Raw genomic sequence first — 121896 nt, forward strand, 5'->3', positions numbered from 1 at the left:
ACAGTCTCCGTCCCCAGCCCACGGGTGGGGGTGGGGGAGGGGGGCTCTGTCCCCAGCCCACGGGTGGGGGTGGGGGGGGCTCTTACAGGCAGGATCTCCTGGCGGTTCAGACGGTGACGGTAGAGGAGGAGGGCGTGGACTGCGTTCCCAGCACGAGCGGCCTGCACTGGTGTGGGAGTGACGTACAGGAAGTCCTGGGGGCCAGCCAAGGGGACGGCAAAACGCCTGGGGTCAGGTTTGGCCCCCTGATCGGGGGCCCGGATCCCAAACCCAGATCCTGACCCCAACAGGCAGTGAGATGGTGAATTAGACTCTGATTGTGGTCACTGACCCTAAACCCCACTTCCTACAGAGACATCCCAACCCTAGCCCCGGGGAGCTATGAACACAGCCCCTCCCCAGCTCTCCCCCCTCACCATCATGTAATAGTTGCTGTTCACCATCAGCGAGTGCCGGGAGCGCAGGTACACAAATTCTTCCCACCAGTCACTGACCTAGGAGTGGGGCAGAGAGATGTGAGGCTGGGGCAGCTGCCGCCAAGGTGGCGGGGGGGCGGGGCAATGGGAGTGGCAAGACCCCCAAGACTTTGCTGTGTCAAACAGGGAGGGTGGAGCTCAGTGAAGGAGGCCATCGTGATCAGTAACTAGCAGTAACCTAGAAGTCCATCAGGTGGGGATCAGTTAGCTAAACCGTGCTACACTCATGTTCTGGAATACTACCAAGCTCTTAAAAAAGAATAAGGCGCAGGGGCGCCTGGGTGGCTCAGTCTTTAAGCGTCTGCCTTCGGCTCAGGTCATGATCCCAGGGTCCTGGGATCGAGCCCCACATCCGGCTCCTGGCTCAGCAGGGAGCCTGCTTCTCCCTCTCCCACTCCCCCTGCTTGTGTTCCCTCTCTCGCTGAGTCTCTCTCTGTCAAATAAATTAAAAAAAAGAAAAAGAAAAAAAGAATAAGGCGCATCTATATTATTGCCACAGAATGAGCAAGCACCGAGACATGCTGCCAACTGAAAAAAGCTAGGCACCCAACAATATATGTGAAATGATCTCATATGAGATTTAAAAAAATACCACTGAGACCCAAGTGTCCATCAACAGATGAATGGACAACCAAAGTGTGGTCTATCCATACAATAGAATGTTTTTTTTTTTTTTAAGATTTTATTTATTCATTTGACAGAGATAGACACAGCGAGAGAGGGAACACAAGCAGGGGGAGTGGGAGAGGGAGAAGCAGGCTTCCCACAGAGCGAGGAGCCCAACGTGGGGCTCCATCCTAGGACCCTGGGATCATGACCTAAGCCGAAGGCAGACGCTTAATGACTGAGCCACCCAGGCGCCCCTGTTTTGTTTTGTTTTTTTAAGATTTTATTTTATTTTATTTTTTTAAAGATTTTATTTATTTGAGAGAGAATGAGTGAGAGCACAGGCAGAGGTAGAAGCGGACTCTCTGCCGAGCAGGGAGCCTGATGCGGGGATCGATCCCAGGACCCCGGGATCATGACCTAAGCCGAAGGCACACGCTTAACTGACTGAGCCACCCAGGCGTCCCAAGATTTTATTTTTAAGTCATCTCTACACCCAACATGGGGCCTGAACTCACAACCCTGAGATCAAGAGTCATATGCTCCACTGACTGAGCCAGCCGGGCGCCCCTGCAACAGAATGTTAATATAAAAAGGAATGAAAATGGGGCGCCTGGGTGGCTCAGTTGGTTAAGCGTCTGCCTTTGGCTCAGGCCATGATCTCAGGGTCCTGGGATCGAGCTCCCTGCTCAATAGTGAGTCTGCTTCTCCCTCTCCCTCTGACCCTCCCACCCACTTGTACTCTATCTCTCAAATAAATAAAAATCTTAAATGAAAATAAATAAAAGGAATGAAAATCTGATGTGCACTATAACATGGCTGCACCCTGAAAGCATCATACCTGGTGAAATGAATCCGGCACAAAAGGACAAATCGTGCATGATTCTACTTATACGAAAAATCTAAAATCGGTCAATTGCTAGAGGTAGTAAGTAGACTAGAGGTTACCTGGTACTTTGGGGAAGTGGGAATGGGGATGTGTTCCCTCATTGGTACAGAGTTTCTGTTTGGGATGAAAAGTTCTAGAAACAGATTGTCGTGACGGTTCCACGACATTGCGGATGTACTTAATACCACCGAACTGCATACTTAAAAATGGTTAAAATGGTAAATTTTATATTATGTCCATTTTGCCACAATAAAAATTATGTATATCTATATGTTACATATATTTTACATGGTATATTAAATATATTTCTATAAGTTATAAAATATCCAATCATACTATATATTATACAATTTAAAATTACATACAATATATAAAATTTATGTAACAAATTAAAAATATAGATTAAAAAGTCTGTGATAAGACAGCACTGTGTCAGACTTTAGTTGGCCTTCGTTTTTTGTTTTTTTTTTCCTTTGTTGTACTTAAGATAATGGGGTATGTTATAATTGGCAGAACCTTACAGGTACAATGAAATAAATACATTTTGTGTGTGTGTGTGTGTGTGTGTGTGTGTGTGTCCGAGCATGCATGAACATATGTTTGGCACAGAATCTGGCCCAACAGCTTGAAGGAAAAAAAAATGTAAAAATTAAGGCCTGGCTTCCCTCCTACCCCTCCAAACACGACTCAGTCCCCTCCACGGAGCTTGTCTGACTGACCTTTCCATGTTGCTGCCCCTTGGGGCTCTCTGTCCCAGATCCTCTTCCCTTCCAAGTCCAATGTTTCAATTTCCTTCTGCAGCTGAAGGTCCCGTTTGCTGTCACCCAGGCCTCTTTCCTGAGCCCTCACTCAGGGATCCGGCTGCCCCAGGGCATCTCCTCTGCACCCCCCAGGAACCCCCATGGAGCTCAGTGCCTTCACCCCAAAGCTGCTCCCCTTCTCCCCATCTGAGAGAGAGCCCTGCAGTCCCTCCCACACCAGGTGAGGCCCGTGGGTGCCATCCTCACCATCTCCCCACCCCCAGCGTGGCAGTCCCAGCCCTACCCTCCTGCCTTGACTCTGTCTCATCCCCCTGTCAGGCCTCCTCCTCTCCCCCACGTCCTCACCCTAATATCCTCTCCAGCCTCCCAGCCTCCGGTGTCTCCCCTCCAGTCTTTCCCCGACGGCAGAGCTGATCCTGACCCTCCCCTGTTCAGAATCCTCCCATGGCTCCTTGGCACCCCCTAGAAAAAGTCCAAGGTCCTCAGCTGGAGTTCAGGCCTCTCCCCACCACTCCACCATCACCTCTCATGAGGATCACCCTTCAATCCTTTGTTCCAGCCAGAGGAAAGCCCTCCTTGTTCCCAACACATGCCCTACAACCTCCTTATTTCCTCACCTCTGCTCAGCCCTCTCCCTCCTACCAACCTGACAGGTTCGAGTTCTGTCCAACCCTCAGGGCTCAGCCCTAAGAACTTCTCCTCCTGGAAACCTAATCCTCTCATCCAGTCAGACCGTCCCACCCCCCCAGACACTCACACCACCCTATGTGTCTTTATTGCTACCTGCCCCTCATCTCATCCCACGCTGCCCGCCAGCTATTTATAACTTCCTACATAATAAAAGGCCTGTAAGCCCTGATTTGGGTGAACTGCCGTCTTGTTCTGTGCCTCAGTTTCCCAAGAAACTCAAGTCAGAGTACTACCAAAGGCCTAGCTCCTCAACTCAGAAGCCCATTTGGGGGAGGTGCCCTCGCGCAGAAGGAGGGGGTAAAACAAGAACAACTCTGGGGGAGGAGGCTCAAAATGTTTTTTGCCTCCTGCCAGGGGAGGGCTGAAATGTTGGATAAATCCTGGAATTGCGGTTCCAATCCTGGCGGGCTGGGGGCGGGGCTGTGGATGTGGGCAGGCCCTGGAGGCGGGGCTTAGAGTATTGAAGTCAGGCTCAGAATGTCGGAGCATGGGGTGGGGAGGCTCAATATGTAGGCACATGACGATGGGGTTCAGAATATTGGAGAGTAGGAGCAGCAAGTCGGAGCATCCGGGGCTGGGTTTAAACTATGGGAGCGTGGGGGCGGGGCTCAGAATATAGAGCATGGGGCGGGGCTCAAAAATGTCCGCGCGCCGCAGGGCCTGGGGGCGTGGGGTGGGGCGGGGCGTGGGGCGGGGCGGGGCGGGGCGTGGGGGCGGGGCGGGGCCTAGACCTACAGGTTAGGAAGGAGCCTCAGAACCTTGCGGATCCGGGTGTGGGACTCACGTAATTGGACGCCCACCAGGACTTGAGCTGCAGGTACCACTGCAGGAGCGACGCCTGCAGCCTCAGGAATTCCTGCGCGAGGACTGACGTCCAGTCGAAGTCCTCGTCGGAGAGGATGGGCCGGACAGATTCCAGGTACTGAGGGGCAAGGAGAAGAGGGTAGGTCACGCCCCCGCCCGCCCCACCCCACCCCTGGTGGAGGTCCCAGGCAGGCCCACCTTGCGCACGGTGTCCTGCACCGAGGGCACGGGCTGGCGTGGCAGGGAGCGCTGGTAACTGAAGAGCATTGTTTTGCGGCCGGAGAAGATGCGGACCAGGGCCTGGAGGGAAGCAGGAATTAGTGGGTCGTTACACCCCTCACTGGGGTCGCGGACCAGGGTCGGGGGTGATGTGGCAACCTACAGAGAGAATGGGGTAGAGACCCAGAGGAAGTGGGGACAGAAACCCAGGAGGAGGAATAGAGACCAGAGAGAGGTGGACAGGGTCCCAGAAAGGTGGGGGCAGAGACCAGAGAGAAGGAGACAGAGAAGTGGGTCCCCGGAGGGCCTGAGCAGGGAGGGCTCTGCCCCTCACATACCAGCCAGGTCTTGGTGGGGGAGGACATGGCTCCGTGGGGTTCAAGGAGCCAGCCATGGTAGGACAGAAGCAGCCTCAGGGCCACGTGAAGCGTGAAGATCAGGGCCCCCCACAGACACGACGCAAACAGCGCTGCCGCCAGGACTCCCCGAAGCCTGTGGTGCTGTCCACCCCTGGGAGTGAACGAGAAAACGGGCCTGGGTCTCCCGGCCGCAGAACGCCCCTCCCCTCCGGCCCCACCCAGCCGCTGCTCTTCCGATCGTTCTCTAACCCTGGTCTTTTGACTGGGGGCATATCTTCTAGAATGGGAGTCAGTCATGGAAATCCCATTTCCTCGTTTGTAAAGTAGGCATGGATCCTCTCTCTATGCCACCCCTCCTCCCCTGGGTTCGTGAGGACACCAAAGCTCCTAAAATCACTTCCCATGGAAATTGATAGGTACTTAATAAGTGGGAGCTGGGTTTTTTTGTTTTTTTTTTTTGAAGGGACACACACTTGGGGCGCCTGGGTGGCTCAGTTGGTTAAGCGTCTGCCTTCAGTTCAGGTCATGATCCCAGGGTCCTGGGATCAAGTCCCATGTCGGGCTCCCTGCTCAGTGGGGAGTCTGCTTCTCCCTCTCCCTCTGCTCCTTCTCCCCTCACATGCTCTCTCTCTCTGAAATAAATAAATAAAATCTTTAAAAAAAAAAAAAAGAAGAAGAAGAAGAAGGGACACACTTCTCTCTCCCAGCAATCAAATTATACTCTAAAGCAGTGGTTCTCAAAGTGTGGCCCTTGGCCCAGCAGCATCCGAAGGGCCTGGAAGCTGGTTGGAAATGCAAATCCCCAGGCCCCACCCAGAGCTACTAAAACAGAATCTCTTGGGGTGGGGCCCCGCCATCAGTGTTTTAACAAGCCTCCCAGGTGGTTCCAATACACACTCAGGTTTAAGAAAACGTTGATCCGCTGATCGAAAACTACCGTAGATCAACATGTTTGCAAAGTGGCAATCAGGTGTGAGAGCAAGGCCCACCTGGAGGACTTGGGGGGAGTTACTTCCCCTCGCTACACTGGATAAATCTAGCCTTCCTGGAAATTCCTACCTCTGATTCTGGGTCTGTCCTTTGGGACTATCTGTACAAAACCTGAACCTTCTTCCCCAGGAGGACTAAGCCGAGAATTAGAACCATTAGAACCTGTCACTTCACCTGCACCTGGCTTCCAAAACTTTCTCCAAAATGACAATTATAATAATACAACCACTCTCATTTAGTAACCTCCTGGCCCTGTACTGAATGGATCACATGCATGCTTTTTTAAAAAGGATTTTATTTATTTATTCATTTATTTATTTACTTAAGTAGGCTCCATGCTCAACGTGGGGCTCGCACTCATGACCCTGAGATCAAGCGTCGCATGCTCCACCTACTGAGCCAGCTGGGTGCCCTTCCATGTGCATGCTTTTGTTTCATTCTCCCAACCACCCTGGGAAGCAATTATTATTACCTACATTTTATAAATGAAGACTGACAAGAGAATGGTGAAGTCTCTTGCCTAAGACTACACAACCGGGGCCCAGCAGAGCTCCTGCTTTTGTCAGTGCATATGTAACCGTATCTGGACATTTTCTAGCTTGTCAGTGTCCCTCTTAGCAAGAAAGGGAGGAAATCACCTCCATTTTACTCGTGCTGTACCTTTATTAATCTGACCCAAAGTGAATCTCAGAGGTTACTTTTCTTTTTTATTTATTTGTTTATTTATTTATTTTGAGGTTACTTTTCTTTAGCAGGCATGCCACACTGATAGAGAAACTCACTGGGTGGAGGAAGAGGCATTAGGGAGGTTACTCAGCTCAGGTAGGGGAGCTCACCAGTCCGGCAGCAACTCTTTGATCTTTTCCATCAGTCCTAGAGAAGGATCCAGCTGGAGGAACCAGGCGAGCTGGATTGCACTGAAGAGGAAGAGCCAGCTGAGGGGGCTGGCGGGGAACACACCAGTGAGAAAGTCATTCTGTGGGGAGGAAAGGGCACCCATTCAATCAATTATCCCTCCTCTGAGCACAATTCTTAGATATTGACAGAGTACCCAGTGTGTGCTGAACCCCAAGCTGGGTGTTCAAGACCCAGTGGGGACCAGACAGATCTGGGTCCTGCCCTCAGGGAGGTGAGTCAGGAATGAAGCGAGTGCTAACGGACATAAAGCAAGGCTCAGGAGCCCTGCAGAGGCGGGTTGCTCAACTTGAAGGAGTCAGGGAGGGTTCTCTGGAGGCGCTTACTTTCAGGCAAAATGATCCCCCATATACAGCAGGGTCTGGAGCTCGGTAGGCCTTCTAGAACTACACGGCCATGGAATGAAGGAAAGCCCTGGGCTACTAACCAGACTCCCAGGGAAGTGCCATGGAGATAACTAACACTTAACCAAGTCTCACGACCAAGCACCTTCTACAAGGATGAGCTCTCAAAATCCCCCCAACAGCCCTGTGAGGTGGGTCCTTAGGTGATCTCATTTTACAAAAGAACACTTAGGTTCAAGGTCACACAGCACGATAAGAGCTACTGTTAGTGGGAGTATTGGCATCAGGGCTCAAGAAACCACGTTCTCTCTTTTTCCCCACATTTAACCAACAGGAAAGCCTCAGAGATCATGGTTTAGAACTTGGGCTCTGGAGCCCTGGGCTTAAAATCCCTGCTTTGTCACTAACAAGCTAAGCGACCGCAAACAAGTGGCTTCCCCTCTCTGTCTCAGTTTCCTCATCTGTAGAATGGGAACAATCCCAGTACAGGGCTCATAGGGCTGTCACGAGGGTGGGATGAGAAAATGTCCTTCCACAAATGCTGATTGCAGTCCTACAGCAGTGATAAGAGGACAGCAAGAGTCCTGCTCTCCTGGGGGACAGAGACAATAGCTACCCAAAAGGATTTAGGGTAGTGTGACAGTTGGCATCAGGGACTATGGAGAAAAATAAAGCCAAGGGGGCTGGGAGGAGGGCGAATTGTATAGCTCAGAGCCAGGCACACAGTAGGCGCTCAATAAACATGATTACAATGACCCTTTCTATTGCTACTCTGCTTCTTGTTGGGGATTTATTCACTTCACGATCTTTGGTTTGGCCAGAAAAGCTTACAGGCAAACGTGGTGCCTTTGTTGTTTATGATTTCTTTTTAAGAGAAGCTCTTGGCTCCTTTATCTGGTGCTCTGGATTGTCGTACAACAGGGGCTTTGTAATAACAGGAAACGTCTCCAGAGCACTTCCCAAGGACCAGGTGCATCAATAAATCATCTCATTGCCCTGTTGCTCAGTAAGGTAGCAGTAAATACCATTATGCCCATTGCACGGGTGAAGAAAACCGAGAAGAGAAGAGGTTGGAAGAACTTGTCCAAAGCCACAGAGGGTCCAATGTCAACCCCTCAAATCATCCAGATGCCTCAGGACCCTAATGCAACAGGATGCACTGCAAGGTGCCACATCTTGTATGCATTTGGAGACCAACTCAGGAATCCCTCTGACCTGCTGATGAATGACCCCCATGGATGCTGTGCCACTTGCTTGGCCCAGATGACCCACTGCACGTAACCCACGACAGCCCCATGGCATAGGTCCCGCCCAGGAGGGCAGGCATGAGCGTGGGCTCCACAGCCAGACTAATTCTAACTCTGCCTCTTAGCAGCTACGTGACCATGGGAAAGTGAAAATGCCCTTCTCTGGGCCTCTGTTCCTTCATCTGTAAAGTGGGACTAATAATAGGTCTACCTTAGAAGGCTATAAGGAGGATCAGGTGAGCAATAGGTTTATTTTTATTTTTAAAAGATTTTAGTTTTGCATAATCTCTACACCCAACGTGGGGCTCCAACTCAGGACCCCGAGATCAAGAGTCGTTCACACGCAATACATTTAAAGGGCTTGGTGAGTGTAGAGCCCAGGATACACTAAATATTACCTAATGCGATTTTAGAAATGAGGGAGCAAAAGCCCAGAGAAGTTAAGAACATGCCGGAGGGCACACAGCACCTGTGTGGAACCACCAGGATCGTAAAACAGCGATGTTGGACGGGTCCCTTCTGTGAGTCAGGCCTTCTGCTAAAACCACTAATGGTTGCAACAATCTCTTGAGGGAGGGACTGTCAGGGATACTGTTTTATAAATGAAGAAATTATGGAATTTCAGCCCTGTGGTTGCTGAGGGCACAGCCCTCACCCTGGGACCATGTTCCAGGAGCTACGAGACTTCGCGGTGGCCCGTGGGGTCCACAACGTAAGAGGAAGACATAAGAGCATCAGGTGTCCAACAGGGAGAGAGGTGGCTATGTGATAGAAAGGCAAGAATGATCATTATTACAATTACCAATTTACACTAATGAGAGGGTCTGGGGGAGGACTCAAAACTAGGGGTCAAAATAGTCAACAATGCAGCACTAGTCAAAATCCACCTACAAGCATAGAAATCAGAACAGTGGCTGCCTTGAGTGGGGGGGGGGGGGGGCGCGCACCGGAAAAGGGCTCAAAGGAACATTCTAGAATGGTCCAGGCCAGGCTGTCTTGATAGGAAGTTGGTTACACGGGTATTGTCAAAATTCAAGGACGAGGGGCGCCTGGGTGGCTCAGTTGGTTAAGCGACTGCCTTCGGCTCAGGTCATGATCCTGGAGTCCCGGGATCGAGTCCCACATGGGGCTCCCGGCTCGGCAGGAAGCCTGCTTCTCCCTCTCCCACTCCCCCTGCTTGTGTTCCCTCTCTCGCTGTCTCTCTCTCTGTCAAATAAATAAATAAAATCTTTAAAAAAAAAAAAAAAATTCAAGGACGGTATATTTTAAAACTCTGTGCATTTTTTCTGAAACTATATCTTAATTTTTAATACACACACTTATGTGTATGTATATGTGTATTTATGTATTTAACCACAGGCTAATGGCCACATGGTAATGTTTTAATTGATGGATTAGCCTGAGGCCCAGGGGGTTCCCCTGCTCTTTGGAGGCGGGGGGCACCTGGCTGGCTCAGTCAGTAGAGTGTGTGACTCTTGATCTCAGAGTTGTGGGTTCGAGTCCCATGTCCGGTGTAGAGATTACTTGAAAATAAAATCTTAAAAAAAAAAAAAAAAAAACAGACAGACAGAAACTCTTTGGGGGTCTGGGGTAGTGGCTATTTATCCACTGGAACAGATATCTCTCTATTTTAATAACTCATAAGGCTATAGAGGTTCAATCCAGCCTGTTCAAACATCTCAGCTTCAGGAGATCCTCTGGGGCCCGGGCCACCCCCTTATTTAGTGACAACACCCCCAGGCTCCCTCTTTCCACCCGGCGGGCCTTACTGTTCTCCTATAGCACATGTCACGTGATCTGACATACTCCACATCTTGCTTATGTGTCCCCTTATTGCCTTCTCCTCCTACTGAATCAAGAGTTCCACAAGGGCAGGATTCTGTCTTGCTCCCTGCCATGTCCCCAGTGTCCCAAGCAGTGGCAGGCCCTTAATAAATGCTCCATAGATATCTGGTTAATGAATCAAGAACAATATTATCAAAAGCTAACACTTACTCTGCACTTGACATGGGCCAGGCGGTTCGCTCAGTGCTTACATGTAAGAAGAATTCACTTAGTCCTCGCGACTGTCCTGTGAGGGAGGTGTTATCATCACCCCCGTGTGACATGTGGGGAAACTGAGGCTCAGAGAGGCGCACTTGCCCAAGGCCACGCAGCTGGTAAGTGGCCGAGCCAGGATTCAAAGTCAGGCTTGGCCAACCCCACAAGTGTTCAAGATTTGTGTTCACAGACAGGGAGACTCTGGATGTACGCAGGGCCATAGTTCTAGAACTGGTGACCCTGGGGGCAGGCGTGGGCTCTGGTTAGATGTTGGGCATGGGCATTCTAGAGCAAGGGCAACGAGCCCAGACTGGGACAGCAGGGTCTATAGTGATGGAGAAGTGTGGATATAGACATTTGGAGGTTCACATATCGGAACCATAGGGAAGGTGCACTGCATACCGGAGAGGGGGATTGCGGATTCAGAAGTGAGGGCAAGGAGGCGGCCCCCAGACCCAGGGGCATGGGCTGGGGGAAGAAGGGCCCTTCAGGATTGGGGTGCGGGCTGACCAAGATCTTGATCGGGTCACAGTGTTCTGAAATGAGCACCCAGTTTAGAACCTAGAGATGAAAGGGGGAGGGGAGCACCATGGGGTATGGGGTCTGAATTCTAGAAACTGGGTGGAAGTTGGGTTTGGGGGGTGTGAGGAAAAAGGGAAGTGGTCTAGGAAGTGGTGTTAAGAGGTGAATAGAGGTTCCCAGTAGGTGAGGTTGAGGGTTCCCAAGTGAGCCTCCGAGAACCCAGAAATGGCTATTTAAGGGGTTCTGAAAGTCGACAGCAAAATTCCCAGAAGGGGGTGATAGGATCCCATGAAGGAATCACCCACACGCCGGAGTGGGCCTCGGGCACCCCTGAAGCACCTAACTGGATTCCTGGAAGGAAACCAAGTCGTGGCTCTCCTCACCCAGAAACGGGAGAGGTGCCTTTTCCAGGAGCGCAGTCCGGAGAGGTAGATCTCCTGCAACACGGGGGCACTGAGCTCCACTTCGGCCCCGTCCGAGGTCATCGAGGGTCGGAAGCCCACGGCCTGGTGCGCTTCAGCCATGTCACCCTAGAGCCCTGGGAGGTGGACAGAGGGTCATTCTCCAGGTCCCAGCCTCAGACCTGGGAGTCCGGGCCCCCAACCCCCTCCTCCTACAGACCCAGGAATATAGGACGGCAGCTCACCCTTCCCTAATCACCTGAGGGGTCTTGAAGGACTTGGCCAGACACCTCCGGTGCTGGAGGGACGTCAATTGGGGACCTCTGTGAACGCATAGAGAGGCAGGAGGGACAACTCGCATTAATTCCTTTTGCGGTTCTGCTGAGAACGAGGTGCAAGGCAGTGCGCCCCTCCCCATGAAGGACTTTCAACATTCAGGGTTGGGGGCGGGAAACAGGTCCAGGGTTGAGTTGCGGGGTCTAGAGAAAAACATTAGTCCGAGACCCATTTGAAATGAACACCTGCCGGACGTTGGCACCGTCCGCCCCATTTCCGCTTCCCATGCCAGGGCGACAGGGGGATGGGGTGGGGGGATGGGGTGGGTGAGGAGTGGCGGGGGAGGAGCAGGGGGGTAATGTCTATAAATTCGTCCGCTCTAGGGTGGCCCAGCGTCCCCTCCCCCGCACCGGGGGCTGGAGGGGATGGGGGAGGGAGCACCCTACTGCGCATGCCTCACAGCCAGGGATGCTGAGGCTGTGAGCCGATGCGAGCTTCGAGGACAAGTGATGGAGAGACCCGCACGCCCAACCCAAGACACAGGCCTCCAGGCCCCGCGGGAGCTCGAGCCCCTCCAATACTTACCACGCTGAGTCAGAGGTCCGCCGATCCAATCCTGGAGACCAAGCCCGAGCACACCCCCCACCCTCGATTTAGAGCGCCAGACCCAAGGCTCCCACTTGCATATGTCCAATCCCAGGGCGACGAGTCCGCGACTTGGTCGTCGGGCCTCCGGAGCTCCTGGTCGCCCCCGATTATCCAACATCCAGGCACCCGGATTTCTGCCTCTCGCGTGCCTTGCCGGGTATTCGAGTCTCTGGTTTTATCCCCGCCCCCTTCCAACCCTCTGCGTTCTATCCCCGCCCCCTCGAATCCCGGCGTCCAATCCTCTCCCTCCGTTCGATCCCCAGCCCGCAGTCTTTTTCTACTCCGCCCGATTTCTCCACCATTGGCTTCCCGGGTTCTAAGCTGCTCCTCTCCTCCGAACCCCAGGTTCTTGGGCTTCCCACTCCGCTTTGTCTCACTCTCCTTCCTCTCTGCAAAACGAGGCTCGGCTTGGAACCCACAGCCCACCTTTGGGTACACGTAAAGTCACGCGCGTGGGTATCGAGCCAGAGCGAATCAAAGTTCTACCATCCCGAGGAGGGAGGGCTGCTTGGGGGTTGGGTCAGCCCACCAAAACCGCCCACGGAAAATGCAAGCCGCACGGACTGAGTGGTGCGAAGGAGAAGCTACAGCGGATTGGATTCAAGTTAGACAGTCAGGGGGACTTCCGTGTGGGAAAAGGTGCATGGATAAAGGGGAAGAATATGTTAGAGACTGGGCTCAGATTGGGAGGCCGGAATGGGCACAGACAAGCAGAGTCTGAAACAGGAAACTCGTTTTATTAGGCTCTGGACGTTAGTATTCTTTGTACATGCTGGGTCCGGTGTGCCCCTGGGTCCAGCCCAGATCACAGCGGGGGGAGACAGTTTTTGAGTGAGCCCAGGAGATGGAGTTAGGGGAAAAGAAACTTGGGGTCGTGGCCCCAATACACAGATGGGTAAGCTGAGGCCAGGGGAGGGCCAGGGACGTGCCCGACGTCACCCAGGAAGCTGGGCACTGCGCTGGCCTCTTTTCTTCAGGCCAGGGTCCTGGAGACGGAGCAGGACCCTGGCCTCGCGCCGCCGGCGGCGCCCGTAGCTGTGGGGGTCCTGGGGCTCGCGGCCCGCCTTCCCCGAGTGCTCCTTGATGGAGGCGGAGCGGAGCCAGTACATCATCTCCGGGAGGCGGTGGGTCTGGCATGTGCCCAGGGAACAGAGGCGCCTGCGGTGCCGGGGCTGCCTGGGGAGGGAGCAGGGGAGAAGGCCGGGTTCAAACAGAATCCTCTCGAGAAAGGGGTCTCGGTGGGGTCGGGACACCCAGAACTCCGCGACCGCAGAGGCGCGCTTACAGATCATCATTCCACCGACGCGGGAAGCAGTGGCCTGAAGGGGGCGCACGCTCCTCGCGGTCTTCTTCCTGCCCTGTCCCCGCCGCCACCCGCCTTGCTCACCTGCCCACGGAGTCCGGGTCCCCCAGGACGGAGGAGGCGAGAAGCAACAGGAGGATGTGGAAAGTCATCGTGGGGTGGGGCCGGGAGTGGTCCTCGAAACCCATGTGCCTTGAAGTGGCCCCTCCGGGGTGCGGCTCCGCCCCCTTCCCGAGTCCGACGGTCCCCTGGAGGCCCGTTTGGGCGCCAGTCCCCACTGCCCAGGCGGGGAAAACTGCGGCCAAGAGTCGAGGAGGCCACACCACGCCAGAAGGGGAGGCTTAGAACCCGGATCCCCACGTCCTGCTCCTTGGCTTCTGAGCCCTCGCGGGTGCGGTCACACGGCGGAGCTATGACCCTGGGAGGCCTCGGGAGAGGGACCCCTTTAAGGCGGAGGGAAGAGGGGCGGGGCAGCTGACACCTGCTAGTGGTGACACAGCTTAGGGCTTCCAGGAAAGGGGTGGGGGCAGGGAGGCGCTGGTCTCCTGTGACCTCAACCTCAACCTCAACCCGTTGGGGACCATGAGGTCTCCCGGGCCAGGCTCCTTCGTGGGTTGGGCAATGCGGGGAGCGAGCGGAGCCGCGTCGGGCTGTAGACAGAGGGAGTCTGGGCCCTAGCACGGCGGGCGGACACCATCCTGGAGGAGGACTAGGTGCAGACGGGTGTGAAGTGCCACCAGGCCTGGGGTTCCCTCTGTACCGAAGCAGGTGGAACCAGGGCCGCGGAAAGGAAAATCACGGTGGCTTAGGCGATGCAGGTCCTGCGGAGAGCACCCTGGGGGAGCAGGGACTCTGTGCACAAGGCCGTGAGGAAGGGTCAGGTGTAGATGCCGCGGCTGCAGCAGAGGGTGAACACACAGCCCCTGGGGAGCTGTCGGGGGGCCTCTGAGTCCATCTCTGTAAAGATGGGAGGCGGGGAGGCCCTGCTGCCCTAAGGTGGGACACCCCCCCACCCTTGTCCCCCACCTCCAAGTCCCAAGCTAGGCTGCGGGAGGAAGCAGACACACAAGGAATTCTATGCCCTTAATATACCCCCCATGACTCAGTTTCCCCACCTGCAGAGGGCAGGGCAGTAGTCACTGCCAGTCAGCCCTGGCCTGGCCTTGGAGGGTCCTGGACAGGAAAAAACAGCCAGACAGTGGAACAATGTGTGCGCTGGGGGGGAGGGGAAGATGACTTTCTGGGAAACTTAAGGACCCAGCTCTGCTGGGAACCCACACCCCAACCCTCCCCCAGCCCAGCAGGGCAACCGGGGACAGGAGCTCTGCCCAATGGGGACAAGAGGGAACAGGGCCTCAGGGGGCATGAGTGAGGGAGATTGGCGGGGGGGGACAGGGGAACAGAGACTAGAGGCCAGAGCCAGGGAGCAAGACCTAGAGACACAGAGGTGGGGACAGAGACCTACAGCTACCAGCAGGTGCCATCCCAGCACCCCCCGCTGCTCAGGCTGTCACCGCAGCCCCTGCAGACCGAACCCCAACCCCACTTTGCCCCCCAGGAAGCCGAGTCGTCCCAGCTGAGGATTTATTGGCGTAAATGCAACCATATAAAAACATAAGTTATGAAAAACACAGTCACGATGTGCCCCGCCCCAGCCCAGACCCCTAGAACCCCCTTCTGAGGGAGGGAAGGAGAGGAAGGGGGAGCCCCCAAACTGCCTAAGAACGCCGCAGCCCCTGGGCCCGTGGAGGGCCGGCCCGGCCGGGGTGGGAGAAGCCGGGCCGCCTCAGCGCATCCGGTAGTCGGTGGAGCAGGACAGCTCGCACAGCTGGCCCTTGAAGTCCAGGTCAATGGTGAAGTCCAGGTCGCGCTGTGGGGAGAGGGCAGGTGAGGGGGGCTGCACATGGGACAGGCAGAGATCTGGAACCGTCTGAGTCAGGGAGCGGCCGCAGGGGGTGCGCCCCCAGCCACCTCCCACACTCCCCGGAGACCCCACGTCCAGGCTGCGGGACCCCACGTTGCTGGTCCCACCCTCAGCCCTGACTCCCAGCCGCGGGCGACACCCTCAAAGGCACCTGGAGCCCAGCCAAGCCCGCCCCTCCAGGGCAGAGCTCAGCAGCTCTGGCTCTCGCTTAAAGGTTGTTCCCACATCAGAACCATTCCTATCAGTAAAGCAGTTACTCCTTCCCTCTTCTAGGATGCAAACCTCTCCCCCAGCACACTTCCTCCCTCACGGCAACACTCATTGTCCCGACCCCACTGTCCCCACGTCCTCGGCTCCCAGGCTTCCTGGAGGCCAGGCCTCGCTCCGTGCTCCCCACCCCCCAGCGCTCCCTGGAAAGGCTTGGGCCCAAATCGCCAATAACCTTGAAGACTTCTGCCCTCAGGCCCCCCACCTCGGCCCAGGCTCCCGGCTTCCTCCCCGCCCCTCTGGGCCTCTCCTTCGGTCTCTTTATGCCCGGGTTTTCCAAGCTCTGTACTCCTGACATTTGGGGGTCACAGTCGAGGCTTCTTCACTGTCCTGTGCTAGATGCTACTAGCATCTTTCTCCAGGTGTGAGAGCCCAAAAGGTCTCCAGACAATGACAAATGTCCTCTGAGAGAGGTGTGGCCTTGGGACACCCACTCCGGCAGTGCTCCCTGAGCATCACCCAGCCCCGCGCCCACAGATCCACACTTCTAGCCCAGGCCCACGCCCCCGAACTCCAGGCTCCAGACCCTTTGTCCTCCCATCCAGCTGGGGTCTCCCCAGGGGTCGCAGACTCAACCGAGCAGAGGGCTGCTGGGGCCCCAGAACAGGCAGCAATGCCCCTCCTGAGCCCAACCCCCCCCGCCGCCCCCGCCGCGCCTCACATTATTCTTGGCATTGGGCCGCATGCCGATGGTGCCAAAAATCTCCTCGCCTGTCTTCACGGTCAGGTAGTCCTCCATGTAGAACACGGTCTGCTTCCAGTGTGTGTAGGGGGACTCGGGGCCTGGGGGTGCAGTCGGGTCAGCCGGGATGCGGCCAGCCGCCAGGCCTCCTGTCCAGCCCCCACCCTGGGCCTCGGCCTGGCCCTTCCCTTTGTCTGGCCCCTCCATGACCTTTGCTGAGCCTCCACCATCCCTGAATCCTTTCACCCTCATCAAGCCTTGGAGAAGAACTGTTGGTTACTGGTTCACGGGTGGGGAAACGGAGGCATGGCCGGCCCCCTGGCTCCCCCTGCTGGCTCCTGCCCGCCCCCCGTGCTCACTGGTGGAGAAGCCCGTCCTCTTGTGGCAGCGGGTGAACTCGATGTTGAAGTAGGCCACGAGGGCGTGCACGTAGTCATTCCGCTTCACTTGCAGACAGAAGGGGGAGGTGAAGGTCAGGTCTTCCACCTTGACAGTGTAGATGTCCACCTCCTGCGGGACAGGCCCCGTGAGCCCCACTCCCCAACACGCAGCCCAGCGGGAGGCGGGAAAGCCTGGGGGAGCCACGCTGCGGTCCTGCCGCCTTCTCTCCCAGGGCCAAAGCCCACCCCGGACGGTTCCACTTCCTAGAGCTACTACTTCTGCTTCAGAGAATTGCCCGTTGCCCCTTCTCCACGGCCTTCACCCTGCCCGGGGGCCTCTCCGCAGAGCTCCCTACCTCTGCCCCCACCCCCCCTCCCCCGCCACAGCTCCTTACCCGACCTATCAGCCAATGTGACGATTTTAAAACACTGTCCATCAGCTCATGTCAAACTCCTGCTCAAAACCCCGACAGCTCCCTGGCGCCCGCCCTCCCAGCTCCTGTCCTCACTCGCTCCAGACTCCCTCCTCCTCCTCCTCCTCCACCAGGTTTGGGCCGCCTCTCGCAGCCCAGCGCAATTCTAGGGCTCACCCCAGTGTCCGGCTCCGTGTGCGGACACCGAGGGGCTCAAGAACCGATCGCTGCCATGGTATTCTTCATCAGTGGCCCAAGTGCATATCAACTTGCTCAGGGCCTTGAGCTTCCTGCATCTGGAGTGCTGGCCAGCTCAGGGGTGCCCCCCTGGAATGCATCCCCCAGAGCAGTGCCCGCCAGTCTGGTCTTGCTCCCAGTGGCACCTGGAACCGCCCACGGGGCTGGGCTCATGAAGCTTTTTAATGGATTGAAGTGGCTTCTCCGGGCCTCTAGCGCCGCCTCCGGCCAACAGGTCAGACTCCCAGGCCTCGGGCAAACACTGGGCCACCTGATGTCGTGGCCCTTCCTTGGTTCCAACCCTGGGACACCTGGCCACACCCCCCCTCACCTTTATGAGACAGGCGTTGGTGACCAGCTGCTTGGGGTCCACCACATCCACCAGGGGCTCCTTGATGGCCACGTCTTTGATGCAAGACATGTCAAAGCCGTATACGTTCTCCCACCCTGGGGAGGCAGGCAGGGAGGAGGGGTGAGCCCATCAGGGGCGCCCAGGCCAAGCCTGCCCCGCCCCCCAAGCTCCTGGGGGGGGGCCCCCGAGCTCACAGTGAATCTTGTAGTCTTTGTACTGACGGTCTTCAATGGCTGTCACATACAGCGTGGCTCGGTCCGGGAAGATGAGGCCATCGGGGGCCTGCCGAGGGGTAAGGGGAGGGTGTGAACGATTGGGGGGGCGCTTGGAACACTGCCCCCAAACCTTGACAACTTGGGTCTCTATCCACACACGCTATCCCCACCCTGGTCTGAGCCACCTGGACTCCTACAATGGCCTCCTCACTGGTTCTTCGCTTCTGCTCTCATGCCCACATCTACTCCCCACACGGCTGCAAGGTGGCATCCAGGAGCACCTAAGTCTCAGGCCTGTCCTTCACAGGTTCTGAAGAATCTGCAGAACTCTCCCTGGCTCCTCAGAGACAAAAATTAAAGTCTCACGGGGATGCTCAGGCCCCTCCACCCCCTTCCCTTGTACTGTTCTTCCAGACCCTCAGTCCACTCCCTGCTGTTCCTCAACACCCAGTAAGAACACTCCTGCCCCAGGACCTTTGCACCAGTTCCTCTGCCCAGATGATCTTTGCCCCAGATCTCCTGCAGCTCCTACCCCTTGTTCAGGTCTCAGTCACCGCCCCCTGGGGAGCCTGCTCCCTGAGCACCTGGAACTGTGGTCCTCTGGCCTCTCCCCATCCTTTCGCCCTGCTATGGTCTTCTTCCCAGCACCCCAGCACCAGACACCTCCTGACACTGTCTCCTTGTCACTGTCTAGCTCCTGGTGCCTGTTACCTCCCATTTTGGCTTTGGGCCCTCCCATATCTGAGCAGTCAGTCCCCTGCATGAAGTCCCCTGCGGGGGAAATATCTAGTATGGCTTTTGGTTTTCTGCCCAGGCCCTGATTGATAGGTGCTCAACAGGTGGCCGAAGGAGCCCAGGCTGTGTGAGCCTGTGTGAGCTGCTCCCACCCTGCAGGGGGCCTCACCAGCCACTTGTCTCGGGCGTAGAGCACGGTGTTGAGCATTGACTCGTAGAAAAGGCAGTAGCCCATCCACTCGCTGATAATGATGTCCACCTTCTCCACCGGAAGCTCTACCTCCTCCACCTTCCCCTTGATGATGGTCACCACTGCGGGGGCAGAGAGAGGCACATGCAACTGGCCCCGAGGAGACCCGTCCGCTTGCCTCCCCTGGGGGACCAGAACCTGGGGACCCCACTGGAGCCGCCCCTGTCTCCTCCAGGAAAGGCTGGGAGCTGCATTCGGGCATCTTCAAAAAACTCTGCCAGCTGAAGCCATATTCTCTGAACTCAGGGTTTTTTGGTTTTGTTTTTTCATAATTTTTTTTTTAAAGTAATCTCTATGCCCAACATGGGGCTCAAATTCACGACCCCGAGATCAAGAGTCACACACTCTATGGACCCAGCCACGCAGGTGCCCCTCTGTTAACTCAGTTTTGTTTTGGTTTTTTTAAAGATTTTATTTATTTATTTGACAGAGAGACAGCGAGAGAGGGAACACAAGCAGGGGGAGTGGGAGAGGGAGAAGCAGGCTTCCCGCGGAGCAAGGAGCCCAATGCGGGGCTCGATCCCAGGACCCTGGGATCATGACCTGAGCCGAAGGCAGACGCTTAACGACTGAGCCACCCAGGCGCCCCTGTTAACTCAGTTTTAAAATTCATTCATCACCCTGGATATTTTTAAGGCAGAAGCAGAAATGTATGGGTTAGGTATTGGATGATAAGACTTTGTCGTTAACAGCATGGTCATGTTTTTTGAAAGGCTTCATTAGAGAGAGACACACACAGTAGGATTTATAGGAGAAATGACATCACGGTTGAAATTTGCTTCAAATGGAGATATTTAAAGCTCAGTGGTAGGTATCTGGGGGCTCATTACACTAATCTCTCTTTATATATATATATATATATATATAATCTTTTTTAAAAAAATCACTACGGGGGCGCCTGGGTGGCTCAGTCGTTAGGCGTCTGCCTTCGGCTCAGGTCATGATCCCACGGTCCTGGGATCGAGTCCCGCATCAGGCTCCCTGCTTGGCAGAGAGCCTGCTTCTCCCTCTCCCACTCCCCCTGCTTGTGTTCCCTCTGTCACTGTCTCTCTCTCTGTCAAATAAATAAATAAAATCTTTAAATAAAAAAAAATCACTTCGGGGGCGCCTGGGAGGCTCAGTCAGTTGAGCATCCAACTCTTGCTTTCGACTCAGGTCATGATCTCAGGGTCGTTGGCTCCAGCCCTGTGTTGGGCTCCACGCTTGGTGTGGAGTCTGCTTGAGATTCTCTCCCTCTCCCCACCTCCCCGTACTCTCTAAATAAATTAATAAATAAAATCTTAAAAAAAAAAAAAAAATCACTTCAGTGTCTAAAATGCTAGGAGCCTCCACATCCAGAAAACCCACCATCTTCCCTCATTCTCTGCCCCAGGAACCCGACAGGTGGGAACTCAAAAGCCACACGGCAACATCCACACAACCGGCATTTTTGACCCGAGCAACCCTCCTTTGATAACCTGACCTCCCAGATACACTAGTTCATACATGAGATGACAGTGCGGGCTAGGGGATGAACGTCTCAGGGGCTGCTGGAATGCCCACCCCCAGGAGCCCGACTGAGAGACCTGGGGTACGTGCAGGCGATGGCCGTCATCGAAAAGAGCAAGATCATCAAAAAGAGCAAGAGCCTCTCACATCTGGAAATGTGTGAAACTACACGATGAGCAGGTGGAAGAAGTAAAGGGCAAAAGGCTCGCGTGAAATGCTATTTATGTCTAAGACATGCATGTGAGCGTGAAAAGATTTACACGTGTACGTGCTTGTGGGTGTAGACTTCTCCGGAAGGGAATGTGGGCTGAGCTTAGAAGGGCGGCTGAGAGACTTCTCACCACGGGCCCTCAGGTGTCAACCCCATGCCTCTGCAAACTAAAGACTGCTTCTTGCCCCCGTGTTTGACGAGCGAGGCACTAAGCTCGTGACTTTGCCACTCGATTCCTCAACCGGCAGCACGCGCCCTGTCACCGCCCGTTGTGAGTTCTGAGAAGGGATTCTCAGGCTGCCGGCAACTCAGAGCCCGTGGCGGGAGGAACAGCTGAATCTGTGTTCAGTGACGACCCCCACCCCACTGCCAAGGGCCCCGGGGAAGCGGGAAATCACCCACTCCATCCCCACAAACCCATTCTCTTCCTGGGCTCACCATGGTCTAACTTGTTGGCTTTGACGATCTTCACCGCATAATCAGAGATACTGGAACACTCGATCTGGGGGCCCAGGAAGAAGGGAGGGTGAGACCCCCCCACTCCCACCCTCCGCCCCCAGTCCCCTCCATCCAATCCCTGAGCCCTGAGGGGCCCCTCTCTGTCCCCAGGCCCTGGCCCGCCCGCCTGCCCAGGACACTCACCCCAATGACCTTGCGGGCTCCAGCCTTGGCAGCAAACATACAGAGGATCCCTGTGCCCGAGCCCACGTCCAGCACCACCTTGTCCTTGAAGAGGTGCCGGTTGTGAAACATGGAGTTTCGGTATGTGAGGGTGCGCACCTCATCTTTCAGCATCTCCTGGAGGGGGAGGTAGGGGCGCAAGGCACAAGCATATCATGAGGGGGCCCACGTCCCCAGCTGGAAAATGGGGTGCCCTGGCCTCTGACACACTGGCGGTTTGGAGAGCTAGAGCTCAGTCCTCCCACTTCCTTAGTCCCCTTGGAACAAGTCATTTCCCTCCCACGTGCCTCAGTTTCCCTATTTGTAAAGTCAGACCGGATGGACTAATCTCCCTCCCGCCTTGGCCTGATTCTCCCATTGCCTCCCGAGCCCCAGTGATCCTTGGCTGCACCCAGCACTTAGTGCCCCTAAACGGTACACTTAAAGGTAAATTTTGTTATGTATATTTTACCACAATTTGGAAGAGGCCTCAGCAAAAGGGGAAAAAAAAAAAAAAAAAAGGGAAAAAAGTGCTCAGAATCGCATCCCCACCGCTTTCGGGGACCTCGGTGCGAAAGGGTCCAGAAGCCCCGGGCACAGCAGGCGGGAGCCGCTGGGGGGCAGTCCCACCGCCAGCCACTAGAGGGCGGCAGAGACCGGCAGGCCCTGACCTCCGGCTGAAGTTTCAGGCAGGCTCGCCCGCGCTCCCACCCCAGCCTCCCGAGAGCGCCAGGCTAAGCTCCGTCTCCACGGCAACGGCTGGGAGAGGCGACCCCGGGGTGTGTGCCTCACACCCAGAGGGGCGGCCAGGCACGCTGCCAGGGGAGCAGGGCGCATGCGTGGGAAATCAAGTTCCAGCCCTCCCAAACATTAACCCCCTCCAGATTCAGCAGCTCTAGGAGCTGTTCACACTCACCTCGTGAATGCCGAAGTGAGCATAGGAATCAAAGTAGTAATCTTTGGACGTCATGTCCTCAGCATTGGGCTTCTCGCTGCTTTCTGCCTGGCCGCAGGAGACCTGGGAGGAGGTGGATGGGAGCATGGGTCAAATCTGGGGGCTCTCTAAGGCCTCTTAAACCTCCAGGTCCCTACTTCTCCCTGGAGAATAGACACCCCCCCAAAATCATACCAGGGCAACCCTACAGCCCCCGTCTGCCATCTTGCCTCCCCCCAAACCCCAAAACCTTACAACCCCACTTTCCTCTTCCAGGACCCCTCCCCAGAGCACCATCCAGGGGAGTACCCCGATACCCCAGCCACGCCTACCATCTCTCCAGTCTCTCTGCCCCCGTCTCTAGCTCAGCCCACAGCTGGGGAGGGGAGGGGAAGGCAGAATTGGGGCTGACACGGGAAGGGCAAAGGGGGGGGGGGCTGGAAATGTAGTTAAGGAAGTAGCCACAGTATTTGGGGAGGCCAGATGGGAGCCACAAACCTGGAGGGGTTTTGTACTAACGTTTTGGGGGCACACGGTAAACTGGTTTGAAGCAAGAGGAATCATGGTTAGACCGCTAGAAAGGGCCTGATATGTGGCAAGATATATTTATGTGGGGAAGGGTCTCACAAAAGGATATTTACTTCTTCAAGAGGCGGCTGGAGGCTCATCCCATTAGCCAAGGTGGCTACAAAATTCTAGGAGAGAGTAACAGGGAGACAGGATTAGCTACTGGGAGTGGCTAGGGGAGGGCCAGGCCAGGGGACCCCAGCTCACAGGGGAGGGGGTGTTTCCTGCAATTTTCCTTTTCCTTGGCAGGGAGTGGTGGCAGAGGGAGCAAGTAAAGAGGCAGGGCTGTTTTTAAAAGGGGTGGGAGAAGTGGGGGGAGAAGAGATGGGGTTCTGTCCCAGCTACGGCTGGAGAGATGGTGGCCTGCCCCCACGCCGTCCCTCTCTGACCAGGCACCTGACCACACACACCTCCCCCATCCAGGCCACAGGAACTGGCACCCGCCAGGTACACACGCACCACCAGCTGTCGCTCCCCCTCATCATCTAATCCCCCCAGATTAGGTGACACTTCCTGACACACACCCCCATCCTGGGGTGCCGTGAGTAGCTGGCGGGGGGGACTGGCAGGATGTACCCACTGGGCATCTGCCGCCTCTGCAAACAAGTCTCTTGTCTGAGGGGACCCCAGGAAGGAGGTGTGGCACCCTGACCCCTAGCTCCTGCCTTGGACTCAGGAAGCCCCAAACAGAACCAGCCCGAGCCGACCTCCTAGCTTAGTCCCCTCTTCCCAGGAAGGGGGAGTCCCAGGGAGGAGGCCCGACTCTGGACCCTCAAACCCCTCCACACGTGGGGCCAAGTCCTCAGGCAAGCTCTAAGAAAGATACTTCCTCCACCCATACAGACCCTGGTCCAGGAGAGAGCCAAGGTGGGGGGGGAGTCATTGGCGTGACACCCGGGAGCTGCCTGCCCCCCAATGCTACAAGGTAACAGGAGGCAGTATGCAGGCCCCATCAGATTACATCCCTTCCAGATGTGACCACCCTCCGGGCCCCAAGAAGCACGAAGTCACAGACATGACCCACGGAGCTCCAAGCCCCGCCCCCACTCTCCCAAGCCACTGAGGACACCTACAAAGAAGGGTGACTGGTAAGGGGATTTCCCACTGGGACCCATTTCTCAATACCACTAATACCACGACCAGGCAAGTCCCAAGAGGTCTTGAAACAGCCCCGGAGCCAACCCCGTATGGCTGCACAAGAACCAAACCTCTCAGGAAACCATTTCAAGCCTCCAGGCTCAGGACCCTCAAACAGGGCTGCAGGAAGGGGGAGGTCGCCCACCTTCGCATATGCGCCCGGGAAAGAAAGGTCTCCAATAGGAGGTAAAGCTCGTAGTTTATATTCCCCACATCCTCTTCCCAGCAGAGACTCTCCCTCCCCTCGCCCGGGAGGGCTCCGAAAGGGGAGGTGGGCTTTGGGACACGCCCCATGAAAAAGATGTCCCTCCCACACACCCAAAAATGGCCACAAGGGGGTGCACGACGCCTTATCGGGAAGGATCTCCTTCAACTAGAGGCCCCCCCACCACCCAGAGGGAGGTCACAGAGGCATGCCCCATCCCCCCAGCTCCCAAAGCCCCGGGCAGGAGAGAATCCAGGCACAGGAAAACGGCGGCCCGGAGGGAACCAATTCTTCCTCTTCCTCCAATCCCAACCCAGGAATGCACGAAACCTGGACCGAAGCCTAAACAGATGCCCCGGTATCGGTAACGGGGTTTTGGAGGGTCGAGATACACTGTCCCTCCAGAAAGACTCTTTACTTCTCGGAGGGACCGATGCACGTACACCCCGAGGGGTACGTCGCGATCCCCGGGGGGAGGACAGGGGGCCTCCGAGGGAGGGTCGGAGCCTCCTCTCCGCCCCCCCCCCGGGGCGCCCCTCCCCCGGCCGGGGGCGGGGCCTTTGTCCCGCACGTGGAGCCCGCCCGGCCACCGGGCACGGCACACCCCCTCCCCACCCACAGTGCCGCGGCCACGTGGGGGGCAGGCCGGAAGCGCCCCCAGCCCTCCTCCACGTGGGAGGGGGCACGACACCTTCAGCTCGACCCGGTGCCGCAGGCCCCCGAAAGCTAGGAAACCCGCACCTCAGACTGTATCCCGGGATCCGGAGCATGCGGCGTCCCCTCCGTACGGCTGAGAGCCTTCATCCCCAATCCGCCCATTCGGAGCCCCTTCCCCACGACGGCGGCATAAAACATCGACCCCCAAACCTCCCCCCACCCCCGACGGCGCTCCAGGCGCTCACCTCCATGATGCAGTTCGCGGCCTCGGCTGCCGCCATCTTCACCCGCACCTACTCCTCCTCCTGCCGCCGAGACCCCCCCCTTTCTCCGCACTCCCCCGGGACCGCCTTATACCGGAGGGTCCACGGCCCGCCCACAACGACCCCGCCAGGAGATCTCATTGGCAATGGAGGCGGCCCGTCTGAGAATATCGTTTATCAATTGGGCAAAGAAGACGCCCATCAAAGTTGAGGGGCCCGCCCAGTCTGGTGTGCGGAGCCCCGCCCCCTTAAGTCGACGGGGATGGGAAAGACTGCCCGTCTGTCGCAAAAACCGCGGCTGATGATTGGGCAAAGTCTACCAGAAGTTCCCGCCCCTGTACCCCCAGCACCGCCTCAAAGCTTCCCGGCGGGCCCCGCGCTAAGCGGACATCTTGAAAGAGAGCTGTCCATCGCCAAAACAACCCGCCTCTTTGTAGCTGCTATTGGTTTATCCTGAATGTGACGTCATGAAGCCTTTAGACAGCCCTCGTCTAGCGGCTGATCTCAAGGAGAACGCGGCGATTGGCCCACGAGGAGGGAGGAAGGCCGGCCTTTAGGCTCCAGCGATTGGCTCCAAGAATAGTCACTCCTCAGCCATTCGGTGGATTCTCCCAGCCGGAGGGGAGTTCAGAAGGAACAAGGGAGCTTGTGCCCATTTACCTGAGGGACAGACTGGAGAAGTGAGAGGCCCGGAGAAGAGGAGGGCCTGTCTGGGGTCCGACACAAGTCAGTAATAGGACTCAGGCCTCAAGACATAGAACCACCTAGCCCTCTACCTAACTGTTCCGAGTTCTTTAAATCCGACAACCCCACTCAAGCCACTTGGCCTTTGCCGGGTCCCTCCGCCAGCTGGGAACACTCACCTCCCTTGGCCTGCCAATTCCTATGCATCAGTCAGGGCACAGCTTGGGTGCTCCCTGCTCCGGGAAGCTTTTCTCCTCTTGGAGAAAAAGCCACTACAGATCTTCCTGAGTTATGATGGGGTTTCCTCCGCCCCCCAATAAACCCGTCCTAAGTTGAAAATATCATAAATTGTAAATTTAATCCACCTAACCAGCCGAAAACCATAGCTTAGCCATGCGTGGAACACTTGGGCCGTATCCTCCAACACAAGTGTTGAGCATCTCGTGTAATTCATTGAACACTGTGGCATGGTTGTACGGGTACAGAATGGGTGTAGGTGTATCAGTTGTTTGCCCTTCCGATTGCTTGGCTGTGAGCTCTGGCCTAACATGAGAGAGGATCATACTGCGTATCAGGAGCCCAGGAAGAGATCCAAATTCATATCGGAAGTATGGTTTCTACGAAGTGTACCACTTCACACCAAAAACTGTAAGTTGAACCATCTTGAGTCGAGGACATCTGTCACTGAATGAAGATGAACGCAACTGGTAGAATATATCCATCACCCCAGAAATTCCCTCATGACTCTTTCCAGTCAGTACTCTACCACCCACCCCAGAAGGAATCGCTTTCTGTTTTCTGTCACTCTGATGGAGCTTTTTGTTTTCTTTAGCACGAAGCCCAGCGTGGGTCTTGAACTCATAATGCTTCCATCAAGACCTGAGCTGAGGTCAAGAATCAGACACTTGACCAGCTGAACCGCCCAGATGCTCCTGCTTTTTCTTTTCTAAAATTTCATAGGGGCAGCACCTGGGTGGCTCAGTCGGTTAAGCGTCTGACTCTTGATTTTGGCTCAGGTTATGATCTCAAGGTGGTGAGACTGAGCCTCCAGCTTTGGGCTCTGCACTGGGTGTGGAGCCTGCTTGAGATTCTCTTTCTCTCTCCCCCTCTTAAATAAATGAATGAATGAATGAATAAATAAATAAAATTTCATATGAAAAGAATTATACAGTATGTTCTCTTTTGTGTCTTTCTTCTTTCACTCAATGCTTTTGAGATTCCTTCCAAGTTGTTGCATATAACGTTGGTGTGATCCTTTTTATTCCTGAGAATTCCATTGTATGGATGTATCACAGTTTATCCATTGCCCTGTTGATGGATACTCTGGACTTTTGGGGGCTATTATAAATAAAGTGGCTATCCCATGTTCATGTATGAGTCTTTCTGTGGATGTACATTTTTGTCTTGGGTAAACCTAGGAGCAGATGGCTGGGTTGGATGCTAGGTGTATGTTTAATTTTATAAGAGACTGCCAAAAAGGGGTGCCTGGGTGGCTCAGTTGTTAAGCGTCTGCCTTCAGCTCAGGTCATGATCCCGAGGTCCTGGGATCGAGCCCTGCATCGGGCTCCCTGCTCCGTGGGAGGCCTGTTTCTCCCTCTCTCTGTCAAATAAATAAATAAAATCTTAAAAAAAAAAAAAAAGAAACTGCCAAAAAGTTTTCCGGTGCACTCTGCCATCTTGCATCCCCATCAGTGATGCATGAAGAGCCCCACATGCTCCACATCCTCACCAGCACTTGTTACAAGCAGTCTTTAATTTTAACCATTCTGGTGGGTATGAAGAGGTGTCTCATTGTGATTGCCATTTGCATTGTCCTGACCACTAATGTTGAGCGTTTTCTCATGTGCTTATTGGCCATCTGTAGATCTTTTTTTTTTTTAAGATTTTATTTTATTTATTCATGAGAGACAGAGATAGAGAGAGGCAGAGGCAAAGGGAGAAGCAGGCTCCCTGCAAGCCTGATGCAGACTCGATCCCAGGGACCCAGGGATCACGACCTGAGCTGAAGGTAGATGCTTAACTGAGCCATTTAGGCGCCATGTAGATCTTCTTTTATTAAATCTGTTCAAGTCTTTTGCCTAGTTTTACAAATGGTGTTGTTTTCTTATTCATGAATTGTAAACATTTTTTTAAATTTATTAATTTATTTGACAGAGAGAGAGAGCAGGAACACAAACAGGGGGAGTGAGAGAGGGAGAAGCAGGCTTCCTGCCAACCAGGGAGCCCGATGCGGGGCTTGATTCCAGGACCCTGGGATCATGACCTGAGCCGAAGGCAGACGCTTAACGACTGAGCCACCCAGGCGCCCCTGTAAACATTTTTTAATAGAGACAGAGATGCAGGTCTCTGTCGGGCATATCTACTTTGAATATTTTCTCCCAATCTGTGACCCGTCTTTTCAGTTTTAGTTTTCTAATGTTGTCTTTTGAAGAGCAGAGGTGTTAAGGTTTTTTTTTTAAGTTTATTATTATTATTATTTTTTTTAATAATCTCTGCCCCAACGTGGGGCTCGAACTCAGGACCCTGAGATCAAGAGTCCTATGCTTTTCCGACTAAGCCAGCTAGGTGCCCCAAGATTTTAAGTTTTGATGAAGTCCAATTGATCAAATATCAGTCCACATCTTCACCTCTACACTATAGGCTGTGTGGGTCCTAAAGCTCTTTTCCAAATATTTCAGCAAGATTTTTTTTTTTAAAGATTTTATTTATTTATTTATTTGAGACAGAGAGAATGAGAGAGAGAGAGAGCACATGAGAGGGGGGAGGGTCAGAGGGAGAAGCAGGCTCCCCGCCGAGCAGGGAGCCCGATGTGGGACTCGATCCAGGGACTCCAGGATCATGACCTGAGCCGAAGGCAGTCGCTTAACCAACTGAGCCACCCAGGCGCCCTTCAGCAAGATTTTTTAACCCTTTTTCCCCTCACTTCCATGTATTGGACCCAATCAATTACTTTTGCTCTGTGCTGCTACTAAGAACAAAAAATTATAACAAACTATCTTTTTTTTTAAAGATTTTATTTATTTATTTGACAGAGCGCACACAAGCAGGGGGAGTGGCAGGCAGAGGAAGAAGCAGGCTCCCCGCTGAGCAGGGACCCTGAGGGAGGGGGAGCCAAAGGCAGATGCTTAACCGACTGAGCCACCTAGGTGCCCAACAAAATATCTTTTTAACACTAGGAAATAACTTAATGTGATTGAAAAGGAGGTGGCACTGGGCAGGGGGATACACACATACAGAGTCCAGGGAAGAGGTCTGAGCTGAAGTCAGAGATGGGAGATTTGTCAGTGTCAAATTATGCATTTTCCAAGATGGCAGCCACTCCCGACGTGGGGTAATGAACACTGGACTGTGGCAAGTCTGAATGAGATGTGCTCCGAGTGGTGAAGACTTCATAGTTAAAAAAGAATCTACAGGGGCACCTGGGTGGCTCAGTAGGTTAAGCACCCGCCTTCAGCTCAGGTCATGATCCCAGGGTCCTGGGATCCGGCTCCCTGCTCAGCGGAGAACCTGCTTCTCCCTCTCTCCCTGCTCCTGCTCTCTCTCACTGTCTCTCTCTCTCTCAAATAAATAAATAAAATCTTTAAAAATAAAAAAATAAAAAAGAATCTGCAGTATCTCATGAATATTTTTATAGTGATTCCATGTTGAATTGATTTTATTTTGGATACATGGGGTGGATAAAAGTTGTTAAAATTAATTTACAGGTTGCTTTTTATTTATTTATTTATTTTAAGATTTATTTATTTATTTGAGAGAGAGAGAGCAGGAGCAGGAGGGGCAGACGGAGAGAATCTCAAGCAGACTCCCCGCTGAGCACAGAGCCCACACGGGCCTCGATCCCTGGACCCCAAGATCATGACCAGAGCCAAAACCAACAGTCAGACACTTAAGCAGCCAGGACACCCAGGCACCCCTACCAGTTACTTTTTACTTTGCTTTAACAGCGCTAGCATGTAACATTCTAACTGATATATATATGGCTTATACCCTGTTATTGGCCAGTGCTGCATTAGGTCACAGACCACGGAGTGGACAAGATCACTGAGGAGTTCGTATGATTACAGAAGGCACACGGACTTCTAGCAGGTTCTTGACTTGGGTCACATTGAAAATTCAGGCGTTGTGGAGACACCTGGTGGCTGTCAGTTAAGCTTCGGCTCAGGTCATGATCCGAGGGTCCTGGGATTGAGTCCCGCATCGGGCTCCCTGCTCAGTGAGGAGTCTGCTTCTCCCTCTGCCTGCTGCTCCCCCTGCTTTGTTCTCTCTCTCTCTGACAAATAAATAAATAAAATCTTAAAAAAAAAATTTCAGGCGTTGTGAACTAGGATGGGAGAGATTGACATCTCTCCCTAAACTGGAACTTTGTCCTTCCTTCAATTAAGAATATGGGCAACACATCAGAGTATCAAAGTAGCATTAGTTCCTGTGGCCTGGTCCCCAACATAAATCACAGATGCTTGCATGTCACACGAATTGTTGCCAATACTCATGTGATGGGCAGAATTCTTTTTTTTTTTAGATTTTATTTACTTATTTGTCAGAGAGAGAGACAGCACAAGCAGGGGGAGCGGCAGGTAGAGGGAGAAGCAGTCTCCCCGCTGTGCAGGAAGCCCAATGCACAACTCAATCCCAGGACCCTGGGATCATGACCTGAGCCAAAGGCAGATGCTTAACGACTGAGCCACCCGGGCATCCCAATGTGCAGAATTCTAAGATAGCCTCCGGGATCTCTGCCCCTAGCGTGATATACAAAGGAGCAGGCTGACCTATATGACAAGAAAGATGGGTATCACTCTGACTAGGCTACCTTATATGGCAAGGGTGAAGAGATTTTGCATATGTAATTAAGGCCCTAAATCCGTTAGCCTTAATTAAAAGGGAGATTATCCTGGGGAGGCCTGACTTAATCAGATGGAAGCCCTTTATTATTTATTTATTTATCTATTTATCTATTTATTATTTATTTATTTATTTATTATGTTTTAATTTTTTAAAGTAAACTCCACACCCAACTTGGAGCTTGAACTCACAACCAACCCCGAGATCAAGAGTCACATGCTCTACCAGGAGCCCCAGATGGAAGCCCTTTAAAAGGGGCCTTAGCCCTTCCCTGAGGCCACACTGATTCTCCTGCTCGTCCCCACCATGAGTCCTACAGTGGCGAGGAAATGAATTCGGCCAACAGCATATGCACTGGGCAAAGGACCCCCAAGCCTCCAATGAGACAGAAGCTGGGACTCTGATCACACCCTGGTGAGACCCTAAGCAGAGCACTCAGCTGAGCTGCACCCACATCCCTGACCCACAGAGACTGTGATTAATAAATGTGTATTGTGGGGCGCCTGGGTGGCTCAGTCGGTTAAGCATCTGCCTTTGGCTCAGGTCACGATCCTGGGGTTCTGGGATGGAGCCCCACGTGGGGGGGGGTTCCCTGCTCAGCGGGGAGTCTGCTTCTCCCTCTCCTCCCCGCTCATGCTCTCTGTCGCTATTTCTGCCTCTCTCTCTCTCTCAAATAAATAAATAAATAAAAATAAAAATAAATGTGTATGCAAGCTGCCAAATTTGTGCGATTTGTTACACAGCAATAACTAATACACCTCAAAATGTCATTCCTGCTCTACTTAGGAAACATGGTTATGAGACCTACCGTAGGTCTTTTTAATTAGTGTGTTAATGAAGAAGCACACGTATTATTATACCAGTAACTTTTATGTTAATATTGAAATCTTTCTTTTTCTTTTTTAAGATTTTATTTATTTATTTAATTGACAGAGAGAGAGAGACAGCGAGAGAGGGAACACAAGCAGGGGGAGTGGGAGAGGGAGAAGCAGGCTTCCTTCCAAGCAGAGAGGCCGATGCAGGGCTCGATCCCGGGACCCTGGGATCATGACCTGAGCCGAAGGCAGTCGCTTAACCAACTGAGCCACCCAGGCGCCCCATGAAATCTTTATTTCAAAATATAGCTGATTCTTATTATCTGTGGTAGTTTTGTTCTATAAAGTCACTGTGGACACCGACTTAGTGAACACAGAGCTTTTGTTCCTGGAGGAAATACAGGGTCGGCTTCCTGCCAGCCTCGTTACAACTTTTGTCAACCCATCAATACGTAACCTTATTTTATGTGGTTTCTGTTTAAATACACCTCATTGAATATATAGTGATTTGTTCACACTGAACTCACAGCCAACAGCACTAGAACTCATGCCTGAACAAAGCTTATCCTAACAAAGGCACATCCCAGCCTTCTTGCACTTAGGAACACTCTTGGGGTCATTTTAAACAATGAAATCAGGGGCACCTGGGTGGCTCAGTCGGTTCAGTGTCTGACTCCTGGTCTTGGCTTGGGTCACGATCTCAGGGCCTTGGGATCAAGCCCTGCATTGGGGTCTGCACTCAGCAGGGAGTCTGCTTGAGGATTCTTTCCCTCGCCCTCTGCCCCTCCCCCAACTCACGTGCTCTCTAAAATAAAAGTACAAATATGCCAAGAAATGTGGCACTAAATAGTTCGAGGAAAGGATGCTTATTTGCAGTATGAGAGCAGAAGCAAGAAGGCAGAGTGTCCTCTTGCTCAATCTTAGCTGAAAAGGTATATGTTGGGTGAGTCAAATCTTGCTGCTCTGAGCATTTGCATGCCTACCAACAACCACAAAAGCCCAGTGAGTGTTAACTTGGGGGCTACAAATAAATTTTAGTGAGTAGGCAAATTCACAAATATGGAATCCATGAATAATGAAGATCAACTGTTAAGTAGCTTCCTTTGTAATCCTGTGCATCTGATTTTATGTGTTTACAGACAACATTTTGTGAAGGGGTCGATAGCCCTAAAAAGTGACTACCCTCTGGTCTAAATATAGATGAGGAGTAACCAGCCAAAAAGGTTCAGAAGGAGCAGTGGGAGGAGAAAAACAAGAAGAGGGTGGTATTCTGGATGCCCCATGCAGGAAGATCATAGCTTTCTTCTGGAACTAGCTAGAAAGACTTCATGATCATCAACATAGGATAAGCTGGAATAAATAAATCATGCAACAGGAAAAAAAAATGGGATTAGCTGGAATCGTATCCACAGATATCCTCAAGTATGCTGTATGTTCAAATGACAGGCACTTGAAGGTGCTCCGAATAAGTATTCCTAGAATCAATGAATTGGCTCTTTCCTCAATTCATAAACCGGAGAGAAAGAGAGAGATCTCTTAGCCAAATCTCCTACTTAGAACTTTAGTTTTTGAGAGAAAGGACAAGCAATTCAATACCTGAAAAAGTTTTTAATATGAAAAAATTTTAAACAATCTCTTTTTGGCAAAAACAGGGAGGGCAGCCACCACCCCACAACCCTGAGTGGAATAGGAAGGCTTGGAAAAGCACACAAAGAGCATAGAGACAGGAGGTCTAATCTTGTAGCAGCTTCTGAAGAAGATCTCAGTCCAGGGGTAAGTTCAAGTCCACGGGTGAAATGGCCAGGATGCCCTCCTGGAGGGGAAAAGTGGAAGAGCTCGTGAGCATTCACAGAAAGAGCCTGTCCTCCATTCACACTGGCATCTCCACCAGCCCAGTGACAGCAGAGACAGGGCTAGGGGTAGGGGGATAGGGATCCAAAGAATCAGAGCCCCATGGGTGGATGGGGACAGAGTTCTGGAAAAAGGGAGGAGAGACAAAGCCCCAGGGTGGAGGGCAGAGCACCAGTGGCGGGGAGATAGAGAGACAGGGACCAGAGACTCAGAGACAGGGACCAGGGTCCTGGAGTTTTAACGATCAAGAGCCCTGGCTTTGCATCAAAGTCCTGAGTCCAATCCTCTGATGAGGGACTTTCCCTCAATCTCCATAAAATCGGGATAACATCCAATCCCATAAGGTTGCTGTGGGGTTTAAATGGATGGAATCATTCCACTAAAAGTCCTTGGCTGTGCACGTGGCCAAAAAAACAAAACAAAACAAAACCCACAAATAAACAAGCTTCTGCACTGAGCTCCAGACACGCATATCCACTGTCCCCTCCTCATCTCCCTTTGAGGTCTGAAGGGCATCTCTCCCCTAACTGGACCACTTCCACTCATCTCTGACTCTTCTTCAAACGTGCTCCTCATCCCCCCCTGCTCCTCCCTGTCTCAGGGAGCACCACATGCATCCCTACGGCTGCTCAGGCCAGCATCCTTGACTTCCGTCTTCCACTCATTAGCACTCATTAATAGCACTCGTAATCCACTCCATAAGCAAAATCTGTCAGCTCTACCTCTAAATTAACTGGGAGACTCCTCCAATACCCCCACCGTGGTCCCATCCACCCTCATCTCCCTGAAAGAGCAGACACCTCCCAACTCCCTACTTCCGCCTCGCCCTCTACAGTATTGCCCCACGAGGCCGCTAGAGGGCGCGAGCTAACACCTAAATCAGTTCACGTCGGCCTCTGCTCAGAGAGCTCTAGGGACTTGGGCTCACTCAGGGTCAGAGTCCAAGTTCTTACCTTCACAAGGCCCCGCCCCTCCTGCTCGTGTCTCTGGCCCTCTCCTCTTCGCTCACCCTGCTTCGGCCCTACTGGCCTCCTCTCTGCTCCTCAAACACCTGGCCAGCTCCTGGCAGGTTGTGAAGCAACGGTTACATCCTGAGAGAGCATGGCATAGATCTTTCCGTCCCTGAATCCCCACAGAGACGAGGCAGGTAAGTGAAAGGTGCCCGTTGGGCGGGGGGAAACTGGTGCTCAGGTAGCTGGGGACGTTGCCAAGGTCACACTGCCTACACGGGAGCCCAATCCAGCTCTGAGCCTGGCACTGGATTTAAAGCAGCGAGCGAGCTGGGTAAGACTCCCTGGTCTTGTGAAGCTGATAGGTCAGGGGCAAGAGAAAACAAAAAATAAAAAGAAATAATAAGTAGAACGAGTCAATCCTACCATCTGGTAGAAGCTGTGTGTTAGCAGGTGCAGTGTTACGGAAGGAAGTAAAGCAATGAAGAGGGAAAGGGAGTGGGCAGGAGGGTATGGAGGTGGCTGCAGTTTTAAATGGGGACCAGGGGAGGCCTCACTGGGGGTGACACCTGAATGGAGCAGAGGAAGCGAGGCAGGGGGATACCTGGGCAAGCGCGTTCTGGCAGGCAGTGTCAGAGAAGCAGAAGGCACCGATAATCACGCCAATGCCCACAGGGTGCCAAGGACTTACAGAGATGATCCCATTTTAATCTTTACAATAACCCTTTGAGATTGGTACTTCTACTCTCCCCACCTGACAGATAAGGAAACCGAGGCCCAGGAAGGGGTCTCCCTTGTTTCCCACTCATAACTGTCAGTGTATATCAGAATGGTTTAAGCCGAGCATAGCGTCTGCACTGATTACCTACTGGTGGACAGTAGGTGCTCAATAAACACAAAACAGATGAATGATTGGGCTGGGAGAATATTTGTCATGCCTGAAAAGAAGCCGAAGAAGCCGAAGAAGCCACCCCCCCCCACCACCACCACACAGACACAAGTTACAATTGGGTAAAGGGAGGCCCAGAGAAGCTTTCTGGCAGCTCACCCAGCCCCCGTGTGCCTGGATCCAGGGCCCGAAGCTGTGCACGTGCTCCACACTGAGTCCGGCCAGGGTGCCCCCCAGCCGGGCCACGCGGCGGCTCAGCTCCATGGCCAGGGCCAGACGGGCCAGGGGCTCCGGGGAAGGCGGCGGGGGCCCAGGGCAGGGCAAGGTGGGGCGTGGGCGGCTGGCAAGAGGGCTGTCCTCCCGGCTGGAGAACAGCTCCACTAGGCGGGCGAAGGAGCCCGCGGAGAGGCGGGCCAGCTTTCTGCGCAGGGCGGGGTCCGAGGCCAGCTGTGAGGTGGGAAGAGAAGAGGCTGGGTCGGCCTCCCCCACGCCTCCGTAGCCAGCCAATAGGAGGCTAGGAGGCGTGGCTTCCTGGTGGAAGCAGTCCTGACACTGAGGCTCAAAGCCACGCCCCACCCATCACACCAGCCAATCATAAACCAGAATCTGTGGTCTCCGCCAAACTACTCCTAGAAAGGTGGCCGACAGCCAATGAGGGCCAAGCCCTAATTAGCGGAGTTCTAGAATACAGATCTTATAGCCACGCCCCCTACAGGTTCCCTGAGCGCCTCCGAGACCAGGCCAGTGCCTACAACAACCTTGCCTTCCCCCGTACAATTGATATTATAGGATCATACACTTTGCCCAAGCTTCTGAGCCAATCCAGTTCCAGGACCGAGTCATAGGCCAGGCCTTCACCGGCAGTTCATTTCCCCCAACATTCTAAGGCATACCCCTATATAGTTAACCAGGGCTTCAGATTTTAGACAGCCCTCTCCAAACCAAACCCCCGCCCACCACCTTACAGTCCCTGATTCCTCAACTGGTCCCAGTCAGTTTCCCAGATCATGTTTTGGGTGGCCACACCCCTTGTCTTTAGGCCACGCCCCTCTTACGGTGACTGCAAGCCAGGGTTTAAGGTACTACTACCCTGACCATAACTCTGTCGTTCAACCTGTAGCGGAGAAGTTTAGCACGTCTGACTCCATACTGCTTCTATTTCCCTTCCTGCTGGGACCTATAGTTTAGAAACTTCCGCTTAGCCCTGTACGTAGGAATGTTACAGCTAAGATTCTCAAAAACAGCTTTTTTACCGGAAATCTACCTCACCAGAGGAGATAAGGAAGTACTTACAGAAATGACTAGGCTCTATGTAAGATTTATAGGAACGACACATGACCTGTACACAAAGATCAAGTGACCAGGGATAGGGCGCCGGGGTGGCTCAGTCGGTTAAGGGTCTGCCTTCCGCTCAGGTCATGATCTCAGGGTCCTGGGATCAAGCCCCGTACCAGGCTCCCCGCTGAGCCTGGAGTCTGCTTCTCCCTCTCCCTTCCCCCCTGCTCGTGCTCTCTGTTTCTCTCCCTCAAATAAATAAAATCTCTAATAAATAAATAAAACTTCTCTATTTTATTTTTTAAAAGGTTTTATTTATTTATTTGACAGAAAGAGAGAGAGCGAGCACAAGCAGGGGGAGCAGCAGACGGAGGGAGAGGGAGAAGCAGACTCCCTGAGCAGAGAGCCCTAAGCAGGGGCTTGGTCCCAGGACCCCGGGATCATGACCTGAGCCGAAGGCAGACGCTTAACGACTGAGCCACCCAGGTGCCCCAAAACCTCTTAAAAACAAACAAACAAACAAAACTGACCAAGGACAAAAGAAGTTACACAACCTTCCTCTGTTGTCTACAGATGTCAGTCACTTTTTTACTCCAATCCCCTCCCCCTTCTCCCATTCCTAACATAAAAGAAGCTCAAATCTCATGCTGGGGGAGATGGTTCTTTGAGACGATCGTCTGCCATCTCTTCGGTGTGCTGGCTTTCCAAATAAAGTTGCTTTCCTTACCCCAACATCTTGCCTCTCGGCTCATTGGCCTGTGATGCTGGGAGCAGAATGAGCTTGGACCCCGTTACAAACCCTTCATAGAAGCCGAGTCCCACCCTCTCCTCACCTGACCATCTAATGAGAATGCAGATCCAGGTTCTGATCCCAGTGCCCAGCAATCCGCAATCCCTATCCTAGCTAAGGGATGGAACAGACTGCCTGTCACCTTCTGATTGATGACTTCTGCCTCTTCCTCCAGCAAGGCCACCAGCTTCCGCAGTAGGGCTTCCTTCTCTGTGGGTGGGGCTCCCTGTAACTCTGGGGGGCAGAAGAGAATTCAGCTGGGGGCAGAACCCTGCCCACCCTTCTGCCCTCATCCTTCTCCGGGGCCCCTCGGTATCTCACCTGGGCTAGGTGGGGATCTCAGTTGCTCTTGGACCAGCTGTTCCAGCCGCTGGGCCACCAGGGCATAGAAATCTGGAGTAGCTGGGCCTTGGGTGAAAAAAGCCAATGATGGGTCTCTGGGACATTGGGAAGTTATGGATTGTCCCCTTGTCACAACCACCTTGCCGGGTAGCAATGATTTCCATTTCATAATGGGGCCCAGTGAGCACACTTGGTAAAAGGCCTTAATACTTTCCATTTTATTGTGTCCCTCAAACTAGAGTTAGAATGTTAGAGCTGAAATAGACCTTGAAGATGATCCTATCCAAGAAAGGCAAACACAGGGCACTCCAACTATTACCACTCTATCCCTTGCTGGTTTCAGGCATCATCAACTGATCACAGAACTCTTCTCCCCAGCTGTGAAATCCTTTTCAAGCTGGCACTCCCGGTAGCCATTACTAGTCTATCAAGGCTCACATATGAGAGGAAACCTTTTGGTTACTCTTGATCAAGTCCAAGGACACCCCCCACACACACACACATGCACACATCCCTACTTTGCTTCTGGAGAAATATAGGAGCAAGAAAGAAAAGGAGTTTCCAGAGTCATGTAACCAAACAGCCAGGGAGCTGTGACTGAAAACCAGATCTCCTGCCTCCCTACTGGGGGTAGTGGTAGCCACAAAGTCCCAGGGGTCGGGAAGCATGCATGGGAGGAGAGAGATAACAAACAGAAAGGGACCAAAAGCCCCCCTGTGAAGCCAGCTCACAGAACTGACAGCAATGTAACTGGGGGTGGGGGGAGCAGAGAATGGTGAGGGTAGTCCACACTCAGCTCCCCTCTTAGCTAAGTGATCTTGGGCTAGCTCCTTATCCTTTCTATGCTTTTAAGAATCAAAGCTTTTTAAAAAAAAAAAAAAAAAAAAAAAAGAATCAAAGCTTTGGCCCTGTAAGTTCATGGGTGATCTAGGGAAATCTCTTACCAGGCTCTGAAACATAGCATGGGCGGAGGGGCAGGGAGCAAGGCCGAGGGGATTCAGGGGGAACTGCTCCTCGCCCCAGGGGGCAGGGAAGACATCTTCGAAGGCGGCTCAGGAAATCTGTTGGCTCCTCCTGGGCAGGACTCCTGGGGAAGGGGACCTCAGAGAGTGACCCCAGAGGCCCCTTTGCAAGCAGCCCCATTTTCCTCCCACTGAGGGCCTCTCGCTGCAACCCCAGGGATGAGGAAAAGAGCCAGATATAAAGAGAGGGGAACGCAGACAGACTGAGACCAGGCACGAGAGTTAGAGAGGGCCCTACCCCAGATGCAGGCCCCTGAGGGAGGAGGGCAACTCCTCTTACCTGGGTGGGGTTGGAATGGGGGACCCGGCAGGCTCACCTCGCCTAAAGAAGGCAGCTAAGACTCTCACCGTGTCCTCCCGGAGGCCCAGCTCTTCCGAGCCTGCCATGGGGCACCTGTGAAAGGAGCCGGGGGATGGACCCCAGGGTTGAATTGAGGTGGAGGATTGGGGCCCAAATGCCTAGTCCCTGAATAAGGAGGGGGCCAGGAACCGTGAGTCCCCAAGGGAAGAAAGGGCTGATAGTCTGAACTCCTAAGTCCTTTTGGGGAGTTAGGGTCTGGGAACCCAGACTCTTGAGTCCTCAGAGGGAGAAGAGGGATGAGGACGAAGACTCCTTGATCCTTGGAGAGGAAGAGGCTGGGGACCCGGATTCCGGGGTCTAAGGGAGAAAGGAACTGGGGGTTGGACTCGAGTTTTCGGAGAAGAGGGTTGGGGGGATCTGAATTCTTGAGTCTGAGAGAGAAGGGGACTTGGGGCTCCGACTTCTGGATTCTGAAGGCATATGCCAAGCTGCTCAAGCTCTTAGAGAATCGGGAACTACGAATCCCAGCAGGCTTCACGGCAAACCTTCCCCTCGGTCCGCACCAGCTAGCCGCGCAGCCGCCTTGGGAGGTGTAGTTCCCTTATCTGACCAAGGCTGGAATCTTGGGGACACGGGGCGCATGGATGTCGGGGAAGCGGGACTGAGGTGCCGGCCCCGAGATCCCGGCCTCTTCCCTTCTCACCCCAGCCCTCCCAAAAGCCCGGCTTACCTGGGGCCGGAGCCGCCACCCCCTCCTCCTTCACTAAACTTGCAAAAACTTTTCTTAGAGCAACTCTCCCGCGCCTGCGCACTGGTCCGAGTTGGTGACGGCCCTATTGTGGGAGGGGCGGAGCGCTGGATGCCCATCTAATTTGCATGTGACTTCCCAGCATGCCGTTGGCCGGAAGGCCTAAAAAGGGCATGGGGGGAGGGCGTCCGGGCTCTCGGTGCCGCCTCTTCAGCTGTGGAGTCTATCAACCCAAGGCAGATAAAGTTGTTTTTTATTTCGTGAAATCGGTAGAAAAGAAAACCGCATTGCTCTGAAGCTCAGCTGACAGGAAGGAGGGTGTGCAGCTGCAAGTTCGAGAGCTATCGGACCCCAAAAGGCAGGGGTGGGTCCTAGCACCCTGCGCGCCCCGACCCTCTACGTAGGTAACAGGGAGGATCTGGGGAATTGGTGGCGTCCGGGCCGAGAAGCGCGAGAAAGAAAGGGTGTGCCCTGAGTCCAGAGGGGCACTGTGTACTCTAGGGAAAGTGAAGCAACGAGGGGAAAAAGTGAAGCAATGGCCGGTACTGGAGGTCGGCTGTAAAAAAAACCCAGGAAAAGTAGCGGGGAGTGGGGGGAGGGCAGGAGTCTGCACTGGGGGATCTAAGGGAGAGAAGAGTGGACCCTGAAAATGGGAGGCAGTCCACTCTATAAAGTGTGTGTGTGTGTGTGTGTGTGTGTGTGTGCGCGCGCGCCCTACACTAGGCAGGCTGCTGGGGGGGAATGGTGGATGGGACGGTCTACGGTGGAAATGGGTGAGGGGCTTTTCTGTGGGGGAATTGTAGAAGGGGTCTACAACACGGATAAGTGCGGGAGGTAGAGATCTACAAGTGAATAACGTCTGCCCTGAAATAACTAGGGGAGGCTCTACCTTGGAAGTGAAGGTAACTGCATTGGGTGATGTGGGGGAGGGGAGAGGAGAAAAGGGTTTACAACGGAAGAGGGAAGGATCTACACTGGCGGAATTGGGAAGGTTACAGGGTCTGCACAGAAGTAGGTGGGGAAAGAAGGGGGGTCTCAAATGCATTGGGGAGGAAGTCCTCGATGAATTGGGGGAACCTGTCTGGAGGATGAAAAGAGGAGGTGTCCTGTTTTATACCCCAGGAAAACATAAGTGAGGGACATTGCACCGCGTCCCCCAGAGAGGAAGGTCTGGGTGCGGAACCCTCGGGCCGGGTGGGCCTATGAAGCCATCCGCGCCCACGAACTGCCCTCTAAGCGCAGGCCGGACCATGGGAACCCCAAAGCCACGGATCTTGCCCTGGCTGGTGTCGCAGCTGGACCTGGGGCAGCTGGAGGGGGTAGCCTGGCTGGACGAGAACCGCACGCGCTTCCGCATCCCCTGGAAGCACGGCTTGCGGCAGGATGCCCAGCAGGAGGACTTCGGCATCTTCCAGGTGCGTGAGCTTCCCGGACGCGGGGAACCCTGAGTTAACAGCCGGGAGGGGTGGACTTGCGGGGGGCGGAGCCGAGAAAGCCCGGTTAGCACGCGTGCTGCTGGCAGGCGGGGACGCCGGCAGGTGGAGGTGAGTGGAGTTAGGACAAGACTGGGCAGGGTTAGTAGGAGCAGCCGACTGGTGTCGGATAGCAGGCAAGGCTGGAGCAGCCGGGTTCCGGAAAAAGAACCGGAAAAGCGGCGTTAGAACTCGAAAGAAATGCAAACTGGGCATTCTGGGCTCGCAGGGGATGGGTCTCTTGGTCCTAGAATTCTGGGGGCGGGTCTCAGAACCTTAGAGGCGAGACGTGGCCCCGAAGCTGAGGTGATTTCTCACGAAATTAGGATACAGCAGTGGTGGTAAGCCGAGTTAGAGTGCGAGGGGGCGGGGTTACTACGGAAGGTGTCCTGGGGCACGTTGGTGGCGGAGTTAGACACCCAGTAGGACCTGGAAGGCTGACTTAGAAAGCAAAGCTTTTCAAAAGGTGAAGATAGGGGGCCTTAGGATGCAGAGAAGCCGAGAGTTTGGGGATGGATCCGTGCCGAGTTAGAACGTGCCAGGGGAGCGAACCCTTGGGGCTCGGTCTTAGTCATCCTCCTCACTATCCTGGTACCCACTGCATCCCCAGGCGTGGGCCGAGGCCAGCGGTGCCTACACTCCTGGAAAGGATAAACCTGATCTGCCCACCTGGAAGAGGAATTTCCGATCCGCCCTGAACCGGAAGGAGGGGTTGCGTTTAGCCGAGGATCGGAGCAAGGACCCCCAGGACCCGCACAAGGTCTATGAGTTTGTGATCTCAGGTGTGCCAGAAGTGGGGCTTCACATGGAGGGATGGGATTTTGAGCGTCCCCAACACCCTACTCCACTCACCACCTTCCTCGACAGGAGCTGGGAACTTACCTGAGTTGGACACCTCTCCGGACGGCAATGGCAGATGCAGTACCTCGGATACCCAGGTAAGAATGCACCCCAACCCTCCTGCCCTCAGTCTGACCCATCTTCTCTCTGTGTCCCCACGGCCTTGTTCAGGCATCCCCCTCTCCCCCTGGACCATCACCCCAGTCTTCTTCCTGAGCCTCCATCCTCTCCCCTGCAGGCTGTCCCCCAACCGATCTAGAGCTGACCCTGACCCTCCCCTGCTCATAGCCCTTCCATGGCTTCCAGCGTCCTCAGGAGAAAGTTCAGAACTTTCACCAGGCGTTTAGTACTCTAAGACACCTTCCCAGAATTTCATAGCCTCCGTTGCTATTTAGAATACCTTTAGCCTCTTGGGAACCCTGAACCACCCTACCCTTGATCTTGCTGATGTCTGTGCCAGGGCAAGTCCCCTCTGAAATTGTGTCCAGCCCTCTCTGCCCAGGTCTTGCTTGCACAAGGCCAGATCCTTGGGCTGGAATTAGCTGCTCCCCTGGGGCCAACAGTAGCACTCAGCATATAGGAGAGCATATATTTTGCTGTCTGTGCCCACGGTTGTCTCCAGACCCCCAATCCCCCCTTACAGGAAGCCCCTTGAGGGCAAAGCTCAGGTCTGACTCCTCCCTGGGTCCCAAGGCCTTGGTCTACATGAAGTCTCTAGAAAAGGCTATGGAAATGTCCAGATCCTATTCTTTTTTCTTCTTTCCAGGAAGATATACTAGAGTTACTGGGTGACATGGTCTTGGCCCCATTCCCAGATGGGGGGCCCTCGAGCCTGGCTTTGGTCCCTGAGCAGACCCCTCCATTCTTGCTGAGCCCCACCATAGACATCCCTGCTCCCTGCCCAAGCTCGGAGCCCCCTGAAAACCCACTGAGGCAGCTCTTGTTGCCTGAGGAAGGTGAGTGCCAGCTGTGGGGTGGGAGGTGCTGGGGCGCTGTGCCCCCTAATGCTCTCTCAATCTTGCTCCCCCTTCATGTCCCTTCTGCCACTGCTCAGAGTGGGAGTTCGAGGTGACTGCCTTCTACCGGGGCCGCCAAGTCTTCCAGCAGACTATCTTCTGCCCGAGGGGCCTACGGCTGGTAGCATCAGAAGCAGGGGACAGGACGCTGCCCGGACAGCCAATAATACTGCCAGACCCTGGGGTGTCGCTGACAGACAGGGGCGTGATGTGCTACGTGAGGCGTGTGCTGAGCTACCTGGGCGGGGGACTAGCTGTGTGCAGGGCAGGACAGCGGCTCTGGGCCCGGAGGCTGGGGCACTGCCACACGTACTGGGCCTTGGGCGAGGAGCTCCTCCCTGACAGCGGTCATGGACCCAGCGGCGAGGTCCCCAAGGATGAGGAAGGAGACGTGTTCGACCTGAGGCCCTTCATGTCAGGTGAGTGAGGCAAGGCCTTATAGCTCTGCTGTGGGAAGAGTAGGTCACGGTCACTGGGGGCGCCTGGGGGGCTCAGGAGGTTAAGTGTTTGACTTTTTTTTTTTATTCATGGGACAGAGAGAGAGATAGAGAGAGAGGGAATATGAGCAGGGGAGAGAGGCAGAGGGAGAGGGAGAAGCAAACTCCTTGCTGAGCCAGGAGCCTGATATGGGGCTCGATCCGAGGACCCTGAGATCATGCCCTGAGCTGAAGGCAGATGCTTAACCATCTGAGCCACGCAGGTGCCCCAAGCGTTTGACTCTTGATTTCGGCTTGGGTCATGATCTCAGGGTCGTGAGATCAAGCCCCAGGTTGGGCTCTGCACTGATCGTGGAGCCTGCTTAAGATTCTCTCTCTTGGGGCACCTGGGTGGCTCAATCGGTTAAGCGTCCGGCTTCAGGTCAGGTCATGATCTCAGGGTCCTGGGATCGAGCCCCATATCGGGCTTTCTGCTCAGCAAGGAGTCTGCTTCTTCCTCTCCCTCTGACCCTCCTCCTCCTCACTTATGCTTCCTCTCTGTATCAAATAAATAAATAAAATCTTAAAAAAAAAAATCCTCTCTCTCTTCCTCTCCCTCTGCCCTCCCTGCCACTCTCTCTCCCGCTCTAAAAAAAAAAAAAAAAAAAAAAAAGATTTCAAACCTCCAGACCTGAGTTCCAATTCAGACCCTGCTGCTTTGCTAGTGTTATAACCTGGGGCAAAAGATGGGACTGCTCTGAGTCTGCCCGAGGAGTGTCTCCTCTGCTGGAGCTGGTAGGAGGCACAGGGCCCAGTGTGCAGAAAGTGCTCGAGGAATGAACTGCCATAGTCCTCGTTATTATCAGTTATTAGTGTGGATAGACAGACGCAGGAGAGAGAAGTCCTTTAGGCTACTATCAGGAGAACGTGGCCTTCGGGGGTTAAAGAGTAGCAACTGCCAACCACCTTGTACTCCAACCACCTTGTACTCCAGAATCAGGGACCATCCTTGTGGGGAGTGTACTCCTTCCTATCCCAAACAGGGGAGCGGTGCAGATCTTCCAGCCCCACCCTGATGGGAGGAAAAGCATTTAAGATTGTGCCGGGACTTTTCCTAGGTCAGCAGCCATCTGGTCATGGTGGTGTAGGTATGTCAGGCTTCGGGTCAGAGGAGAAGGTGAGGCTGATAGGTTTGGGGGACAGGGAGGGGCAGGTGGTGGTGGTGGGGGGTCCTCCTCCCATGACTGACTAGGATCTCGGGCCCCCAGATCTGATTGCCTTCATCGAAGGAAGCCGACACTCACCACGCTACACCCTCTGGTTCTGCGTGGGGGAGCCATGGCCCCAGGACCAGCCGTGGACCAAGAAGCTCGTGATGGTCAAGGTGCTGCAGTCCTGGGCTCCTGGAGCTAAGGGGTGGATCTTAACAAAGGGAGGAGGAACTACAACTCGCAGAAGCCCCTCTGAGGAACTACAACTTCCAAGAGTCTCTGCAACCACCAGTTCCTCATCCCCAGGAGCTTCTGGGTGTCCCTCTCATGGCCTCACCCCCAGAACCTGTTTTGAACTCTCAAAGCCATGTGGAAGTCAGTGGACTACAAGTCCTAGCAGCCTCTGTGAGGAACTACAGCTCCTAGGAGTCCTTCTGACCACAAGCTGCTCAGCCCTAGCTTCTGGGAACCCCTCCAGCATCTCAGCCCTAGGAAACTTCCCAGGCTGCTGGTGGTTGTGGTTATGGGGAAAACTACAACTCCCAGCGGCCCTGGGCCTAATGGTTCATCCTGGGTTATAGTGGGGGCTGTTGGGAGTTGTAGTCCACTCAACCCCACCCCTGCCAGTAAATAGTGTTGAGTGTTTCCCCTGACTCCTGTTTCTCCCCCCACCTCCCGCAGGTTGTTCCCACATGCCTCAGGGCCCTGCTGGACATGGCACGGTCAGGGGGCGCTTCCTCACTGGAGAACACTGTGGACCTGCACATTTCCAACAGCTACCCACTCACTCTCACCTCAGACCAGTACAAGGCCTACCTCCAGGACCTGGTCGAGGACATGGATTTCTAGGTCACTGAGGAGGTCTGACCCCTCACTCCTCACGGGTGCTGCCCCCTCGTGCCTTCACCTTGGCCAATAAACTGTTTCTTGCCACTGTCACCACTTGTGTGTCTGGTGTTGGGTGTTAGCTAGGTCCAGGCTAGCCCTGACCTAGGCTAGGCATTATTCCTTCTTAGGACCTCAGCTTACACATCTGTGCAAGCAACCCACAGCCCAGATGCTCACTGCATGACGACCAGACACTGTGCAGGGGGCAGCTGATACGTGTCACCTCCTTACCTCTTCCCAGGGACCTGGTGAGGAGGGGACAGTCACCCCCATTTTACAGACCAAGAAACTGACACTAGGAGAAGAGCAAAGGTCACAAAGCAGGAAACACAAGATGGGTTAGAATCCAGTCTGACTCCAGGGTTGCTGCTCTCCAAGGGAGGCCGTGGGGCAGAATCTAGAACCCCTGGCTTGTCTATGGACAGTTCAGGCCACTGTCCAGTAGGCAAAGAGCCTTTCACCTGGATCATCCTGTCAGGTGGGGGAGGGGGGCTTAGGTCCCCTCCCAGCTCCTGCTGGGCGACCTCAAGGCAAGTCCTGCTTCCCAGGCCATGGGCCCCCCTCTGCACGGGGCTGGAACAGGCAGTTGTAGAAGAGCTCTGTGCCCCAGCCTTAAAGCCCACCCACCCCAGCGACCCCGGTGTTACCACCTCTCCTCACTAGGTCTGGGTTCGGGGTAATGGGGCCTGATGGAGGCCAGTGTGGCCCTGACTCACTGTGTGGCCCCTGCTGCTCTGTGCCTCAGTTTCCCTCTCTACCCCAGGAGAGTGGATAAGATCACCCCAGCCTCATAGCACTGGTAAAAAGAGAATCCAGGGGCGCCTGGGTGGCTCAGTCGTTAAGCATCTGCCTTCGGCTCAGGTCATGATCCCGGGGTCCTGGGATCGAGCCCCACATTGGGCTCCCCGCTCAGTGGGAAGCCCGCTTCTCCCTCTCCCACTCCCCCTGTTTGTGTTCCCTCTCTTGCTGTGTCTCTATCAAATAAATAAAATCTTAAAAAAAAAAAAAAAAGAATCCAACTCCATGGGGGACAAAGATTGTGTTGCTGGGGCAATTCCAGGGCAGACCGATAGCACCCAGGTACCCTGAGCTTAGAAGACCCTGAGCAGGTGGGACCTGGGACCCCAACACCCCACCCACCACCACTTTCTGTCAAGAGCAGCGGCTGACTATGTACCAGGTATGCTTCTAAGTGCTTCACTTGCCTGGGTCTTCATCCCTCCAACACCCACTTCAAAGATCAGGAAACTGAGGCCCAGAGAGGCAGATGCACTGCCGCGAGTCACCGCCTGCTAAGCACCCTCGGACTCGGGCCAGACCGCCCGTGTAGCTCTTCTCAACCCTTTCCCAAACCGGTCTCTGAAAAGAAAGGGCTAAAATCATGGGGCTGAGGGCTAACATTTCATGAAATCTTTAATGAAATTGGGGGAGGGGCACAAACAGAAGGGAGGGGCAATGGGGACAGGCTTGGGGGCATGGGGCACAGGGCGCGGCAGGGCAGGGGGCTCTCCTCTTCCCTGCAGCAACCCTCCCCCAATCATCCCACTGATGGGGGGAGGGAAGTGGGGAGGTGGAGCCATAAATACGTCCAGAATTCCAAAGAGGCGAAGAAGGGAAGGGGTGGCTGAGGGTCTCAGAGAGGGGGCAAGGGCAGGCCTGGGCCACCCTTGTCAGGGGGCCCGGGCTCCTTGGGCGGTCGTGGGGGCCCTGGGGGGTCGCCTGGCTTGCGGCCGTGCTTGCGAAAGTAGCGGTAGCGTTGGACGTAGGCCCGCACCAAGTTGCTCACCTTCACTGGGTTGATCTCCCCGCTTTTGCTGTGGCAGATCTAGGGAGTGAGGGGCAGCTGCGGTCACCCCCAGGGTCCCCTCCACCTGGACTGCTGAGCACAGCTTGCAACTAGGATAGGAGCTGCTCTCCCCCAATTCCAGGCCTACACCCCTACTTGTACCCCTGATGCCAGCAGGACAGGCCCCGGCGGGCTTGAGCAGATCCTGTCACCCTCCTCGCCTTCCAGACAGACCCACCACTCCCGGCTCCCCGTCTGTGTAACATCGGTCTGCGCGTGTCCGTCTCTCCTCATGCTCTCCCCACCTCTGTGTACCTGTCCCCCCCCGGGCCCCACCTTGTGGACAGCCTTCCTCAGGATGTCCTTGTACTCCTCCTTGGTGATGTCCTTCTTCTGATAGTACGGCTTGATGGCCAGTTTTACCTCCTCCACCGCCCGCTCCTGTGTGTGCAGCTTCTTCAAATACTGGCACAGGTGGCAACAGGGCGGGAAGAAGGGACAGCAAAGGCCAGATGAGTTGCTGCAGAAGCCCTGGCCTCCCCTCCCCTGCCTGCCAGCTCAGCCTCTGCCCTGCACTCCCCTTGCTGCGGTCCCCCCAGACCACAGGCCAGGCTGGGCCTCTGAATGTCACTTGAGCATCCGCTAGGCTGGACCCTGGGCCCTCCCTGGTGGCCCTGGACCAGGAACCACACGTCCACTGCCCGCACAAAATGTACACGAACTAAGAGGTGGGCAATGCCATCTTCCGGGCAACGGGCTGTTGCACCAGGACAGGAAAACATCCAGACGTGACCGAAAGGAAAATTGCCCTGAGGCCCACGGGCAGGAGCCAGATGCAGCTGAAGAAAAACCTGTCCGAATTTGCCCGGCAACCACTCTCCCTCCTGCCCTCCAACAGATGCCTGATCTTCCTTTTGGAAACCACCCTCCCTCTTACCCAGAAAGACGGGAGGGAGGGACAGGGGTAACCACGAAGTACACAGTCGCGCGGACGCGTGTCGGCACATGGGTGTGTTTATGTCGTGTTTCTGTACCTCTCCCCCTCTCTATTTGCACGTAATTTAAAAAAAAAAAAAAAAATCTGCCCAGCACCCATCTCCCGCTCATCCGTTTGAGGGAAAGTTGAGTTCCTTACAATTTAATGACTTTGGTTTGCTCTAAGTTCCCGCCTGTTGGCATCAGTCTCCTGTCCTCCTTGGGCCCCTGCGTCTCAGCATCTGTTCCCGTTCTCTGCAAAGCTGCCACCAGCCACCCACCTCCCCCAAGCCCAGCGCACCTTGTCTGTGTCCCCACGTCCCTCGGAGCTGCTGCTGCCCTCTCGCTTGTCGGATGCTGCAGCCAGCCCAGTGGGGGTGGGAGGGGTTGAGCCACAGCCCCCCAGGGGGAGGCTGCCAGGGAGCAGGTAGCTGGAGGGGCCAGGGGGCAGACCCAGAGACGTGGGCACAGGAGTTGGTGTCACCCCCAGAGTAGAGGGTGGCTTTCGGTGGCTGAGGATCTGTGGGAAGAGGTTGGAGAGAGGATGAACAAAGGGAGGGGGAGGGGAAGGGGGACCACGCACCTCCATTATTCCCGCCCCGGTTTCCCAATAGTCCCAGGCGCCAGAGGCTCCTCTTCTGGCCAATCCCTTCCTTGTCCCAAAGCCTGCTGGGAATTGCAGTTCCTCCCCTAACCAAAGTCAGGTGACAAGAGAAGGGACTGTGGGGACTCTTCCCCCGGGGAGCCCACCTGGTTGGTGGCCTGGATCAGCTCCTGGGCCTTTGCTCGGCTCGCCAGATTGGCTTCTTCCATCTTGAAGAGAAGTGCAGTCACTGCAAGAGGCGGACAGTTGAGGAAAAGGAGATCAGGAGTTGACACGAGAGGGGCTGGTGAGCGTCACCTGGCCACCTGCTGCCATCCCCCACCCTGGGCCCCTAGTGAGGCCATGGGTCTTGGGCTCAGAGCTGGGAAAAGGAGGCCTCAGCCACTGAGAGAACCACTCTGCAACCCCCCACCCCGTTCTTAGGACTTAAGGTTTGTGTGTGGTCAGGGGGCAATATGGCCGGGTCACTCAGGGACAAGGTGGTGGCAGAGATGATTCTGTCTCAAGCCCCCTGTGGCCTACTGCCATCCCCCAAGGGACACTGCTCCCCCCTCACCCTCTTCTTTCTGGTCCCTCTACCACCTCGCTTATCCTAGTCCGCCTCCAGGCGGCCCCCAGGACACAGCCTACCCCTCCAGTCTGTGCTGGGCTAGCCGCCCCTGCACTCATCTGCCTGCCCTCTCCCAGCACACCCAGACACCGACGAGCCTTCTGGACAGGCCCTGATCCAGCCCTCACCCACCCAAGCCCCTCACAGCCTGGGACACTACATACCGACCCCTTCCAAGGCATCTCCACTGCCTCCAAGTCTGTCCCCCTGCGACCTCATCCTCGCAATCCTGTCCCTGCCCCAGCCTGCCCCCCCCTCCGGCCCCAGGGCACACTCACAGGCCAGGACGCCGCTGGTGGTGCAGTCCACACCAGCAGGCAGGTTCCAGGGCATGGGCGGGGGCAGCGTGGGCAGCTGGGAGACACGGGTGGCCGGCCCATCTTCTGCCCCCGAGTCACCAGCTGTGGACCCCGCGCTAGGGGCAGTGCTTGGGGCGGCTGCAGCCGTGCTGGTGGCCGTGGTGGTGGCAGGCTGCTGCTCCTCCTCCTCCTCTTCCTCCTCCTCCTCTTCCTCCTCCTCCTCCTCCTCCTCCGCCCCACCTCGGACCCCAGCCTCCTCGGTGGCCTCTTCGGGAAGGAAGGAGACCTCGGGTGTCTTGCAGCTGCTATCCACGGTCTGCGAGTCCGGCGTGAGCGCGGGGGGCGGAGGGGCTGCCTTAGGGGGCGGGGTGCTGGGGGCCTTGGCTGCCCGCTCCTCCCCGGACCAGGAAGTCTCCTCCACCCCCTTGGCCCCCGCCGCCTGGCTGCAGCTGTCCGCCTTGGACTTCTTCAGCGTCACAGGGCCGCCGCTGCCCCCACCGCTGCCCCCGCCGCGGATCTTTTTCCTGGTCTTGGATGGCTTGGTCTTTCCCTTGGTCCCCTTGGCTTTCTTGGCCCCAGCCTTGGCCTTGACCTTGGTCTTTTTGGGCTTGGTGCTGCCCGGAGCTGCTTTGGCCACTTCTGCAGGGGCCCGCTCATCGGGCTTGAGGAAGGGGGAGCGGCTCTCCCGGTCGCGGCTGAACTTGACCCCGATGGAGCCCAGGCCGGCCGACGCCGCCTCCTTGGCTGGCGTGGTACTGCTGACGCCTTCACGGATCAGCACCGCCACCTTGGACTGCAGCTTCACCTTCCGGGAGGAAGAGGAGCAGGACGAGGAGGACGAGCCCGAGCCACTGCTGACCGGTGGCTTTGGCGGGGGCCCCGAGGAGGGCGCTGACTCCTTGGGAGGCCGAGCCTTCTTGGATGACCTGTCCCTGTCCCTGTCCCGGTCCCGATCCCGATCCCCCCCATCCAGCGCCTTCCGCCGTGATCCCTTTTCCCGGGAGGAAGAGGAGGAGGAAGCAGCCCCCGAGCGGCGCCGGTCCTTCTCGCTGCTCTTGCCACCCCGCTCCTCGGCGCTCAGTCCCTCTGAGTCGTACAGGACCTCGCGCTTGGGCGACGAGGCCGGGGCCGGTGAGGGGCCTCGGGGGTCGGACTTGTCAGGCCGGCCCACGGTGATGGTCCGCTTGATGGCGAAGAGATCGTGGTCCGTGAGGTCCTGGATGGAAGGTGGCACAGCCCCCCGGCGGCGGCTGTCGCGCTCTCCACCCAAGGAGCTGGAGCCGGAGGGCGGCTGGGTGGGCACCGGGGCCTTCTCGCTGTCTCCAGACCGCTTCTCGCCCCGGGACCGCGACCGCTTCTTCTTCTTCTTGCTGCCGCCGCCATCTCGGTGCTTGCCGCGGTGCCGCTCGCGCCTGGAGGACGACGAGGAGGAGGTGGCGGGGGGCGGGGAGGCCGAGCGCCGCCGCCGCCGCCGCTTCTCCCGGGACCGGGACCTGCGGCTGCCCCCGCGGCGGCGGTCGGCGCTGCGCGAGCGGCGGCGTGCCGAGCGGGACCGCGAGCGGCGGCGGGCGGACGCCGAGGCGTGCGAGCCGGGCTTGCGGTCCCGGGAGCGGTGCTTCTTGGAGTCCCAGGGGGAGGCCGGGGCCGGTGGGGCCGGCGGCGCGCCCGACGAGGACGAGGCGGCCTCCTTGGCCTCGCCGCCGCTCCGCTTGCGCTCCCGCCTCGACTTCTTGCGGGTGGGGGGGCCCGCGGGGGCGGCGGCGGCGGCAGCGGCGGCGGCGGCGGCCGGGGAGGGCGAGCGCTGGCGGTAGCGCTCCCGCCGCTGGGTCAGGATCTTGCGGCGCAGGTCCAGGCCGCCCCAGCGCGTGTCGGCGGCCGGCGGGGCCGGGGCCGGCTCGCCTAGGTCCACCTGCAGGGCGCCCTCGCCGTCGGACTCGGCGTGCAGAGACAGGAAGTCGTCCCCCTCGGGGGCCCGGGGAGCGGGCGGCGGGGGCGGGGGCTGGGCGGCGGGGGGCGCCGCGACGGCAGGAGGGGGGCGGGCCGCCCGGGTACCGCCGGCCCGAAAGAGGGACACCGCCACCCGGGGCTCCTCCTCGGGCTGGACGATCTCGCCCTCCTCAATCTCTGAGTCGCCTGGTGGCAGCAGGGCTGGCGGGATGGCGGCTCCACCGGCTGTCACCACCTCCACCGAGACCTTGCCTTCCCGACAGGCCTCCGCCTCGGTCCCCACCACGAAGACACGCCGGCGGGTGGCTCCGTCCACCCGGGTGGAGTCCACCTGGGGCGGCGTTCCAGGGGCTGGCGTTGGCTGTGGGGGCTGGGGGTCCGGGCGGGGGCTCTCGTCACCTGGGAAGTCCTGGCTCAGGCTGTTGTCATCATAGATGCCCGCCAGGGTCTCCGAGATGCGACTGATGCTCTGAGACAAGCCTTCCTCCTCCTCCTCTTCCTCTTCTTCCTCTTCCTCCTCCTCTTCCTCCTCCTCCTCCTCTTCTTCCTCAGGCGAGGGGGTCCCCGCTGATGAGCTGGGGTTGGAGCCAGTGGGCTCGAAGGGGTCGTACTTCTGCTCCGGAGCAGGCGGTGGGGAGTAGGCCTCATCGGTGGGGTGGAAGGGGTCATAGATGTCGAATCGGGGCGCAGGTGGGGCCGGGGGTGCTGGGGGGGGTGGAGGTGGGGGAGGGGAAGGGGAGGAGGATGAAGGAGAAGGGGAGGGCGAGGAGGACGCAGAGGAGGGGGCAGGGGGCGGGGCGGGGCCCCCGTCTCCGGTGCCCAAGGTGAGGAGGTGGCGGGCACAGGAGGGTCGAGAAGAGTGGGGCTGTGGAGAAACTGCAAAGGAACGGTGGAGACGGGAACCGTGGTCAGGTGCAGACCCTCCTCCTGCTGTCCTGCACAGGGGCCTGCAGGCAGGACGCCACCCCAGCCACTGCCCCCCTCTGGTGGCCCTCGCTGCGCCAGCAGGCACGGCTCTCAGCACTTTACTCGGCTCGACTCACAGCACGTTCCCACAGCCCCGTTGCAGGTACTACGTCCTTACCAGAGGACACTGAGGCTCAGGGAGCTGCAGGATCTTCCCAAAGGGCCCACAGCGGGGAGACGTTAGGGTACAAACTCGGGCAACCGAGCCTGTGCTCCCGTACCCTGAGACGTCCACTGGCCTGCAGCCCAAGAACCCCCTGACTGGTGTTCCCGCAGAAGCCACGGGCCAGAGCGGGGCGGCCGGGATTTGAACCCAAGACCGCCTGCAAGGCCGAGCTCTGGCCCGCCGCCCCGGCTGCCTCTGGTGGAAATTTATTGTTTTACGGAGGGCATCGCGTGTAGCTGCAAAGGTGACAACTCCCTCTCGAGAGCCAGGAAGTGGCAGAGCTGGGGAGCCCTGACTGCCAGCGTCCTCACCCAACGTACGTCACTCTGTGACGAGCCCCATCCGAGGGGCTGCACCTGCTCAGGACTCAGAGACACCACTGACAGGCGACAGGAACCACCAGTGTCCGCCACCCTCCTACCGGCCAGGCATCGTGCTTTCCCGCGCTACCTCCTCTGCCCTCCCGAGACCGGGCTTTCTGAGGACATGGTCTCAGCGCCATAAATCCCACGCGCGGAGACAACCGACCAGGGCTGCACCGCCTGACACACACACGGGTGCCGAGGTCCCCCTCCCAACCACATACTATAGGGACCCTGCGACGGCCAGGACGCCAGCACGGTCAGGTGGACGGTGCCAGGACAGCCGGGGCTGAAGAGAGCAGTCCCAGAGTCGCCTCTCAACCCGATCCCAGGCTCTGAGCCCTCACCCGTGACGTGACCAAGGACAAGGACCTCAACTGCTGCCTGCCTTGGTTTCCTCATCTCTACAATGGGGGTTCACACGTTCATTCAGGACATTTTTACTGATCACCTATCTTGTGCCAAGTACGGTTTGGGGTACTAGGAATAGAACAGTGAACACAAGAGACAAAGTCCCTGCCTTCAAGGAGCTCCCATCGAGCAGGGAGAGAAATCTCAATGAGCCACACAGAAAGCCCGCCAGCTGCTGAGGGCTGAGGAAGAAGATAAAGCAGGAGGGGCCGCCTGGGTGGTGCAGTCGGTTAAGCCTCCGACTCTTGATTTTGGCTCAGGTCATGATCTCAGGGTCATGAGATCGAGCCCTGCGTTGGGCTCCATGGTCAGCAGGGAGCCTGCTTGAGATTCTCTCTCTCCCTCTGCCCCTCCCCACCCCTCCAAAATAAATAAATAAATCTAAGAAAAGAAGAAAGAAAAGAAAGCAGAGAAGGATGGTGATGATAGTGTTCACACCTCACGAGGACGAGGGGACTAGATGAGCAGTTCTGTGGAACGAACTAGACTGCGCCCGGCACCACGAGGACTCAGTGAGCATGAGCTCTTGCTACCCTGCTTATGAATTATTACCACCACCAGATGTAGAAAACAGTCCACAGGCTGGAGCAGTCTGGAACTGCAAGACAGCCACTACTTTATATAATTTTTATATGACATAGGATTACGGAAGAGTTTTTATCCCCTAAGTTCTTAATAGTTTCCAAATGGAGGAAGAAAACCATCTGTGATAAGAAAATAAAACATAACCCCAGCATCCCCCCGGCAAAACAGCTCTTAGGTTCCAGATACATCTGTATCACTGAAGGCCTGGGGCCAAATCCCCAAGGCCATCTGTTTTTGTCAATAAAGTTTTATTAGGGCACTACCGTGCCCCTTTGTTCACTTATCCTCTATGGCTTCTAATTTGAAAAGAAATGAAGATATTCTTGTGGGCCCCCAAGAGTGTGGTGGGCCCCAGGTACAATGTTCCCTGAGCCAAATGGCCAAGTCAACCCACGGCTGTGAAAAAAGGTGAAGGGAAACATACACTGGCCAGGCGTGGGAGAGCCACAGTCACCGCAGAACAGCACTCCTGGCTGCCCTCGTGCTACACCTGAGCTCCCTGAGCCTTCCTCTCCTCGCCATCCCTCCCAACTGTGGACATTTGTACAGAAGCGAAGTCTAAACCTGGGGCTCCCACCAGGGTTCCAGGGGCCAGCAGGAGGGGCATCACCGACGAACTGGTTAGACACGCAAATTCCCAGGCCCCACACCTCAGACTCCCTGAATCTGACACTCAGAGCTAAGAGCCCCCCGCTCGCAGGGAGCTGAATTCCCACTGCAGTTCCAGTACCACGTGGAGCCCGGGACGCTGAGTGCCTCGCACGTGCTGGCGATCACGTCAGTGTTTGCTTTACGTGTGTCTGTCCGTAAGCACAGCCTTTATTTTGGTCTAACAGGCAAAGGCTTAAAGGTTTTGTCTAAACGACACGATCGCTACTATTACTACCAACGACAGCTGACTCCCGCACAACTCTGAGGCCGCCTGCTCAGCTCCGCCCTGGCCCCACATACCCGTTTTGCCTGTCCTCCAGGCCCTGAGACGGGGCAGCAGGCTAGGCACGGGCAGAGGAATTGGATCCCTGTCCCCGATTCGGACCTCGGCCACCAGCTCCAGCATGTCCTCGCTTCTGCAGGGCAGAAGGGGGTGAGTGAGCCCGAGGGAAGCTTCCAGCTCCCACACCAAAGGCCTCTCCCACTCCAGCTGCCCAACTACTCACTCGCCAGGCCGCAGGTCCAGGTGGCTGGGAACCCAGGTATCTGGGGGATCCAGAACACTCACCAGCCCCGTGAGGAAGCTGTCTGCGGCCATGTCCAACACCTGGAATAGGCCAGGAGAGGCTCCAACCTGTCCCTGCTCATGTAAGGACCCACAAATCCCATTTCCCCAGCCCCTAAACTCTCAGGAACCCAAACATCTGAAACCCCAAGAAAATGCAGGGATCCCACCAATTCCCTCATCCTGACTTGCCTCAGGGACCCAAGGCTCACCCCCACAGATGATGCCCCCAGCCCTTCCACTACTGCTGCTGATCTGGGTCCCCAAACCCACCCCCAGGATCCAGACTCCACTGACCTAGCTCCCCCAACCCCCAGAGTCTGGGCCCCCAGCCCCCTGTTCTTACTCACAGTAGCCGTGTCAGTCCCCCCTGACTCCTGGGAACGGGGCTCTGACCGTGGGCTCCGGCAGCGCCTCCATCGAAGGCCATGACACCGGGAGCCATCTGGAGAGAGATTTGCACGGGGGGTTGGAAACGGGGGACTAGACAGAGACTCTGTGGGGCAGAGGAAAAAGGAGCCTGCCCTAGCTCTTGACAAGGGAACCAAGCGCCTGCCTGTTCGCCCTGCCTCCATCCACCACCCCCCAACTTGGGTCCCAGAAGGACATCCCCAACACCATTCTGAGGTGCCAACACTCTCACCCCTCTGTCCTCCTAGCTGCCCTCAGGATGATGTCCAGACAAGTCAGTGTGGCATTAGAACCTTGCTGTGACCCAGTCCCCATGGAGCGCTCCTGCCTTGCCTCCTGCTCACAGCCCCATGCCCACCAGCCCCAAAGAACCACGGCTCAGTCCCGCAAGGTGCCCGGTGCTGTGCGCCTGCGGGCTGCCTCTGCCTACCAGGCTTTCCTCTTTACCGGACGACCCTAACACATCCTCAGAGACCAGTTCACCTGTCTCCCCATCTAGGAAGCCTTCCCAGACCCCACGCCCCCACACACTCCCTTAACTGGGCCTCCTGCCCTCTCACGGTGCCTCGGGCTACCTCTGCGCTCTGAAGGGGTCTCCCTTCCACCAGACTGGGAGCCCCTCCAAGGCAGCCGTGGGGTCTGACCCATCTTTGGCTCCCTGTGCCAGCACGAGGGTGGTACGCAGGAGGCCTCAGGAAAGCGGTTATGAATGAAATTAGGATAAAGAACACAGAGATGGGATAGGAGGCTAAGAAGAACCAGAACCCATCATACCTTTATCATTTGGCAGATCCCCCTGCAGGGAACTTCCCACAGCCTGCTGAATGGCCCGCTAGAGAAAAGGTGAAGGGTGAAGGGGGTGGAAAGAAAGGGCAGTCAGGGGACTCCTGCAAATGGTCACAAGCTCTGCTCCTGGGAGACAGCCATTCCAGACACCCCTATAACCAAACTCAAACCCTTCAGAGGAGCCAAGAGTCCAGGCTCCCAGCCCCTCCTCCCCCCCAGGGCCCAGGAATCGGGCCCTGAAATCTGAACTTGCAGCCCATCCTTCCCTTGGCCCCAGGTGTCTAGCAGCCTTACCAGGATAAAGGCAGAAGGAGAAAGCGTGGGGTCTCTGTCCGGTGGACCATCGCCCCGATCCTCGCCCGACTCCTCTGTCTTCCCTCGAGACTCATCTTCTTCCTCCATGGTCACCTGGCGGTTGAGGGGGTGAGTTTGGAGTGGAGGCCGGGGCGGGGGAGGCAAGCAGGAAATGGATGCAAAGACCTCAAGGGCCGCCAACATTGCTTTGATCAGCATCCTCTCTGGCATCCCTCCCTCTACCACCGCACTCCAGGCCTTGAGCCTCAGGCCCAGTGCAGCCATCGGAGGGACCAGAGTGGGCTCTCTTCCCTTGCCTGGACCTCAGCTGCCTCCTTTGTAGGCCTTCCCAGCCTCCCGTTTCAACATGGCACTCCCAAGTGCCCACGGGTTCCCCCACGGCCAAGCTTTAAGACCTTACTGCCCACCCTCCTAAGAGCCAACCCAACGCCAAGATATTTATTTTTGGTTGAGTTGTGATTTCAAATACCGTGCCCCATAGTCTTGCAAACCCTCCTTTCCCAAACTGAGATATGTGCCAGTGGGCTGGGTGTACCTCAAATACCACACAACTGCCTAGAGCATCAATTCTCCTCGATGGCGCGGAACCAAAAAATTGTATTTATATGCAAAAGATGGAACTACAATAGAGCGATGTACAAAACCAGTACTGAACTGAAAACACTGCTTTCAGAAAGGCATGCTGTCCACCCCACCCCACAGAGGGCATCCACCTATGGCCTATCTGTCCATTGGATGAAAGCACGGCTCAAGCTTTCATGACCTCACAGAAATTCTTAGATTATACTAAAGTTGAGAGACTACCTTTCACACTGGTGGGTGCCTGGGTTAGGGCTTCTGGAAGCATGACTATTTCAGCTGCAGGCTTCCCTGTAACCATCAAATCTGCTACTTTGAAAACAATATCCAGTCTCAGAGTTCCCAGAAAGCTTTGAGACCTGTAAGCCCTCAGCCCCACCCCTGACTCGTTGTGCTTATCTGGAAATGGGCACAATAGGAATATCTACCTCCAAGGGCTGTGAGAATTGAAAGCGGACTGACTTCTGCCACAGAATCAGCACAGTCCAAGCACTCAATACAAAGTAACAATAATTAGCATCACTAGCCTTCAGGTTTATCTCGGCCACTCTCCCAGCTGCATACCTGCAAAGCAAACACCCTGGTCCTGGTCTCTCTCCTGCCACAGATTTCCAAGCTACGCCAAAGAACCCAGCCACGAGCCTGTGGCTCCTTCCCTAACTTCCACTAACATGTCCTGCCTATAAACCCCTATGGACAGTTCCCAGGCCTGGACCTGCTCTCCAGCACCTCTGGGGGAAGCACATGCTACGCTCAACAGTGACTGTCACGTAACAGAAGCCTAATCAAGATCTGCTGAGTACAGACACAGAGATCTCCAAGCCCTCTGCGGTGTATGAAGATGCTCCCTTGCCCACTTAGACATGCCCTGGGCTTTGCAGACACACCCATGTCTCCTTAGATCTTTTCAACATGAAAAGACATTCTGCCGACATTGCTAGGTCTCTCTAGATCAGTGTTTCCCAAACCACAGTCTGATAGCAGTATAGTGGTTCACAAATAGCTTGTTATTAAAAAAAATAAACTGAACGCAGTAGAAAATTCTTCACAGTACATCACAAAGAGTAAGTGGAAATATTAATTAATGGGACTTTGGCATTAAATACATATGTCAGTATGCAATGGGTCTCAATAAAAAATGTACTTCTTACTGTAGATCAAGGTCAAAAGAATTTGAAAAGCTTTACACTAAATGAGTCTAGATGATCCTACAGACTTCCCCACACTAATGTGGACTAATTCTAATCTCTTATAGCTCCAGGGCAATGCAGAATTTAAAAACATTTTTTTATCTGAATTACATTATAAAGTGCAAGTACATTTGAGCTGGGCAAATTTTCCAATACTCTCCTTTGTCTTGTTCTCCACGCGATTATCCAGCCCCCAAAGGCATTCGAATTTGCTCTAGGCATAAAGACTGCACTCTTGCAGTCACACTGAAAGCCACCTAGATGGTTCCAGGTCCTTCTAACTGCCCCCTGCCTCCTGTCACCCAGATTAGACACTCTTCAGACGTTAGAGACCCATCCAGGCCTCACAGCACACCTCACTATTTGCCTCCCTCCCTTGGTGGGCATATCCCACCCCTCTAGGTGGCCCTAAAAGACTTCCTAGCCCTCAAACAGTTCTTCCAGGTCCGCTAAATGGCCCCAGACCCATGTAGGTGAGCCGCATCAAGTCAGCCCATGTAGACACTCCCAGCCCTAAGAGACATACCCCGGGTGCTATAGATGGCTCTGCAGATACTCCTCAGCTCTTGCAGACCTCCTTCACCCTGGGACATATCTCAAGATCTCAAGATGGCCCCAGAACCCTATAAACAGACCCTAACCTCGGGTCAGCCCATAAAGACGATCAACAGTGCCTACAGAAATGACCCAGGCCAGCTAAGTGATGGAGAGCAGGCTCCAGTCCCGGTCCAGCCCGGTGGACGTCCCCAGTCCTCAAGGGGACGCCCCGTAGATGCCCCCCGGAACCCACAGACGCGTCCCGGGGCCTTGAGAAGGCCCCCCGCTCGGCACCAGGTTCCGCCGCCGCTGCCGGGCCAGAGGCCGCCCCGCTAAGTCCTCCAAGGCCCCGCGGCGTGTGGGGAGGACCCCGGGACAACTAGCGACCCGACTCCGCCCCGCCCACCCCGATAGGCCCGAGCCCCGCGGCCCAGACTGCCGCCGCCATCTTACCCCGCCGCTCGGGCTGCGGCTCCGGCCCCGGCGCGGGGCGGGGCGGGCTGGGGGGGCTCGCGAGCAGAGGGAGGAGAGGGGCGGAGCTAAAACGCCGCCGAGCTTGCCGGGACTTCAAGTACCGAGCACGGTGCCGTGAAGGCTCGTGGGAAGTCTCCGGACTCAGTTTCCCAGAAGTCAATGGGGGCACACAGGAAGGGGCGCGCGCGACGGATGCCGGGAGGCGTAGTCCGCGCGTCGCCTCCGTCGCGCGGGGACAGCATGGAGGTGAGAGGTGAAGGGGGCGGGGTTGCGGTAGCCCGCGACAAGGCCCCACGGCACCCTGCGCGCGCGCGGAGAGAGCTGCGGAACAGGAAGTGACGTGAGAGCACTGAACAGGGCCGCTGCAAGGGAATTGTAGTTCCGAAAAGTGGGCGGTAGAAAAAAAGCTGGATTGACTGGGGGTTGCGCCGCCCAGCTTCTGGGGATCCCAGAATATCCCGGTCTCCTAAGTCCCCTCTAAATTTAGAACCAACGAGCCCGACCCTACAACCTCCTCCTCATTTAGGATGGAAAAATCCAAATTCGATTTCCTCTCAGAGAGCAGGAGTCCGGACTCCCTTTTTCCTCCTCCCTGGAACTTGGGAGTTCGACCCCTCCTTCCTCACAAGCAGGAGTCGGGCCCTCATGCCCATTCTTCCTCCATCCTTCCATTCCTGGTCTCAAGCTCGTATTTCACACAGACACAAGTCTTCGGGTTCCCAATCCGAATTCCCTCAGATCCAGATTTCTGAATCCCCGGCCCCACCAACCCCTGGACTCAAGAGTCCGGGCCCCCAGCTCCCTCCTTTACGGAACCTAGTAGTAAAGACTCCCTGATTCCCTGGAATCCAGGCCTCCAGTCTCATTCTCTCCGAGAGATCCCGGAGTCTGGGCCCTCAGCTTCCTCCTCCTTCAAGACCCAGAAATCCTGGCCCTAGGCCCTTCAGTGATGACCCAGCCACCCCGGTTTGGGGGAGCTGGCTCAGGGATTAGGAATGCAGTGATCTCACGGCCCCTCCCTGTCCCGTTACCCCGCTGTCCCCCTCCAGGGCCCCATCTCCCCTCCCAGTCTGTCTTCCGCTTGGCTGGGACTCCGGGAACCGGAAGCCTGGGTCCCTTAGCGGGCGGAGACTCCAGCTCCCAGCCTAGACGCCCGGGTCGGAAGTTTGGCTAGGATCCCAGGACGGAGGTGGAGCTTCCCCTCAAGACCGGCTCCTTCCTTCGAGCGCGCCTATATACGGCCGCGCGCGAGTCGATGAGCCCCGCCTACTAAAACGAGGCCTCAGGGATGATGCCCTGAGAAGCGGTGTCTCGGGGATCCTCATTTGCATAGCACCTCCCCGAACGATTTTCCGGACCCGTCTGCCGAAAGAGCGAGAGCTCTTATTAGCCTAGCCCCGCCCACGGACGGCGCGCCAGCCGAGAGCGCGTGGCGCAGCTCGGGGTGAGCATAGTCCTGATATTAGCATATTCCCGCCCCTTTCGGAATTCCCCTTCACAACGAAAGCTTTTCCCCTTCCCTTATTAGCATAGCTCCTCCTTTTCCCTGGCCTTGCCTCCTAAGTGTCCCGAGACTCCAGTCCTTCTCTCCGGAGCTCATGATTATGCAGTAGTCTTATTAGCGGGGCCCGCCCCTAGGCCCCGCCCGGCTCCCCCCAAGGCGGTAGCGGCGGCAGCGGTGGCGACATGAGCAGCGGGGCGGCGTCCGGGACAGGGCGGGGGCGGCCCCGGGGCGGGGGGCCGGGGCCCGGGGACCCCCCACCCAGCGAGACACACAAGCTGGTGGTCGTGGGCGGCGGCGGCGTGGGCAAGAGCGCGCTGACCATCCAGTTCATCCAGGTAGTGGGCCCTCACCCCGGGGGGGTGCCCCCGGGACCTAGAACTGAGCCCTTCGGGAGATCCCTGAGACCCCGATTTCCCCCTCGATCCATCACTGAGACCCTCCTATGAGACCTTCTGATCTTAAAAAATCCTCTCAGATTGTGACCCTGAGCCCCCCCTCCAGTGCCTCCACCCCCTACACAAGGGACCTATACTCGCATCCTGAGACCCACCATCCCTCCTCCCAGTACCCAATACCCCGCTTCCCTGCTGACTTGACCCTGAGCACCTCCTGGGAGCGCCCTAGATCCAGAAGTCACCCCATTTAGACCCTAAGCATTCTCATAGGCCCCCACCCCCAGGTGTCACTTCCCCCTACCCTGAGCCCCATCTCCCCAGATCCCAGATTCCCCTCTGAGCCACCCAAAACCTAACTGGGAGATTACCCTAGTCTAGATACTTACCTCCCCCAGAATCTAGAAATTGTGCCCAGACTTTGCCTGGGGCCCATCCAGTACCATCTGGTCCTGAGAGAGGCACCCTCAGACCCAAGAGATTTCAGAAAGATCCGCCCTTTGGCCATTCCAGAGAATTCTTAAGACCACACGTCCTGTCCTGGGGATCCCCCATCCCACCAGACCCAGACCTCCACCCTCCCCCAGGGAAAATCACCCACTCCTCCATGTTGAGTTTCTTCCACTCTAACTCCTTGAGCACCTCTCAGAAACCTCGGCTAGCCCCCAGATCACCTCCATGAAGAAGCCCCCAGATTCTTGACACCCCCAGAGAGACCCACTCTTTAGGAGTTTCTCTGACCCTATAAATGCATCTCAGGGTGTCTGAGACTCTCTAGACACGTACCTATATTCTATGATAAACCTCCCAAATGTGCACCTTGGGGCTCTCCCCAGCTCTCACCCCAAAATTCTCCAGCTATGTTCTGAAGACACGCCCGTAATCCCCCCATGGCGCGGTCCCTGCACCCTCCCTTCAGGACAAGCCCTCACCTAGCACCTCTCCCCTAACAGATGGGATGCAGCTCTCAGACCCCCAGCTACCAGATCACCCCTTCTCTCCTGAAAATCCACCCCTGCCCAGGAAACCTCCAGCCCATTCCCAAGGGAAACCCTCCCACCTTAGAGAAACCTTAGAAAGGTGTCTGCTTCTGAGATGCTACTGCAGAGGGCCCTCGGTCCCAGACCCCTCAAGAGACCCCAGCCAGTGCCTGCATGGGAGCCCCTGCCTATAAAGAAAAAGGCCCCGGCCCTGGGCCCCTTGCACCCAGGGGCAGACCCAAAGCTGGCCAAAGGCCTGGCTGGAGGCTGGCCTGACCCAGGCAGGAAGGGAGGGGCCCAGCCTGCGGGCGGGGCAGCTTCTCTGCTGCTGGATTGGAACTGGGACCTTCCCCTGGGAGGAGACACTAGAAGCTGCTGGAGAAGGAGGGGGAGAGGGAGGAGGAGGAAGAAGAAGGAGAAAAAAGGAGGGAAGAGGAGGAGGAGGGAGAGAGATAAACAGGCAGCTATTCAGATACAATAATAGCTCCCAATAACTGAGCACCTACTATATCCAAGCTATATGTTAAATGCTTAACAGGGATCTCCCCCGAATCTCACAAACGCTGGATTAAGTGTAGTCCTATTTTTATCCTTATTTTCCAAATGAGGAAATTGAGGTTCAGAGAGGGGAAGTGATTTGTTCAATGCCGCACAGCCAGGACGTAATCACCATGTGGGAGATGTACTTGATACCAGAAAGAGAGAGGACCAGGAGAGACTCGGAGAAAGGAGACTAGGTAGGGTGGGAGGAAGGAACAGAGATCCGCAGAGAGGGGAGCAGGGACCCAGAAAGAAGTGGGGGAGGCAGAGCCCAGGGACAGGGCTACATCACCTCTCCTGGGGCACTGCAGGAACCGTGGTAACAGTGTCTTCTCCCTGTCCCACCAGTCCTACTTTGTGTCTGACTACGACCCCACCATTGAAGACTCCTATACGAAGATCTGCACGGTGGATGGTGTTCCAGCCCGGCTGGACAGTGAGGGCGGCAGGGAGTGGATGGGGGGATGGTGGTGGGGCTGAGGGCTCCCAGGAGCGGCTGGGGGGCAGGGAGCCTCATCCCCACAGCGGCCCCTCTCCCCGTCTGCAGTCCTGGACACAGCAGGCCAGGAGGAGTTCGGTGCCATGCGGGAGCAGTACATGCGCGCTGGCCACGGGTTCCTGCTGGTGTTTGCCATTAACGACCGGCAGAGGTGAGAGGAGCCGAGGGTGGCCGAGCAGGGCGGACCGGGGCCGAGCTGCTGGCTAGACCTCAGGCCTCTGGCTTCATCTGCAGTTTCAACGAGGTGGGCAAGCTTTTCACGCAGATCCTCCGAGTCAAGGACCGAGACGATTTCCCCATCGTGTTGGTTGGGAACAAGGCAGATCTGGAGACACAGCGCCAGGTCTGGGACACTCTCCCCACCCCCCCTCCCCCCATCTCAGCCTGGGAGGCTCCTTTCAGTGGATCTCCTCACATCAGCACCCTCCTCTGGCTTCCCTGGTCCCGCGCCCTCCGTTGTCACACACATCTAAATGTGTTGCCCCCAAATTGTATCTTCTGCACGTAAGACTTCCCAGAAAAGATGGCTGGAGGGGACCGAGGGCACCTGCGCCCATCCCCAGGTCGACAAGCCCCAACTCTGCTCCATCCCCACCTCCAGTCAACCTCCCACTCGGGCCCCCCACTGCCCCTGCCCCTTCCCTGCTCACAGCCCTCCCTTGGCTCCCCGCGGCCCCCCCCCGCCCCGAGAACTCCAGCTCCTGCACTTGACACTTAATTCCCACCATGTCTTGTCCCTTCCTTTCTCTGCTCTCACCACTTCCTATACACAGAGTGTCTGTGATTTCCACACAGAACTCAACTTTCCGATTAAGCCTTTGGGGGTTTCCAGCCCTCTGAGCTTTGCTCAGGCCTTTGCGGGGAACACCCTGATTTCTCTGCGGGAGGAACTCAGTCATCTGATGTTCAGAAGGGCAAACGTCTACAGAGCCTTCCCTGACTCCTTACTTAATGGAGCCAAGCCCTCTTGGCATGTTCCCCATGATCTCCTTAGAACTTTTCCTCTTCACTTGACCCCCACACTAGGTCACCCCCATTAGAGCATAGTGTGTCTTTCTGCCTGCCATGGTTAGGCCCCACCCTGAGTACAGACACCTGACTCCTCCCGCTGTCCCCCTCCCAGGTGCCCCGATCTGAAGCCTCTGCCTTTGGTGCCTCCCACCACGTGGCCTACTTCGAGGCCTCAGCCAAGTTGCGTCTCAACGTGGACGAGGCCTTCGAGCAGCTGGTGCGGGCCGTCCGGTGAGCAGAGCGCCCTTCTCGTTGTCCTTGTCCCCAGCCCGAGACCCAAACTCACCAGCTTCTTCCCACAGGAAGTATCAGGAACAAGAGCTCCCGCCCAGCGCACCCAGTGCCCCCAGGAAGAAAGACGGAGGCTGTCCCTGCGTCCTCCTGTAGCCCCGGGGGGTGCGAGAGGAGCGACCAGCATGAGCTCTGGGGACCAGCAGCGCTCACCGACCCTGTTTTCCCATCTGGGTTTCCCAGGATACACTACACCCCCACCCGGAATTCCTGGCCTCCTCCAGGACATCGCCACTGTGTGCCTTCTGCCAATGCCTCCCTTCCCCACCCAAGCCCCTTATTGGGGTGAGGGGCTCCCGGGCATCCGGGTCACTGCTGTATATAATCCCCTCTCCACCCCCAGGGAAATAAACATCACTGCCAATGTCAGAAAGTGCTTCTTGAAAAGGGAAAAGGGCTCCGGGGCGGTGGGTGAACTCAGGGCACACACAGGTAAAAGCCTCACTCCACCTGCCACCATCGGATCTAGAACCCTTTGCTTGGTGGGGAGGAGGGGGTGGGCTGCGCCAGAGAATGAGCCAAGCCAGGTGTCTGGACCCCTGCTTCGCCTTCAAGGGTGGGGGGCATTCTGCCCTTTTGTGTTTGGGTGGGCATTTTGCTGGGATGGGGTTTGACATCTAAATTTTTTTTCTTTGCTGGTAAGTTCTAGAACTGCACTGTTCAGTAAGGTAGCCAGAAGCTACATGTGGCCATTTAAATTTATTGGATAGTGGTGTTCCAGAAGGGTCCCAGGATCTTGGAAACAGGCCCCTGCTACAACCCCTGCTTGCCCCCTTCCCACCTCCAATATATATTGAGAAAGACCTGTTGGCTACAGGAGGGTGAAGGGACAAGGTGGGCGGAATGGTGTCCAAGAGGCTGGCTGGCAAGTTCTCATTTCCAGAAAGTTCCCAATTGCGCTGACAGCTGAGTGCAAAGTCTTAATCCAACTTGGGGCCAGTGTAGACACATTCCACCTGAGCCTCTCTCCTGGGAAGGGCTGACGTGTGGGTCTTCTTAAGGCCACCCCCAAATAGTTCCTAACTGGCTTGTCTGGGAACGCTTGGATTACCCCCATAGTCCACCCAGGACCAATTCTGCAATGTCCTTGCTAACCTGGAATGCTGGCGCCAGACTGGGAGACCACTCCTCGTCCATCTCCCAAGCCTGACAGGCGACCCTGAACCCCAACACCTAGTCAACACAGCAGGCCAGAAACCTCAGCCTCAGTCCCCGTGCCTTGGAACTTTGATCTCCACCTGTAACCGTCACCAATCAATGATCTACTCCTCCTACCTCCATGTCTGCTACGTTTGGACAGAACCTCTGGGCCCCCGGTCCCAAACGGCTCCCCTCCCACCCACCCCAGAACCCACTCCTGGTTCGAGGGTAGATGATGGCCCCTGGCAGCCGCTCTGCCGCCTTTACTCAAGAGCTGTTGGGCAAGTGCCTCTGTCTTCCCAGCTGTAGAATGGGGGTGATCATAGCGCTACTTCCCAGAGGCCTTTAAGAACCAATCTGCACCCAGAAGACAAACAGCATTTGGAGTATACTAAGTGCTCTCTATCGGTGACGGAGGCCCTACTGTTCTCCTGCCCCAGAACCATGAATGTCCCTCTGTATTCCAGATTAGAACAATGATTAGCTAAATATCCCTTTCCGGGTTTCATTATCACAGAATCCTTGGCCTGTGTTCAACCTTCCGCCCTGGGAATAAGCATGGCTCCAAGTATTGTGTTGCAGGTTCACTCCCTCTAGCCCCAGGACCTCAGCTCACCAGGGACCCAAGCCCTGCCGGACAAGGAGGGAAGGGGGGGGGCGGGTTCTATCACTTTCCAGACCAGGTCTGACCTCTCTACCTAACCCCAGCCGGAGGTGAGGCACTCTTGGGAGTCTGTGGAGACCTATGCCAATTTCTCCCTCCCTGGGTCCCCATCATCACAGCCCTAGCAGGCCTTAGTCTTTTTTGCATTGTCTATCGGCGCCAAGTTCTTGCCTAGGACACCCTGCTTCTTTAAGGACAACGATGTGCTTTGCAGAGGTGACAAAAGCTACCGCTTACCCCCAGAAAAAAGCACACATACAAACCCACACGACAACTGGCAGGCCATTTTTGGATGGTTTGCGAGCACCACCTATCCCCAGCTCATCAGGCAACAGTGAAGAGGCTGGTGTGGCCTCCTTGGCATCTCCCAAGGTATGTGTGCGCCTCTCTGGTTCCCGTCCTCCCCGAGGCTCTGGCGGGCCCTGCCGACGATTCAAAGTCTCTCGGGGTTCTGATGTCCCTCTTAAAACATCTTTGCCACCCTCTCCCCCTTCTGCCATCTCTTGGACCTCCAACAATCCTCTTGGGGCCTCCTGTTATGGGTAACGGGCGCTAAGTGCTTCAAACATTCGGTTTTCCTTCATCTCGACAAAAGCCCATTTTTACGAACGACAAAGCTGAGGATTCGGGCTGGTATCCAACTCACCTGGTTAAGTGCTGGAGCGGAGATCCAAGTTTGGGCAGTTGACTTCCAAAATCCAACCACAAGGTTATCCCGCCCCCAAAGGGAGGATGCTGGCCTGCAGCCCACCTTCTGAACAATCCACCCACTTTCCCTAGCAGAGCTCCTATCTGAGGCAACGCTGATCGTGGCACCTTTGGCTCCAAGTGGACACACCAGCCCAGAGCCTGGAACATGCCACCGCCTCAGAGGCTGCACCCCAATGTGCCACAGGCCATGGTACGAGGACACCAAGGTCCATCCTCACCCCTCCGAACTCCACTGATTCTAGAAAGCCCATGGTCCATCACTGACTCTCCCATTAAGATCCTTAAATGTTACTGTAAAACCAGGATTCTGGAGTCGTTCACATTGGTGATGGTCTAGACAATATCCAAGGTTATAGAACAACAGGGGCTCTTCCTCAATTTCACCAGGAAGGGAATCTATCTAGAATGCAGATGGTCTACCCTTAAATCTCACACCAGGTCAGTACCTACTGACCAACCACCATCAGTGCTGAAGCCAGGGTTCTAGAATACCAATAGTCCATTCTTGACAAGGGTCCGGGCTCTCGAGTGACAACGGCTTACTCACTTCTTACACGCTGGGTTCCAGTTGACCTCCAAATTGTTAAGTCTTATTTTAGAACGCTGCTCCTCAAACTTGAGTGTGTATTAGAATCCTCCCAGGATCTTACTAAAAAGTGGGTTCTGACTCAGCAGATCTGAGACTCAGCCCTGGAGTCTACATTTCTACAAGCTCTTGTGTGTGTGGGGGAAACGGACAGACTCCCAAGGGCAGCAGATCACACTTTAAGCAGCAAGTCTCGAGAACACAGCAATCTATCCACATCTCAACTGCCGTCTGCTCGTGACCTTGTAGTTCCAGGGTTCAAGAACACAAGAGATCCACCCTCGAGTCCACGTTAGGCAGCCAAGAAAAAGCTGGTCAACTCCTGACACCTGGCACAGCCCGTACCGGCTTAAAAACACACCGAAAAATTCCTGTGCTTTTCCCTCCTTGAAGCAGAGCTGAATCCCCCTTTGAGTGGGTACTGGGTGCAAGGACTCCCTTCCCATGAACAGTATGTAGGAGGCAATGGTGTGTTAGGACAGAAAACTGCAAGGCTTCTTCCTTGCTCTCTCCCTGGGATCCCCTGCTCTGGGGGTAGCCGGCTGCCATGTTGTGCAGACACTCAAGGTGCCCCATGGCAAGGTCCACATGGCAAGGAACTGAGGCCTCCAGCCCGCAGCCAATCTGCACACCTTAAAAGTGAGCCACCTTGGGGCGCCTGGGTGGCTCAGTCGGTTAAGCGTCTGCCTTTGGCTCAGGTCATGATCCCGGGGTCCTGGCATCAAGCCCTGTGTGGGGCTCCCTGCTCAGCGCGGAGTCTGCTTCTCCTTCTGCCCCTCACTCCCCTCTCTCTCATGCTCTCTCTCAAATAGAATCTTAAAAAAAAAATAAATAAAAGTGAGCCACCTTGAAAGTAGGTCCTACAACCCGTCAATCCCCGGAGGGCCGCTGCTCTGGCTGACTTGAGTGGACCCTCACAACAGACCCTGGGACAGGACCACCCAGCTGACCTGCTCCCCAGTTCCTCATCCTCAGAAACCAGAGGATAAACGTTTGTTTTAAGTCACTAAATTTTGGGGCCGGGGGGGGGGGGGGGGGGAGGCGGCTAATTTTACACAGTGAGACGTAACGCATACAACGACCCAGCCCGGCCGCTTCCAGGGGCTCCAGAGAAGCCAAGTTCCCGTTCCAGACCCTATCTGCTCTGCCACCCCTGGGGCCCCCCAGCCGCCGCAGGACAGAGGCACTCCAGCCGGCCGATAAAGTGTTTGCTGTTGGGTTTTCGTTTGGCTGGTTGTGTGTACACAGTGTATACAAGTTGAGTTGTACAGAAGCCCAAGAAAGAGCAAGAGACAAAGGGTGGTCGGGAGGTAGGAGCAGAGGAGTTGGGGGGGGGAGGGGAGAGGAGACAGATAAAAAATAGAACCACATCCAGAAGACAAGGGGATGGGGCGGTGGCGGGAGGGGGGGGGGGCAGACACAGACAATCGCAGTAGAAAAGGAACGGGAGGGCCAAAGGGAGGGGACCCTTCTCCCCCCTCCACCTCCCCAGCCCCCCGCCCCAGGTATGTACAATAAATAAGATTAAAAATAATTAACAAGATGCGTTTTCCCCCTCCCACCCGATGCCGAATGCCCTGGGGAGGGAATGGCCTTTAGCAAAGATCTTGGCCTGTGAGGGGGGGTTGGGGGGGAGGGGGTCCCCCAGCTCTCTGAAGCCACCCCGCCCCCCTCAACCATACATAGACTTTTCCTATACATTATGTACAAGGTGGAGGGGGCGGGGCTATGGCCGTGGAGAGAGGATTGGGGCAAGGTGGGGAGGGAAACCGTTACTAAATAGACATTTATACATATATATAAATAATTTCTCTGTACACCGGACAGTGGGAGGGCTGGGGAGGGAGTGGAGGGGGCATGGGAGAGGGGAGGAGTCGAACTTTGAACCCTGCCCTGTGGGGGCAGCATGGACACACCCTGACCAATGACCCCCCCCTTCCCTGGCGACGGGGCCCAGGGGGTTAGCTCCTGAGGACACAGTTCTGTCCCAATTCTCTGTTCATGGAAGAGGTGGCTCCCCCAGGCTGGGCGGGGTCACCCGCAGCGGCTGTGGGCCTGTGCTTGGGCCAGCAGGTCGCTGAAGGAGTCGAAGAGCTGTTCCAGCCACGGCTGGTTCCTCATGCACTGCTGGACCACCTCCTCCTGACCCAGGTCCTCAGCACCGCCCTCGATGGCCAGGGTCTGCAGGGCGTTAAACAGGGAGCTGGGGTGGGTGGCCACCAGGGCCTGGAGGTCTAGGGATCAATATTCCAGGGAAAGGGGGTGCTGGGAGAGCCAGACCCCTGGGTCTGAGGGAGGAGGGGACTGGGGATGAGGACCCCTGGGTCTGAGGGAGGAGGGGCTGGGGATCAGGACTCCTGGGTCTGAGGGAAGACGGGCTGGGGTCCAGAGCAGAGCCTGTGGGGCAGAAGCCCAGGGCGAGACGCGCCGCGGGTGGGCTTACCTGGTCCCGGCAGCGCAGGAAGGTGTGGTATTTATAGTGGTGGAGTGAGTGGTAGAGTGTGTAGTATCCCGACTTGTCCAGCTCAACTTTGAACTCCTGGACAGATGGAGCGGAGAAGCCTCACCCCACTGCCCAGTGCGGGGCAGCTCCTCTCCCCAGGCGTCCACACCGCCCGCCCATCCCCGGCCCCACCTGGGCTCGGACCACGCTCCTCTTGAGTTTGCTGAGCGTCTTGCGGTTGTAGGGTTCCCCAGCCGGCCGCAGCCGCACGGCCCCCTCCTCAGGGGAGCCCTCCCCGCTCTGCTCCACTTGCAGCTGGGGGAACGTGTGCAGGGCGTCCTGCGGGAAGCCGACCGGTCAGTGGGACGTCCCCCTGGACCCACACTCTCCAAACCCACCACTCAGTTCTCAGACCCCTGAGTTGTCAGATGCCTCAGTTTCCCTCACACTGCAGATCAGGAGATATTCTGGAATCTTGGGTCTCTCAAAGGACAGAGGAGCCTAGGCCTGTCTGGTGACCCTTATAATGTGCTTTGTGGCCCACCCAAGATTCTCAGAGACCCCTAATATTCCACTCGGGATTCTCAACCCCAGCCTAACATCCTACTCAAAATTTTGAGATATCCTAAAATCCAGAATCCCCAGTGCCAGGCTGACACTCCAGCCCAGAATGCTAAAACCAGACTAATACTCCATCCCATAATTCCCAGACTTATCCTAATATTCTACTGTGGAAATTTAAACCCTGGCATAGTATCCTACCCAGATCTCTCAGAGCCAGACTAACTCTCAATCCCAGAATTCTCAGTTACCCTAACATCCCACCCAGAGTGCTAGAACCGTATTGTCTGAGAGACTAACATCCCACCAAGAATTTTCTGAACCAGACCAATATCCGCCCAGACATTTTACGGCCAGACTAACATTCCATCCCAGAATTCTGTTGCCCTAACATTCTACCCCCAAATTCTCAGCCCCACACAACGATCCCCATCAGAATTTTCAGAGCTGCCCGAATATTCCATCCCCGAGACCTTGGCTATTCCAGACAGGCAATCATACAGATGACTTAATTGTGAAGGCTGAGATGCTAAGAAGCCCGTGTTTACGACAGAGAAGCCATCAGAATCTGCTTACCACCGTTCCCCAGCAAGGCCTCGTCCACCTGTTGTCCCCAAACCTGCACTCCATAAACTCTGCTGGGCTTTCCCAGCTGCCCAGCCCTGACCTTCGCGACGACCTCTCCACACCCATCAAATCCCTGCCATCTAGGTCTGCAGAAACCCTCTCTTGCGGGAGCCCCGCCCTCAACTCTGCTCCTGGCCAAGCCATACCCTTCCAGTGGTTGCCCCCTCCAGGGCCCGATGCTCTGCGGGCACGGCCGTGGCGGACTTGTACCCATCGCTCCCATGCCCGACCGCTGGGCCCCAGACCCCTCCTGCCCAGGCCCACAAGCACCTGCAGGGCTGGGCTCAGTGACAGCCGCTTCAAGACTTTCTTCTTGTGCTCATTGAGGAGGCCATCGATCTTCCGCATGGGCGGCAGGTACAGCTCATCTGCGAGACCAGGAGGGGGCGTCAGAGGAGCGGAAGCCCCACCTTGCGGGGGGCGGGGCGGGGCTCAGAGGAGGAGTGGGGGAACCTCCTTCCCCAGGCCTCGGCTCACCGTGGGTGTCCTCCAGGGCCTGGATCATGTCTGGGTCGAGTGCTGTGCTCACCAACATCTCCACGTAGCTCCGGTACATCTCCCGCATCGCCCGGGTCTTCAGCAGACGCCCGGGGACTGCCCGCTCTGGGGGAGGGGGGGGCGGAGAATGGGACACGAGCTCATGATTCCAACTTCATCTGAGGCCGCCTGGGTGGCAGACAATGTTCTAAGTACCAGGGCCGGAGAGAAATCCCTGTTTTCTGGGAGCTCGAGTCCGCTGGAGACCAACGCATCCCAGCCCAGTATGCTCTAAGGGTGGGCGTCACGGGCGTTGATGGTAACGAGTTCAGCCTCGCAAGCCAGGAAAGGCTGGTTTAAGGTCACCCAAGAGCTAAATCTTGACTGATGGGGAAAAAAGCATTCCAGGCCAGTGAGCTTCATGTTTGACTAGTTGAGTGTAGCTTCAATAAAGTCTAAAGAAGCAGCATAACTGGGTTTCCAAACCAGTGAAGCCACTCGGAGAGATCAGATCACAGAGAGCAAAACTGTGGGAGGAGGTGGGAGGTGAAGAGGACAGGGGCCTCGTCCACCTGTTGTCCCCAAACCTGTGGTGGGTACTAGGGAGACATGGAAGAGGTGTGAGCAGGGGAGGGGCAAGGGTTAAGTGTAGAAAGACCCCTCTGAGGCCATGTAGGGCACGGATCGGAGGGATGATACCAGAGGCCAGGGTAATGGACCACGTAAGAAAGGATGAGGATGTTGCAGGGCCATAGGGACAAGATTCAGAAATGGAGGAGCAGGAGAATAGGAGGGCCAGAGCTGGGGACTTCCCAGCTTTGGTGGTGAGGGAGCAAAGGCTTGTGTGCCTGGAGATCTGGCCTGCTGACTGAGTAGCCAGTGGGGCTGCCCCTGAGATATGGAAATTAGGACAAGGAACTCAGTGTGATCTGAAGGGAGGGGGTTTGGGGGAGGCCTGGATGGGGGCCAGGGGGAAGAAACTAGCGAGGCTCACTGGGAAGCTGGGCCTGCCAAGTGAGAGGTGAAGCCACAAGGCCAAGGTCAGGACTTGAGGGACACTCACATGAAACCCAAGAAGGAACATCAGGGAGAAAAAAGAAGCAGGACAGCCATGAACGGCCCTAAAATATCCCTCAGGAAGTGGCATGAGAAATATCCATTTGACTTATCCACGTGGAGGGTCCTTGGTGACAGCCATTTCAAGGACCGGAGTGACCACTTGGCAGTGGCAGTCAGACCCCACCAGGCCTTGGCCCAAACCCTCCTATGGCTCTTGTCTCGCTCACGGTAAAATCCTTCCAGTGGGACCACAAAGCTCCAGGCCTCCTGTCCCTCCAAGATCTGGTCCTGTTCCTTCTCTGCCCTCACTTCTCACCCTCTCCTCTTACTCACTCGCTCCAGCCACTGGCCTCCTTCCTGATCCCCAGACACGCCCAGCCTGGAATGTTCTCTCTCCTGGTCACCCAACCCCAACCCTGTTGCACTCGGATGTCTGTTCCAATGTCATTTCCAGAAGCCTTCCCCAACTCCCCCATCCCCTGAAAACACCCCCCTCTATACCACCTGGAGCCTCTGTACCGGAAGTGCTTTTCTTAACTGCCTTTAAGCCTGGCCAGCCTTACACTGACCATTTTTCACATTGTTTTGTGTTCTGTTACATAACGTGTTTATCTGATGGACTCCCCCAGCTAGACCGTAAGCTCCCATGAGGATACATATTTTTGTTTATTCTGTTCATTGCTGGAACCTCGTTTGTGGCACGAAGTAGGTACTCAATAAATAAGTGCAGAACGGGGCTCAGGAAGCCAAATGGAAGTGGACTAGAGGAAGAGAGAAGACAGTCACCACAGTGTCTTTCTAGAACTTCTATTACGAATTTAAGGAAGGAGAGAGCGTCAGCTTCTGGCACACGGAGGGTCACCACTCTCAGACAAGGAAGAGGGTTAGTTCTGAGGGTTCCTGGGCTGAGGGAAGCCTTAAGGTCAGCTAGCATGAGTCACACCCACTCACTCCTGGTCGAATGGGCTGAGGGGAGACAGACCCAGACCCATACTGGCCCATGGCAGGGGAACTGCTCCCAGAAGAGGGTGGAGTTCAGTTCCCCCCCATTTCCAGTGCTCAGGAAATTCAGAGCTCTCCATGCATGCCCACAGTGACATTATTCACAACAGCTGAAGAGTAGAAACAACCCAGAAGTCCATCAACTAGTGCATGGATCCATACAACGTGGTCTATCCGTGCGGTGGGATAGTATTCAGCCGCAAAAAGGAATGAGGTCCTGATACACCTACCAGGCGGCTAAACCCCAAATGTTACGCTAAGTGAAAGATGCCAATCACAAAAGCCTACATGTTGTATGATTCGCTTATGTATAATGTCCAGAAGAGGGGAGTGATAACCAATCGATACAGGGGTTCTTTTGGGGTATTGAAAGTGTTCTAAAATTGACTGCCAAGATGGATGAACTACATGGTGTGTTAATTAAACTTAAGTTTGTAAATCGTTTAAGAAAAAGGAAAAGGGCCAGAGAAGGAAAGACCTGCAAATCTGGGCCTTTTGCTAAATCTCCTCCCTTGTGGCACCTTCATGACCTGCAGCTTCCACCTGGCCTGATTTAACATCACCCTGCCCAGTTAAAAGACTACATTTCCCAGGCTCCCTTGCAGCTAGGTGTGGCCATGTGACCGAGTTCTGCCCAATGGGATAGGAGAGACAGGATATGGGCCACGCCCAGATCCGGCAATTTAAAAGGAAGGTCCAGGGCGCCTGGGTGGCTCAGTTGGTTGAGCGACTGCCTTCGGCTCAGGTCATGATCCTGGAGTCCACGGATCGAGTCCCGCATCGGGCTCCCTGCTCGGCAGGGAGCCCGCTTCTCCCTCTGACCCTTCCCCCTCTCATGTGCTCTCTCTCTCTCTCATTCTGTCTCAAATAAATAAAAAAAATCTTTAAAAAAATAAAAAAAATAAAAAATAAATAAAAGGAAGGTCCAGCCATTCGTTGGCCCCTGAGTCCCTTCCCACTGGCAGGCCTGCGGCTTTGGGGCTGCTGGGCAGCCTCTGACCACGTGCTTGAGGACAGCATGCAGGCGGAAGGCACAGCAACAAGAAGAAAGGAAACAGAGACCCTGGACAACCTTGAGAAGAGCCTCTTATTTTCTTTCTTTTTTTTTTTTTTTTAAAGATTTTATTTATTTATTTGAGAGACAGAATGAGATAGAGAGAGCATGAGAGGGGGGAGGGTCAGAGGGAGAAGCAGGCTCCCTGTTCAGCAGGGAGCCCGATGCGGGACTCGATCCTGGGACGCCAGGATCATGACCTGAGCCGAAGGCAGTCGCTTAACCAACTGAGCCACCCAGGTGCCCGCCTCTTATTTTCTAAGAAACCACCACCTACATTGGGCTTTTTTTTTTTTTTTTTAAGATTTTATTTATTTATTTGACAGAGACACAGCGAGAGAGGGAACACAAGCAGGGGGAGTGGCAGAGGGAGAAGCAGGCTTCCCGCAGAGCAGGGAGCCCGATGCGGGGCTCGATCCCAGGACCCTGGGATCACCACCTGAGCCGAAGGCAGACGCTTAATGAAGGCAGACGCTTAACGACTGAGCCACCCAGGCGCCCCCTACGTTGGGCTTTGATGGGAAGAGAACTCACTCTCTCATCTGAGTGCCTGCACGCTTAGTCTCTGTTAAAACGGCTACCCGTGGGGCACTGGGTGGCTCAGTCGGTTGGTCATCCGACTCTCGATTTCGGCTGGGGTCATGATCTCAGGATGTGAGATCGAGCCCGTGCTCAGTGGGGAGTTGGCTTCTCCCTCTCCCTCTGCCCCTCCCCCCTGCTCGTGCTCTCCCCCCTCAAATAAATAAAATCTTTTAAAACAATTTTAAAAAGAAATTTAAAAATAACGGTATCTACTTAGTAACCTGCTATGAATGTCACACAAGTTAATTTGGGTACAGAATTTAGAGAAGACAGCCATCTCAGGCGCCACGTGACTGACAAATATTGCTATCATTTTAATTTATGAATTCTCGTTGCTGTCTCGCCGACACTACCCGGAACACTGTGGACTGCGCTCGCCCATGCCTCCTCCTGATGCCCAGGATTCACTTCCTCATGCCTCCCCACCCGCCCCGTGGCTGCCGAGAGCCTCACCGTCCTCGCTGGGTGCTCCCGGGGATGACTCTGAGTCCGAGGAGCTGCCTGGTGGACCCCCGCCCGCCGAGGCATTGCCCGCCGCCTCCTTCAGCCACTTCTTCCTCTTCTTGGGGGGCGGCTCGGCCTTCACCTTGGTGGGCCGGGCCTTGGGCAGCCGGGAGGTGGCGGGCTGTCCCGTGGTGAGGCTCCGCTCAGGCCGAGTCTGCCGCCCGCCTGCGCTCCGCTCGCCCCGAAGCGGCCGCTCCCCACGTGTCACCCGCTCTTTCTCCTTCTCCTTCTCAACGGGCCGAGGCGGGGATGGCTTCTCAGGAGCAGGGGGCTCAGGCACAGGGGTCTCAGGCGTCTGCTCTGGGGGCTTCTCACATATCGTCTTATCAGGGGTTTCGGGCTTAGGAGGTGGTGCCGGGGCCTTGGGAGGAGGTGCAGAGCTGCCCCCAGCAGACACGGGGCCCTTGGCCTGCCCAGAGCGCCTGGAAGGGAATGTGGAAGGGACTGTATGCAGTCAGCAGCCCCGAAGAAACCCAAATTCTCCGCAGATCCGCATCTAAGCCCACAGCTCTGAGCACAGAACCAGCTTCCTCTCCTGACCTTTGTTTCTTCTCAGCCTCTGTCTCCCCCCATCCCAGACCTGGGTCTCTTTCTCTCTCTCTGGGTCTCTGTCCCCCACCCTGTGTCCATTCTCCCCACCTCTACCTCTTCTCTTGAACGTTCCAGCCCCGTGCCCGTCAACCCCGCCCGCCGCCTGCCCCCTGGCCCCCAGGGTACCTGACGGGCACTGGGGGCCGGTGCCAGGGTTTCCGAGCACAGACCCTCACATAATCCTTCTTGTTGACGTTTTCCAGGAACTTTACGTAAAGGCGCTGATACCGGTTTTTCGCGTCCCCAAAATACCCCAAATACTATGGAAGGAAAGAGGCACACAAGGAAATCCATCTACTGCAGCCAGGCAGCCCGACACCCGAGACTCCCCCCCTGCCCCGGGGCCCCCCACAGAAGCCTCCTGGAGGTGGAGCCTCCCTTTGGGACACCCCCCGGACGGCAGGTGAATCCCAGTACACGCATGAGGGGGCCCCCCCCCCCCAGGCCTCCCCGACTCCTCATTCCCCTCTGCAGGCTTACATTACTGGTTGCACAAAACTGTCGCTGCCCATCCTTGATCTCGGGAGTGAATTTCTGCAGCAGGGCCTTCTGCACTCGCCAGATGGGTGGGGGCTCCCGCCCCGTCTGCAATGCCAGCTGAGGAGGGGTGCAGTGAGGCCAGCAAAGTCAGCCCTCGCTCCTGCCCTTCCTGCCCCCAATTCCGGGCCCCGTGTCCTCCCTCGATACCCCCTTCGAGAAAAGGCACTGTCATCACCGTGCGCACCCTGGCCGGCACATTTCTCTTGGCCCCAGGACGTTCTCAGCCCTGGGGAGGCAGCTGGAGGCTGGCCACGTTCCCCCACCCCCAGGCTCACCCAAGACTCCCAAACAAGCTGTTCCTTCTTGTGCTACAAAGTTTTAGTTGTTACAATGCTGGTGGAGTTAAAGTAACGCCAACTCCTGAGCGCCCACCCACCACTTTCCAGATGCTGTGCTGGCGGGGGGCACAGTGGTGAACGAGACTGACAGGGCCCTTGGTGGGGTCCTCATTACAGAAGCAGCCAAGCAACAAAGTAGACAAGCAAATAGACAAAACAGGGTGAGGCTGTGGCTTGTGCCAAGAACAGGTGACAGCTGACCTGAGACCACTTAATTCATCCCCCTCTCCACAACAGGGTAAGACACGGTGATAGAGGGCTCCCCCATCTCCACTCCCCCAACACTCAGACAACCTCCCCACCCCGAGACTTGTGTGACCCGCTGGCTGGATAATGCAAACTGAAGGATGTGGGTCAGACCCAGCGTCTAATCTGGGGAGAGCGAGGGGCGCAGCAGGAGAGCCAGACACGACACCAAAGAAATGACAACACAAGTAATGAACACGCTAACGGCAGACCCCCAGACACTGTGGAAGCCTAAAAGAAGGACCTCAAATGCAAACTGAATCCAAGAATGGTTCCTGGAAGAGGTGACACCCAAGTCCTGGAAGGGCAATGTCTTCTGTGAGGGGGCTGAGCAATGACACGGGACAGCGTGGAAGTGTGACAGGGGACGCCTGGGTGGCTCAACCCATTGAGCGTCTGACTCTTGGCTTTGGCTCAGGTCATGATCTCAGGGTCGTGGGATCCAGCCCCGCATGGGGCTCCACACTCAGTGTGGAGACTGCTTGTCCCTCTCTCTGCTCCTTCCCCCGCTCTCTTTCTTGCTCTCTCGCTCTCTAATAAATAAAATCTCGAAAAAAAAAAGATGCAGCAGAAAATGTGCACTGGGTATCGTGATAACCCACAGATGAACGGAAGTTAGCCCTCACATTCAAAGAAATCACACTCAAGTGATAAATAGGATTCAGATGACAATTCCAATTAGATTGGTCATAGCGCAGAACCAGGCTCAGCAGAAGTGCTGAGATCAATTAATGATGTCTGCCACTGGCAGGAGCTGTAACACTTGGGTCTGTGTGCCAGCTATCCACTGCCTACTCTTAGTTTGGGTCAGTGGTTTGCACGTCCATGATTTTGTGTGTCCCTCAGATCAACTAGGGGAGTGCAAAGAAGGGACTACAATAACCTGATGAGAATGAGGTCTAAAAAGGCTCTTGGCTAAAGTCACAAGAGGCAGAATGAGACAGGGATGCAGGTGCCCTGGCCCCAAGTCCTTTTCTCCAGGCTACCATATGGTTCCCAGGCCTCCGTCCTGGTGACCTTGGGGAGCCAGGTCAGAGGCCCAAGAATTGGACCACATCCTGCTCTGCTCCAAAACCTTCCAGGGCCCCTAGTGCAGGCTCCACAATCTGGCACAGCCAGATTTGGCCTCAGTTTCCTTTCTCTTCTCCTGTCCCTGCCGAGCAGGCCATCCAGATCCCTCCAAGTTCAGCAGATGAACCCCCGACTTCCTGATTCTCCAGGTTTTTGCAAATGCAGTACCCACGACACCCCCACAAATGGGTGCTTTTGCCTCTCAATGTTAACATGATCTTCCCCATTCTAGTTCTCAGAAGCCTGTGAGAAAGCCATCAGAGCATCCCTCCCAGCCAGGGAAGACCACCCCCTCTGTCTCTTCCACTACCCAATCGGCCTCCTCGAAAGCGCTGGCTGATTCTCTAGCTGGACGCAGGCCCCTTGGCTCACCACACCCCAACTGAACTTGGTGGCTTTCCCAAAACCACTCTTCCTCTCTGCCGTCATGGGGCTCAACCCCTGGCATCATCCTTGCCTGATCTCCAACCAGGAATCCTATCATGGACCACACCCACTTCTCCCGCCCCTGCCCAATGGAAGCCACAGCTGATTGGAGGAGACCTGACCAGGCAGCGAATCTACACGCAAATCACTAATCCTATCTTGGGCCCAAATGCTGAGCTGGACCAATCAGATTCTCTTCTGGGAATCTGAACTCTTGAGAAGCATAGACCAGGGCAGTAAGCAGCAGGATGAGAATGAGCTAGAAACACCTAGCAGGATGATAATAAGAAAGCTTTGGGGCGCCTGGGTGGCTCGGTCATTAGGCATCTGACTCTTGATCTTAGCTGAGGTCTTGATCTCAGGGTTGTGAGTTCAAGACCCACACTGGGCTCCACGCTGGGTGTGGAGCCTACTTAAAAGAAAAAGAAAAAAAGAACTTCATGGTCCATTAACAGTGGAATCAGTGTCACAGGACTAAGGTGGTAGACAGACTGCCATCAGGCCTAGACACCTCCCCAGCCACCATCCTACTAGCCAGGGGCCCTACCCGCTTCCAGAAAACCCAAAGTGGACTCTCAAGCAGGCACCCATTGAGCTCACCCCAGCATGACCTGGCACCTGCTCACCTTCCCAGGCTCAGCACTCACAATCCAGCCACTCAACCCCTTGAATCCCTACACATCACAAGTGCGCCGTGTTTTTGCTCATGACACAAACTTTGCACTCTGCTCCCCCGCCTGGACCGCCCTCCCCCTACTTTTCTCCACCCAACAAACTCTTACAAGCTCAGCGCTTACATCTTGCTAAATCTTCAACATCTCCAAGAACTGGGAGTTAATGTTATCAGTCCCATTTTATAGATGGGGAAGCCGAAGTAGAGAGGGGGCCAGCCTTGTGCTAATTCGGCTGGCCTGAGTATGTTCCACGAGTATAAAATAACACACAGGATTCCAAAGGCTTGATATGCAAAAAATGTAAAACATCTCGTTAGCTTTTTCTGTGTTGATTACATGCTAAAATGATTTTTTTAAATAAGCTGTGTTAAAGAAAATACACTCCTGTGGCTAATCTCACCCATTTTTAAACTTTATTTTTATTCTTTTTTTCTTTTAAGAAGTCTCCCCGCCCAATGTGGGGCTCGACCTCAAGGCCCTGAGATCAAGAGTCACGTGCTCTACCGACTGAGCCAGCCGGGCGCCCCTCACTTTTTTTTAAGCATGGATACAAGAAAGCTTAAAATGATGTATACAGCTCATGATATTTCTATTGGACTACCACTGTTCTGAAGCAAACTATGGCCTGTTGCCCATTTTCACAGATCTATAAACTAAGAACGGTTCCTAATTTTTATTTATTTTATTTATTTATTTATTTTTAAGATTTTATTTATTTATTTGACAGAGAGAGACACAGCGAGAGAGGGAACACAAGCAGGGGGAGTGGGAGAGGGAGAAGCAGGCTTCCTGCGGAGCAGGGAGCCCGATGCGGGGCTCGATCCCAGGACCCTGGGATCCTGACCTGAGCCGAAGGCAGACACTTAACGACTGAGCCACCCAGGCGCCCCGGTTCCTAATTTTTAAAGGATCATAAAAACAAAACAAGAAGATGTAACAGAGACCCTGTGCCCTGTAAAGGCTAAAAAATTTACTAGCTGGCCCTTCACAGAAAAAAAAACTGCCAAGCTTTGTGGAGATGAGTAACCAAAGCAAAGCGTATGGGATACGTACCGTGTGTGACCCACAGTCCCATGGAGCTTTATGCCTGGATCCTCCCGTTACCTGAGGGAGGTACTAACGGGATCACCCCCATTTTGCAAATGAGGAAATTCATGGTCAGGAAGGGTCGACCCCAGCCCAGCCCAGATGGGGGATCAATTAATGATGGCAGAGATCTGAACCAGTCAGGTTAAGGCCAAAGCTGGGCTCTCAGCCACGATGCCGCCAGCCTGCCCTGACTCCAAGCCCACCAACGGGTCTCCGACGTCTGCAGGAGTGGTTCAGTCCTGGGGCTGTGTGTCCCCCCATTGTAATGCACACTCGTGTTGTATTTTAAGCATGTGAGTCCTTGCCCGGCCCCGTGCCACCTGGGAGGGGGTGTCGGATGGCTGGGGCTCCAATCCCAGCTCAGCACCCACCAGCTGAATGAGTCCCTCTCTCTGAACGTGAACTTCCTCATCTGTAAAAGCCCTGTTCTTTCGGCCCAGTGCTGGGCGCCCCCCCTGCATCTGCCACTGTCATTGTCAACGTTTGATAGAATGTACACAGGGAAAGGCTGAACCGGGTGCTGAGAGCCCAGGCTCCTGGGGCCGACGGAGCTGGTGCGGGTCCCGAGCCATCAAAGTCTAGGAAGGCTGCTTTAGTACCTGGTGCCTCAGTTTCCTTCCCTGTAAAACGGGAAGAGTAATCCCTATCATGAGAGGTGATTATAAAGACAAAACTTGGGGGCGCCTTGGGAGCTCAGCTGGTTAAGCGTCTGCCTTCGGCTCAGGTCGTGATCCTGGGGTTCTGGGATCGAGCCCCACGTCGGGCTCCCTGCTCAGCAGAGTCTGCTTCTCCCTCTCCCTCTGCCCCTCCCTCCGCTCGTGCTCTCTCCCAAATAAATTTAAAAAATCTTAAAAAAATAAAGAGAAAACTTGGGAGACAGCGGTGAACGCTGCACAACAATGTGAATATACTCAATGCCACCGAATGGTACCTTTAAAAATGGTTAGAATGATACACTTCGTGGTATGTAAAAGTTACTACAGTTAAAGTAAAAAAAAGGGGGAGTGCCTGGCTTAGTCAGTAGGGCATGTGACTCTTGACTAAGGGTCGTGAGTTCTAGCCCCATGTTGGGCATAAAGCTCAGTTAAAAAAAAATTTATTGGGGCGCCTGGGTGGCTCAGTTGGTTAAGCGACTGCTTTCGGCTCAGGTCATGATCCTGGAGTCCCTGGATCGAGTCCCGCATCAGGCTTCCTGCTCGGCAGGGAGTCTGCTTCGTCCTCTGACCCTATCCCCTCTCAGGTGTTCTCTCTCTCTCATTCTCTCTCTCTCAAATAAATAAATAAAATCTTAAAAAAAAAAAAAAAATTTATTTATGTTAGAAAAATTAAGAACAAGGGGCATCTGAGTGGCTCGGCTGGTTAAACTTCTGCCTTCGGCTCAGGTCATGATCCCGGGTTCCTGGGATTGAGCCCCGCCTCGCACTCCCTGCTCAGCGGGGAGCCTGCTTCTCCCTCTCCCTCTGCCCTTCCCCTGCTTGTGCTCTCTCTGTCAAATCAATAAATAAAATCTCTTAAAAGAAAATTAAAAACAAAAAAAAGAAAAAAAAAGATCAAGCTAAATTCTGAATTCTGACTGTGATAGGTCCCAAATCCCATCCTGAGGAGTTGGTAGTTGCTCCTATCATTGCTGTTCATTCAATATCTTCCTCGCCTGTCCCAGCTGAGGATCAAATCAGCCTCAGAAGTCACGAAGTTAAAATGAAATAATGTGGGGCGCCTGGGTGGCTCAGCTGGTTGAGCGTCTGACTCTTGGTTTTGGCTCAGGTCATGATCTCAGGGTCGTGAGATCAAGCCCGGTGTTGGGCTCCGTGCACGGCGCAGAGTCTACCTGAGATTCTCTTTCTTCCTCTCCCTCTCCATCTGCCCCTCACCACTGTGCACTCTCTCCCTAAAATACATTTTTTCCAAAAAAATGAAATAATGTACACAAGACATTTGGAAGTGAGAAAGACCATGAGGGATGCCAGAGGAGGGACCAGGGAATTTTACAATTGCTGGTTGGGTTTGGGAACATGAGCAATCACCCTAGCATTTTCCTTTGTAATTCCCTAATATTACCTTTTATCAATGTTCTTTTGGATGAAGCAACCACCATGCTAAAAAAATGACAAGGCATGGATGACAGAACATGATGTCTGGAATTGGTGGGGTAGGGCAGGGGGCAGAATGTGCCGGAGCAGAGAGGACGCAGGACTAGCCAGGAGGGGACAATGGTGGAAGCTGAGTAATGGGTACATACAGTCCCATTATTCTAGTTGCTCTGCTTCTTCCACAATAAGACGGATTAAAAATCATACAGCAAAAGACACACTAATTTCACCTCACAGAACACACGAAGCAGCAAAGCATAACGATAGTTGTTTAAACCTTATAATTAATTCATCCCACAATACCTCTGTCTGAAGAAACATCACCAGAGAATAAATTAAACACGATAATGTACATCAAGGGCCAAACATGTTCTTGGCCCCCATAGTCAATACTCAGTCCATGAAAGTGACTAATATGAAGAAAGGCCCTAGTCTTTGGTGTCACCATCAAGGTGACAATGGCTTGCTGACCTACCAAGCGCTTGCTCAGCCTCATGTTCTGGGACAAACCTTACATGAGCATCTAATGTCACCTACCCTTGTCCCGCACCTATACTATTAATCCTCTGATCCAAATCTATCTATCCAATGAACCCAGTACTGCAAAGCTCAGCAAACTTTTTCCATAATGGAACAGATAAGAAAGATTTTTGAGGGGGGCGCCTGGGTAGCTCAGTCGTTAAGCGTCTGCCTTCGGCTCAGGTCATGATCTCGGGGTCCTGGGATCGAGTCCCGCATCGGGCTCCCTGCTCGGCAGGAAGCCTGCTTCTCCCTCTCCCACTCCCCCTGATTGTGTTCCCTCTCTTGCTGTCGTCAAATAAATTAAAAAAAAAAGAAGAAAGATTTTTTTGGCTTGGTGGGTCAGCTAAGCTCTGCCTGAACTACCTCACTCTGCCATTGTATGGGGAAAGCAGCCCTAGAGAATTTGTAAATTCATGGGCATGGGCTGCGTGCCAATAAAACTTTATTTATAAAAAGAGGCAGGGGACTGGATTTGGCCCACAGAGACCAGTTTGCCAACCCCGGCAGTAGAGTCAGTTAAGTAGGGAATGGGCCGATCTGCAAAAAGTTTAAGATGTGGCCTGACAGTCCCAAATCGCCGGCTATTACATTTACAGATTACACGCGTGTGTGTGTTCATAGGTGCATTTTGTCAACGCCTCACGTTTCCACCATTACGCCATGCGCTGCGAAGTCGCCTGCCTCCCCTGGCTTGTGCGATTCAATCAGAAGCTTCACTGGGACGAGCAGCAGCCTTGTTCCCTGCTGGAAGCCCGGCACCCAGAGTATCCGCAGTGAACCTTAACAACCCCTCTGCCTCATCGACAGGACACACACCGCAGGTCTCAGAGGCCCGCGCGGCCTCCGCACGTTCGCGCCCCACCAGCCTGGGAGTTCAGGACGCCCGGGCCGTCATCCAGCAGACGCTCGTCACCGCTCGGAGCCGAATCCCCCGCCCCAGCTTTCGGACACGACGCGGCGGACTCACCTTGAGAGAAGGGATGTCCTCGGCGCGGATGACGAACTCGTCGCGCTCCCGGAAGATGCCCTCCCCGCCGCTCTCGCCCGCCTCCTCGTCCGTCTCCCCGCACACGGCCGCCGTCTCCTGCTTCTTGGCCAAGTGCAGGGGCCGGGCATCGGGCGGCTCGGGCTCCTCGGGGGACGGGGCGGCGGGCTCCTCGGGCGCGGCGGGGGCGGCGGCCGGCGGGGGCGGCGGCGAGGGCAGGGGCGGCGGGGGCGGCGAGCTGGGCGCCGGGGCCACCAGCGGGGGTGGCGAGGGCAGGGCCGGCGGCGGGGGCGGTGGGGGCGGCGGGGGCGGCGGCGGCGTCGGGGCGGGAGGCGGCGAGGGCGGGGGCTTCTCCTCCAGCAGCGGGGGCTCTGGGGGCGAGAGCGGCATCAGGGCGGACTCTGGCGCGGGGAGGCCCCCTCTGCCCCCCATTACGCGGGTCCCTCGGGTCTGCGGTCAGTGTGGATCAAGGTCTGCTCCCAGCCCTTTCAGGCTCCTCTTCCCCAGGGGCCCGACACAGCCCTCTTCCTGCTCTGCACCCCCACACCCCTTCCGATCAACCGGAGTTCTCCTTCACCTAACACCCCAACACCCATCTCTGCTCCAAGTCCCACTCATCTCCACTTCTTACTCTTCTGCTGTTGCCCTGACCCTGCTCATCTGTCCCCTGTCCCCTCCCGGACATTTTTTTCTGTCTTCTTTTTAAGATTTTGCTTTTAAGTAATCTCTACACCCAACATGGGACTGGAACCCACAACCCGCAGATCAAGAACAGCATGCTCCACGGACTGAGCCAGCCAGGCATGGCCGCCCTCCCCTCCACTTTTCATACTACTTCTGTCCCCAGCCAGCCACAGGAAGCCCATGTTCCCTTAACTTCTTTCTCCAATGTCCTAATAAGCCTTCCCACCCAAACACGGCGCTCTGTCCTTCCCCATCTTTTTCCTGGCTTCCACATACTCTCCCTTTCTGTCCCTTACTGTGGTCTAATACCATTACCCAATGTCCTTCCATCAAAATCAGTTGTCCCTTGTGCCACCACCACCCCTTCCTCATCCCTCAGCTGCCTCTTGCCCCAAGTCCCTACAAAGCTCCTTGCCCTGCCCCGACACAGCTCCTAGTTCCTGAATGCCATTCACCATCCCTAGCACCTCTTCTCTTGTCCCTGAATGTCCCTTCCTATGCCAACAGCTCCTCAACTGCCCCAAAGCCCTTCTGCTCTGTCAAAGTCCCTCCCTGAGACCCCTTTCCAGCTCCAGTGGTAATTCTGAATCCCTGAATGTTCATCCTGTTGCCCCTTTTAGTCCTGTAACACCTCTTAGTTGCCTCAAAGCCCTTGCTGGCTCTCACCTCCCATTTTTTACCTTCCTTCCCAATTCCCCAATCATTCCCTCTGCATCTCTACCTCCTCATTTCCTGCTCAGGGGGGTCTTGTCCTCCTCCATCCAAGATCTTCCCTGCCCTTTCCTCAGACTGCTCTCTACTCTTGGGATCATTCATGCCCTCCTCCGCTTCCCACTAACTCCCCATGGGTTTTTCTAGAGTCCCCCTCTAACGCCTTAAAATTCCTCCTGATTCCTAAAACTGCTTCTTCTCTGTTGCTGTGTCCTCAGCTATGAGCCTTCCTGACCCTTCCAAGGTTCTCGCTCCCATTTCAGCAAATCCTGACACTCTGCTCAGAAGCCCCCAGCATTTCTCAGCTCTGCTTCAGCCTCACACCCTCTCGCTCCCTTGCTCCCTGTTTCCCACCTTCCTACAACCCCCTAGAAGTCCCCTCCATTCCCTAGGATGCCTCTGAGCCCTCAAGCCCCCTCATTAACTGCCACAAATGCCCTCCAAATCAATGCCCCCGTTCCCCCATCAAAGCACCTTAAAATTTTTCCAAAGCCTCTCTCAGGACAGAACACCATCCAGACCCTGCCGCACCCCCAGCCTTTCCCTCTCACCCCCCGCAAGACCCAATTAATCAATGTTCCAGTCTCTCCCTATACCCCCCCCAGACGTCCTTCTGTCTTTTGCCATACATCTCTAAATCCTAGCTCCTTCTTGGGCCCCCGAACCCCTGCCAGTTTTTAAAGCTCTCTCAGTACCCTGTCTCCCACCTGTCCCCATCACTTATAACCTGCTCTGTCTCCCAGCATTCTCCAGTACCCACCTTGGAGCATCTTAGCATACTTAGCATCTGTGGACAGATTAGAAAATGATACCTTTCTCACACCTGTTTGCCCTCAATTTGTAAACACACAAATCTACTTCATCTACAATGTGAATGATGCCCCTTAAAACAGTGCACGACCTGCACAACCGTACCCAGTGACCTGAATAACAGGGAAAGCCTCATCCCACCCCCAAATCATCTTCCCAGAGCTCACCGGGTGTGCCATTGCTGCTGGCACTAGGGAGCCCCGGGAGAGGGGGGGGCCCTGGCACCGCAGCCTCAGTCGTCAAGGAGGGCACATCTGGGGCGGAAGTGTCTTTAGGCCCAGCGAGGGGTGGGTCATCGAGCGCCGAGATGGCTGAGGAGATGCTCTCCTGCAGGTCCCGGTTCTTGGCCACAGAGTCTTCTTCGTCCGAGGAGAAGGAGGGCAGCGTCTCCAGGTTGCGCTTCAGCTCCTCGTCCAGCCGCTTACAGGGCGAAGGGCAGCCCAGCCCTAGCCCCTCACTCTCGGCCGCCTCCAGCGCACCCCCTAGCCCGAAGGCGCTGGCGGGCGGCGGGTGTGGCACAGCGGGGGCGGTAGGAGGCTGGGGCTGCAGGCCACGGGCCGGCCCGGAGGACGGCACGCTCTTGGGGGGGCTGAGTGGGGGCGTCAGGCCGGCCTGGTAGAGCGGCGGATGACGCTTGCCCGACTTGAGGAAGTCCAGGAAGGAGGCCATGAAGCCGGACTTCATCTCTGGCTGCTTCTCCTCTACCTCCTTGATCTTGGCCTCAATCTTCTCCCGGGTCAGGCTGGAGTCCAGGCTGTTGTGGTCAGCACCGGCTACGGCATCGCCAGAGGAGGCTCCCAGACCCTCGCCGGCCTTGGGCACAGACAGCTTGATCTAGATATCGGGGAAGTGGGGAGTCAGGGTCCACGAGTCTGGGGCCCCAAGTCCCCTCCCAGCTCAGAGGCCGAGGTGCAGGCCCCCAACCTTCCCTTAAGACCTAGGTCAAATTCTCCCTTTCAGCCTGTAGAACCCTAGAATTCAAGCCCACAGATCCCTTCTCTTGGGTTCCAGAATGACAGGACTGGAGTTCCTCCCTCAGCACTCACTGATCCCTCTTTGCTTCCAGCCCGGGAATCCAGCCTCCAGACCCTCCTCCCATGAGACCCAGGAATCGAAGAAACCCCCAATTGCGGGTCCTTTAAGACCTAGAACCTAAGAACCCAAGCTCCAATACCCTGTGCCTCCCTCTAGACCCCCAAAGTCTCACTTCTCCGATCTCTCTGATGGTGGAAGCCTAGAATCCCAACACTCAGGTTCATTTCCTCACAGGTTCAAGAATATAAACCACAGCCCCCATCCCGCCCCAGAACTGTAGTCCAAAACCTTTGCTTTCTCTAGACCTTAGCCATCCCGATCCCAGTCCCCCTCACCTTAAGTGGCTTTAGGGGTTCCAGCCGTGTGCCCCCTGCCTCCTCGGCCTTCCTGCCCCGACCACGGCCCCGGCCCCGAGGTTTCTTGGCCCCTTCAGTGGGCGTGGAGGCTGAGGCTGGCCCAGCAGTGGTGGGGACCTCCAATGGGCGGATCCGGGGTCTACCCCGGGGCCGGGGCGGGCCATCGCGCTTAGCCTTTGTGGGCTTGCGGCCACGGCGCCTGGGGCCATCGGGGCCTGGGTTAGGTGGACAGAAGTCGATGTCACCCAGGGGTGAGAGGGTCGGGCGGGAGCGGCAGCTGGACACCAGGTCAGGCAGGCGCCGAGGGTTGAGGCGGATGTCAGCGGGCACATCGGCCTTGTCCTCATCCGCCTCAAACTCGTACTCCTGGGCATACAGCTTCTTGGGCGTCTGGAAGGGTGGGTCACGGCGCCGTAGTAGGTGGAAAGAGGACGTCTTGAGCAGCTTCTTTGGCTTGGTAGAGCAGAAGATGGGCGAGGTCAGGCCTCCCTTGGGCTCTGAGGCAGGCGGTGGCGGTGGAGGGGGTGGTGGGGGTGGTGGGGCCGCCTGGTGTGGCCCACTCTGGATCAGGCCCAGAGGCTCGGCATTGACCGTGGAGGGCAGCTCAGGCGGTTTGTTGGGGTCCAGGCCCAGGCCCGGCGTCTCGGGCCCGGCTCCAGATGCCCGACCCGGGCAGTAGGGCCCATAGGGATCATAGGCAGGGGGGCCTGGAGGCGGCCCAGTCCCCGCCTTGGGATCACCCTCGTCCTCGGGCGGCCCTGCCTTGCCATAGTCATCTGCTGCCCCTCCACCGAACATCTCCTCCATGGTGGGGAAGAAACTGCGCTCCTCATCTTGGAGCAAGGAGTCAGGAAAACAGATGGACGTGAGTGGCACAAAGCGGGGGGCCTTGGTGCCTTGCGGGCTGGGGCTGCGGTAGGCACCGGAGGGATCCTTGCCCTCGGTATTAGGTGGGCCCACGCCAGTGTCACCAGGCCCCGGGGGCAGTGGCTCCAGGGCCCCAAGCAATTCCTGCATGGCGCCTGGCGGCTCCAGACTCTCCTCAGGTCGCAGGCGGGGGCTGGGGGCACCAGGCTCCAGGCCGTGGCTGCGGAGGTGGGCCTCAAGCTGGAGGGGCATGGGGGGCGGAGGCGGGGGCGGCGGCGGGGGCGGCTGGGGTGCTCCATCACGGGTGGCTGGCTCAAGGAGATGAACGCCAACTTTTGGGGCACTGGGAGAGGGGCTGGGGGCATGGCTGAGGACCGAGGGGAGCAGTTGTGGGGGGGGAGGTGGAGGCAGCACCAGTGGGAGGTCAGGGCCCCCAGCCTCCAGGAGGAGGCCGTGGGGTGTGGGCTGGGCAGGCTGAGCTGTGGGAGGTGGGGGTGGTGGGCTCTTTTGGAGGAAGGCCCCCAGCTCCTTGGCACCTGCCCCATAGTGGACAACTGAGGTGGCCAGCCCCTCCGGGGTCTCGCCGCCCCGTTCTGGCCCTTTCTTCTTCTCCTTCAGCCTCCCCAGGCCCAGCTCCAGGGCTGCTGTGGCGCCCTCATCGAGGCTGGCACTGGTACGGATGACGCTCTGTAGATGATACCTCTGGGGGTCTTCCTTGGCCAGCTCGTAGGGTGTGCCCGGTGGACCCCCGGCCCCACCACTACCCCCAAGTCCCTTGGAAGCATCCGCTGCCCCATCTTCACCCACCAAGCCATCTGCCCCTGAGGTCCGCGGGGGGCTAGGTGCCTGCAGGAGATGCTGGATGAGGAATTCCTCATCCTCTGTGCGCTCGGCAGGAGGCCCACCAGGCCCAGCCAGCAGCTCCGAGCCATCCCCCTTGCCTTTGTAGCCACCTGCTCCGGCTGCGTAGCTGCCGGCTCCTGGAGGCGCCAGGAACGGGGCTGAGGCCAGGACCGAACTCAGGTATTTGCCAGGGGCTCCTGGAGAGCCGACTCCAGGCGGGCGGCCGGGGGCAGGCGGTGACTGCAGTGGGCGGATGATGTGAGAAGGGCTGGCCTCCCCGCCACCCCCCAGGGAGCTGGGCCCCCAGCCACCGCCGTGACCCGAGAGCGCTGGGGAATGGCCAGTGCTGTAGCTGAGCGAGGGGCTGGCCGTGGGTAGCCCCTGGGAGTGGGCAGCTGGGCCTGGGTATGGCTCGCCCTGAACCCCATACAGCTGCCCCTGCAGCTGATCCGGGGAGTAGCTCTGACACGTGGCTAGGCCAGGAGGCGGGGGACCACTGGGGGGCTGCGGGGGCCCCCCTGAGTAGCTAGGGCCTTTGCTCAAGTCCTGGGCTTGACCCCCTCCAAACCCTTGCCCATAGGCCTGGGGTCCTAGAAGCCCTTGGGGCTGACCAGGGGAATAGGCCTGGCCACCTGCCCCACCAGCCCCAGAGGCCTTCCCGGTGGCATAGGCCGCTGCTGGCCCACCCAGACTCTGGCATTTGGGCGTGGCCGTTGAACGGGGTGGTGGGGGCCTGTTGGCACCGCCCGCAGCTGCTCCGTAGGCGCCTTTGCCCGTCTTGTAACCGGGCGACTGAATGATGGGGCGGTAACCTCCACCGCCACCCCCTGCCCCACCTCCTCCAGCCGCCTCGGGGCCCGCAGCCCGGCCCGATGCCCCAGCCGTGGCTCCACTGGGCCCGGCCTTGCTAGGCTCGCCAGCCCCGGGGGAGGGCTCCCCACCACCCAGGGGGCTGCAGGCCAGGTTAGCCCTGTGCCCCATGGAGGGATAGCTGCCTCCACAGCTCAGGTAGTGCTGGAGGGCATGGGCTGGTGGCGGGGGTGGCGGGGGCTGGGCACTGGCTGGCCGCTGGTAGTGCTTGATGACGGTGTCCTGGCGGGGCAGGGCCCGCTCGGGTGGCGGGGGGCCCGGGGCGGCACCCGAGAAGTTGTACAGCTGTGGGGAGGATTGCTCGGCGGCGGCGGCGGCAGCGGCGGAAGAGGAAGCCAGCAGGTTGAACTGAGTCGGGAGGTGGCGGGGAGGTGGGGGGGGGTCTGGGGGGCCGGGGCGGTATGGAGGGGTCTGGGCCGGGCCGAGACCAGCGGGCCCCAGGACACCGCCCCCCGCCAGGCGCTCAAAGCCCAGCGAGGATGGCACTGTGGGTGCCTGTGAGGGCTTCAGGTGCAACACGTCATGAGGGGACAGGAGCCCATTAGCTGGGGGGCTGAACGGGGGGTCTTGGAGGCTGAGGGACGAGGGCACTGGGAAGGGGCGGCTGCCGAAGGAAGCCGGGTGCTGGTAGGCCGACAGGGCAGAGGAGGATGGAAAGGTGCTGGAACCCGGCAGGGCGCCTGAAATGAAGAGCTCCGTGGGGCCTGGCGTGTGCATGGCTGGGGACGATGGAGAAGACCATAGGTCAGGGCGGACCACATGCCAGCCCCACCCTGGCCCTCCTGGGCCGGCGCTGGGCTTACCTGTTTGCCAGGAAGGACTGCGGAACTGGGAGAGGAGAGAGGAGGCAGACGGGCCAGGCTGGGGGCCCCGGGACTCCAGGGCTGAGATGAGGTTCATGACGGAGGCGTCGGGCCCTGCTGAGCCCGCGTGGTGGAGGCCAGTGTCGAAGAGTCCAGAGAGGCCTGGCCAAGGACAAGGGAGTAGAGTCAGCTAAGTGGGCTTGTAAGGCAGAGTTGAAAGGGAAAAGGAAGAGGCCAAAAGCAAGTTGGGTCAGGGAAAAGGGCTGGAGGAAGCAAAGAGGAAGATTCAAAGAGGATAAAGTGGACACAGCCAAGCTAAAGAGACAGGGCCGAGGACAACAAAGGGGAAAAAGGGAGCCAAAAAGCAGGATGAAGTGTACGCCAATCATAAGGGCAGGGAGCCCAGGAAAGGAAAGGTAGGCAAAGGAGTAGAAAAACCCAGAATCAAAGGAAGTGGGTGCAACAGGACAGAGTTCTTATGGGGGGGGCAGGGGAAACACAAAAGGATTTGGGCAATTCTAGCAAGGAAGGGGAAGGGATGGGGTACCGGGGCCACTTAGAAGGACCGGAGTACAGGCCGAAAGGGGTTGATTAAAAGTGGGAGGATCCCGGGGGAAAAAAAATGGGAAAGAAAAAAGGTAAGGAGCCAACCAGGAAAGTTAAGGATCAAATAGGACAACATAATCTCCTTGCTGGTTCAACGAGGAAGAAGGGAGCCAATCAGAAGCGCTAGAGGTAGGACTACAGGAAGAAGAATAAGGTGGTGGGCAAACCCAGGAAAAAAAGGGAAGGCCCAAAGACTTAGAGCCAATCAGGAAAAAAAGGAATCAGGAAGAAAGAATTCACATAACCAAGGAGCCAAGAGGACGGGCAAACCCAGAGGGAAAGGACTGGGGTGGGATAGAGAGGAGGAAAAGCCTGGAAGAGAAGGTGGGATTTGGGGGCTGAGGGGACGGGGCCAATTGGAGCGAAAGAGGCGGGGCCAGAGACAAGGGTGGACGAATCCAGCGTGAAATTGAGCAGGGACCAGCAGCCACAGAGGCAACCAATCAGAGGAGAGGTAGCAAGGGGCGGGCCAGGACACAGGGCACGGCCAATTAGGAGGGGTGGAACTTTCAGCAGCCAACCAGCTGCCTCGGAGGGAGGGCCAGCCCAGGCGGGGCAGGACGGGGGCCGTACCTGCCGGGTGGTGGTTGGTGGCATAGCTTTGCAGTGGGTGGGGGGCCGCGTAGGCCTGGCGGTGTAAGATGTCGGTCTCGGGGTGCGAGGTCCTGGAGCTGCCATAGACCAAGCTGGGGGGAAGGGAGAGATGTTAGGGTGTCCTCCGAGGCTGCCCTAGGAGAAGGGAACTCAGCAAATCCCCCGGGGTGTGGGGGGAATCTTCCAGCTGACTGGGGGTTATCCTAGGGAACCTTGGGCCCTAAAGGAAAGAAGACAAGGGAATCGGGGTACCCAACGAAAAGAGTCATGAAACATTCCCCACTCGAGCCCCAATAAATAGAGCCCAGATAGTCTCACGTTTACAAACACAGCCATGCACAGCGACGAGACAAACAGAAGAGGGTGAAGAGTCGGAGAAAGTGCCTCAAGTTAAAAATGTGAAAGGCATGGACCTCCTACAGAGCCCACCACCCCCTGGATGACACAAGGCCCTGGGGCCAACCTGAGAGGTGCATAAGGACGCCCACTCTACTGCACACACGTGGGAACACATGGCCCTGAACCTCATGGAGTGATGCAAACCGAGTCGGGAGCAGGAGGTAGACTGTTCCCCAAACGGCTGGGATGGGGGGTGGGGAAGGGATAGGACTAGGGGAAAGTACCAGGTACAAGTGCGAACATGAATAACGTCCATCCCCCAGGGTTGAGGTTCAAATGCATGAGCCCTTGCAAACCCAGGTATGTGTGCAAACGACTATCGAGCTCACCCGTGGGGAAGGAGACATACAGAGCGCTACGTCCCAAATGAAAAAGCCTAACACATGTGGGGTCATGCCCAGCCACGCTGGGAAACCCAGGGGGCGCAGGGCTGGGGACAGGTGAAGAGTGAGGGCAGGACATAAACAGCAGGAAAGGGGCTGATTCGCAGGTGAGCAGGCTACCAACTAAGCACGAACAGGGCCCACGCTCACACACACAACCACACACCAGGGAAACATCTGAATCTTCCCATGCAACGGCCCCGATTCATGGCTTGGACTCAAGAGGTCAAATACTCCACTCCTCGCCATCAACTAGGATTCTCTGCCTTTGGGGGTGGGGGAGCTAAAGGGGGCGTGTCTCAGATTCCAGGACCCCCCCTACACACACAGAACCCCAGCTTGGAAAGGGGGCGGGGCCCTGTGCCCACTCTGCGCGCGGAATTTCGGGGGGGGGAGGCCGAGTGGCGCGGCCTCGCGCAGTCCCGGAACAATAGGACGGGAGGGGGGGCGCCCCCCAGGTCTGCGTTCTAATTCTCCTTTCCATCCCACCTTTGCAAGAGCAGAGCCTGGGGCGCAGGGGGGAGGGATCAGCAAGCCGGGAATCCAAGGATGGGGGGAAATCCAGGCCTTGCTTCGCCAGTCCCTCCCACCTTCCCAGGGCCTTTCCGTCCGAAATTGTTTTGCACCCCCATTTTCCCGCTGCATCTCTCCCTTTGCATGCCGGAGCTGGCTTTGGCGGAGTTTGCAATTTGCAAACTGGGGCGGCGGCGTTGTTGCAAACCGAGGAAGGCCGCTCCCTTGCAAGCCGGAGGGGAGTTTGCGATGCACGCCTCGCCAGGCGGGCCAGGCCCGGCCCGGCTGGGCCCCCACCCCTTGGCCCCTTCCTCCAGGCCACCCTCGGCTCCTTACCTAGCTTTCGCTGACCTCTCGTAACTCCATCCCGCCCCGGCGCCGAGCGGGTCCCCGAAGCCGGCGCTGGGGTAGTTCCTGTCCATGAATTGGCCGCGGTGGAAATTGGGGGGAGGGGGAGGGAGGGAGGGAGGGAGGGGGCGCGCGCGCGCTCTCCTCCGCCGCCGCTCCCTCCGCTGCTGCTTTTTTTTTCCCCTCTCTCTCTCTCTCTCTCTCTCTCTCTTTTTCTTTGCAGCCGCCGAAGGCCCGGGAAGGCCCCGGGCTGGGGAGGGAGGGGGCAGGGGCGGAGGGGCGGAGGGGCGGGCAAGGGAGGGGGGTGCAGCCGCCGAGCCAAGGAGGGGGGAAGGGGGGTTCCCCCTGGAGGGAAAGGGGGGTAGGAGGGACCCCGCTGTCTCCGCCTTTGCCCCGGCGCTTGCAAGAGAGAAGGGAGGGCGCGCGCTCAGGAGGGGGCGTCCCGGGCGGCCCCGGGGTGGGTGCGGGCGCTGGGTGCTCGCTCTCTCGCCGCCGCCGCCGCCGCCTCCTCCTCCTCTGCGCTCACGGTGCAGCCATCTTTGCACAAGGCGGCTGGGGGAGGGGGGAGGGGAAGGGGGGGCGGGCGGCGGGGTGTCTGGCTGCGCTCCGCTTCCTCCCACAATCCCGTGCAAATGCAAAAAAAAAAAAAAAGAGAGAGAGAGAGAGAGAGATACTGAGCGCTAGCAGGGCCTGGGGGTGTAGGGCGCAGCGTTTGTACAGAAAGCCAACTCCGCCGCGCGCAGACGCGCCCGGGAATGCAATTCAGTTTATTTGATTTTTATTTTTTTGCGTTGTTTCACTTTTTGTCTCTTTTACAAAGCATTTTCATTTACGAGAGGAGCTCAACTCCAGTCTCCCGGTGCAACGCGAGCCCTCCCCTAAAAAGCACGTTTGCAAATATGCCCCCCGCCCTTTCCCCGGGTTCCAGAGCGCCTGCGAGCGTGCACCGGGAGCGCACGAAAACATGCGTGTGCATAAGCAGGGCCCTGCGTGTGCGTGGCCCGTGGCACTGTAGGGCGATGGCCTTGTCACACCTGCTCACTCACGCGAGTGGGTATACCCGGCCTACGCGCCGGGGTCCGAGTTTCCACGCACGCCTACCCCGGGGGCGGGAATGGCGGGTAACCCCCCCCCCAAGTCAGGAAAGCCTGGGAGCCCGCGAGTAACCGGGACGAGGGAACACGTTGGCCGGGGATATGCGCGTATCCGTCCTCGGCGGAAACACGTGTGCCAGGGTAGGCCTCGGGCCGGACGACCCCCACTCCCACCACTCCCCGATCTCAGCTATGTAGTTTAAGAGGCCTGGGGGCTCTGGAATCCGCTGTGAATCTGGGGAACCTCGGCTCCGAAGCAGCTCCTCAGCGAGGCCTCCTGAGGCTGCAAGGGGAGGGGCACAACGGGGAGTCAAAGACCCGGCTGTTTTTCCCTCCCTGAACCTAGACCACTCCGACCCGCCCGCGGGCGTCTCAGCCAATCGCAGACCCTCTGGGCGTAAGACCCACCCTCCGGTAAAGCTCCACACGGACAACACTGGGCCACGCCCCCAGATAATTGCATAGGACCCCGCCCCCACGCTCCAAGCCTCGCCCCGGATAATAAGCTCAAAATTCCAAGTCCCGCCCCTGAGCCCACGCCCCTCCTCCCGCAGCATCCTCCCCTCTGCTCCCCACCCCCGGGTAGAAGCCCAGCCCAGTACCTGGTGTAGGGGGGCGGAGGTAGGTCGTGCACCCCAGAGGCCTCCAGAGCCTGCTCGTAGGTGGGGAGGCCTGGGGGTGGGGGTGGGGGTGGAGGCAGGGGCGTCGGTGGGCCTAGGTCGCCCAGGGGACTTAGGGAATTAATGAGCTCAGCCCTGGGGACAGAAAGTACACGGTTAGCCGGGGAAACCTACAGGATAGAGGGACTGGGGAGAAGGCAGGCGGGAAGACCTAGGGACACAGAGACTCTGAGGGTGGCATGGGGACACAAATGGAAGGGAGAAAGAGCGGGGGAAAGAGGGTCACCTTCAGCCTGACCCGGCACACAGAAAAGCACCTCAGAGTGACAGGCAGACGAACAGAGAGGGGCAGACAGAGATTAACTGCTGAGACATACTCTTATTCACAGACACACATGCGTTCCAGCTACACGAGAGCAATGGAGAAAAAGCCCTGCAGAGAGACAGGCAGACACACACAGAAGCAGACACAACACAGAGATACACCCAGTCACAAATTTCCCGGTGCCACTCCTAACAACAAACCCTTCCGAAAAACCCCCAGACCCACCATACTTTGAAGACTGACACTCAAGCACTTTCTTAGACCCTGCCACTGAGAAAGACACGCCTAGACAACTCAGAAGGCGCACACACACACACGTGTGCCTGTCACCACGGAAACTGACATATCACAGACACCCAGAGACCACACGCTGCAGCCTCACCAGATACAATGCAGACAGAGTGATGATCACACATAAACCGGGTACCATGGAGACAGGCGGCAAATACTGATTGAGCTCCTACTGTGTGCCGGGTACTGAGGACATAGTCAGACAAACGGCAATAACCGTACCCGCACGTTCTCACAGACTGACTCTCCACCTGATAGTCTCCCCAGATCCTTCCTCAGTGCCCACCTGTCCCAATCCTTGACTCATCTCTCCTTAGATCCACCCTTCCAACTTCCTCTGCTCACCCTGCTTTCCAGCCCCCAGGCCCCTTCTCTCTGAATCCTCCTTACTCTTGGGGACAGGGCTGCTGGCCTCTACCCCGTCGGCAATGCAGATACCAAAAGGCTCCCAAGCTGGCCAGGACAATGAGCAGGATGCCAGACGTCAGCCCCACAGCCAGGCCTGCTACGTCCACTCGTCCACGCCCTGCAGTGGGGGGATGTGGGGGGCACTGTGTCAGGGGCTGTCACTCACCCCGACAACCCAATGCCTTCCCCCTGAAGGAAGAGTACAGGCCAAGAAGCAAAGCAGAACGGCAGGGGCCACTTCCTAGCTGCATGACCCCAGGCAACTCAACCCACTCATTTCTCTAAGCCTCCATTTGCTGCTCTGTAAAATGGGAACAATAAGTCCTCCCCCATGGGCTATGGAAATTCATTGAGATCAAACACATAAAGGGTCTATGATAACTTCACCTGGGACTAAAAAAATATGGTGGCGGAATCCCCATGGTGACAGAGGCCCCTTCCTGGACAAAGCGTGGCTCAAGTCCCTCCTAAGCAAAATCCATCTGCTAAGAGGGCAATGGACACACTGAAGTTGGGGGTGGGGAGCTCAGGTAGGCAACTGCAGAGGCCCCCACACTGAGCATTACCAGATTTAGCAAATAATAATATATGACACCAATTAAACATTAATTTTAGATACACAATGTATATTTTATAGTGTAAGTATGTCCCTTGGAGTATTTAGAATATACTTATACTAAAAAATTTATTTGTATTTGAAATTCAAATTTTTTTTTTATAAAGATTTTATTTATTTATTCATGAGAGACAGAGAGAGAGAGAGAGAGAGAGGCAGAGGGAGAAGCAGGCTCCCAAGGAGCAGGGAGCCTGATGCGGGACTCGATCCCAGGACCCTGAGATCATGACCTGAGCCGAAGGCAGACGCTCAACCATCTGAGCCACCCAGGCGCCCGAAATTCAAATTTAACTGATGGGGAGGGTGTCCTATGTTTTGTTTTTTTTTTAAGATTTTATTTATTTATTTGAGAGAGAGAATGAGATAGAGTATGAGAGGGGGGAGGGTCAGAGGGAGAAGCAGACTCCCCGCTGAGCAGCGAGCCCGATGCGGGACTCGATCCCGGGACTCCAGGATCATGACCTGAGCCGAAGGCAGTCGCTTAACCGACTGAGCCACCCAGGCGCCCGAGGGTATCCTATGTTTTATCTGGCACCCCTCCCCGCCTCTGGAACATAGTCCCTTTACCACATCCAGGCCACTGAGGGACCAGACCTCAACTCTGAAGGAAGAACAGAATCGCAGGAAGGTTTCTGAATTGACCAGAAGGCTATGAAAAATTCATTTATCAATGGAGGAATTTCGGGATCACCCCCTGCCAACTAACAGATTTTTGGGTGTCTAGAACTCAGGTGGGCCCTTTGCTAGGACCCTAGGCCTTTAGCAATCCAAGGCCACTTATCTGAAGGGAAGCAGACACAGGGAGAACACCAGCTTGGTGAGGCCCTCCTGGGTCTTGCTGCTGGGGAAACTTCCTTTAGCACTGGGTCGGGAGCTTTGCTCAAACAGTAAACCCCAGGCTTTCAGCCCCCTTAGCAAAGAGCTGCGCTGGGAAGGCGGGCCCTCCGGGTTCTGACATGTTTTAGGTGGATTCAAGGAGCCACCAGGCCTTACTAGGCCTGCAGTGAGGTAGTTACCTCCCCTAGCAACCAGGCTCCAATGTGAGGACTCCAGCCCAGACCTAGGGCTTGTTGCTAAGGGGCATCCACCCCTAGCAACCAGGCCACAAGGGGATGGGGCATGTGGTGCAGGGAGGGGGTTCCTCCCTGGGCAGTGGGCCTTGGGTCCTGAGCCTGGCTAGGTGTGGTTGCTAGGGAGGCCTCCTTGGTAACCAGGCCAAGGCCGGGATGGGGCTGTGGGGGAGGGGAAGCCAGCCAGGTAGTGAGTGCTGCAGGCTTCCTTGGTCCGGCCTGGCCAGGCCTGGTTGCTAAGGAGCAGTCCCCCTTAGCAACAAGACTGCAGCCATGGTGGGGCCTTAGAACTCACAGGAAGGGTTGGGGGCGGGCAGCCTGGGAAGGTGAGGATGCACAGGCTTCCACAGCCTGGCCTGGGGTGGCCAGGCCCCGTTGCTAGGGAGCAGTCCCCCTAGCAACCAAGCTGCAGAAGGGCTGGGGCTCTGGACTCCGAAGAAGGACTCAGGTGGGTCGGTGCCTCTGAGCCTGAGGTCTCATAGGCCCCAGGGCTGTAACCCCTCTCCACCTGCACTTCCTTCTTCCTAAAGACATGAGACCTCCTCCAAATAAGGTGTGGTGGGTTCCTCAGGCAGGGGCTCTAGTCTCAAAGGAGGGGACTCTTTTAATAACCACCTCCAGGATACTCAGGGAGCATTGAATTTGGAGGAGGCAAATTTGGGGTAGGGGATGCTGGTTCAACCTCCAGGGGAAAGGGCTGCCTTAGCTGCACAGAACAAGAGCCCCCGCCCCCCCGCCCCAACTCACCTCCTTTGCCATTGTAGATGTAGCTCTCCCAAAAGCGCTCCTTGAAAGGATGGAAGTCGAGCAGGTGGAAAGACAGCATGCCAACGGGGAGATTCCATACCCCCCAAACCAACCCACCCTGATTTCTGAGACCCAGGGTAGAGGGAATTGTGGGCCAGGACATCCCAGGACCTAGAGTGGCTCTCACCGTCAGAGTATTGTCCTCAAAATACTCCCTCGCCTCCTCCCAGGAACACCGCTCCTCATAACACTCCCGTTCCAGGTTTCCTGGCGTGAGCAGCTCCAGGTCCCAGTGATTGGCTCGTGGAATCCGGCTATGGCTTCCTAGAAAGCTCTGGGCCTCTGGGGAGTCCAGGAAGACTCCTGGGCCCAAAGGACACGAAGGACAGAGAAATGGGGAGTTCCTAAGCCTGGGGAACATGGAGGAACCCGAACCTAAGGGGATGGAGAACTATGGCGTTCTGGGAGAGGAGGGGACTAGAAGCAAGGGTTCCTGAGTCAGGGGAAGGTGGATGGAGGTCTGTGCCTGGACACCAGCTCGTCCCTCAAACACTCACCTTGGTCTTGCTCCCCACTGGGTGAGGTGTCTAAGCAGGTGGTCAATCCCAGGTATAGCAGCGGCAGAGAGGGGTAGCCCCTCATATTTTATGAACACCTGAGACCAGGAGTGGGAGAGATAGCAAGTGCCTCAGCCCCTGGGGAATGAGGCAAGGTCACCCCGACTGGACTCTATGGTCCATGATAATAATCATATAATCATAGCAGACCCTTACGTAGCCTGTATTCTGGGCCAGGTCCCTGTGGCAACTCAGTTTAATTTTCACAGCACTGCTATTATTATCCCCATTTTACAGATGAGGAACATGAGGCACAGAGAGGTAAAAGAATTTCCCAAGGTAATACAATTTGCAAGATTCAGAAGCATGATTTGAGTGAAAACAGCGTGCCTCCAGAGACTGGAGCAGGGAGCTTATCTTTTTCTCTACCATGTCTGCAGCACCCAGCACAAATCTTTTTTTGTTTGTTTGTTTGTTTAAGATTTTATTTATTTGACAGAGAGAGACAGCGAGAGCAGGAACACAAGCAGGGGGAGTGGGAGAGGGAGAAACAGGCTTCCGGCTAAGCAGGGAGCCCGATGCGGGGCTCGATCCCAGCACCCTGGGAGCATGACCTGAGCTGAAGGCAGACGCCTAACGACTGAGCCACCCAGGCGCCCCATCCCAACACGAATCTTGACACATAGTAGGTGCTCATAAACATGTCCATCAGTGATCAGGATTCCTTTCTTCTTGGTAATTTCCACCTATACTTGCCTCTCCCTGTGCCCATTGCCACATCCACCCACATAGATCAAAGATCACAGGAGAGGCAAAGAGCCTATATTCTCGGGTCCAGGGGGAGAAGGGAGTGGAGGTCCTGGACTCCTGGGGCTGGGGGATGGGAACTTCTGAGTCCCAGAGGGGCAGGGAGTCAGGAGGCCAGGGTCCCCAAGCCAGGCTCTGCCTCCAGGGGACATTCACTTACCTGCCCAGACCTGTGAGCACTTTCCCTTCTTCTTCAATCGGGGCTTCCTCTGCCAGCTTCGGCCAGCTGTGAATGGGGGACAGGGGAGAGGCGAGGGGAGAGGAAGGAGGGGTTCCCCTCTCCCGGTAATCAAGACGATCCTGGTTTCTGGCAGAGGGGCGGGGTTTGTGATTACCTGCCCTGGGCGGGACTCAGGTAAGGGACAAAGTATTTAAAGGGACCTTAGGATGAAGGGCCTAAGGTCCAGGGACCCCCTGGGAAGCCAGGGTCTCCGACACCGACACCGTGGGGGCACTTAGGGGATTGGATATGTACCTCTTCCCTTGTTGGCCTCCCTGGGATGGAACCTTCCCTGGGTGAGCTCGGGAAATAAATGTCTAGGTCTCCAGATAGCTAGATAGCTAAAAACTGGCGGGAAATGTATGTATGCCTTGGTCCCTGGGGGTAGGTGGACGATGCTGTAGTCAATTCCTATTTCCTGAGGTGATTTGAAGGACTTTGACTTCTGATTTCTCAATTGCTCTGCTCATAAGCTGGGGCCAGAGGAACTGTCCCTTCTCAATTGTCTCTCAACATGCAGTCAGTGACTGATGGACTTGGGGGAGTGAGCTTCCCAATCTCTGGATGAAGTGGCTAATCCTTAAATTCGGACTTGGAGAAACGCGAAGCCTGGGCCTAAGCAGGAAATCGCCCGCCCGGGGAAATGCCTAGTATATACTAAGCGCGCCCCATATTCACGCCAGTTGCACTAACCGGAACCTTCAAGTTGCTACTCCCGTTTCCGGAGGGAGGGAAAGAAGAAGGGAGGACTTACCAAGTCCGACGAGGTATCTCGGCAACTCGGGGCAGATCTACTTCCCGTCTCTTTTGCCGGGCGGAAGTGGGCGAAGCGGAGAGGGAAAACAGCCCTCCTTTCCGGTGTAGGGGCACAGTTGAAGAAACAACGAAGGAACGAGGAGTCGTTTGTAAGGTGAGTTCCAGGCGGTGGCGGGATAACGTTGCTGCGATCGCCTTCCCGCGGGCTAGACTCCTGGGGTCCTGAGGGAGACAGGGACAGGATTTCGAATTCCCGACTCCCTGTCAATCATTAATAGAGCACTCCAGGCCCCCAAGTTTGAAGCTGAACTACATCTCCCAGCATCCCCTGGAGGTAGCTCAGCCTCCATCCGCCAGTTCGGCTGAGAGTTGGTATTTCACGGTAGAGGACGAGGGAACGGGAGTCCCAGGGGGAGGGGAGACTGGGACTCTTGCGGGGGGTGGGGGTGGGGTTTAAGGAGTGGGAGTTGAGGAAGACGGACCCCCCTTTCCTGCCTCAGTTTCCCAGACTGTGGCGGGGAGGGCGGAGGAGATTGTGCAGCCGCCCACCGCCGCCTTTGCACCTTTTTGACAGCCCGTTCCTTCTCCGAGTTGGTGTAGGGTTTGACCTTGTCCTCCGTGGAGCTCTGGCGCCGGCCGACCTGGGTTCTCATCCCCACGGTGCTGTTGGGTCGGTGTGAACTTGGGCCTCGAAGGGTTTCACTTTAATGTTCTATTATGAAAATGGTCAAACTTGGGGCGCCTGGGTGGCTCGGTCGTTAGGCGTCTGCCTTCGGCTCAGGTCATGATCCCAGGGTCCTGGGATCGAGCCCCGCATTGGGCTCCCTGCTCGGCTGGTGGCCTGCTTCTCCCTTTCCCAGTCCCCCTGCTTGTGTTCCCTCTCTCACTGTGTCTCTCTCTGTCAAATAAATAAAATCTTGTATAAATACATAAATATATGCATATATGGCAAATCCTACCCATCGTGACATATCATCCCTAAAGCTTTAAGGATGCATGTTGGAAAAACAAGGGACATTTACAGGACCGCAATACCATCATCACACTTTCCAAAAGCAAAAGTTCTGGAATATTACCTATTACTTGGTCAATAACCAAATCTTCTTGTGTCAAAAATGCCTTTAAAAGAAAAGTTTCATTTGTTTGAATCAGAATCCAGTCAAGTCATTGCTATTATGTCTCTTAAATTCCTCTTAATTTAGAATAGTCCCCTCCACCCCACCCTTTATTCTTCTTGGCATAATTGATTTATGAAAGAAACTGGATCAGGGGCGCCTGGGTGGCTCAGTCGGTTAAGCTTCTGCTTTCAGCTCAGGTCATGATCCCAGGGTGCTGGTATCGAGTCCCGCGTGGGGCCCCTTGCTCAGCGGGAAACCTGCTTCTCCCTCTGCCTGCCACTCCCCCTGCTTGTGCTCGCTCTATCTGACAAATAAAAAATCTTAAAAAAAAAAGAAAGAAAGAAAGAAACTGGATCACTTATTCTGTTGATCATCCCCTCTGGGTATGAATTTGTCTTTTTGTTTTCTTGTAACCTCATTTTACTTATTTCTCCATGCCAGGGGTCAACAGGCCAAACCCAAAATCTGCTGACTTCCTTTTTTTTTTTTTTTTTTTAAACAGAAATCAGATTTATTTATATTTATTTATATAGTTCACCCATTTAAAGTCTACAATTCAGGGGTGCCTGGCTGCTCAGTTGGAGGAGTGTGCAACTCTTGATCTCCGGGTCATGAGTTCCAGCCCCACCTTGGGTGTAGAGATTACTTAAAAATAAAATCTTAAGAAAATAAAGTATACAATTCAGTGGGGTTTTTTGGTGTTTTTTTGTTTTTCTGTTTGTTTGTTTGTTAAGTAGATTCCACATCCGACGTGGGGTTGGAACTCATGACCCCAAGATCAAGAATCGCATGCTCTACCTACAAGCCAGCCAGGCGCCCCTCAGTGGTCTTTAGTATAAACACAGAGTTGTGCAACCATCACCACAGTCAGTTCTAGAACATTTTCATCACTCCAAAAAGAAACCCAGGACCCATTATCCGTCACTCCCCACTCTCCCCTCCACCCCAGCACTAATATCCACTACTCTGTTTTCTGTCACTACGGATATACCTAATCTGGGCATGTCACATAAATGGAATTTTTTTTTTTTTTTTGGACTGGCTTCTTTCAGCATAATGTTTTCAAGGTTAATCCATTCTGTAGCACGTATCAGTACTTCATGCTTTTTATGGCTGAATACTATTCCTTTGTCTGAGGTATACCATAGTTTGTTCATCCATTCATCAGTTGATGAACACTTGAGTTGTTTCCACCTTTTGGCTCTTCTGAATACTATGGATATTTGTGTCCAGAGTTTTTGTGTGGACGTGGTTTCATGTCCGTTGGGAGTGGAATTGCTGCGTCAAACGGTAACTCTGTGTTTCAGCCTTTGAGGAACCGCCAGACTGTTCCAAAGTGGCTGCCCCAGCTTCCATTCCCACTGTCAGTGCATTGAGGGTTCCAGGTTCTCCACACTTGTGGTTCTCTGACCCCCTTTTTTTTTTTTTTTTAAGATTTTATTTATTTGACACACAGAGAGAGAACAAGCAGGGGGAGCCACAGGCAGAGGGAGAGGGAGAAACAGGCTTCCTGCTGAGCAGGGAGCCCGATGTGGGGCTCGATCCCAGGACCCCGGGATCATGACCTGAGCTGAAGGCAGATGCTTAATGACTGAGCCACCAGGCGCCCCAACAAATAATTTTTATTTTTTTTATTTTTTTTTTTATTTTTTTTTTAAGATTTTATTTATTTATCTGAGAGAGAGAATGGGAGACAGAGAGCATGAGAGGGGAAGGGTCAGAGGGAGAAGCAGACCCCCCGCTGAGCAGGGAGCCCGACGTGGGACTCGATCCCGGGACTCCAGAATCATGACCTGAGCCGAAGGCAGTTGCTCAACCAACTGAGCCACCCAGGCGCCCGCAACAAATAATTTTTAAAAAAGATTTTATTTTTAAGTAATCTCACACCCAACACGAGGCTCGAACTCACAACCCCAAGATCAAGAGTCACATGCTCCACCAACTGAGCCAGCCAGGCCGCCCCCCCTTTTGCCCATCTTTAAATTGAGTTATTTGTCTTTTTATTATTGCGTTGTAGCGTTTTTTTGTATATTCTAGATACAGTTCCTTTATTGGATATATGATTTACAACCCCCACTTGTTTTTGTATAACCTACAAATTAAGAATGGTTTTAACATTTTTTAAAAAAGATTTTTATTTATCTATTTGACAGAGAGAGAGAGAGCGAGCACAAGCAGGGGGAATGGGAGAGGGAGAAGCAGGCTTCCCGCTGAGCAGGGGATCCTGGGATCATGACCTGAACCAAAGGCAGACGCTTAACCAACTCAGCCACCCAGGCGCCCCTCTTTTTTTTTTTTTTTTTTAAGTAGGCTTCATGCCCAGCACAGAGCCCAAACCCACGACCCTGAGAGCAAGAGTTGGCAGCAGCTAACTGATCCTATTATGACCTGTCTGAGCCCCCCGCTCTGCCCAGGTGCCAGGCAGTGCTGGGACCCAGACTAGAGTCCTTCCCAGGCCCATCCCTCCAGAGGCTCCTGGCCTGGAGAGGGAAATACTGAGGGATAGCAGCTATATTGGAGGTAACTCAGAGCACAGGGATCACCTAATTCAGCCTGGAGAGATAAGCTTCCCACAGGAGGGGTCTCCTTGATGAAGCCTAGAAGGAAAAAGGGGACAGAATTTCCAGGGGAAGGACGAGGCATGCACTAGCTGTCCCGCTCCACGCTGAGAGTCAGGCCTAGTGCCTCAGGCTGAGGGTCAAGGCCACGGACTCAGACGCCTGGGTCATACCGCAGCTGCAGGATGAGCACCTCCTCTGAGACAGTTTCCTTGTTTGTAGCAATCATTTGTGTGGTTGTGGGATTCAGTGAAGTTAATATGTGTAAAATGCTTAGAAAAGGGCTGGGTTCACCGAACGTCTTAAATAAATGTCAGCCTTGTTTGTTTGTTTAAATATCAGCCATTTTTTTTTTTAAGATTTTATTTATTTGAGAGAGAGAGAGCATGAGCAGGTGAGAGAGGGAGAAGCAGACTCCTCACTGAGCAGGCCGCCCAATGTGGGGCTTGATTCCAGGACCCTGGGATCATGACCTGAGCCCAAGGCAGACACTTAACCGACTGAGCCCCCCAGGCGCCCCTAAACATCAGCCGTTGTTAATAGAGAGTCTCAGATGCTCACTTTTGCCCTTAGGGAACTCTCTCTGTACTGCTTACATTGTGTCCGATTTCTGTCTTTGATTTCCTTGAGTGTAATTAGCCCCTTGGTTTTCCTTTAACACAGAAGCCTCCGTAGGCCTGGAATGGCCTGACACACACCATTTTCGGGAGAGGGGTGTGTAGCATTCTCTAGGTTCGCAAAGGGATCTCTGGCCCCACCAAAAGGTTAAGAACCACTGGCTCAGGATGCAGAAAAAGACAGCTGGGAGAGAATCAGTGACTTGAACACCAAACAGATAGTAGATGATGTTACGGAATCATTAGTGGGTCAGTGGTATCATGGTCGTGCTTTTTTATTTTTTTTATTTTTTTAAAGATTTTATTTATTTATTTGACAGACAGAGACACAGCAAGAGAGAGAACACAGTAGGGGGAGTGGGAGGGGGAGAAGCAGGCTTCCCACTGAGCGGGGAGCCCGATGCGGGGCTCGATCCCAGGACCCTGGGATCATGACCTGAGTCGAAGGCAGATGCTTAATGACTGAGCCACCCAGGCGCCCCTCTGGTCGTGCTTTTTTATTTTTTTTTTTTAAAGATTTTATTTATTTATTTGAGAGAGAGAGTGAGAGAGAGAGCGCAAGAGGGGGTAGGGTTAGAGGGAGAAGCAGACTCCCCGCCGAGCAGGGAGCCCGACGTGGGACTCGATCCCGGGACTCCGGGATCACGACCCGAGCCGAAGGCAGTCGCTTAACCAACTGAGCCACCCAGGCGCCCTGGTCGTGCTTTTTTAAAGTCCGATCTCAGCGCGGTGCTGTTCGAGCTGGAGTCGCTATCCCAAGAGGCTGCGGAGCACTTTGATAAAGTGGCTAGTTTGAGGGACTGGATTTTCTAATTCTTTTATTTTAATTAAGGCCCTTCAAGATTTTATTTATTTATTTGAGGGCGGGGGGGGGTGGAGTAGGCAGAGGGAGAAGCAGACTCCCCACTGAGCAGGAGGCCTGACGTGGGGCTCGATCCCGGGATCCATGAGATCGTGACCTGAGCCAAAGGCAGCCGCCCAACCACCTGAGCCACCCAGGGGCCCCTCATTTTAATTAATTTAAATTTAAGCACTAACACTTGATTGAGTTATTGGAAAACTTTTAAGTACGCTCGGCACAAAGCGGGTATGTGGATGTACCTTTGCAGCAGGAAATCACAAAATCTAAATACAGGTCAAGTATCTCCCGTGAAAATTTCATGTCTGAATTGAAGTGGGCTGAAAGAGGAAAATGCACTCTGGAGTTTGAAGGCTTCGTACAGAAAGGGAACGGGTTGGCCTGTATTCTCAGATGGTGACCTTCCTGGGAGGACTGACAGTTGCCACGTGGTCAAGAAGGCGGCTGGGTTCGAATCCCGGCTCTGTCGGTTCCTAGCTGGGGGGGATCCCGGGAGCCTGTCTTCTCCCCTATAAAGTGGCCATGATGATGAGTGGTTGTGGTTTTGGATAGTTTCTCTCTGAAACACTAGTGACAGCAGATGGTGGTAGTCTTATTTTCCATTTTGAAATTGGCCTTGATGAGGAGACAACCCAGCACGGTGGGTGAAAAGCTCAGCTTCCAGAGAAATCCTGGCCCTGCCACCTGCCAGCCCTTCAGCCCTTGGCCAGTGGTTCTTAAACTCTTTGGTCTCAATGTCCTAAAAGTCATTGAGGACTCCCGAGAACTTTCGTTTTTGTGAGTTCTACCTATCAATATTTGCTGTATCAGAAATTAAAACTGATGCTAAAAATTTTTTTCTGTTGAGATATAATTCACATAACACAAAATTCATCCATTTAAGGTAGTATATTCACGGGGCACCCGGCTGGCTCAGATGGTGGAGCGTGCAACTCTCGATCTCGGGGTCGTGGGTCTGAGCCCCATGGTGGGTGTAGAGATTCCTTAAAAATAAAAATCTTTAAAAAAAATTTAAAGTGGGGCGCCTGGGTGGCTCAGTCATTGAGCGTCTGCCTTCGGCTCGGGTCATGATCCCAGGGTCCTGGGATCGAGCCCTGAGTCGGGCTCCCTGCTCTGCGGGAGGCCTGCTTCTCCCTCTCCCACTCCCCCTGCTTGTGTTCCCTCTCTCGCTGTGTCTCTGTCAAATAGATAAATAAAATCTTTAAAAAAAAAAAATCTAAAGTAGTATATTCACTATTTTGTGCGATCATCACCACTTAACTGATGCCAGAACGTTTTCATCACCCCAAAAAGAAACCTTGTACCTGTTAGTGTTTACTCATCATTTCCCCTTCTCCCAGCCCGTGGCAACCACCAATCCACTTTCTGTCTCTGTGGATTTGCCTCTTCTGGACGTTTCGTATCCGTGGGATCCTACAATATATGGCCTTTTGTGCCAGATTTCTTTCACTTAGCATAATGAACAGATTTTTCTTTTAAGTAAGCTCCACCCCCAACATGGGGCTTGAACTCATGAGCCTGAGATGAAGAGTCACATGCTCCCCCCAGCTGAGCCAGCCAGGTGCCCCTGAAATTTTTTAAACCCAAGGACGCACAAGCACACATTCAGTTAGTGATCAGAGCAGTGACATCCTCACGTGTCACACAGTCTCCGGAAAATGCCACTGTACTCTTGTAAGAGAATAAGAGTAACAAAGGCAGACATATTTTAGTATTAATACGGAAATGGTTTGTGGACACCCTGAAAGCATCTTAGGGAACCCCCCCGGGTCCCCGGACCTGACTTTGAGAACCACTGCCCTGGGCAGTGACTTTGCTTCGAAGCATCCGTTTGCCCATGTGCCAAATGGAGATGGTGACGGGATAGACTTCAGAAAGTGGTTGAGGTTGGACGATCTATGAGATGGGGGTGCAAAGTTGGCATGGGGTGGGGGACTGTTGCCATTATTGCCTGGCCAAGTAGAAAAAAAAAAAGATGCTCCCTCCGTAGCAGCTCCTCTCACTCTTGGAGAGAAAATGTCCCCGGCCATGAAGCCAAAGAGTGTAGAAACCCCTGTTGTTGGCCACAGGACAAGCAGCCCGGTGCCAAGTACCGCAGAGGGTCAAGGCAGTTGACAACTAAGAATAGAGTGGAGAATTTGTCCAGGAGGAGGTCAGCGCGACCTCCGTGAGTGGCAGTTGTGGGGGCTGGGGCGGAAGCCAGAGGGCCCAGGGGAGGGGCTGGTGGCAGGTGAGCTGGGGGAGACAGCAGGTGCTGGACATTTGCCCAAAACCTCGGAGGGTGAGGGAAAGTCGGAGGAGGTTCCGTGGGTCACGTTGGGGTGTTTCACCAAGGTTAGCTCCTGCAAGCAGTGGTGACCACCGCTGGGGTGAAATGTTCTGTGTCTCCACTGGGGTGGTGGTCATGAGGGCATATACATTTGTCAAAACGCATCAAGCTGCATCCTTAAGGTCTGTGCCTCTATGCTATGTCAATATACCGAAGACCAGAAATTGGTTTCTGAGGGAAGACGCCAGTAGGGGGAGAGCGAGATCCACGGCTCAGAGAGAGGTTTGCAGTTCGAGTTCTGGATGTGAAAGACAAATTTCTGAAGGCGACCAGAAGAGGGGTATAAAGACAGAGGTGCTCTTTTTGCATTTGGGGAGCCCTTGGTTGTGCCCCCACCCCCACGCCAGCCTTCTGGACCTTTCTTGCAGCCAGAGAGCTGGAGAGAATATTTCCCGAACACCCCTGTGTGCCAGGCTCTGAGCAGGACTCATGCACTTCTCACGGCAGTCCAATCCTGTCAACTAGATCCCATGGTTATCCCCACTTTTTGCCAAATTAAGCCAAGGCTCAGAGAAAGGAAATGGCCAACCCTGGACTCAAGGCCAGGCTGAAGGTCATCTTGCCCAATCCTTGATCCCTATAACCTATAGCCCCCTCCGGTATCTCCAGCCCCTGGTTGGTCCCCACCCCGTCCGCACAGGGCGTACCCTCTTGTTTGTATGGTCTTCTTTAAAATGTACCGTCTTGGGGCGCCTGGGTGGCTCAGTCGTTAAACATCTGCCTTCGGCTCAGGTCATGATCCCCGGGTCCTGGGATCGAGCCCCGCATCGGGCTCCCTGCTCTGCGGGAAGCCTGCTTCTCCCTCTCCCACTCCCCCTGCTTGTGTTCCTGCTCTCGCTGTCTCTCTCTCTCTGTCAAATAAATAAGATCTTAAAATACAATAAAATGTACCATCTTGGGGCGCCTGGGTGGCTCAGTCGGTTAAGCATCTGCCTTGGGCTCAGGTCATGATCCCAGGGTCCTGGGATCAAGCCCCACGTCAGACTCCCTGCTCAGCTGGGAGTCTGCTTCTCCCTCTGCTTCTGCAGCTCCCCCGGCTTGTGCTCTCCCGTTCTCTCTCTCTGTGTCAAATAAATAAATAAAATCTTAAAAAAAAAAAAGTACCATCATAGGCATGTGTAGATTGGCAGCGATCCTGTTTCATTTCTTACTGTTGTTTCCCTTATTTTTTATACCCAGTATTGCGTTAACATCCACCTATGATGCCTTGCACACACCCAATGGGTTGCATTTTAACAGCTGGGTAGTCTCGAGGATGGGCTGTCAGCACCCATTCTCCCAGGGAGGGACATCCAGTTGCCTCTGACTCCCCTCCGGTGTAAGTAACACCGTTGTGGACATCCGTGGGTATGCTCCCTTGCGGATGTCTCTGAGGATGTCTTTGGAGCACATCACCCAAGTGCAGGGTCGCCTGCGCTTACTTTGTTAAAGTTCCGCCAGCCTGAGTTCTGGGAGGCTGGCCCTGTCCACTCTCCCCGCTGCAATGCCTAAGGGTCCTGTGACCGACCGCACGTCCTCACCAAGTCCTGGTCTTACCCAGCTTTTAGAGTTTCTCCCGCCAGCCTGATGATCGGTGTCAAGTGCTATCTTTTTTTTTTTTTTTAAGATTTATTTATTTATTTGAGAGAGAGAGCACACACATGAGAGCAGGGAGGGTCACAGGGAGAAGCAGGCTCCCCGCTGAGCAGGGAGCCCGATGCGGGACTCGATCCCGGGACTCCAGGATCATGACCTGAGCCGAAGGCAGTCGCCTAACCAACTGAGCCACCCAGGTGCCCCTGTCAAGTGCTATCTCACTGTCGTTTCCATCTGAGGAGAATTGAGTGTCTCCCCACACACGCGTTAGTCTTTGAGCTGCTTCTTCCATAAATTGCCCCTTGTTCACGTCTTCTGCTCCTTTTCCTGCTGGGGTAGCTGTTTTTTTTCTTGTTGATTTGCCAGAGTTCCGTGTACCTAGCTCTGCTAGGATGCTTGTTTTGAAGATGTGAATTTATTCCAGTGTAATTGGTAAGGTTAGGCAACAATTCGAGCAGAATGCGGATTTCGCCTTTGCTTACAGATGATCTCACCCACCCAGGAGAAAGAGTACTGCACTCAGTTGTGTGAGCCTGTAGGCATCCACAAAGCACACACGCACACCCCGAACAGAGCATCTCCAGGCCCGTCACCTCCCCGATGTGTGTAAGGAGCTGCACCCATTCTCATCTGCTGCTAGAACTTTTTTGGATTTCAAATCACCCTCCCTCTACCCCCTCAGAGTAACTTACAACGTGCACCCCTTCCGATGCCTGCTTCTACAAGCAAAGTGTAGGTCTTTTTCAAAGTAAAATGCCATCTTCCTTTTTGGAGTGTATAGATATATCTTCGTAACCACTTCACGTGTGTAAGACCGTCCTCCCCTGGGGACGCCTGGTTGGCTCAGTTACACGCCTGCTTTCGGCTCAGGTCATGATCTCAGGGTCCTGAGATCGAGTCCCACATCGGGCAGGGAGCCCGCCTCTCCCTCCGCTCCTACCCCCACTCGTGCGCACACTCTCTCTATCAAATAAATAAAATCGTTAAAAATAATTAAATAAATAAAATGCAGATCAGAGAAGAAACAGCCCATAAGTCTTGCTCTGCTGCCCCTTTAGCAGTTTGTTTAAAAAAATAGTAATGTCCTCCCCTGACCCACCCCCAGTTTTCCCATCTGGCGGGGGCAGGGTCAGATCAGCTCTGAGGGCCCCGTCCTCCCTATGGACTCCCTCCACCACAGCCCTGTGACTATCCCCTCCTTCCCTCAGGATGACACGGCATGGCAAGAACTGCACGGCAGGAGCTGTCTACACCTACCACGAGAAGAAGAAGGACACAGGTATTGGGTTTGGCAGGGGGACAAATGTCTCTTGAAGTCACCATCCCCCCTCTGCCCCTCTGGTTGTGCCTTCTGGCCATGTCTCTCCCCCCACCCCCGACTGATGGTCATGACCTTATGAGGAACAGCCCGCGTGATCCCGCAGCCCTCCCCCGCCCCAGTGATGGGCACTTCTGTACGTGACCTCATCTAAGACTCCCAGCCTCCCACTGAGGAAGGAATCGCTGTTGTCGCGGCAGAACTGAGGCCCAGGGAGATACAGGCCCTTGAGTTTGGTCATAGAGCCAGAGGGGCGGAGGGGAGTCAGCCGTGAGCCTCTCTACCCAGCTACCTCAGTGACAGGGCCTGTCTGTCACTTACCCTCTGGATGGACACCTTCCTGTGGGTCGTGCCCCTGCCCCCAACACAGAGACACACAGACACACAGCCCAAGCGCTTGACTGCCTGTTTCTCAGAGTGTCCCCCCTCCCCACCCCGCCTCCAAGTTCTCTCTGTGCCTTTCTCTTGGGGTTCGGCACGGGGCACATCTCCTGGCCCTCCATCCCTCTGTCTGTCTCTGTCCCAGCGGCCTCGGGCTACGGGACCCAGAACATTCGCCTGAGCCGCGATGCCGTCAAGGACTTCGATTGCTGCTGCCTCTCTCTGCAGCCCTGCCATGACCCTGTCGTCACGTGAGCCGGGGAGCTGCAGGGAGGGGGCCGCGTGCGTGGGTCTGGCCGCCTGCACAGCTGGGGCGCCCTGGGCAAGCCCCTCCACCTCTCAGAGCCTCAGTGTGCTCATCCAAGACATGGGCGTGATCCTAACGTGTTCCACGGGGTGTGGAAAAGAATACATTTGTAATAGAGGGTAGGGCCCTTGGAACATTGCCTGGCGCATAATAACAGCTCATGTGCGGACGCTCACTGTTACCTGCCTCACGGCCTGGCGGAGGCTTCAGGGAGATCGTGGGTACAAGGTGCTTAGTCTAGTGACTGAATATGGGCTCGGTGTGCGGGTCTGTGTTACAGATAGTGACGGCCGGGTGGGTCTTTCCCCGCATGACCAGCCCCATCTAGGGTCCCTGAGGCCACGTTCAGGTTCAGGGGTTCATGAGAAGAACTCACAGAACTCGGGGAGGTAGTTCTAGTCAGTGACAGCTTGTGACAGTAGGAAGAGGGACATTAAGTCAGCAAGGGGGAAAACGTGGGGCAGAGCCCGGGAGGGACCAGGAGCGAGCCTCTAATCATCCTCTCCTGACAGAGTCCCAGGGACAGCAACAAGGTGTGACAAGAGGCCAGAGTGCTGCCCAGCGGGGAAGCCCACCTAAGGCCCTGGTGTCCGGTGTCCGGGGATTTTATTGGAGGCTGGTCCTGGAGGCATGGCTGACCTCCGTGGGGCTGACCTTGGTCTCCAGCCCCTCTGGAGGTCTGATACCACACGGCCCAAGCCCCCACCTCCACCTCCCACCCCTGCCCCAGGTGAACTAAGACACTTTTATCAGGCAGCAGATTCCAGGAGCTCCAAGGTTCCCTCCTGGGAGCTGGTCAAGGGCCAGTCCTTTGTTTGGAAGGTGCAGGGATCGGATCACCCAGGCCCGCTGAGTTAACCCTCTACAGCACAAGATTCCGCCCCCCCGCCCCACGCATGTCAGAGCAGATTATAAAGCCTGGAAAATGGAAATGGTCTGGTCCACCTCAGGGTGCACTGAGCACTGAGTGATCTGCTCCCTGTAAGAGGCTTTAGTGGGTGCCCAGGGCAGGGAGCTGACACTTCTCACCCTGTCCTGTCTTTACAGCCCGGATGGCTACCTGTATGAGCGGGAGGCAATTCTGGAGTACATTTTGCACCAGAAGAAGGAGATCGCCCGGCAGATGAAGGTGACGGGGGTGGGGGAGGGGGCAGGGGCAGGGTGTGAGCTCACAAGCTCACAAGCAGAGCCAGTCTGGGCTTCCTTTCTGAGTTCCTTTTCCCTCTGAGCCTTTGCCCGGGCTGTTCCTGCTGCCTGGTGCACCATCCCCTCCCACTTGTGGTTAAATTCTTCTCCTCCAGATATCAGCCCAGGTGTTGCCTCCTCTGACCTCCTGCTAGTCCAGGGCCCCCAGGGTCTGCCCTTGCCACCTCTTCTCTTGACACTTGTCATGGGTGTGATTCTGCATGTGGCCAACATGTGCCCACTTCCCCCGCCAGACGGCAGGCCCCAGGGGCAGGGAACAAACCTCTTGCCCACCCCCTGGCCCTAGGTTTTCCATGAATACTTGTTGAATTAACTGATGTCACCTCATCTCTCTGGGCCTCCGTTTCAGTAGCTCCAAAATGGGCCAACGGAGTCAAATCAGAGGGCGCCCGCAGGGCATGCGGTAGATGCCCACAGGTCAGATTTCTCAAGGCCTTTACTTGGAGCCGCGCCCACCTTCCATGGGTGAACTATTTTCATGGATAGGAGGGACCCCGTTTATCACCGTGTGTGAGGCACAGCTGGCCTGCCTCCCTGCTTTTCTGGCCAGGCTTCACAGAGCTCCAGAAAGGCGGCGGGCTAGATTCTTGCTGAGCCTTCTGTCTTGAGCGAGGGGCTTCCCCTGCGCCCATGACCCCCTGCATGGTCTAGTGGCTGCCTGGGTGCTCCCTCCTCACGGTGACCATGCCAGAGGCCGTCCTGAGCACCAGTCACCCTCAGTGTTCTCCTCCCTCAGCTGGGGGACTCAGGGCAGTCTCAGCTGAGCACCACGTCCCTGCGTCCGCGCACGCGCACACCCACACGGCCCGCGCAGTCAAGGCTCGGTGAATGTCAATTGCTTCTTACTCTCCTGGAACTCGCCTCCAGGGCCGGACAGGGTCTACCGTACGTACACTGTAAAATATAACATGGCCCACAGGTGCATTTATGGAGCGCTTGCTATGTGCCAGGCAAGGTTTTAAAAAAGCGTTTCCAAAACTCATCCTGCATAACCCAGAGAGCCTGCGAGGTAGGTCGCGGTTGTTAGCCCGATTTACAGACGAAGAAACTGAGACCAGGAGAAGTCACAGCACTTACTGGAAGCCAAAGAGCTCATCAGTGACAGAGGCAAGGTTTAAGTCTGGCCATCTGTCTCCTGCCAAGCTGCTGACCACTCTGCTGCCCAGGAACAGAGAAGCCACTGAATCCCAAACCAGCGACCTGCCCTGCAGTAGGGGAAGGGACAAGCAAGGGTAGCAGAGCCACACCATAGATCACAGCATATTAAAGGTTCACACCCTGGCAGTCCCCAGCCTCTACGAACAGTGCCAGGATTGTCCCCTTTGTAGGCCTCAGTTTACCCACCTGTGAAATGGGAAGAGCCACCCTCAGACTCACAACCCACAGGGAGACGCATAGTCCACTCCTTTCTGGCTGTCCACAGGCCTATGAGAAGCAGCGGGGTGCCCGGCGTGAGGAGCAGAGAGAGCTGCAGCGGGCTGCGGCCCAGGACCAGGTGCGGGGCTTCCTAGAGAAGGAGGCAGCCATCGTGAGCCGGCCCCTCAACCCTTTCACGCCCAAGGCTGCCTCGGAGAACAGCCCAGGTGAGGGGGAGCCGACTTGCAAGTGAGTGGGGGTCCCGCGGGACCGGGTGCTTCCCCGGGTGTGGCATCCGAACCCATTTCCCCTTGCAGATGATGCCCGACCTGGGTCCAGTGCAGGCCCCACAGGCAAGGACAAGGACAAAGCGCTGCCCAGCTTCTGGATCCCGTCCCTGACCCCCGAGGCCAAGGCCACCAAGCTGGAGAAGCCTGTGAGCATCCCCAGCACCTGAGCAACCCCCTTCCCTGCCTGAGACCCCCCCCATCCTCCCTACACCTGGCCCCAGCCCCGCCTGCTGACCCTGCCTCCCTTCTGTCGCGCGCAGTCGCGCACCGTGACCTGCCCTATGTCCGGGAAGCCACTGCGCATGTCGGACCTGACCCCCGTGCGCTTCACGCCGCTCGACAGCTCCGTGGACCGCGTGGGGCTCATCACTCGCAGTGAACGCTACGTGTGCGCTGTGACCCGCGACAGCCTGAGCAACGCCACGCCTTGCGCCGTGCTGCGGCCCTCGTGAGTCACGCGAGTCGCCAGGGGGAGGATCCCGGGACCTGCCGGGCGGGGCGGGGCGGGGCTCGGGGGGGTGGCCCTCCCTCGTCGGGGCGGGGCCTCTGATCGGTGCCCCCGACCCTCACGCTCACCGCAGTGGGGCCGTGGTCACCCTGGAGTGCGTGGAGAAGCTGATTCGGAAAGACATGGTAGACCCCGTGAACGGGGAGAAGCTGACGGACCGCGACATCATCGTGCTGCAGCGGGTAAGCAGCGACCCACGTCCCCGGCCGCGCTCTGCAAGGCCCCGCCCCCTCTCCTTCCCCTCCGCCCCCCCCGGGACCCCGCCCCTCCTGGGAGGCCAGCCTGCCCCGGGGTCCTGCGTCACCTTACCGGGTTTAGGACCCCCCCCACCGCCCCTGCAGCCCGACCTGCCCCCACCTTGGCCTTGTCCTCCCACCTCCCCAGGGCGGCACGGGCTTCGCGGGCTCCGGAGTGAAGCTGCAGGCTGAGAAGTCGAGGCCAGTGATGCAGGCCTGAGTGCACGGGAGACCAAATAAACGGGCTTGGACTCACTGGCCTTGTGGTGCCTTCCTAGGCTGCGCTGGAGCCCTGGGGCCCCCCAGGCAGCCCTCCAGCGTGTGCCTGCTGCAGCGGCCGGAGCCCGAAGGCCAGGGCTCATTTTAAGGGTGGTGTGACGTTAGGAGTAAAACCTGACCTGAACGCACACGCGCCCCATTAATGTTGGGTGAGAGTAGCCAGAAGTCGGAGTCCGAAGCGCGTGCACACGAAGGCGCCACTTGAACAGGCTCCGTAGAAACCCCCTCGCATCTTTTTGAGTTACGCCGCATTCGAAGCCCGTGAGACGTTCTGGAAGGTGTCTCTCAAAGTAAAGTGTGGTAAGACAGCCAAAGGAAGCCAAATGCGGTGAGCGCGAGCAGCAGGCTCCCAGTCTAGAGAAGGCAGGCAGGAGCCCTGCCCTCTGACACTTGATGGCAGAAGGCCAAGACCAAGAAGAAAGCCCTCCTCCAGAGGCTTGCATAGGCTGCCGGGGGCACAGGACCTGGCAGGGGTGAGGAGCAGAGCCTGCAGGGGCGAGGAGGCCGCAGAGCCTGGGGCCTGGCGGGCCTGCCTGCAGTAGGCCTGGCTAGGAGCACAGGGGGGCTCTCGGAGCTTTGTTCTTAATGACTGTTGACTCACAACAGCAACCCTGGGCCGTGTGCGAGGCAGAGCATAGGGTCAACCAAAGATCACAAAGATCAAGCCTTAACATTCCAAGGATCGCCTCTCTGAGCGATACCTAGGTTCTGTCCTTCCACATCTTTCTCCACATAGTACACACACAAGTGTTTTCAACCAGCGTGACCTCTCAGTGCACATACCGTTCTGTTGGGTGAACAAGCTCTACCTTTTCACTTCTGTAAAAGTAAAAGGTCTCATCTGATGCCCAGACCCGATTCAAAGGACCAGGAAGTATCCTTCACTGCCCTTTGCTGAAGCCCCTGGTACATCCGGCTGCAGAGGAAGGTTGTAGCAGGAGGTGGGTGGTGTCGCCCTTGCACCCTGGGGACCCCCCACACACACCCAGAATTTGCTGCCCTAAATGCTTCTAGAACCTTCTCTGTGTCCCTAAGAGCCCTCACACCCTACTCTTGGGACCCCAATCCCTGGAAACTGGTTGCAGCTGCCATTCAAGGAGCCCTTGACGTCTGGGCCTATCAATCTATGGTTCTCTTGAGTCCTGGGAGAGGGATGCTTGTACCCATTTCACAGAACAGCCTACTGAGTCTGAGAAAACACACTTGCCCAAAGTCACACTGCTCAAACCTGTAGCAGAAGCCAAATTCACTTAGAAGTCAGCCACCTCCAGAGACCTCCCCACCCCCAGCCCTGCCCTTCCTCCCATCCTCTCTACCCTTCCTCCCCCAGGTAGTCCCACACTGTCACCCCAAAGACCTCTCCCCCCGACGCCTGGGTGGCTCAGTCGGTTGGGTGTCTGCCTTTGGCTCAGGTCATGATCCCAGGGTTCTGGGATCGAGTGCCACATTGGGCTCACTGCTCAGTGGGGAACCTGCTTCTCCCTCTCCTCCCTGCTCCTACTCTCTCTCACTATCTCTGTTGCTATCTCTCTCTCAAATAAAGTCCCCTACGATTATTGAAAAAAAAAAAAAAGACCTCTCCCCCTTAAACTCCCACCCAATCCTTTCTATCTAGAGTGTTCTAGGTCACCCCCTTCCTTAGTCCCTAAATAATGCCCCCAGTCCTCAGCCTCTTTCTCAAGAGCCCACAACCACCCCTGGGTCCTTCCAGTTCTCTCTCAGCCCCCTCAAGGACTCCAATCTTGCTCATGTGTGTTCAGACGACCCCCCACCCCAAATAAAAGCTTCAAGGATTCCCAATCTTGCACCTTTGTTTCCACAAGGAATCCAAATCCCACTGATTCACAGGCCCTTCGAGACACCCTTTGTGGGGAGGCGATGGGGTGCATGTCAAGGTCCTTGCTCCAAGAAAGTAGTTTCCTTTGAGGTTTTGAAGGTGACAAGGAGAGAAAGCAAGAGTCTGACCACAGCTTCAGCTACAGCTGCAGAAGGGAGAGAAGGAAGTGGAAAAAAAAGGTTGCCTTTTCTCAGCAGAGGTTCTGTAGACACTGGTCTAAAGTTGAGAGCAAGAAAGGGGAGGCAGGGCTTACCTCCAGCGGGGTGTTCCTACAGGGGCTCCAGCCTCAACTGGCTCACGGAGGGCACATAGAAAACTGAAATTCTGGGGCGCCTGAGTGGCTCAGTCGGTTGGGTGTCTGCCTTCGGCTCAGGTCATGATCCCAGGGTCCTGGGGTCGAGCCCCGCATCAGGCTCCCTGCTCAGCGGGGGAGCCTGTTTCTCTCTCTCCCTCTGCTCTGCCTACTTATGATCTCTTTCTCTCTCAAATAAAATAAAATCTTAAAAAAAAAAAAGAAAACTGAAATTCTTTTTTTTTTTTTTTTTTTTTTGAGAGGGAGAGACGGGTGGCAGGGGGGTAAGAGCAGAGGAAGAGAGAGAATCTTAAGCTCCAACTCAGGGCACCATGCAGGGCTCGATCTCACAACCCTGAGATCATGACCTGAGCCTAAATCAAGAGTCAGACGCTTAACCAACTGAGCCACCCAGGTGCCCCTGCAATTCTTAAGGTTTTTAAATAGGGAGATTTATTCTGGAAAGGGAAAACTACATAGACAGGGAGCAAATCCTTGGTGGGCAAGGGAGAGGAAGGGATGGCCTAGGAAGGAGGGGAGAGCAAGAGACTTTGGGGGAGGGGCAATAACTGTATCTTGATTGTGGTTACATGACTGATTCATCAAAATTCATAGAACTGTAACCAAAAAGCAGACTGTGTGAGTTAAAGAACAAATTTAGAAATTTTTAAAAGGGGATTTCATGTGAGTAGATTTCCATTTCTCTCTAAAAAATGAACTTAGGGGCGCCTGGGTGGCTGAGTCATTGAGCGTCTGCCTTTGGCTCGGGTCCTGGGATCAAGCCCTGCGTCGGGCTCCCTGCTCAGCAGGAAGCCTGCTCTCCTCCCACTCCCCCTGCTTATGTTCCCTCTCTCTCTGTCAAATAAATAGATAAAATCTTTAAAAAATGAAATAAAATAATAAATGAACTTAGTGGGGCGCCTGGGTAGCTCAGTCGATTGAGCATCCAACTCTTGATTTTGGTTCAGGTCATAATCTCAGGGTCATGGGATCGAGCCCCTCATTGGGCTCCTTGTGTGGTGGGTGACGGGGAGTCGGCTTCAGATTCTCTCTCTCTCTCTCTCTCCCTCTGCCCCTCCCTCACCTCTCTCAAATAAATCTTTTTTTTTTTTTTAAGATTTTATTTATTTGAGAGAGATCAGAGAGAGAAAGAGAGCACAAGCAGAGGGGAGGGACAGAGGGAGAAGCAGACTCCCCGCTGAGCAAGGAGCTGACTCAGGGCTCCATCCCAGGACCCTGGGATCATGACCTGGGCCACAGGCAGGCACCCCTCAAACATAAATCTTTTTTAAAAATCCACCTAGTGATTCCACTCCTAGGAATATACCCAGGAACACTGAAAACCTGTCCATGCAAAAACTTACATGAAGGCACTAATCACATTAGCCAAAGAGTAGAAAAAACACAAATGTCCATCAAGTGATGAATGGACAAACAGAACCTGGCATGTTCACACAGTGGAATATTATTCAGCCATAAAAATGAAGTACTGATACCTGCTACGATGTGGATGAACTTTGAAAAACAGTATGCCAAGTGAAAAGCCAGACACAAAAGGTCACCTACTGTATGATCCCTACTATATAAAATGTACAGATAGGCAAATCCATAGAGACAGGAAGTAAATGAGTGATTGCCAAGGGGCTGAAGGGAGGAGGGAATGGGGAGTGACTAAACCAGGACTAAGGGTCCTGGTTTACTATGGGGTGCGGGGGATGAAAATGTTCTAGAATTAGTGGTGATGGATGCACAACCTTGTCAATCACTGAATTTTACACTTTAAAGGGTTCATTTTATAGTATGTCAGTTGCATTTCAGTTTTTTTCTTTTTTTTTTTTTTTTTTGAGAGAGAGAGAGAAAGCGTGCACACTCAAGAGGAGGGGGGAAGGGCAGAAGGAGACAGAGAAAAAAATCTCAAGCAGTCTCCACACCCAGCATGGAGCCCGACATGGGGCTCTGTCTCAGGACCCTGAGATCACGACCTGAGCCAAAACCAAGAGTTTTACGCTCAACTGACCCAACTACCCAGGCGCACCTCCCCCCAGTTTTTTTTTAAATCAGGAGATCTGGGGTGCCTGGGTGGCTCAGATGGTTAAGCATCTGCCTTTGGCTCAGGTCATGATCTCAGGGTCCTGGGATCCAGCCCCATATCGGGCTCACTGCTCAGTGGGGAGCCTGTTTCTCCCTCTCCCTCTGCTGCTCCCCCTGCTTGTGCGCTCTCTGTCAAATAAAATCTAAAAAAAAAGGAAAAGAAGAAAGAAAGAAAGAAAGAGAGAGAGAGAGAAAGAAAGAGAAAGAAAGAAAGAAAGAAAGAAAGAAAGAAAGAAAGAAAGAAAGAAAGAAAGAAAGAAAGAAAGAAAGAAAAGAGAAAGAAAAGAGAAAGAAAGAAAGAAAAAAGAAAAGAAAGAGAAGATCTGACATCATCAGAGACCCCACCTAGTTGCTTCTCCCGGGCTGGCTCTCAAAAGCATGTGGATTTAGACCACACTGATCTAGAACTGTGGATTTAGACCACACTGATCTAGTACATGAAAGAACTAAAAGCAGAAACAGTTCAGAAGATCCTTCGGAGAAAAGGGAACTTTTTTTACCACGCTGGTAGATACGGAAACTGGAGCAGTAATTTGACAATATCTAGTCAAAGCTAAAGATATGCCAACCCC

At 55.5% G+C, this 121896-nt stretch overlaps 10 protein-coding genes across 18 annotated transcripts in view; 3 read left to right on the top strand and 7 right to left on the bottom strand.

Moving 5' to 3' along the window:
- Positions 1-12606, bottom strand: part of CPT1C (carnitine palmitoyltransferase 1C) — a 19919-nt gene extending 7313 nt beyond the window's left edge. Inside the window, exons 1-9 of one of the 3 annotated variants that reach the window (XM_032388412.1) lie at positions 12125-12606; positions 11523-11586; positions 11246-11400; positions 6631-6770; positions 4784-4955; positions 4425-4526; positions 4207-4344; positions 417-494; positions 87-194 (exon numbers count right to left, since the gene is read on the bottom strand). In XM_032388412.1, the coding sequence (XP_032244303.1) occupies positions 87-194; positions 417-494; positions 4207-4344; positions 4425-4526; positions 4784-4955; positions 6631-6770; positions 11246-11386 (879 nt within the window). In that variant the 5' untranslated portion in view covers positions 11387-11400; positions 11523-11586; positions 12125-12606. Of the gene's footprint in view, positions 1-86; positions 195-416; positions 495-4206; positions 4345-4424; positions 4527-4783; positions 4956-6630; positions 6771-11245; positions 11401-11508; positions 11587-12124 lie in introns of all 3 variants that reach the window. The other 2 variants (XM_032388410.1, XM_032388411.1) reach the window with 2 other exon arrangements.
- A 320-nt stretch (positions 12607-12926) lies between these two features.
- On the bottom strand, positions 12927-14220 carry ADM5 (adrenomedullin 5 (putative)). Its single transcript, XM_032388876.1, has 2 exons — positions 13575-14220; positions 12927-13363 (listed from the first exon to the last, which is right to left on the bottom strand). The coding sequence occupies exons 1-2, from the start codon at positions 13676-13678 to the stop codon at positions 13123-13125; spliced, it is 345 nt and encodes a 114-aa protein (XP_032244767.1). The 5' UTR covers positions 13679-14220; the 3' UTR covers positions 12927-13122.
- An 840-nt stretch (positions 14221-15060) lies between these two features.
- Positions 15061-25156, bottom strand: PRMT1 (protein arginine methyltransferase 1). 3 transcript variants are annotated; one of them, XM_032388666.1, is made up of 11 exons: positions 25050-25151; positions 22880-22933; positions 22221-22322; positions 21287-21442; positions 21083-21146; positions 18865-19007; positions 17940-18027; positions 17725-17840; positions 16723-16873; positions 16343-16464; positions 15061-15360 (listed from the first exon to the last, which is right to left on the bottom strand). In XM_032388666.1, the coding sequence occupies exons 1-11, from the start codon at positions 25083-25085 to the stop codon at positions 15277-15279; spliced, it is 1116 nt and encodes a 371-aa protein (XP_032244557.1). In that variant the 5' UTR covers positions 25086-25151; the 3' UTR covers positions 15061-15276. The 3 variants fall into 3 exon arrangements, with proteins under 3 accessions (XP_032244557.1, XP_032244558.1, XP_032244559.1); XM_032388667.1 differs by lacking the exon at positions 22880-22933 and having other exon boundaries at positions 25050-25156; XM_032388668.1 differs by lacking the exons at positions 22880-22933; positions 25050-25151 and adding an exon at positions 22571-22647.
- Positions 25157-33074: 7918 nt separating this feature from the next.
- BCL2L12 (BCL2 like 12) lies at positions 33075-39644 on the bottom strand. The gene is made up of 7 exons (XM_032388423.1): positions 39556-39644; positions 38805-38918; positions 38447-38589; positions 37482-37568; positions 37303-37394; positions 35255-35542; positions 33075-33218 (listed from the first exon to the last, which is right to left on the bottom strand). The coding sequence occupies exons 2-7, from the start codon at positions 38909-38911 to the stop codon at positions 33168-33170; spliced, it is 768 nt and encodes a 255-aa protein (XP_032244314.1). The 5' UTR covers positions 38912-38918; positions 39556-39644; the 3' UTR covers positions 33075-33167.
- Positions 39645-39715: 71 nt separating this feature from the next.
- On the top strand, positions 39716-45465 carry IRF3 (interferon regulatory factor 3). 4 transcript variants are annotated; one of them, XM_032388218.1, is made up of 8 exons: positions 39716-39973; positions 40816-40988; positions 41656-41827; positions 41913-41983; positions 42652-42841; positions 42940-43320; positions 44586-44701; positions 45210-45465. In XM_032388218.1, the coding sequence occupies exons 2-8, from the start codon at positions 40824-40826 to the stop codon at positions 45375-45377; spliced, it is 1263 nt and encodes a 420-aa protein (XP_032244109.1). In that variant the 5' UTR covers positions 39716-39973; positions 40816-40823; the 3' UTR covers positions 45378-45465. The 4 variants fall into 4 exon arrangements, with proteins under 4 accessions (XP_032244109.1, XP_032244107.1, XP_032244108.1 ...); XM_032388216.1 differs by having other exon boundaries at positions 44586-45303; XM_032388217.1 differs by having other exon boundaries at positions 39745-39973; positions 40811-40988; positions 44586-45303.
- Positions 45466-46807: 1342 nt separating this feature from the next.
- On the bottom strand, positions 46808-59737 carry SCAF1 (SR-related CTD associated factor 1). Of its 2 annotated transcripts, none has more exons than XM_032388456.1 (11): positions 59615-59737; positions 56835-56948; positions 56529-56586; positions 55694-55788; positions 55285-55385; positions 55079-55194; positions 49670-52513; positions 48928-49010; positions 48479-48697; positions 47539-47667; positions 46808-47241 (listed from the first exon to the last, which is right to left on the bottom strand). In XM_032388456.1, the coding sequence occupies exons 2-11, from the start codon at positions 56940-56942 to the stop codon at positions 47050-47052; spliced, it is 3945 nt and encodes a 1314-aa protein (XP_032244347.1). In that variant the 5' UTR covers positions 56943-56948; positions 59615-59737; the 3' UTR covers positions 46808-47049. The 2 variants fall into 2 exon arrangements, with proteins under 2 accessions (XP_032244347.1, XP_032244348.1); XM_032388457.1 differs by lacking the exon at positions 59615-59737 and adding an exon at positions 59151-59253.
- Positions 59738-61302: 1565 nt separating this feature from the next.
- Positions 61303-65221, top strand: RRAS (RAS related). The gene is made up of 6 exons (XM_032388334.1): positions 61303-61474; positions 63400-63487; positions 63599-63701; positions 63785-63893; positions 64674-64792; positions 64864-65221. Exons 1-6 carry the CDS (start codon positions 61322-61324, stop codon positions 64946-64948), a joined length of 657 nt encoding a protein of 218 aa, XP_032244225.1. The 5' UTR covers positions 61303-61321; the 3' UTR covers positions 64949-65221.
- Positions 65222-69060: 3839 nt separating this feature from the next.
- Positions 69061-94783, bottom strand: PRR12 (proline rich 12). Its single transcript, XM_032388372.1, has 14 exons — positions 94645-94783; positions 92993-93105; positions 91814-91975; positions 88410-91729; positions 87207-87873; positions 84817-85205; positions 77334-77450; positions 76980-77113; positions 76212-76684; positions 72062-72187; positions 71855-71952; positions 70589-70735; positions 70397-70492; positions 69061-70134 (listed from the first exon to the last, which is right to left on the bottom strand). Exons 1-14 carry the CDS (start codon positions 94728-94730, stop codon positions 69988-69990), a joined length of 6075 nt encoding a protein of 2024 aa, XP_032244263.1. The 5' UTR covers positions 94731-94783; the 3' UTR covers positions 69061-69987.
- Positions 94784-95417: 634 nt separating this feature from the next.
- Positions 95418-102223, bottom strand: PRRG2 (proline rich and Gla domain 2). Its single transcript, XM_032388683.1, has 8 exons — positions 102166-102223; positions 101352-101417; positions 100385-100482; positions 100015-100190; positions 99828-99867; positions 97377-97512; positions 96353-96505; positions 95418-96033 (listed from the first exon to the last, which is right to left on the bottom strand). Exons 3-8 carry the CDS (start codon positions 100467-100469, stop codon positions 96015-96017), a joined length of 609 nt encoding a protein of 202 aa, XP_032244574.1. The 5' UTR covers positions 100470-100482; positions 101352-101417; positions 102166-102223; the 3' UTR covers positions 95418-96014.
- Positions 102224-102242: 19 nt separating this feature from the next.
- Positions 102243-118463, top strand: NOSIP (nitric oxide synthase interacting protein). Its single transcript, XM_032388682.1, has 9 exons — positions 102243-102321; positions 112432-112502; positions 113068-113173; positions 114277-114358; positions 115859-116018; positions 116109-116227; positions 116342-116529; positions 116663-116771; positions 116974-118463. The coding sequence occupies exons 2-9, from the start codon at positions 112433-112435 to the stop codon at positions 117043-117045; spliced, it is 906 nt and encodes a 301-aa protein (XP_032244573.1). The 5' UTR covers positions 102243-102321; position 112432; the 3' UTR covers positions 117046-118463.
- The last annotated feature ends 3433 nt before the right edge of the window (positions 118464-121896 follow it).

The sequence above is a fragment of the Phoca vitulina genome, unplaced genomic scaffold, assembly GCF_004348235.1.
Source record: "Phoca vitulina isolate PV1807 unplaced genomic scaffold, GSC_HSeal_1.0 scaffold52, whole genome shotgun sequence".
Lineage (NCBI taxonomy): Eukaryota > Metazoa > Chordata > Mammalia > Carnivora > Phocidae > Phoca > Phoca vitulina.

Coding starts and splice junctions, on each gene's coding strand:
- ADM5 (XM_032388876.1), bottom strand. CDS start 13,678: ATGGGTTTCGAGGACCACTCCCGGCCCCACCCCACGATGACTTTCCAC. Junction 13,364..13,574: donor GACCCGGACTCCGTGGGCAG/GTGAGCAAGGCG, acceptor CTCCCTCCCCAG/GCAGCCCCGGCACCGCAGGC.
- PRMT1 (XM_032388666.1), bottom strand. CDS start 25,085: ATGGCGGCAGCCGAGGCCGCGAACTGCATCATGGAG. Junction 19,008..21,082: donor AGCCAACAAGTTAGACCATG/GTGAGCCCAGGA, acceptor CTGCCCCCGCAG/TGGTGACCATCATCAAGGGG. Junction 18,028..18,864: donor ACGCCCGAGACAAGTGGCTG/GTGAGGCCCCCT, acceptor ACCCCTCGGCAG/GCCCCCGATGGCCTCATCTT.
- BCL2L12 (XM_032388423.1), bottom strand. CDS start 38,911: ATGGCAGGCTCGGAAGAGCTGGGCCTCCGGGAGGACACGGTGAGAGTC. Junction 37,569..38,446: donor ATGCTATGTTTCAGAGCCTG/GTAAGAGATTTC, acceptor TTTTCACCCAAG/GCCCAGCTACTCCAGATTTC. Junction 35,543..37,302: donor CAGAAGTCATCAATCAGAAG/GTGACAGGCAGT, acceptor CCCACCTCACAG/CTGGCCTCGGACCCCGCCCT.
- IRF3 (XM_032388216.1), top strand. CDS start 40,824: ATGGGAACCCCAAAGCCACGGATCTTGCCCTGGCTGGTGTCGCAGCTG. Junction 41,828..41,912: donor CTATGAGTTTGTGATCTCAG/GTGTGCCAGAAG, acceptor CTTCCTCGACAG/GAGCTGGGAACTTACCTGAG. Junction 43,321..44,585: donor CCTGAGGCCCTTCATGTCAG/GTGAGTGAGGCA, acceptor TCGGGCCCCCAG/ATCTGATTGCCTTCATCGAA.
- SCAF1 (XM_032388456.1), bottom strand. CDS start 56,942: ATGGAGGAAGAAGATGAGTCTCGAGGGAAGACAGAGGAGTCGGGCGAG. Junction 55,789..56,528: donor GGATCTGCCAAATGATAAAG/GTATGATGGGTT, acceptor ATCTCTCTCCAG/ATGGCTCCCGGTGTCATGGC. Junction 49,011..49,669: donor CACCAGCGGCGTCCTGGCCT/GTGAGTGTGCCC, acceptor CGCCTCTTGCAG/TGACTGCACTTCTCTTCAAG.
- RRAS (XM_032388334.1), top strand. CDS start 61,322: ATGAGCAGCGGGGCGGCGTCCGGGACAGGGCGGGGGCGGCCCCGGGGC. Junction 63,488..63,598: donor TGTTCCAGCCCGGCTGGACA/GTGAGGGCGGCA, acceptor CCCCGTCTGCAG/TCCTGGACACAGCAGGCCAG. Junction 63,702..63,784: donor GCCATTAACGACCGGCAGAG/GTGAGAGGAGCC, acceptor CTTCATCTGCAG/TTTCAACGAGGTGGGCAAGC.
- PRR12 (XM_032388372.1), bottom strand. CDS start 94,730: ATGGACAGGAACTACCCCAGCGCCGGCTTCGGGGACCCGCTCGGCGCC. Junction 77,114..77,333: donor AGTTTTGTGCAACCAGTAAT/GTAAGCCTGCAG, acceptor TTCCTTCCATAG/TATTTGGGGTATTTTGGGGA. Junction 70,736..71,854: donor CACTGAGCCCAGCCCTGCAG/GTGCTTGTGGGC, acceptor GGCTTCCCGCAG/GACGCCCTGCACACGTTCCC.
- PRRG2 (XM_032388683.1), bottom strand. CDS start 100,469: ATGAGGGGCTACCCCTCTCTGCCGCTGCTATACCTGGGATTGACCACC. Junction 100,191..100,384: donor CAGTGGGGAGCAAGACCAAG/GTGAGTGTTTGA, acceptor CTTTGGGCCCAG/GAGTCTTCCTGGACTCCCCA. Junction 97,513..99,827: donor CATCTACAATGGCAAAGGAG/GTGAGTTGGGGC, acceptor CCCCCACTGCAG/GGCGTGGACGAGTGGACGTA.
- NOSIP (XM_032388682.1), top strand. CDS start 112,433: ATGACACGGCATGGCAAGAACTGCACGGCAGGAGCTGTCTACACCTAC. Junction 116,228..116,341: donor CCACCAAGCTGGAGAAGCCT/GTGAGCATCCCC, acceptor TGTCGCGCGCAG/TCGCGCACCGTGACCTGCCC. Junction 116,772..116,973: donor ACATCATCGTGCTGCAGCGG/GTAAGCAGCGAC, acceptor CCACCTCCCCAG/GGCGGCACGGGCTTCGCGGG.